We start from the raw sequence: 144179 nt of genomic DNA, 5'->3' as shown, positions 1-144179 counted from the left end.
TGTAATTAGGTAATTTATAAGCCCTCCCTGTCTCCAAGACTCTGCCTCTCAGATCTCCCAGTGAGGTTCCCACAAAATAATATTCTCATATTCTATTTTTCTTTTTTATTTATTTCTTTCTTTTTTATTTTATTAGTCCCCTAGAGGACTATAAGGATTAGCAGTCTGATCGCTCATTCATTTCTGGTGATCACAGCTACGAAGCTGTGATCACCAGAAATACTCACCTCTTGTCACTGGCAGCAGTGGGCCTGGTAAAGCAGGAAGTGAGTTATGTGAGCTACAGGAGTCATCACATGACCCTGTACTACCATAGCAACCATTGTCTCACAATGATCATGTCAAGGAGTCACCGATGGAGCTGGGTGAGTAAAGACTTACCGCAATGGGCATTTAAATCATGCTGTCACATTTTGACAGTGCGATTTAAGGGGTTAACAAGCATGAGTGGATTTCAGATCCACTTGTGCCTGTGAGGCACACATGTTTGCTGTTCAAATCAGCACAGACATGTGCGCGGATCGCCACCGTCTGCCCGCAGCAGCCGCAGGTGATTACACTATGGTGGGTTAGGACGTACCATTACAGCACGTAGTCATTAAGGGATTTCTGATTCCAAGTGTTGATCAACTGGATTAAGGTTCAGAATAACAATATTATACATGTATTTAATAGTTCTCATGGTAAAGAATGCTCATCTCCTCTGGAGATTGAACCTGTTTTTTTCCAGAAAGGGGGAATACCCTCTTGTATTTACATGAGACAGCTTTTGACCATGCTTTTTGTATGAGCCATGTATAGACTTCCAATGTCACATAGAGTTTTACACAAAACTCACCAAATGTCATGGCGGCATCAGATGCTGTTCACATTGCAGATTCTGATACTTCGACCGATGGTTTCTCTGGTATTTCTGATCTACACAGGCAGACTCGGGCGTCAACCATCTGTGTGCATAGTCACAGACAGGCTAGCAAGAGTTAACCTCTGCTATCCTACTTGTTAGACTTTGGGAACCACAGGTTGTAAGGAAGCCAATCACATCTGCTCCTCTCATACTTAGGTTGGAGGAGATCTTCCACTCATGCCAACTATAGTTTCTGCTTTGCTGGTCTGTGTGCTGTGGTGTCCCAGATTTACTGGAGAGAGAGTAACTTGTGCTTCATGCTGTCATCAAGTTTACCCATCGTTTTGTTGTTTTCCTCCTTATTTCTTGTTGTTGAGGGGGTGTAAGATCAGGGCTAGTCAGGAGCAGGGTCAGGAAGGAGACTCAGAGATCACCACCATTAGGGGTATGTATCTCTGAGTATAGTGATAGCACAGGGTCCCCTAGTCTAAGGTTCAGTTTAGGGGCCCCAGTTTCCCGCTATCCCCATAGTCCCACGTGACATTGACAAGTTAATCATAACCCCCTCACATGTCTCTTCTCCAAACTAAATAAATGCCACATATAACTACAATATGTCTGTGTTATCAGAGGTGTAGAGAGAGTTGTAGAAAACTCCAACAACTCCCCTGCTCTTCTGCATTTAATTGCCAGCATTAAAGACTTGCCAATCTGAGGGAAGTGAAGGACTTCGGTTTAGACTAAAGGCCATGTCACACGCAGCGACGTATCTAACGATATATCGCCGGGGTCACGGATTCCGTGACGCACATCCGTCATCGTTAGCGACGTTGTTGCGTGTGACACGCACAAACGACCGTTAACAATGGAAAATACTCACCAAATCGTCCATCGTTGACACGTCGTTCCTTCTTACAAAATCGTTGATTGTTGAGCACGCAGGTTGTTCGTCGTTCCAGAGGCAGCACACATCGCTACGTGTGACACCTCGGGAACGACGAACTGCAGCTCACCTGCGGCCGCCGGCAATGCGGAAGGAAGGAGGTGGGGTGTTACGTCCCGCTCATATCCGTCCCTCCACTTCTATTTGGCGGCCGCTGTGATGCCGCACGAACCGCCAACTTAGAAAGGAGGCGATTCGCCGGCAACGGCGACGTCGCTAGGCAGGTAAGTCCGTGTGACGGCTCCTAATAATACTGTGCGCCACAGGCAGCGATTTGCCCGTGACGTAAAAACAACGGGGGCGGGAGCTTTCACCAGCGACATCGCTAGCGATCTCACTGCGTGTAAAGCCCCCTTTAGTCTATTCTGCAGCTCTCTTCAAATTGATGTTTGAAACAATAGCGGTCACTTTGAGAATAACAATAGAAGCCAGAAGTGAAGAATGACAGCGTGATACTTAAAACAGGCAGGATACATAAGGAGGACAGTGGGTGAGTTCATTGTACAATACTTGTGCCATATATAGTGACATTTTAGATTTTGACTGAAGGATCAATTTAAATCTGGAAAAAAATGTATGTAATGACCGTAATAATTGTGAAATAAATATAATAAGATAATCATTAAGTATTGTGCTGTGATCCATTAATAGCTTTTTGGAATATACACATCTAGAATGTAAAAAAAATCAAACCTATAGAATTATCTTTGTTACATTGAGGTCGCATACTTCATTCTCAAACCTACAATGCTGCTCCCCATTATTGGCACCCCTTCATTTTTTCATAGATTGTACAATATCTTCAGAAATAAATGGAAATGTACCAAAGATATATCCTCAAGACTTTTTAATTAGTGGTTCAAAGTAATACTTACATGTGCCAATTACAAAGAAGAAACCAAATAAACAGCATGTGCAGCAATAAAGACCCCCCTAATTAAGACTTGGTTGCACACCCTTTGACATTGATGACGGCCTCCACACTTTTCTTGTAGCCATCTATAAGCTTCTTGCACTTCTCTGCTGGTATTTTCTCCCACTCTCCCTTTGCAGTTTGTTCAAGCTCTTGAATGTTTGCAGGGTTCTTATTTCAGCTCACCCCAAAGATTTTCAATGGGATTGAGACTCAGGACTCATTGCCCTCCATTTTAAAATAGTTCAGTTTTTCTTTTTCAACCATTCCTGTGTACTTTTGGATGAGGGCTTTGGGTCATGGTCTTGCTGGGGGACCCATGAACTTTGACTCAAACCAAGTTTTCTTACACTGGGTAGGACATTTTGCTCTAAAATCTTTTGATATTGCTCAGATTTCATGATTCCTGTGATACAGGCAAGTCCTCCAGTACCAGAAGCAGCAAAACAACCCCACAGCATTATGATCCTCCACCATGCTTAACTGTTGGTAGGGTGTTCTTTTCCTTATTAGCTTCATTACGCCATCTGTAACCAAACTGTTGCTTTGCATTGCCAAAAAGATCTATTTTTGTTCCATCTGTCCACAGAACATTTTCCCAGAAGTTTGTCAAGGTACTTTTTGGCAAAGATCAGTTATTCCTTTTTATGTATTTTCATCAGCAATGGTTTCTTCCTTGGCCTTTTCCCATTAATCTCTGCTTTGTTTAGTGTGCGGCCTACGGTACTTGTTGAAACTATGACACCAGCCTGTTCCAGGTTGGCCTTCAGGTTTTTAGATGTTTTACGTGGTGTTTTTTTTACACCATTCGCACCAACCTTTGAAGACATCTCTTGGCAATTTTCCTTTTCCCCCACATCCATGGAGGTTGTTGACAATTCCATACTTGGCAAACTTAATAACATTGCGCACCGTTGAAACTGGGATACCAAGGTCTTTGGAGATGGCCTTATACCCTTTAGAAGTCTTGTGGTTGCTTATTGTTCTGCCTTCGTCCACGTGTGAGCTGTGTGGACTCCGGCATACAGCTAACCTTCATCCACTGTTTCAATAAACAGACTGTGTTGCCTTTAAGTCTTTATTTATTAAATGATGATGGATAGGTGGATGATCATAAGAAATGGATGATTGATTGGTAAAAACTATAACAAAAGATACAAATCCAAATCAGTACAGGCATATCACAAATAACAGAATGACATACATAGTAGTACTGGTATTTACAGAATCTGCATAACACAGAGAGCAATGCATATGACTGAATACAACATTTACACTGCTGATGCCGCCCTACACCTGCTCTGCATGTATCACAGCCTATGCAATCTGAGTAGAGCCACTGCCACTTCACAGTGCCTACATAACAACTGTACACATATTCCAACTCAAATATGTAGTCTAGTACAATGATTCCTACCGGGATCCATTAGTCAGGAGGAACGATTGAAGAAAAGGTACTGGAGCCAACCATAGCACCTCTGAATCCTATGGAGGCACCAAGACATCTGCGTTTCCAACTCAGTAAGGGAAGGGAAAAGGGGCAGTCCAAGGAAGTATCTTTTCCTTAAAGCAACAGGCTCCAAACCACAGAAATACTGTAGAGATGTATGAGGAAAACATAAGAAAGCCAACAGTGACCTCTTGTGGGCAACAAACGATATTACCCTTATCCTATTTAATGAATAGAAGACAGAACACTCCCCGCTTGGCGTTAACCAATGCCACTATTGGACTCCTGAGGGGATAACAACAACACAAGTTCAGTGACTGGTCTGATGAACAGTTTATTCTCTCCGAGCTTGCTCACTCTGACCTCTACCTTGCGTACTCTCCCATCCTTGCTGGGAAAGGGTTTGGTGACTAGGCCGAGTGGCCACTCATTTCGGTGTGATTGACTGTCCTTTACAAGTACCACATCGCCAAGTCTGATGTTTGGATGGTCTTTCTGCCATTTTGTTCTGGTTTGCAGAGTGGAGAGATATTGTTTCCTCCATCTGTCCCAAAAGGCATTGGACACGTTTTGTACTTGCCTCCATTGTCTTCTGTAGAGGTCTTTCTCGGTGAATTCTCCAGGTGGAGCTCCTGGGACACAGGTTTTCTGTGTAAGTAACATGGCAGGAGTAAGAACTGTTGAGTCTCCAGAATCTCCAGAAAGAGCTGTCAATGGCCTAGCATTCATGATAGCTGTAACTTCGGCCAAGAACGTAGTCAAGCTTTCGTGGGTAAGTCTGGTGTTTGCTTGCAAGAGGATAGAATCTAGAATCTTGCGTGCAATTCCTATCATTCTTTCCCAGGTGCCTCCCATGTGCGAAGAGTGTGGCGGGTTGAAGGTCCAGGTGCATCCTTGCTCACCTAGGTACCTCTCTACATTTGTAATGTCTAGATTGGAAGGGATTTGAAGTTCTCTTGCTGCTCCAATAAAGTTCGTGCCTCTATCAGAACGAATGTGCTTCACAGGGCCTCTGATAGCAATGAAGCGTCGAAGTGCATTTATGAAACTGGAAGTGTCCATAGATTCTATTACTTCGATATGAACAGCTCTGACAGACAAACAGGTGAATAGAACTGCCCAACACTTTGCTTCGGCATGGACCTTCCTAGTGCGTCTTGTAGCTACGGACCAGGGGCCGAACACATCCAGTCCAACGTTGGTGAAGGGGGGTTCAGTACTGAGCCTGTCAGTTGGAAGATTGGCCATCTTCTGGTTTTGAAACATGCCACGAAGTTTGCGACACGTAACGCAGTTGAAGATGAGTTTACTCGCGCTTCTCTTCGCTCCGACTATCCATAGTCCAGCCGCTCGTAGACTCCCTTCGGTAAACAAACGACCTTGATGTCTCACCAAGATGTGATGATGTTGAATGAGCAAGGTTGTGACGTGATGACGTCTGGGAATTATTACCAGGTGTTTCTCTGAGACTTCTACCTTAGCTTCTTGAATGCGGCCACCTATTCTCAGCAGCCCATCTTTGTCAATGAACGGGTCGAGTTTCCTCAACGCACTGTCTCTAGGAATGGGTAGTCCTTTGTCGAGATTGTCTATCTCCTTGTTGTAGGCTTCATTTTGTACAACATGGAGTATTGTAATCTTGGCTTTCTCTAGGTTGGGAGCAGTAAACGCATGCTTGCAGTGATGCCAACCTTTACTGCATCTCTGATTTGTTGGTAGTTCGGACTTGTAAAACTGAGTCACGTGTAGTAAAAAAGCGATGGCTCTAACAAGTGAGTTCCAGGTTGAGAATCTACTGAACCGATGAGATCCGAGGTGACGTCCTGAAACCACTGTATGAAGAGCTGACACTTGAGGACGAAGGTCTTCATCGACATCTGGATCCACCAGTTCGAATGTATCGGGCCTGCTGATGTAGGATGTTGTTCGGTACAGGAAGGCAGGGCCTGTGAACCATGTAGTGTCCTTAAGGTGACTTGGTGCAATGGATCTAGTCGCATAGTCGGCGGGATTGTGATGAGTAGATACGTAATGCCACTGATCAGGGCGAGTTGATCTTCTTATTCTCAATACCCGGTTGCTGACGTAGACATACAAGCATCGTGTTTCGTTGCAGATGTATCCTAGTACCACCTTGCTGTCAGTGTAGAACTCTGCATCTTTGATCTCCTGATTCATTCCATCTGAGATAAGTTCAGCCAGCTCTACTGCAAGGACGGCAGCACAGAGTTCCAGTCTAGGTATCGTGTGTTCACGGAGTGGCGCCAGTTTTGTCCGACTCATGACGAACCCAATATGGATCTGTTCATTCACATCAGTGGTTTTAAGGTATACTACCGCTGCGATTGCTTTGACTGATGCATCGCAGAAGATACAAAGTCTTTGAAATTTGACTTCGGTGGATGGCACAGGAGCGTATGGTCGGTTCACATGAAGATCGGTCAAGGCCTCGAGAGACTTCCTCCACTCTGCCCACAGGTCTGCTTTTTCTGCCGGAAGTGGATCATCCCAATCAGATGTCTCTTGGGTGAAGTCTCTTAGCATCATTTTACCTTGGACGGTAACTGGAGCTACGAATCCCAGAGGATCGTACAAACTATTCACAAAGGAAAGGACACCTCTACGTGTGAAGGACTTTTCTTCTTTGTTGATCTGAAAGGTGAAGGCATCTGTCTTCAAGTCCCAAAGTAGTCCTAGGCTCCGTTGCATGGGAAGAGAGTCGATGCTCAGGTCTATGCCCTTCAGATCACTGGAATAGTCTTGAGAGGGAAAGGCTTCCATCAGTTCTCGGCTATTGGATGCAATCTTATGCAACCTTAAGTTGGACTGAGCGAGCATTTCTTGAGCTCTTTTTAGAAGACTGATTGCTGCCTCGTTTGTGGGTGTGGATTTTAAGCAGTCGTCTACGTAGAAATCCTTTTCCACAAAGGATCTAACATCCGACCCGTACTTCTCTTCACCTTCTTTGGCGGAATTCCTGAGACCGTAGATAGCCACGGCGGGGGAAGGACTGTTCCCGAAGATATGTACCCTCATCCGGTACTCTATGATGTCTTTATCTGGGTCGTTGTCACGGTACCAGAAGAACCTCAGGTAGTTTCTGTGTTCCTTTTTGACGAGAAAGCAGTGGAACATCTGTTGGATGTCAGCCATAAATGCCACCGTATCTCTGCGGAAACAGAGTAGAACTTCTAAGAGTCTGTTGTTGAGGTCTGGGCCAGATAGTAGGACATCATTCAACGAGACGTCTTCGCACTTGGCACTTGAGGCGAACACCACTCTTATTTGGCCTGGCTTTTTAGGATGGTACACTCCGAAGATGGGTAAGTACCAGCGTTCCTCAGAGTCCCGTAGTGTAGGTGCGATCTCTGCATGGTTATTTCGGAATATCTTCTCCATGAAGGTAAAGAAATGTTCTCTCATCTCGGGAGACTTCTTGAGCTTGTGTCTGAGGGAGACAAATCGACTGTAGACCTGTTTCCTGTTGTTGGGTAGGTGTTGTCTCCGTGGTTCGGAATGGTAAGGGTGCCACCCAGCTGTTCGACTTGTCTTTGGTTATTTCTTGGTCCATGATATCCAAGAACATCCTGTCTTCTATGGACATTGCTGTTTTGTTGTCCTCTTTGGTCCTGTGGAAGACTGTACAGCCTATGTGGTCTTGTTCGCCCTCACAAGCGTGGTCTTCGTTGGAAGGAACTGCGAAAGGACATGGCAGAGGTGTACTGCTTGGTAATTCCTTTACCAACAGAATGTTGTGACATGGTCGGAAGAAAGACGGACGTCCATTTTCTAGTGTGTTGGTGAGCATACTGTTGACTGAGGCTGGCTTGTGTGCTCCTCCTAGACAGACATCTCCTATTACGACCCATCCTAGGTCAAGTCTCTGCGCATATGGAGCGTTCTGGGAGCCGTTAATGGACTCTCTAGCCTTATGCACACGTAGCATGTCTCTTCCAAGGAGTAAGGCTATTGGAGCTTCTGAGTCCAGTTCTGGAATCAGGTGAGCTATACGCTTCAGATGGGGGTGATGAGCTGCTACCTCTGGTGAAGGTATCTCGGACCTGTTGTCAGGAATCTGGTTGCACTCCAGTATGGTAGGTAATGATAGGCAGGTCTGGCCATCTATGGATTCCACCTTGTACCCGCTTGCCTTCCTCCCCGCCGTCTCAACGGTACCTGAACATGTCTTCAAGGAGTAGGGAGAACCGGGGCCTGCAATGTTGAAACTGCTGAAGAAGATGGACTTGGCAAGAGACCTGTTGCTCTGATCGTCCAAGATCGCATAGATCTTAATTGCTTTGTCCCTGCGGCCTGCTGGGTAGACTCTGACAAGGCAGATTTTTGAACAGGACCTTCCTCCTGTGAGTCCTTTACAGATCTCCGTACATTGAGAGGTAACCACCGTGGTGTCTTCATCAGTGTTCTTCTGTTTTCCATCGTGTTCTTCTGCTTGCGGCAACGCTCGTGTAGGTGGTCCAGGGTGTAAGGCTGTATTGTGATCCGTGCTGTCACATTCTGCACATTTCACGCTAGCTTCGCAGTTCCTGGCCATGTGCGATGTTGCAGCACAGCATTTGAAGCAGATGTTGTGTTCCTTGAGGAAGCCTTTGCGATCCTCTAGAGACTTCTCCCTGAAGGCTCTGCATTTTAGTAGAGGATGTGGTTTCCGGTGTAGAGGACACTGTTTACTGATATCCTGGGGTTTGTTCTCTTCTGGAGGATGCTTACTCTCTTTGTGAGCAGGACCTGAGGAGACAATGTTAGTTTTGTGGACCGCCACGGGTGTCCTACTGGGTTTGACACCGGGGGCGGTGGTACATGACAGAGTAAAATCAAAACTAGGGTCATTTCTGATTTTAGCTTGCTGAGCTACAAAACCTACAAATACGGCAAAAGGAGGGAATGGCGCGTTATGTGTTTGCTTATACCGTGAACCGTGTGAGACCCACTTTTCTTGTAGATTGTAAGGAAGTTTTTGCACTATCGGATTGACACCCCTAGCGGTATCCAAGAATGCCAATCCGGGCAAATCTCCTTCCTCTTGGGCAACCTGTAACTCTACTAAGAGATCGCTTAGCTCTCTTGCTTGAAGCGGTGTAATTCAAGGTTGGATGGCTGGCCGTCTGCGTAGTCTGTTCGGTGAAGCACGTCTGAGCTGTCGTCTATCCTGGAGTATTGGTAGATGTATTCTGCGACGCGCTGTGCTGGATCCTGCTGGTTTAGGTCCGGCCCAAGAACATCGCTACGTCTTCCTTCGGGTTGCTCTGCCGCTTCCAGGAACTCTGCCTTGGCTATTGCGGCCGCTGTCTCCTTTTCTACGGCAAGTCTTTCTAAAGTCAGTTGCAGACGTGCATTCTCTGCTTCTTGTTCTGATTGCAGACGTGCACTCTCTGTCTGTTTTAGTTTGAATTGCATTTCCTGTTCAGCGAAGGAGGACCTCACTTTAGCTGCTTCGGCCTCAGCGCGGGCGACGGCAGCAAGCTCCCTAATTGAGGATTTAGTAGAGCTTGCCCGTGACCTTGTCTTCAGGGAAGACGCTCGGCTGACAGACATTGTGCACTTGGCTGCAGACTATTTTAGCGGGAAACAGAGTCTATTTGCGGACGGCCTTCCGCATGGTGGAGAGTGGAATGGTGGTTTCTGGCGTACTGCGGTCTAGTCACTGCGGCTGTATGGTGGCTGCTGCGACATCCATATGCGGTACAGCGTGGATGTTAGCGGTCCCGTACTACAGCCTGCGACCGGCTATCTTTACTGGAGCTGGACTGCACTCTTGTTCTATGTAGCTGTATGGCGGCTGCTGTAATACCCGTGTGCCGCGTAGCGTGGGTGTTAGCTGTCCCGTACAGTTCGTACAATCGCTGCCTGCGACCAGCAGCCCATTTTTACTGTTCTGCCTTCGTCCACGTGTGAGCTGTGTGGACTCCGGCATACAGCTAACCTTCATCCACTGTTTCAATAAACAGACTGTGTTGCCTTTAAGTCTTTATTTATTAAATGATGATGGATAGGTGGATGATCATAAGAAATGGATGATTGATTGGTAAAAACTATAACAAAAGATACAAATCCAAATCAGTACAGGCATATCACAAATAACAGAATGACATACATAGTAGTACTGGTATTTACAGAATCTGCATAACACAGAGAGCAATGCATATGACTGAATACAACATTTACACTGCTGATGCCGCCCTACACCTGCTCTGCATGTATCACGGCCTATGCAATCTGAGTAGAGCCACTGCCACTTCACAGTGCCTACATAACAACTGTACACATATTCCAACACAAATATGTAGTCTAGTACAATGATTCCTACCGGGATCCATTAGTCAGGAGGAACGATTGAAGAAAAGGAACTGGAGCCAACCATAGCACCTCTGAATCCTATGGAGGCACCAAGACATCTGCGTTTCCAACTCAGTAAGGGAAGGGAAAAGGGGCAGTCCAAGGAAGTATCTTTTCCTTAAAGCAACAGGCTCTAAACCACAGAAATACTGTAGAGATGTATGAGGAAAACATAAGAAAGCCAACAGTGACCTCTTGTGGGCAACAAACGATATTACCCTTATCCTATTTAATGAATAGAAGACAGAACACTTATAATAGCAGTTTTGATGTCCTCAGACAGCTCCTTTGTCATCATTGTGACAAAATAACAGGGCCAAACATGTGGATTTTTAAAACTCTGAAGTCATCATTTATTGGCTAATTCACGTTCCATGGGAACCAAAAATTTTCACAGGTTATTCTCATTTGTGATTTACCACAGGCGAGTCACAATGTGTTTCCATACTAATTTAATATAAAGGGTGCCAATACCAGTGTCACAACACGCTTTAGGTTTTTCTATTTTTCCCTCCCATTGTTTTTTATTTTAAATTGTTGTTTATCATTTGCTCTTTTGTATTTAACACGAGTGCTCTATACAAAAAAGCTGTTCACTTGATTAATTTTTTCAGGAGATATTCCACATTATGTACTTAAGTTTCATGGATGCCAATAATGATGATCAGGACTGTACCTTCATTCAGTTCATGATGGAGAAAAGTAGGAGAGAACTTGAATTACTGCAGCTCCTTGATTGGTCTAAAGAAAGAGAAGATAGATCAATAGAAAGATAGACTATGCAAAAACCTTTATTGTCGCTCTGATTCATTCCCGTCTGGACTATTGCAACTCTTTGATAATTGATCTCCATCTTACTAAACTCTCCACTCTCCAAATGCATCAGCCAGGATCATATTCCTCTCCAACCATTAAACCGATGCCTCCACCCTGTGCCAGCCATTGCACTGGTTGCCCATCCACAACAGCGTACAAAATAAACTTATCACTCTCATCCACAAATCTTTCCACAGTTCTACACGACCCTACATCTACTCCCTCATCTCTGCCTGTAACCCTACCTGTGCCCTCAGTTCTGCTAATGACCTAAGACTGACATCCTCAATAATCCAAACCTCCCTCTTCCATCTCCAAGACTTCTCGCGAGCTGTGGCAATTCTCTGGAATGCACTACCCAGCACAATTTGAAAAATTCCCAATACTCCCAGTTTTAAGTGTGCCCTAAAAACGCATTTCTATAGACCAGCCCATCACCTCCCTTATGTATATCTGTTTCGCCATTATAAAATTTTCTCCCAAATCTGGTCCTTTTTATCGTCTGTGTATACACCTTCTATGCACTTCATAGTACTCTGTATCTGTACTTGTACGCATACTGGATTGTGACCAGTTCATGCAGCGATGTATAAATACTTTATTTATTATATCGATGGCTGGACCAGACAAAACAAGCACTTTTTACCATTTATCAGATTATATTATATATTGTAAGCTTGTGAGCAGGAACGTCACTAATCCTATAAGTATTGAATTATTTGTTACTTTGTATTGTCTTTATTGTCTGTACATGTCCTCTCTGGAATGTAAAGTGCTGCAAATTAGTTTGCACTATAGAAATACAAATTTTGATATTATAGAATAGCAGAGACATAATAGCAACAACTAAGTAACATCAATATTATTACGAAATAGCCTTTACCAATGCTTTACCAAAAAGCTCCATCTAATACGGGCGTCACACGGTACGATATATCAGGCGATATGTCGGCGGGGTCACGTCGTAAGTGACGCACATCCGGCATCGTTTGATATATCGTAGCGTGTGACAGCTACGAGTGACGGTGAATGAGCAAAAATACTCACCTTATCCTTGCTCGTTGACATGTCACTCATTTTCAAAAAGTCGTTTCTTCTTCTGTGCGCCGGTTATTCATCGTTCCCGGGGCAGCACACATCGCTCCGTGTGACACCCTGGGAACGATGAACACAGCTTACCTGCGTCCCACCGGCGATGCGTAAGGAAGGAGGTGGGCGGGATTTTTACGTCCCGATCATCTCAGCCCCTCCTCTGCTATTGGCCGGCCGCTGTGTGACGTCGCCGTGACACCGAACGTCCCTCCCCCTTCAGGAAGAGGATGTTCGCCGCCCACAGCGAGGTCGTCCGGGAGGTAAGTACGTGTGACAGGGGGTTAACGACTTTGTGCGCCACGGGCAACTAATTGCCCGTGACGCACAAACGACGGGGGCGGGTACGATCGCTCGTGCGATCGCACGATAGATCGTCCCGTGTGACACCCGCATTAGTCTGTTTTGTCCACAAGACACTTTCCCAGAAGGATTTAGGCTAACTCATGTATATTTTGGCAAACTGCGGTCTAGCTTTTTTATGTATTATCAGTGGGGTCCTCCTGGGTCTCCTGCCATAGTGTTTCAATGCAATCAAATGTTGATGAATAGTTCACCCTGACACTAATGCACCCTGAGCCTGCAGGACAGCTTGAATTTCTTTTAATCTTGTTTGAGGCTGCTTAGCCACCATCCAGACAATCCTGCATTGCAACCTTTCATTAAATTTTCTCTGCCGTCAACGTCCAGGGAGATTAGCTACAGTGCCATGGGTTGTAAACTTCTTGATTTATATTGCACATCACGGACAAAGGAACATCAAAATCTCTGGAGATGGATAAAACCTTGATATTGTTGATATTTTTCAACAATTGGGGTTCTCAAATTCTCAGACAGTTCTTTTCTCTGCTTTTTCTTCTCCATGCTTAGTGTGGCACACACAGACTCACAATGCAAAGATTATGTCAAGTAGTTCTCAAGTGCTCAGACAGTTCTTTTCTCTGCTTTCTCTTCTCCATGTGTAGCGCCCCACGGGGCAGGTGGTTGACCTTCTCGTTACCGGGCCCTTTCGGGTCGGGCGATGTCACGGGTGGCCTTGCCCAGTTCCATTGCCTCAAGGCGTGCAGTAAATGGTGGGGGATGCGGGGTGTGGGAGAGTTTGTCATGACACCACCTGTGGTATGCGGCCAGTAGTAGCCGCCGCTGCAGGGTTCCTCGCCGGGGCAGGTGTTACAGCAGCCAAGATGGCGTCACTCCCCACAGGTGATGTGGGCACTGGGTGGATGATGAGGGATTTAACGTCCGTTGGCGCCTAAGCGCAGGGTGGCGGGGCTTGTAAGGACGAGCCAACACAGTCTCTGTGGGTTCAGGGTGTAGTTTACTCACAACTTCAGCTGCCATCCCGGTCACACTGGTCTCTGCCGTGATGGGCTCAGGTCGATCTCGAATCCGCGGGAGTTCAAAACTGGTCTGGTAGTCTGCGGGCCTTTCCTCACTGTGCTTTAAGTGCGGGTCCCTGAGGCTTGAAGCACTTAGAGTCCCTTCTGTACTAGGTAGAATACTGTTCCCTATGCCAGTAGCGGGGATCCCCTTGAGTCTGACCGTGATCTAGGCCCCGGGAGTCCTATATACCACTTGGCTCTGGAAATTTTGGTGGTCAAAGAAGTATGGAACCTCTCCATCCAGCAGAATCTGGTGAAGTAACATGGAATTACACCACCCTAGGGTGCTGCACCCTGAACAGTGCTGGTCCTGGGGAAACTAACACGGTATCCTCCCCAGCGACCGTTAACCTCCTATGTCCCACAGGAGCTACCGGGAAAGATGTCTGCTCACTGTCACTCCTGCTGGAGAACTCCTACTAAACTGTAAGCTGTGTGTGTAACTCCAAACTCCCCCTGGTCGCCGCTCCTTCCCTTACCCAGATCCTAAGCTAGTGGATTGGGGCCCCTGTTGTGATGGCATCCTGTAAATGCCACACGGTTGGAAACCCCTTTTATACCCGACCCTAGCCCAGTCCCCAGTGGGGAAGGGGCAACCTATGTGTGTATGTGGTTGTGGATGATGAAACCGGTACCGACCTACTTTTGGATCCATGATCAGCACCACACCCTAAGTGGGGTGCAGTACACTGTGGCGTCTTGAGCCTCAGGGACGCCACACATGCTTAGTGTGGCACACACAGTCACGCAATGCAAAGATTAAGTCAACTTCTTCCCTTTTTTGTCTGGTTTCAGGTGTGATTTTCATATTGCCCACACCTGTTACTTGCAACAGGTGAGTTTGAATGAACATCACATACTTGAAACAAAGTTGTTTACCCACAATTTTGGAAACAATTGTGGCAACAATTTTTGTATGGCCTAGTTTTGGTGGTTTGTGTGAAATTATGTCTATTTTGCCTTATTTTGTTGATCCAATACACACAAAAAATATAATTATGCGTATGACAAAACGTGTGCAATTGCAATAATTTTCTGTTATAACTACTTCATTTTCTGGAACAATTTCAAGGGTGGCAACACTTTTAGTCATGACTGTATTTATACATATAAATGAGATCTCCTCTGAGACATCTTTTTTCTAAGCTAAACTGTCGAACTTTTCTAATATCTCATCATAGGAGTGTCCTTTCATCCCATGTAATAATCTAGTTGCTGCTTTTGAACTTCCTAATGTCCTTTTTAAAATTTGGAGCTCAAAACTGGATTCCATATTCTAGATGTTGCCATATAAGTGATTTATAGAGGGGCAATTAGATAGATAGATAGATAGATACAATTTGAATTGGTACTTGACTGAACATCAGTCTGACTATCAATCCTGGCTTATAAATAGTCCCTAGTGAAGAAAGTTCCTTTATTACAGTCATCTTCTTCCAAATCTTCAACTTGTGTACACTGCCTAACAGGGAGAAGATAAGTAAAGAGAAGAATTTGCCATGTAGCTGGTAAGAACAGTGGCCAAGACCATTCTGCAGCTGTCACTGAGTATGTACTGATGGAACAGGGGCTCCTAGACTGGCCCTCAGACTCGAGACCATGTATGGTCCCTTATCTCGGAGGTAGGCTCGATGGTAGCCATATCCGAGCCGCCAGCGTAGCCCTGACTCCTGTCCGAGCCTTGATCTTATTCCGCGTACCCTGGGAGTTGGAAACCTAGTAACAATATCCCACAGAAATCACATGGACAAGGGAGACTGAAAACTCTTACACACTGCACTCAAACATAAATGAGAGACAATATGTGTATCGGGGAATAAAGAAAAGGGTAGGAAGTAGACGCACAACTGGGGAACTTTCACATCATGCAGAAAAGCAACTGTAGATCACCATGAACTGGATAACCACAAAGACCGGGATCGCTGGAGCTACACTAAAGCTATCTTCGGCGGTCTCCTAACATACTCCCCAGCCTGAAATAGGAAGATACCAGCTGTGGATGGTAATCAGCAACCTGACTCACAGAAGAGTTGCACACTGCTCCAAAAAAATTTAAAGAGAACCTGTCACCACTTTTTTGCACTATAAGCTGCGGCCACCACCACCGGGCTCTTATATACAGCATTCTAACACGCTGTATATAAGTGCCCAGGCCGCTGTGAGAACATAAAAAACACTTTATAATACTTACCTAGCCACCGGGGGCTCTGTCGAGGCTGGGGGTTGTAGTCGTGCCACCCCCGACCAGCTTACTCCATGAAAAAGGGATAATGTGTGTAGAGTTGGTAGAAGGATGCCAGCTGACAGGGGTGCTGAAGAGTTTACCTCTGTGTTAGGATACAGTCCCGGTAAAAGAGAGGCAGACTCTAGTTTCTCATTCAACATCTCCATTTTAATGGTTTTGCAAACACTTTCCTTTTCTGAGACAGGGCACATTTTCTTCACCGGACACATACATTTCCACACTCTCATTACATCGGCTGTCAGAGTGTTCCATCGGCCTCCTGGATTACCAGCCCTTCTCCCTGTGGATACAGCTGCTCTGGCCATGCTGATCTCCCACATCCCGGGGTTCCCCAGCAATCCTACATGGTGGCCGTCCCTAGGACTTAGACCCTCACTTGCAGCATCTGTGTCTTTAACTGCCAGTCCTCAAGCCACAGGGTGGCCTTCTACACTTCTGGATTCAATCTCCCTCCACTCTCTCTGCAGCCTCTCACTTCCTTGTCTTCTTCACTACTCTCCTCCCTTCCTGTCCCTAACTTGTGCCCTCCCCTATCTATTCTGAGCTCATCCCTTCCCCCCTGCACTCAACTATGGGGACACTGTGCTCTCTAGTGGTGACCTATAGAACTCCACCCCAACCCACCCTTCTACCAGAACATAAGCCCAGGTGTTGGGTGTTTCGCTCCTGCCACCCCCTTATACTTGCACGGCTGGGAGCAGTGAAACAACTCCGCCGATGCCCAGCAGAGCTGAGCACTTAAGAAGCACAAGGTTGCCTGTCGTACTCTGCAATGTGAACAGAGTTCAACGCTGTAGGTGTAATTCGCGAGTGTGGATCCGGACAGCACATGACAGTAGCTCAACCAGACAATGATAACAACTTCATATTAGGACAGATTTGCAGCAGGAACAGCTGAGTTTTGTTGGGAAAGGTTTTACACTGCTGCGTAATGATCGAATTGTGCTGTAAAGTTTTGTTTTTGACTGAAAGCACACTTTATATAAGGACACTGTGGATTGTGAATCATCGCCGCCTACTGAGAAGATGAAAGCTTGAATTCTGTTCCGAGTGTTACCTCGCACATTGTATTGTGAATGTTCTGCAATGTAATAAGCACATTGGAAACATAATGAAGTTGCTTCATCATTCAATCATCAACTGTCTTTAAAGCACTTAACACAATGTACAATCTGAACACTAAATAAGCGTTAAATGATACCAGTGTTAAGTAAAAAGGAAAAGTACCCTAAAAATGTCTGGACGGCATCACCATAGGGATGAAGGTGATGTTTGACAATTCTGCATTCCTTGAATATCAAGGAAAAGTCATGGAATTATGGAAATTGCAGGATGGATAGACATGGTAATGATAAGTAAATGCTGAAAAAATGGAAACAATATTTTCAAAATATCTTAATTTATTCAGTATGGCGTAAGAGCACCACACACACAAATCTCCGCGCTTACAGCCTTGGCTTCTATTTAATAAGGGTTCTGAGGACTGTGCTGCCACTATGAATGCACTAAGGCAGCAAGTCATCAAGATCCACTGCTGGCAGCTCCCCTGCAATTGCTGATGTCCCAAATGTGCTCAATGGAAGACAAGTCCAGAGACACTGTAGGCCATTATAGCACGTTTAGGCCATGCAGTCTGCTCACAGTAACATGAGTAAGATGTAGCCTGGCGTTGCCATAATAAAAAACTGCTCCTGGGATACTTTGGAGAAATGTCCATGCTACTGTTTCTATAATTTATCCATTCTGTACTGCATATTAAATTAAACACAAATACAATGGCTTTGAGCACCGCCCTGGACAGGAGCAGAGGAGCTGTAATCAGTTTCCAGCCCCGGCGGGAAGTCCTGGAGAGCTCAGGCCACCGCTGGGGACCATACACGCAGGTGACGTTGGATGGTGCAATCCAGTGATCTAATGTATATATCTCAGCCCCATATATCCTACCTAATGTATATACTTCATCCCTCATATATCCTATCTAATGTATGTATATACCTCAGCTCCAGTATATCCTATATAATGTATATACCTCAGCATCAGTATATCCTATATAATGTATATACCTCAGCATCAGTATATCCTATATAATGTATATACCTCAGCATCAGTATATCCTATATAATGTATACCTCAGCTCCAGTATATCCTATATAATGTATATACCTCAGCTCTAGTATATCCTATATAATGTATATACCTCAGCCCCCAGTATATCCTATATAATGTATATACATCAGCTCCAGTATATCCTATCTAATGTATATACCTTAGACCCAGTATATTCTAATGTATAAATATCAGTCCCCATATATTCTATCTAATTTATATACCTATGCCCCAGTATACCCAATCTAATGTAGACATCTCAGCCCCAGAATATCCTGTCTAAGTATATACCTCAGCACCAGTATATCTTATCTAATGTACATACCTCTGCCCCATATATGCTGTCTAATGTAATTACCTCAGCCTCAGTATATCCTATCTAATGTATATACAGTACCTCAGCCCTAGTATATTCTATCTATTGTGTATACCTCAACCTCAGTATACCTGATCTAATGTATATAACTCAGCCCCAGTATATCTTATCTATCAATAGAAACATATATGGAGAATTGCACCCAGAATACACATCTCCACAATATATGCTGACTATGTTTTCGTATGTACTGGAGAGCTATGTATATAGTGTTTATTATGGAGCTGTGACTGTGTATATACAGTACACACTTTTTAGTGGCGAGTCCACACTATATACTATACTATATACACACTGCATAGTACCACTTCTGTCCTGTGTACTGGGTGTAAGGGGTACTTTGCACGTTGCGACATCGCTACTGCGATATCGTCGGGTCAAATCGAAAGTGACGCACATCCGGCGCCGGTAACGACGTTGCAACGTGTAAAGCCTAGATGCGCCGATAAACAATCGCAAAAGCGACGAAAATCGGTGATCTGTGTAGTGTCGGTCATTTCCATAATTTCACTGCAGCAACAGGTACGATGTTGTTCCTCATTCCTGTGGCAGCACACATCGCTGTGTATGAAGCGGCAGGAGCGAGGAACATCGCCTTACCTGCGTCCCGCTTGCAATGAGGAAGGAAGTAGGTGGGTGGCATGTTTACGTCCCGCTCATCTCCGCCCCTCCGCTTCTATTGGCCGCCTGCCTTGTGACATCGCTGTGACGCCGCATGACCCGCCCCCTTAGGAAGGAGGCAGTTCGCCGGCCAGAGCGACGTCGCAGGGCAGGTAAGTGCGTGTGAAGCTGTCGTAGCGATAATGTTCGCTACGGCAGCTATCACAAGATATCGCATGTTGAGGGGGGCGGGGACTATCGCGCTCGGCATCGCTACCATCGGCTTGCGATGTTGCAGCGTGCAAAGTACCCATAAGTCTCATTATCTCTATTATTCTATATATACACACTGCACAATACCACTTCTGTCCTGTGTATTGGGTGTAATCCTCAGTATTTCTAGTATTCTGCATATATACACTGCACAGTACCCCTTCTGTCCTGTGTATTGGGTGTAATTCTCGATACTTGTATTATTCTGTGTATATATACACTGCACAGTACCCCTTCTGTGCTGTATACTGGGTGTAATTCTCAGTATCTGTATTATTCTGTATATATACACTGCACAGTACCCCTTCTGTGCTGTATACTGGGTGTAATTCTCAGTATCTGTATTATTCTGTATATATACACTGCACAGTACCACTTCTGTGCTGTATACTGGGTGTAATTCTCAGTATCTGTATTATTCTCTATATATACACTGCACAGTACCCCTTCTGTGCTGTATACTGGGTGTAATTCTCAGTATCTGTATTATTCTGTATATATACACTGCACAGTACCACTTCTGTGCTGTATACTGGGTGTAATTCTCAGTATCTGTATTATTCTGTGTATATATACACTGCACAGTACCCCTTCTGTGCTGTATACTGGGTGTAATTCTCAGTATCTGTATTATTCTGTGTATATATACACTGCACAGTACCACTTCTGTGCTGTATACTGGGTGTAATTCTCAGTATCTGTATTATTCTGTATATATACACTGCAAAGTACCCCTTCTGTGCTGTATACTGGGTGTAATTCTCAGTATCTGTATTATTCTGTATATATACACTGCACAGTACCACTTCTGTCCTGTATACTGGGTGTAATCCTCAGTATCTGTATTATTCTGTATATATACACTGCACAGTACCACTTCTGTCCTGTATACTGGGTGTAATTCTCAGTATCTGTATTATTCTGTATATATACACTGCACAGTACCTCTTCTGTGCTGTATACTGGGTGTAATTCTCAGTACCTGTATTATTCTGTAAACATACACTGCACAGTACCACTTCTTTCCTATACACTGGGTATAATTCGTATTATTACTATTCTGCATATATACACTGCACAGTACCACTTCTGTCCTGTATACTGGATGTAATCCTCAGTATCTGTATATTCTGTATATATACACTGCACAGTAGCACTTCTTTCCTATACACTGGGTATAATTCGTATTATTACTATTCTGCATATATACACTGCACAGTACCACTTCTGTCCTGTATACTGGGTGTAATCCTCAGTACCTGTATATTCTGTATATATATACACTGCACAGTAGCACTTCTGCCATGTATAGTGGGTGTAGTTCTCACACATGTCACATATAGTACACACAGAGATTACGCTCCCTGCTCTGGCAATGATCTGCTGTAACAGGAAGCTGGACATATTTCACCGGCCTCCAGCTTCCTTCCCCGTACTCATTGTATAGTTTTACAAACCTACCACATTCAGCAGAAGTCATTCACAGGAATTTGAGTTTATGCTGTGGATCTTCTGCTAAATAACGGTTAAAATATACATCAGACCCTATAACAGAATTCTCATCCACCACACACACGTTTTCCGATAATCTCCAGGATTGTTTTATTAATGAAACTATAATTAAGAATGTTCTAAGAGAAAGTTTGTTACAGTTGACCAAATAACTGCAGAAGAGGAGCGGCTTGATCTTTTGTTCACTTTATTTTTGCTACATTTATTGCATCAGAGTGATTGTTTATTCTGTTTTCAGGAAGTAGATAATTATATACAGAATTAGCATACACCGGACCTAGCATACAAGTCATAGTAAAAGAAGAACTTGGGTCACAACACTACCCAATGCTATCTGGACAGGAGGTTTAGCACATTGTGGGACAGCACACGAATTTATACATTACTCGCCAAGTGCAAGACTGAAGAAGACACGTGGAGGAGACGATCTGCTGTGTATGGTAAGTCTATAGGATGGGCTAAGGGGGGCTATATCGGATGATTGATGGGAGTCCAGGAGGTCATCAAAGCGTTATCCCAATAACAAACCATCTGTATGTTAATACAAGAAAATTGTTCCAATATCTCCATTATCATGTTGTCTTTCCTATTTAAAATAGTAAAGGGGGCAGTATATCTCCATTAGTTCTAAATATAATTAAGCATTGTCTTTTTACTCAACTACACTTAGTACTAATGAAGATCTACTGCCCCCCTTTTCCTGATGGATCCAATCCTCCTGTCAAGAGTTGCTGTGTGAATCCTTTCAGCCTGATTACATGATACTGTTTTTAAAAAGGAAGCTTTAAATAAACAACTTACAAGATAAAAAGGATTGAGTGGATCCCTCAAATTGTGGATATGATTTCACAAATTTGTAAGGAGGATTTGTTTGTGGCGCATGCGCGGGAGCTGGGTGACGTGTCCCCGCTCCCATGCATATGCTGTGGAGCCTGACGACTGGCCCGCCCGTGGCGTTTCGGTTAGCGGACTACGCATGCGTCACCTAGAGGGATGACATATGCGGAAGTCAATGACAACGGGCATTTAAAAATCAGCACTCAGAGAGAGGAGACACAATTCTCCCTCCTTGAAGAAGCCATATGTCATATTCTTTATTTCCCTGGTGAAACGCGCATCGGTGCGTGTTGGGGAAACTTCCCTTTTTCGGGACACTGATGTCTGTCACTATTCATATGCACTAAGCACCTTATACTGGTATGTGTGGGAAACTATACTGAGATATGTTCCCTTTGATCTGACTGTCTGTTTGTTTGTCCCAGGTACTTTGCAATAGAACATACAGTACATGGGGGAACTATTTTGGGATATTAGCCCTATATATAACTATTCCCGGGGTATGCGTTCATCTTTTGAGAAATATGCACTTTTGCTCACTATTTTTATGCCTGATGGATGTATACCTACGATCTCTATGGTTTCTACCAATAGAATGTTTTTTGTGCCATATGATTATATGCTATTAACCCTTTCACACATAGGTGTCCCTCCATATGTTTTATATCACATTTGTTGTTTTAACGTGTGTGCCATCACTTTTTGCATAGACAATAAAAAACGTTAAAACACATACAACTCCTGCTCTCCTGTTTGTGTATTATAAATCTGGTATCGCTGTAATTGCACCAACCCAAAGAATAAATCTGTTTAATCAATTATACTGCCAGATTAATAGCGTAAAAAATAAATTAAATCAATTCTTGACCTGTTATTGATTTATTCATCCTGCCTCCCAAAGATCACAGTAAGGCTCGGCTCACATTTATCCTGTGCTCTATGCTGGGCACTTACACCAAGGTGTTGTGGTAAAATCTAAAATACATGATTCAGACAGAACCTCTGAAAGAAGATTCTATATAATGAGGCAAATGGAGTCACTACGGAATCTGTCTAGCCTATGTGACAGTGGTGTCCGTCTTTTCAGTGGTTCATAAAAGCGCGGTTGACCACAGTTTTGTGCACTTTTGAAAACGACAATGCTGAATTGAGACCAGATGGAATCTAGAGTAACTCTGCTGCCTCATTGTAGTGAATGGATCCCACGGGGGTGTCAACTAAATGATTTCATTAGTTGATTTAGATGGAAACTTCAATGTAAGTGCTCAGCATAATCCAAATGCCACATTCATTTCTCAGTCACACAGTGGGACTAAACTACATTTAACATCCCTTATGTTTGGCATTTGTGTAGCAATGAAAGCCTCCTTAATATAATCGGTGCACTTCTCCTGAAGCACGAGCTGGGCTCAATGTACGGGCACTACAATGTACGGGCACTACAATGTACTGCACATGATAATGACAGATTTGCAATTTTCACTCAGCAACATCCATTGTTGCTTGTTTCAGTAAAACACTAATGGAATAAAAATCATCACTATACCTTTAGATAAATTCCTAGAGGGTTGTAATTTGTAAAATGAGGTCACTTATGGGGGGTTCCACTGTGACATGGCACCCACAAACTATAACAGCAAAACCTACACTATAATATGGTGCTCCTTCCCATCTGAGCTTTGTACGGTGCCTCAAAAGTAGTTTTCGACCACATATGGGTTATTGGTGAAGTGAGGAGATGTGTAACAAACCATTACCATTACCCCTTTTGAAAATTAATAACTTAATAATAATCAACATTTTAGTGAAAAAAATGATAATTTTAATTTGCTCGGCACAATGTGTACAAATCTGTGAATCGTCTGAGGGTTAAAAATGGTCACTACAATTATAGATTAATTCCTTGAGAGGTGTAGTTTACAAAATGGGGTCACTTTTGGGGGTTTCTGCTGTCTTGGCATATCAAGGCCTCTTCGAATGTGTAATCTAGTCCAGCCAAAATGTCGCTCCATCCCTTCTAAGCCCTGCTGTGCTCCAAAACAGTAGTTTTCCACCACATATGGGGTATCTTCTTATTCAGGAGAAATTGCAGTTGTAGGGGGTAGAGTTTTTAGAATGGTGTCACTTTTGGGTATTTTCTGTCACCTAGGCCTCATAAACTCACTTCAAATGTGATGTGGTCCCTAAAAAATGGTTTTGTAAATTTTTTTAGTAATAATGAGAAACGTCTGAAAATCTTTTAACCTTTCAAACTTCCTAACAAAAAATAAATTATGTATCAAAAACTATGCTGATATAAATATAGACATATGGTTATGGTTTAAGAGCATAAAAATTAAAAGTTTAAAAATTGCAAAATGTTCAACCTTTTTGCCAAATTTGATATTTTCTGAAATAAAAACAAAAAATATTGCCTTAAATTTACCAATAACATAAAGTACAGTATGTCATGAAAAAACTATTTCAGAATCAATTGGATCTGTTGACACGTTCCAGAGTTTTTACCTCCTAAAGTGACACTGATCAGAAATGAAAAAATTGGCTTTGTCTGGAAGGTGATAACATTCTTTTGGTTCGAAGAGGTAAATTTTGGAGCACAAAAAAAAATGCAAAGCCATTACATCTAGGGACAATACACAATTCAATCCCTGATTCGATAAGCACTAACTCAATATCAGTTTTCATGATTATAAAAGTTTATCACCAACTACCTGAAAAAGAAACAAAAAGGTTGCGTTACTACACTGTCACAGCCATCTCTCTGTATTTTGACACTAGCGATAGGATCAGGACTAGAGTCTCTCAATGTCATCTGAGACTCTACATGTTAGACATATTTTCTTTCTTTGGGTGTGGCAAGGGTTAATGTCAGTTTTCCTTGCCAGCAGCCTCTGACTCCTGACCAGGTGTTTCCACTTTGGGGGCACTCCCAGTCCCTTTATATAATCTCTGCTTCCAGCACAGGGTGACTGTTATTCTCTTTGCCATTTGATTTTGGGCCTGGATGTGGAAAGAGCTGCTGGAGTCCTTGTTGTTGGTTGCAGTGTAGGCTGCAGTACTGGTGCCTTACTGCAATCTAGTTGTTGGAGTCAATCTCTTGTTGTTTTCCCCCCTTTTGTCTTACCTTCCCTTGGTGTGTTGTTTTAGTGCAGCAGTGGGACTAGTGATCATTACCTTCCCACTTACTAGCCAGGGCATATACCGCAGGATCTCTCAGGGCTTCAAGTTCCTGCTCGGCAACAGGTGAGGAACCTGTAAACATATAGAGGTTCCTCACCTGTTGCCGAGCAGGAACTTGGCTAGGAGTGCAGGGAACAGCGGCAGGTAAGTTGAGGAGGTGTTCATCTTCCCTCTCACTAGCATCAGGACCCACCGTGATTAACCTTCCCACTCACTAGCCAGGGCTTACTACAGGGTCTCTCAGGGCTTCAAGTTCCTGCTCGGCAACGGGTGAGGAACCTGTATAGGGACTGACTGGGAGTGCAGGGAACAGCGGCAGGTAAGTAGAGGAGGTGTTCATCTTCCCTCTCACTAGCATCAGGGCCAACCATTGTTAATGTGTCCCTGGTGTATTCCTTGTTTGTCTTTCTAAAATCCCTGTTTGTTGTGTGTTTTACCTCATGCCAAACCTTTCCTAAGTCTGTGTCGTGAGATTCACATCAATAACACTAAGTGGCGACTCGCATTCGTAACTGATGGAGTCCCTTGCACATACAACCTTCTGCCTTTTCAAACAGTTTCCCCCCCAACTAGAACTAAATGAAGACTACAGCCAAAACTAGGGCAGGAAGGAATGACAGACCCCGTTTTCCAACCTATCTCAAATTCCAACAAGATCCAACGATAGGTCACTTTCTAACTATAGCTTTCTTTAATGAACATTTGGCGTCAATGATTGAACTAAAGGAGCTGACTGAATCCTCATCATCAGGCACCATTACACAGCTTTTTCACATGGATTCCATTAGATGTAGTTGAACTCTCGATCTCCTAACCCTGATGTTGTATACATTTCTTAAGAGCACCATTCGCTTTTAGCACTTTAGCTGCTATCTGTCCCCCATGTCCTTCCAAGGATGTCACATCTAACGGTTACGTACTGGAGAACCCTCAGATCTGCACTTCTGCTTTTCACACTCTGATTTGTTTCCCTGGAATCTTTGACTTGTTTGTAAATCTGTCGCCCACTATCACCCACTATACTCTAATTCCTCTTTCTTCAAACTTTGCGTTGAGTCATTTAAATAAGAAATTTCTATAGCTTCCACAGTTTTCTCTATGACTTGGCAAATGAAAAAATCACTCACATCCTTTTTCTTTCTGGTATAGATCTTAAGGCCCATATAGTGTACCATAGTCAGATATCATCATATCGAAAGCCCCCCCCCCATTAACATTAGTCTAAAGTCAGCCAAACCTGCTGATATTGGTGGGATTGACTTAGGGGTACTTTGCACACTACGACATCGCAGGCCGATTGCTGCGATGCCGAGCGCAATAGTCCCCGCCCCCGTCGCAGCTGCGATATCTTGTGATAGCTGCCGTAGCGAACATTATCGCTACGGCAGCTTCACATGCACTTACCTGCCCTGTGACGTCTCTCTGAACGGCGACTCGCCTCCTTCCTAAGGGGGCCGGTTGTGCGGCGTCACAGCGACGTCACACGGCAGGCGGCCAATAGAAGCGGAGGGCCAGAGATGAGCGGGACGTAAACATCCCGCCCACCTCTGTTCTTCCGCATAGCCAGCGTGGGCCGCGGTGACGCAGGTAAGCATATGTTCCTCACTCCTGCAGCTTCATACACAGCGATGTGTTCTGCCGCAGGAACGAGGAACAATATCGTACCGTCGCTGCAGCGAAATTATGGAAATGTCGGACACTACACCGATCATACGATTACGATGCTTTTGCGCTCGTTAATCTTTGCTAAAAGGATTTACATACTACGATGTCGACAGCGATGCCGGATGTGCGTCACTTTCGATTTGACCCCTCCGACATCGCAGCTGCGATGTTGTAGTGTGCAAAGTACCCCTTACAGTCTTCCCTGACCATTGATGTTGGAAAGGTTTGAATTTTTTGTTCTTTTGGAAACAAGCCACTGGCAGGACCATTTGTCAACAGCTTTCTCTTTAAAAATACATGAAATCTTGACCGATATAAACATTCATATGTGTGAGGGGTTGGGAGCAATAACTGATGGCCAAATGACCTCTCGCCCATCAGCTTTCGTATCGATACGGCCAGGTAAAAAGGGACATGTCATCAAAAAATGACCTATTGTTTAAATGTGTTTTTTGTGTTAAATGTATTTTTTTAAAAATTGACTGTTTTTATACAAATCACAATCTTTATTAAAGAGGGGGTCCACTACAAAGCATAATGGCCACATCGATGTAAAGAGACAGAAGGCTATTTCCAAACACCTTCTGTTGTCAATTCTACCTGTGAGCGGCGCTATCACTGTCCACTCCTCCCCATCACATGACTAGGGCTGCAGTGACCTCTGATGTCTGGTGATGTCACGTCAACTTCCGGAATTGGAAGTTGACTTGGCATCACTGACGTAGGACCCAGTATCCTTTAGTAACTTGGCTGTAGGCGGAATTTCACTGCACATCAAAGCCCAGCATCGCTCGCGCTTGCAGTGCTCAGCGGTGAAGGAGAGAACATGCGAGATGATGGGCTGTGATATGTGATGAAACTCAGCCCACTCACTCATGGAGACGGAGACTGGATCCCGTCTCGGAGATGTTGGATCAAATTCCAATTCCAGAAGTTGACGTGACATCAACGGACATGAGAGGTAATTTCAGCCGGGGGTCATGTCATGGGAGATGAGTGGACAGTGATAGCGCTGCTCAGAGGTACAATTAACAACAGAAGGTATTTAGAAAAAAACTTCTGTTTCAGCTTTACATTGATGTGGCCAGTATGCTTTGTAGTGGACCACCCCTTTAAATGTAAAAAATTCATGAAACACAAATAACTGATTTAAACAACTTGTCATTTTCTGATGACACATTCCCTTTAAGTTATTATAACAATAATTGGGTGAACTCTTGGCTTAGTGGTGTTAGTCTTACAGCGCAGGGGTCCTGGGTTCAAATCCCACACAATAACATCTGAAAGGAGCTTGGATTTCCTCCACTTTCTTCATCACTGGATAGACATACTGATAGGGAACTTAGATTGTGAGCCCCAATGGGGACAGTGATGGTGATGTCTGTAAACCGCTGTGGAATACGAGGGCGCTATATAAGAGACTAAAGTTGTGCATCAATCGTAGTAAAAATTGTAGCCAGAATCAGTAGATGTAGTGACCTATACTAATAAGAATAGCATTTCCTCCCCAACAACTCTGTGGGTAGTGTCAATGTCCATCAAATCCTTGCTATCAATTACTTAACAATTGATCAATCAGATTGATTTGAATAATCTCTCTGTTATTGCGCCTTTATAAGTGCTGCTGCAGAGTGTAAACCAGGAAAAAAAATTCTTGTAAATACAAAGAAGCATATAAAAATTATGAGAATATTTTACAAGGCATTACTAGCAGTGGCGTAACTAGTGTTCAATGGGCCCCGATACAAGTTTGAGCCTGCCCCCCCCATATGTTGATCTGATGTATGGGCTGTTGTAGAGCTCTAAATCCTATAAAGACATATGCGTTGCCTCCCTCCCCTTCATTGTGTAGTACTGACCCCCATCCTGTACTAATGTCCCTCATCCTTTGCCACTTCGTGGTAAATATGTACCCCATCCTGGTGTATGATCTCATCCTGTCTATATCCTTGTATATATGTCTCCATCATGGCCCCATTTTGGTATATGTCCCCATCATGGCCACATCCTGGTGAATGATCCCATCATTGCTATATCCTGGTAAATACAGTATGTCCCCGTCATGGCCCATCCTGATATATATCTACATCCTGGCCCCATCCTAGTATATATGTCTCCATCCTGGTATACATGTCCTCATCATAGCCCCATCCTGATATAGATGTCCCACTTACAGCACGGTAAGCTGCCAAGTGCCAGCATATTCTCTGCTCCCTATGCCTGGATTATGGGCTTGGGGAGCAGTGAATATTCATAGCCCTAATCAGCAGCCAGAACATTGCAGTGCAGGGACTGGACTGGTCTCTGTGCTGCAATGTATTTCTGCTGAATGCACCCTCTGAGATGCACATCCAGCTGAAACAGGCGCTGGGGCCGGTGGGCCCCCTGTACCCCGGGGCACAGTTGTGGTCACTGTGCCCATGATCGTTACACCCCTGGACTTACAGAGAAACTGTCAGTAGGTTTTTGACATTTATTCTGAGAGCAGTATGATATAGAGACAGAGACTGTGATTCCAGCGATGTATTACTTACTTGGCTGCTTGCTGTAGTATTGATAAAATCACAGTTTTATCAGCAGGAGATTATCACTAGAGGACTAGTAACCTGCTGCCAGATATTCCTTTGTATTCATGAGTTCTGCTTAACCTTGCCCCCATCTCTAATTGGCTCCTTTCTGACTATGCACGATGTACACAGAAAGCGGTCAATCAGTGGTGTGGGCAGGGCTATACAAAGATTCAGGAAACTGAATAGCTTCATTGACGCAGGGTGTATGCACCCTCACTTCAAAGACAGTCCCTGTCCATGATCAGAAGTCGTCCACACTTCTGGCAATGCGCACTACCGCTCTCTGAAGCCGGGACACAAACACCAGGCTTCTGAGTAGTGCGCATGACCGGAAGTGTGGACGACGTCCAATCATAGGTTGCTTAAGAATCAAAAGGTTCAAGAGGTCATCTGAGTCTTCCAGTTAGGCCAGAGTCACACTTACATATGACTCGGCGAGTCTCGCATTGGCATCACCCAGCATGGCTGCACACTCTCCGGACAGGAGCTTCTCAGCTGCATGTATTTCTATGCAGCTGACCGGCTCCTGTCCGAGAGTGTGCTGCCATGTCAGGTGATGCCGATGCGAGACTCGCCGAGTCATACGTAAGTGTGACTCCGGCCTTAGGTCTGTTTAAGTCTTCGCAGGGGCCTTTAGAGACTGCACAGCTGAGACCTCTAATCTGTGCAAGAACCGGAAGGGTCAGCCGCTCCAAGTCCTGATGTGTGGAGGTATTACAACTTGACATCTGTTTTTTACAGTTTGCGTATCTTAAGATATATGACTAACATGCAGAGATTTTTGTATGCAAATCATATAAAGTTGTCAACTTTTATTTTTTTCCTTTTTTTTCAGATTACAACAATTTCTTTTATTTGAGGAATAAAAAAATGTTCTGACATGAATTATTATTGCACAGCCAAACAAGTAATCTTGTTATCAATATTAATAAAAATATGTCCTCCCATATCTGCCTATGGATATGCAAAGTGTGTTTTGACCTATGACCACTTACAATATGCAAACTGTATAGGACAAGGAATTATGGACTTGACCAAAGCCATACGACATCTCCCTAATAAAACACAATGGCTGAATGCGTCACAAAACGGCATTGTCATAGTGGAGAACAAGACTTTTTTCCATTTGCCCAAACTTCTAGAGCTTCAGCTGAATGGAAATAAAATCAGCACCATCCAATCAGAAGCCTTCAAAAATTTAAAGAATCTTTATTTACTGGACCTCAGTTACAATAAATTGCAGACGTTGGATAATTGGGACATGAGCGATTTTAGAAATCTGAGAATTCTCAAAATTGGATATAACAGAATTCGTACAATAGAAAGTTTTGCTCTAGCCTCTCTACATCATTTACAAGAACTTGCCTTGTCGTCTAATAATATTACTAATTTTACAAATGTGGCAGAAGCTGTGAATAACTTAGCTGAGCTATCTAGACTGAACCTGAGCTCTAATTTTGTGACGGATTTATCTTCTCCGAGGTTGATCGCTCTTCAGTTGCTCAACGTTTTAGACCTGAACTATAATTTAATCGGTGTCTTAGACCTTAGTAATTTGTTCATGCCCAATCTGACTCACCTCATGTTGATGAAAAATAATATGAGCGCTATAAATGGTAGCTCCTTTTTGAATGTGCCTAAATTAACTCAGATCATCTTTGATGAGAACCCATTAAACATATCCTTTCTTCTGGGAATCCATCTTCCTCATTTGACGGAACTGCATTGGTCCAGCATGAGACCCAAACTTGATGATGATTTAGATCTTCCATGTCAAGTATTCCGGTCTTTACCAAAATTAAGGGCTTTGTACATATCGCGTGCAAAGGTTTCACATTCTCAAATTAAGAAAATTGGAATGTGCACCAATCTGACATCACTCGTTTTGTCTACAAGTGCTCTGAGGGTATTGACGAAGACCGACCTTCAAACGTTTAAGGGCCTTAACGTTCTATATCTTAATAAGTGTAAAATTAGAATGATTCAGAATAGTTCCTGGACTGGTCTTAAACATCTCCATACTTTGATCCTCGAGAGAAATGAAATTCTTAGCTTACAAGACAGATTATTCAGTCCTCTAATTGGTCTTGAGTACTTGGACCTCTCCAAAAATTCCTTAACTGACATCAACAAAAAATCATTTCAAGGCTTACACAATCTAAAAACCCTTATTTTGAGAAGTTGTAAAATAGCAGATGTCATGCTTTTCGCCTTCACATACATAAGGAACCTTAGGCTGCTGGATTTACGGGACAACAGTATATCAATGATTAAGAGAAAGGCTTTTTACAATCTCTACAAACTTGAAACATTGTTATTGTCAGGCAACAAAGTCCATTCGGTGCAGGGTAATAGCTTTAAAGACATGTCATCATTAAAGAGACTAGATTTGGCTAATAATGAAATTTATAAATTTTCAGATTTAACCTTCAATTCCTTAAAAACGCTTCTAAGTCTAGATATTAGTAGAAATGGGCTAGGTTTTAATAAACGTGATACTAAAAGTCCTTTTAGAAAGCTTAAACATCTGGAATCCTTAGATATGAGCTACCAAGCACGACGCTATATGGATCCTGTTTCTGTATCACTTTATCAAGGTTTGCAATCCCTTAAAAAGCTGGAGGTCCGAGGCATTTCAAGCTCCTTTTTTAAGGATGTATCTTTTTCATTTTTGCCCAATTTGACAGACTTTGATATGTCCGAAACTTTCAAAGGAGATGATTTTAATTCCATGGTGGAGTTAATCAGAAAATGTAAGCAAGTGAGATCTCTTCACCTGGAAAACAATGAAATCCAAAATCTTCCTGAAGACATATTTGTTTCCTTTAACTTACTGGAAAACATTTCTCTACAACGCAACAAACTTAAAGAACATTAGTGAAAAACTGGTGAAACCATTATCTAACTTGAGAAATTTGGATTTGTGGATGAATCCTCTCTTATGTTCTTGTGACAATTACTGGTTCCAGAATTGGTCTGAATTTAATACTCAGGTGCAGATACCGTTTTTACAATCATACAGTTGTCTTGGACCAGTAGCTCATGATTTCAATTTCCTGAGCCTGGATTTAAGTTTTTGTGGGACTGACCTGTCTGTTCTATTTTTTGGTGTCTCTTTTGCTTTCACGTTACTCTTCATGGCCACAACTCTTCTAACAGTAAAATTGAAGTGGTCCATACTTTACTTCTATCACATGGTGAAAGTTTGGCTTTCATGGAAAAATCAAAAGAAGAAGAGAGTCTACATGTACGATGCCTACATCTCCTACTGCTCCAATGACGAAGACTGGGTCATAAAAGAATTACTGCATCATTTGGAAAGCCAAGGACAACGCAAGTACAAACTTTGCTTTAAACCTAGAGATTTTGTTCCTGGATCATACCACATTGATAATATCCAAGATGCCATTAACAACAGCCGCAAAACTTTGTGTGTTGTCAGCAGAAATTACTTGGAAAGTGAGTGGTGCAAAATAGAAGCAGAAATTGCCTGTTCACGAGTCTTTTATGAGAAGGAGGATGTACTGCTTGTGGTATTTTTGGAAGAAATCCAAGAAGACCCTGAACAGTGCTGGTCCTGGGGAAACTAACACGGTATCCTCCCCAGCGACCGTTAACCTCCTATGTCCCACAGGAGCTACCGGGAAAGATGTCTGCTCACTGTCACTCCTGCTGGAGAACTCCTACTAAACTGTAAGCTGTGTGTGTAACTCCAAACTCCCCCTGGTCGCCGCTCCTTCCCTTACCCAGATCCTAAGCTAGTGGATTGGGGCCCCTGTTGTGATGGCATCCTGTAAATGCCACACGGTTGGAAACCCCTTTTATACCCGACCCTAGCCCAGTCCCCAGTGGGGAAGGGGCAACCTATGTGTGTATGTGGTTGTGGATGATGAAACCGGTACCGACCTACTTTTGGATCCATGATCAGCACCACACCCTAAGTGGGGTGCAGTACACTGTGGCGTCTTGAGCCTCAGGGACGCCACACATGCTTAGTGTGGCACACACAGTCACGCAATGCAAAGATTAAGTCAACTTCTTCCCTTTTTGTCTGGTTTCAGGTGTGATTTTCATATTGCCCACACCTGTTACTTGCAACAGGTGAGTTTGAATGAACATCACATACTTGAAACAAAGTTGTTTACCCACAATTTTGGAAACAATTGTGGCAACAATTTTTGTATGGCCTAGTTTTGGTGGTTTGTGTGAAATTATGTCTATTTTGCCTTATTTTGTTGATCCAATACACACAAAAAATATAATTATGCGTATGACAAAACGTGTGCAATTGCAATAATTTTCTGTTATAACTACTTCATTTTCTGGAACAATTTCAAGGGTGGCAACACTTTTAGTCATGACTGTATTTATACATATAAATGAGATCTCCTCTGAGACATCTTTTTTCTAAGCTAAACTGTCGAACTTTTCTAATATCTCATCATAGGAGTGTCCTTTCATCCCATGTAATAATCTAGTTGCTGCTTTTGAACTTCCTAATGTCCTTTTTAAAATTTGGAGCTCAAAACTGGATTCCATATTCTAGATGTTGCCATATAAGTGATTTATAGAGGGGCAATTAGATAGATAGATAGATAGATACAATTTGAATTGGTACTTGACTGAACATCAGTCTGACTATCAATCCTGGCTTATAAATAGTCCCTAGTGAAGAAAGTTCCTTTATTACAGTCATCTTCTTCCAAATCTTCAACTTGTGTACACTGCCTAACAGGGAGAAGATAAGTAAAGAGAAGAATTTGCCATGTAGCTGGTAAGAACAGTGGCCAAGACCATTCTGCAGCTGTCACTGAGTATGTACTGATGGAACAGGGGCTCCTAGACTGGCCCTCAGACTCGAGACCATGTGTGGTCCCTTATCTCGGAGGTAGGCTCGATGGTAGCCATATCCGAGCCGCCAGCGTAGCCCTGACTCCTGTCCGAGCCTTGATCTTATTCCGCGTACCCTGGGAGTTGGAAACCTAGTAACAATATCCCACAGAAATCACATGGACAAGGGAGACTGAAAACTCTTACACACTGCACTCAAACATAAATGAGAGACAATATGTGTATCGGGGAATAAAGAAAAGGGTAGGAAGTAGACGCACAACTGGGGAACTTTCACATCATGCAGAAAAGCAACTGTAGATCACCATGAACTGGATAACCACAAAGACCGGGATCGCTGGAGCTACACTAAAGCTATCTTCGGCGGTCTCCTAACATACTCCCCAGCCTGAAATAGGAAGATACCAGCTGTGGATGGTAATCAGCAACCTGACTCACAGAAGAGTTGCACACTGCTCCAAAAAAATTTAAAGAGAACCTGTCACCACTTTTTTGGACTATAAGCTGCGGCCACCACCACCGGGCTCTTATATACAGCATTCTAACACGCTGTATATAAGTGCCCAGGCCGCTGTGAGAACATAAAAAACACTTTATAATACTTACCTAGCCACTGGGGGCTCTGTCGAGGCTGGGGGTTGTAGTCGTGCCACCCCCGACCAGCTTACTCCATGAAAAAGGGATAATGTGTGTAGAGTTGGTAGAAGGATGCCAGCTGACAGGGGTGCTGAAGAGTTTACCTCTGTGTTAGGATACAGTCCCGGTAAAAGAGAGGCAGACTCTAGTTTCTCATTCAACATCTCCATTTTAATGGTTTTGCAAACACTTTCCTTTTCTGAGACAGGGCACATTTTCTTCACCGGACACATACATTTCCACACTCTCATTACATCGGCTGTCAGAGTGTTCCATCGGCCTCCTGGATTACCAGCCCTTCTCCCTGTGGATACAGCTGCTCTGGCCATGCTGATCTCCCACATCCCGGGGTTCCCCAGCAATCCTACATGGTGGCCGTCCCTAGGACTTAGACCCTCACTTGCAGCATCTGTGTCTTTAACTGCCAGTCCTCAAGCCACAGGGTGGCCTTCTACACTTCTGGATTCAATCTCCCTCCACTCTCTCTGCAGCCTCTCACTTCCTTGTCTTCTTCACTACTCTCCTCCCTTCCTGTCCCTAACTTGTGCCCTCCCCTATCTATTCTGAGCTCATCCCTTCCCCCCTGCACTCAACTATGGGGACACTGTGCTCTCTAGTGGTGACCTATAGAACTCCACCCCAACCCACCCTTCTACCAGAACATAAGCCCAGGTGTTGGGTGTTTCGCTCCTGCCACCCCCTTATACTTGCACGGCTGGGAGCAGTGAAACAACTCCGCCGATGCCCAGCAGAGCTGAGCACTTAAGAAGCACAAGGTTGCCTGTCGTACTCTGCAATGTGAACAGAGTTCAACGCTGTAGGTGTAATTCGCGAGTGTGGATCCGGACAGCACATGACAGTAGCTCAACCAGACAATGATAACAACTTCATATTAGGACAGATTTGCAGCAGGAACAGCTGAGTTTTGTTGGGAAAGGTTTTACACTGCTGCGTAATGATCGAATTGTGCTGTAAAGTTTTGTTTTTGACTGAAAGCACACTTTATATAAGGACACTGTGGATTGTGAATCATCGCCGCCTACTGAGAAGATGAAAGCTTGAATTCTGTTCCGAGTGTTACCTCGCACATTGTATTGTGAATGTTCTGCAATGTAATAAGCACATTGGAAACATAATGAAGTTGCTTCATCATTCAATCATCAACTGTCTTTAAAGCACTTAACACAATGTACAATCTGAACACTAAATAAGCGTTAAATGATACCAGTGTTAAGTAAAAAGGAAAAGTACCCTAAAAATGTCTGGACGGCATCACCATAGGGATGAAGGTGATGTTTGACAATTCTGCATTCCTTGAATATCAAGGAAAAGTCATGGAATTATGGAAATTGCAGGATGGATAGACATGGTAATGATAAGTAAATGCTGAAAAAATGGAAACAATATTTTCAAAATATCTTAATTTATTCAGTATGGCGTAAGAGCACCACACACACAAATCTCCGCGCTTACAGCCTTGGCTTCTATTTAATAAGGGTTCTGAGGACTGTGCTGCCACTATGAATGCACTAAGGCAGCAAGTCATCAAGATCCACTGCTGTCAGCTCCCCTGCAATTGCTGATGTCCCAAATGTGCTCAATGGAAGACAAGTCCAGAGACACTGTAGGCCATTATAGCACATTTAGGCCATGCAGTCTGCTCACAGTAACATGATTAAGATGTAGCCTGGCGTTGCCATAATAAAAAACAGCTCCTGGGATACTTTGGAGAAATGTCCATGCTACTGTTTCTATAATTTATCCATTCTGTACTGCATATTAAATTAAACACAAATACAATGGCTTTGAGCACCGCCCTGGACAGGAGCAGAGGAGCTGTAATCAGTTTCCAGCCCCGGCGGGAAGTCCTGGAGAGCTCAGGCCACCGCTGGGGACCATACACGCAGGTGACGTTGGATGGTGCAATCCAGTGATCTAATGTATATATCTCAGCCCCATATATCCTACCTAATGTATATACTTCATCCCTCATATATCCTATCTAATGTATGTATATACCTCAGCTCCAGTATATCCTATATAATGTATATACCTCAGCATCAGTATATCCTATATAATGTATATACCTCAGCATCAGTATATCCTATATAATGTATATACCTCAGCATCAGTATATCCTATATAATGTATACCTCAGCTCCAGTATATCCTATATAATGTATATACCTCAGCTCTAGTATATCCTATATAATGTATATACCTCAGCCCCCAGTATATCCTATATAATGTATATACATCAGCTCCAGTATATCCTATCTAATGTATATACCTTAGACCCAGTATATTCTAATGTATAAATATCAGTCCCCATATATTCTATCTAATTTATATACCTATGCCCCAGTATACCCAATCTAATGTAGACATCTCAGCCCCAGAATATCCTGTCTAAGTATATACCTCAGCACCAGTATATCTTATCTAATGTACATACCTCTGCCCCATATATGCTGTCTAATGTAATTACCTCAGCCTCAGTATATCCTATCTAATGTATATACAGTACCTCAGCCCTAGTATATTCTATCTATTGTGTATACCTCAACCTCAGTATACCTGATCTAATGTATATAACTCAGCCCCAGTATATCTTATCTATCAATAGAAACATATATGGAGAATTGCACCCAGAATACACATCTCCACAATATATGCTGACTATGTTTTCGTATGTACTGGAGAGCTATGTATATAGTGTTTATTATGGAGCTGTGACTGTGTATATACAGTACACACTTTTTAGTGGCGAGTCCACACTATATACTATACTATATACACACTGCATAGTACCACTTCTGTCCTGTGTACTGGGTGTAAGGGGTACTTTGCACGTTGCGACATCGCTACTGCGATATCGTCGGGTCAAATCGAAAGTGACGCACATCCGGCGCCGGTAACGACGTTGCAACGTGTAAAGCCTAGATGCGCCGATAAACAATCGCAAAAGCGACGAAAATCGGTGATCTGTGTAGTGTCGGTCATTTCCATAATTTCACTGCAGCAACAGGTACGATGTTGTTCCTCATTCCTGTGGCAGCACACATCGCTGTGTATGAAGCGGCAGGAGCGAGGAACATCGCCTTACCTGCGTCCCGCTTGCAATGAGGAAGGAAGTAGGTGGGTGGCATGTTTACGTCCCGCTCATCTCCGCCCCTCCGCTTCTATTGGCCGCCTGCCTTGTGACATCGCTGTGACGCCGCATGACCCGCCCCCTTAGGAAGGAGGCAGTTCGCCGGCCAGAGCGACGTCGCAGGGCAGGTAAGTGCGTGTGAAGCTGTCGTAGCGATAATGTTCGCTACGGCAGCTATCACAAGATATCGCATGTTGAGGGGGGCGGGGACTATCGCGCTCGGCATCGCTACCATCGGCTTGCGATGTTGCAGCGTGCAAAGTACCCATAAGTCTCATTATCTCTATTATTCTATATATACACACTGCACAATACCACTTCTGTCCTGTGTATTGGGTGTAATCCTCAGTATTTCTAGTATTCTGCATATATACACTGCACAGTACCCCTTCTGTCCTGTGTATTGGGTGTAATTCTCGATACTTGTATTATTCTGTGTATATATACACTGCACAGTACCCCTTCTGTGCTGTATACTGGGTGTAATTCTCAGTATCTGTATTATTCTGTATATATACACTGCACAGTACCCCTTCTGTGCTGTATACTGGGTGTAATTCTCAGTATCTGTATTATTCTGTATATATACACTGCACAGTACCACTTCTGTGCTGTATACTGGGTGTAATTCTCAGTATCTGTATTATTCTCTATATATACACTGCACAGTACCCCTTCTGTGCTGTATACTGGGTGTAATTCTCAGTATCTGTATTATTCTGTATATATACACTGCACAGTACCACTTCTGTGCTGTATACTGGGTGTAATTCTCAGTATCTGTATTATTCTCTATATATACACTGCACAGTACCCCTTCTGTGCTGTATACTGGGTGTAATTCTCAGTATCTGTATTATTCTCTATATATACACTGCACAGTACCCCTTCTGTGCTGTATACTGGGTGTAATTCTCAGTATCTGTATTATTCTGTGTATATATACACTGCACAGTACCACTTCTGTGCTGTATACTGGGTGTAATTCTCAGTATCTGTATTATTCTGTATATATACACTGCAAAGTACCCCTTCTGTGCTGTATACTGGGTGTAATTCTCAGTATCTGTATTATTCTGTATATATACACTGCACAGTACCACTTCTGTCCTGTATACTGGGTGTAATCCTCAGTATCTGTATTATTCTGTATATATACACTGCACAGTACCACTTCTGTCCTGTATACTGGGTGTAATTCTCAGTATCTGTATTATTCTGTATATATACACTGCACAGTACCTCTTCTGTGCTGTATACTGGGTGTAATTCTCAGTACCTGTATTATTCTGTAAACATACACTGCACAGTACCACTTCTTTCCTATACACTGGGTATAATTCGTATTATTACTATTCTGCATATATACACTGCACAGTACCACTTCTGTCCTGTATACTGGATGTAATCCTCAGTATCTGTATATTCTGTATATATACACTGCACAGTAGCACTTCTTTCCTATACACTGGGTATAATTCGTATTATTACTATTCTGCATATATACACTGCACAGTACCACTTCTGTCCTGTATACTGGGTGTAATCCTCAGTACCTGTATATTCTGTATATATATACACTGCACAGTAGCACTTCTGCCATGTATAGTGGGTGTAGTTCTCACACATGTCACATATAGTACACACAGAGATTACGCTCCCTGCTCTGGCAATGATCTGCTGTAACAGGAAGCTGGACATATTTCACCGGCCTCCAGCTTCCTTCCCCGTACTCATTGTATAGTTTTACAAACCTACCACATTCAGCAGAAGTCATTCACAGGAATTTGAGTTTATGCTGTGGATCTTCTGCTAAATAACGGTTAAAATATACATCAGACCCTATAACAGAATTCTCATCCACCACACACACGTTTTCCGATAATCTCCAGGATTGTTTTATTAATGAAACTATAATTAAGAATGTTCTAAGAGAAAGTTTGTTACAGTTGACCAAATAACTGCAGAAGAGGAGCGGCTTGATCTTTTGTTCACTTTATTTTTGCTACATTTATTGCATCAGAGTGATTGTTTATTCTGTTTTCAGGAAGTAGATAATTATATACAGAATTAGCATACACCGGACCTAGCATACAAGTCATAGTAAAAGAAGAACTTGGGTCACAACACTACCCAATGCTATCTGGACAGGAGGTTTAGCACATTGTGGGACAGCACACGAATTTATACATTACTCGCCAAGTGCAAGACTGAAGAAGACACGTGGAGGAGACGATCTGCTGTGTATGGTAAGTCTATAGGATGGGCTAAGGGGGGCTATATCGGATGATTGATGGGAGTCCAGGAGGTCATCAAAGCGTTATCCCAATAACAAACCATCTGTATGTTAATACAAGAAAATTGTTCCAATATCTCCATTATCATGTTGTCTTTCCTATTTAAAATAGTAAAGGGGGCAGTATATCTCCATTAGTTCTAAATATAATTAAGCATTGTCTTTTTACTCAACTACACTTAGTACTAATGAAGATCTACTGCCCCCCTTTTCCTGATGGATCCAATCCTCCTGTCAAGAGTTGCTGTGTGAATCCTTTCAGCCTGATTACATGATACTGTTTTTAAAAAGGAAGCTTTAAATAAACAACTTACAAGATAAAAAGGATTGAGTGGATCCCTCAAATTGTGGATATGATTTCACAAATTTGTAAGGAGGATTTGTTTGTGGCGCATGCGCGGGAGCTGGGTGACGTGTCCCCGCTCCCATGCATATGCTGTGGAGCCTGACGACTGGCCCGCCCGTGGCGTTTCGGTTAGCGGACTACGCATGCGTCACCTAGAGGGATGACATATGCGGAAGTCAATGACAACGGGCATTTAAAAATCAGCACTCAGAGAGAGGAGACACAATTCTCCCTCCTTGAAGAAGCCATATGTCATATTCTTTATTTCCCTGGTGAAACGCGCATCGGTGCGTGTTGGGGAAACTTCCCTTTTTCGGGACACTGATGTCTGTCACTATTCATATGCACTAAGCACCTTATACTGGTATGTGTGGGAAACTATACTGAGATATGTTCCCTTTGATCTGACTGTCTGTTTGTTTGTCCCAGGTACTTTGCAATAGAACATACAGTACATGGGGGAACTATTTTGGGATATTAGCCCTATATATAACTATTCCCGGGGTATGCGTTCATCTTTTGAGAAATATGCACTTTTGCTCACTATTTTTATGCCTGATGGATGTATACCTACGATCTCTATGGTTTCTACCAATAGAATGTTTTTTGTGCCATATGATTATATGCTATTAACCCTTTCACACATAGGTGTCCCTCCATATGTTTTATATCACATTTGTTGTTTTAACGTGTGTGCCATCACTTTTTGCATAGACAATAAAAAACGTTAAAACACATACAACTCCTGCTCTCCTGTTTGTGTATTATAAATCTGGTATCGCTGTAATTGCACCAACCCAAAGAATAAATCTGTTTAATCAATTATACTGCCAGATTAATAGCGTAAAAAATAAATTAAATCAATTCTTGACCTGTTATTGATTTATTCATCCTGCCTCCCAAAGATCACAGTAAGGCTCGGCTCACATTTATCCTGTGCTCTATGCTGGGCACTTACACCAAGGTGTTGTGGTAAAATCTAAAATACATGATTCAGACAGAACCTCTGAAAGAAGATTCTATATAATGAGGCAAATGGAGTCACTACGGAATCTGTCTAGCCTATGTGACAGTGGTGTCCGTCTTTTCAGTGGTTCATAAAAGCGCGGTTGACCACAGTTTTGTGCACTTTTGAAAACGACAATGCTGAATTGAGACCAGATGGAATCTAGAGTAACTCTGCTGCCTCATTGTAGTGAATGGATCCCACGGGGGTGTCAACTAAATGATTTCATTAGTTGATTTAGATGGAAACTTCAATGTAAGTGCTCAGCATAATCCAAATGCCACATTCATTTCTCAGTCACACAGTGGGACTAAACTACATTTAACATCCCTTATGTTTGGCATTTGTGTAGCAATGAAAGCCTCCTTAATATAATCGGTGCACTTCTCCTGAAGCACGAGCTGGGCTCAATGTACGGGCACTACAATGTACGGGCACTACAATGTACTGCACATGATAATGACAGATTTGCAATTTTCACTCAGCAACATCCATTGTTGCTTGTTTCAGTAAAACACTAATGGAATAAAAATCATCACTATACCTTTAGATAAATTCCTAGAGGGTTGTAATTTGTAAAATGAGGTCACTTATGGGGGGTTCCACTGTGACATGGCACCCACAAATTATAACAGCAAAACCTACACTATAATATGGTGCTCCTTCCCATCTGAGCTTTGTACGGTGCCTCAAAAGTAGTTTTCGACCACATATGGGTTATTGGTGAAGTGAGGAGATGTGTAACAAACCATTACCCCTTTTGAAAATTAATAACTTGGTACCAAATCAACATTTTAGTGAAAAAAATGATAATTTTAATTTGCTCGGCACAATGTGTACAAATCTGTGAATCGTCTGAGGGTTAAAAATGGTCACTACAATTATAGATTAATTCCTTGAGAGGTCTAGTTTACAAAATGGGGTCACTTTTGGGGGTTTCTGCTGTCTTGGCATATCAAGGCCTCTTCGAATGTGTAATCTAGTCCAGCCAAAATGTCGCTCCATCCCTTCTAAGCCCTGCTGTGCTCCAAAACAGTAGTTTTCCACCACATATGGGGTATCTTCTTATTCAGGAGAAATTGCAGTTGTAAGGGGTACCGTTTTTAGAATGGTGTCACTTTTGGGTATTTTCTGTCACCTAGGCCTCATAAACTCACTTCAAATGTGATGTGGTCCCTAAAAAATAGTTTTGTACATTTTTTTAGTAATAATGAGAAACGTCTGAAAATCTTTTAACCTTTCAAACTTCCTAACAAAAAATAAATTATGTATCAAAAACTATGCTGATATAAATATAGACATGTGGTTATGGTTTAAGAGCATAAAAATGAAAAGTTTAAAAATTGCAAAATGTTCAACCTTTTTGCCAAATTTGATATTTTCTGAAATAAAAACAAAAAATATTGCCTTAAACTTACCAATAACATAAAGTACAGTATGCCATGAAAAAAATATTTCAGAATCAATTGGATCTGTTGACACGTTCCAGAGTCATTACCTCCTAAAGTGACACTGATCAGAAATGAAAAAATTGGCTTTGTCTGGAAGGTGATAACATTCTTTTGGTTCGAAGAGGTAAATTTTGGAGCACAAAAAAAAATGCAAAGCCATTACATCTAGGGACAATACACAATTCAATCCCTGATTCGATAAGCACTAACTCAATATCAGTTTTCATGATTATAAAAGTTTATCACCAACTACCTGAAAAAGAAACAAAAAGGTTGCGTTACTACACTGTCACAGCCATCTCTCTGTATTTTGACACTAGCAATAGGATCAGGACTAGAGTCTCTCAATGTCATCTGAGACTCTACATGTTAGGCTGGAAACACATCTATGCGAGTAAAATCGGTCCGACTGGGCTGAAAAATACTCGGCTGATTTTAGTTCACGTTAGGTGCGAGTGCAATGCAAGTGCGATGCTTTTTGCTCGCGTGTGTGTTGCGATTGCGATGCTAGTTTCATGCAACATCTTAATTAGATAAAAGCTATTACACATGTGTCATTTAATTTACCTTTGGGAATGGGATGTCACATTCATCTGTTGAATATTTAATGAGCGAAGTTAATGCCACACTCGCAAATGTGAACGCTGGTGCGCGTGTGTGATCCTACTTTTAATCCCCTTCCATAGGAAATCATTGGGACAAATGGTGCGAGAAACTCGCAAAGGGCTGCTTCTCACTTGCGAGTTTCTCGCAGTAGAGCAATGCGAGAAAAACTCGCATTGGAATCGGACACATGTTAGTCAATGATTCAGCTCTCATCTGCGATTTTTTTCTGAGTCCAAATCGGACCGAGAAAAAAATCGCAGCATGCTGCTTTTTTGCGAGTTTCTCGCACCATTTGTCCCAATGATTTCCTATGGAAGGGGATTAAAAGTAGCATCACACACGCGCACCAGCGTTCACATTTGCGAGTGTGGCATTAACTTCGCTCATTAAATATTCAACAGATGAATGTGACATCACATTCCCAAAGGTAAATTAAATGACACATGTGTAATAGCTTTTATCTAATTAAGATGTTGCATGAAACTAGCATCGCAATCGCAACACACACGCGAGCAAAAAGCATCGCACTTGCGTTGCACTCGCACCTAACGTGAACTAAAATCAGCCGAGTATTTTTCAGCTCAGTCGGACCGATTTTACTCGCATAGATGTGTTTCCAGCCAAAAAAGCAGCATGCTGCGATTTTTTTCTCGGTCCGATTTGGACTGAGAAAAAAATCGCAGATGAGAGCTGAATCATTCACTAACATGTGTCCGATTTCAATGCGAGTTTTTCTCGCATTGCTCTACTGCGAGAAATTCGCAAGTGAGAAGCAGCCCTTAGACATATTTTCTTTCTTTCGGTGTGGCAAGGGTTAATGTCAGTTTTCCTTGCCAGCAGCCTCTGACTCCTGACCAGGTGTTTCCACTTTGGGGGCACTCCCAGTCCCTTTATATAATCTCTGCTTCCAGCACAGGGTGCCTGTTATTCTCTTTGCCATTTGATTTTGGGCCTGGATGTGGAAAGAGCTGCTGGAGTCCTTGTTGTTGGTTGCAGTGTAGGCTGCAGTACTGGTGCCTTACTGCAATCTAGTTGTTGGAGTCAATCTCTTGTTGTTTTCCCCCCTTTTGTCTTACCTTCCCTTGGTGTATTGTTTTAGTGCAGCAGTGGGACTAGTGATCATTACCTTCCCACTTACTAGCCAGGGCATATACCGCAGGATCTCTCAGGGCTTCAAGTTCCTGCTCGGCAACAGGTGAGGAACCTGTAAACATATAGAGGTTCCTCACCTGTTGCCGAGCAGGAACTTGGCTAGGAGTGCAGGGAACAGCGGCAGGTAAGTTGAGGAGGTGTTCATCTTCCCTGTCACTAGCATCAGGGCCCACCGTGATTAACCTTCCCACTCACTAGCCAGGGCTTACCACAGGGTCTCTCAGGGCTTCAAGTTCCTGCTCGGCAACGGGTGAGGAACCTGTATAGGGACTGACTGGGAGTGCAGGGAACAGCGGCAGGTAAGTAGAGGAGGTGTTCATCTTCCCTCTCACTAGCATCAGGGCCAACCATTGTTAATGTGTCCCTGGTGTATTCCTTGTTTGTCTTTCTAAAATCCCTGTTTGTTGTGTGTTTTACCTCATGCCAAACCTTTCCTAAGTCTGTGTCGTGAGATTCACATCAATAACACTAAGTGGAGACTCGCATTCGTAACTGATGGAGTCCCTTGCACATACAACCTTCTGCCTTTTCAAACAGTTTCCCCCCCAACTAGAACTAAATGAAGACTACAGCCAAAACTAGGGCAGGAAGGAATGACAGACCCCGTTTTCCAACCTATCTCAAATTCCAACAAGATCCAACGATAGGTCACTTTCTAACTATAGCTTTCTTTAATGAACATTTGGCGTCAATGATTGAACTAAAGGAGCTGACTGAATCCTCATCATCAGGCACCATTAAACAGCTTTTTCACATGGATTCCATTAGATGTAGTTGAACTCTCGATCTCCTAACCCTGATGTTGTATACATTTCTTAAGAGCACCATTCGCTTTTAGCACTTTAACTGCTATCTGTCCCCCATGTCCTTCCAAGGATGTCACATCTAACGGTTACGTACTGGAGAACCCTCAGATCTGCACTTCTGCTTTTCACACTCTGATTTGTTTCCCTGGAATCTTTGACTTGTTTGTAAATCTGTCGCCCACTATCACCCACTATACTCTAATTCCTCTTTCTTCAAACTTTGCGTTGAGTCATTTAAATAAGAAATTTCTATAGCTTCCACAATTTTCTCTATGACTTGGCAAATGAAAAAATCACTCACATCCTTTTTCTTTCTGGTATAGATCTTAAGGCCCATATAGTGTACCATAGTCAGATATCATCATATCGAAAGCCCCCCCCCATTAACATTAGTCTAAAGTCAGCCAAACCTGCTGATATTGGTGGGATTGACTTAGGGGTACTTTGCACACTACGACATCGCAGGCCGATTGCTGCGATGCCGAGCGCAATAGTCCCCGCCCCCGTCGCAGCTGCGATATCTTGTGATAGCTGCCGTAGCGAACATTATCGCTACGGCAGCTTCACATGCACTTACCTGCCCTGTGACGTCTCTCTGAACGGCGACTCGCCTCCTTCCTAAGGGGGCCGGTTGTGCGGCCACACAGCGACGTCACACGGCAGGCGGCCAATAGAAGCGGAGGGCCAGAGATGAGCGGGACGTAAACATCCCGCCCACCTCTGTTCTTCCGCATAGCCAGCGTGGGCCGCGGTGACGCAGGTAAGCAGATGTTCCTCACTCCTGCAGCTTCATACACAGCGATGTGTTCTGCCGCAGGAACGAGGAACAATATCGTACCGTCGCTGCAGCGAAATTATGGAAATGTCGGACACTACACCGATCATACGATTACGATGCTTTTGCGCTCGTTAATCTTTGCTAAAAGGATTTACATACTACGATGTCGACAGCGATGCCGGATGTGCGTCACTTTCGATTTGACCCCTCCGACATCGCAGCTGCGATGTTGTAGTGTGCAAAGTACCCCTTACAGTCTTCCCTGACCATTGATGTTGGAAAGGTTTGAATTTTTTGTTCTTTTGGAAACAAGCCACTGGCAGGACCATTTGTCAACAGCTTTCTCTTTAAAAATACATGAAATCTTGACCGATATAAACATTCATATGTGTGAGGGGTTGGGAGCAATAACTGATGGCCAAATGACCTCTCGCCCATCAGCTTTCGTATCGATACGGCCAGGTAAAAAGGGACATGTCATCAAAAAATGACCTATTGTTTAAATGTGTTTTTTGTGTTAAATGTATTTTTTTAAAAATTGACTGTTTTTATACAAATCACAATCTTTATTAAAGAGGGGGTCCACTACAAAGCATAATGGCCACATCGATGTAAAGAGACAGAAGGCTATTTCCAAACACCTTCTGTTGTCAATTCTACCTGTGAGCGGCGCTATCACTGTCCACTCCTCCCCATCACATGACTAGGGCTGCAGTGACCTCTGATGTCTGGTGATGTCACGTCAACTTCCGGAATTGGAAGTTGACTTGGCATCACTGACGTAGGACCCAGTATCCTTTAGTAACTTGGCTGTAGGCGGAATTTCACTGCACATCAAAGCCCAGCATCGCTCGCGCTTGCAGTGCTCAGCGGTGAAGGAGAGAACATGCGAGATGATGGGCTGTGATATGTGATGAAACTCAGCCCACTCACTCATGGAGACGGAGACTGGATCCCGTCTCGGAGATGTTGGATCAAATTCCAATTCCAGAAGTTGACGTGACATCAACGGACATGAGAGGTAATTTCAGCCGGGGGTCATGTCATGGGAGATGAGTGGACAGTGATAGCGCTGCTCAGAGGTACAATTAACAACAGAAGGTATTTAGAAAAAAACTTCTGTTTCAGCTTTACATTGATGTGGCCAGTATGCTTTGTAGTGGACCACCCCTTTAAATGTAAAAAATTCATGAAACACAAATAACTGATTTAAACAACTTGTCATTTTCTGATGACACATTCCCTTTAAGTTATTATAACAATAATTGGGTGAACTCTTGGCTTAGTGGTGTTAGTCTTACAGCGCAGGGGTCCTGGGTTCAAATCCCACACAATAACATCTGAAAGGAGCTTGGATTTCCTCCACTTTCTTCATCACTGGATAGACATACTGATAGGGAACTTAGATTGTGAGCCCCAATGGGGACAGTGATGGTGATGTCTGTAAACCGCTGTGGAATACGAGGGCGCTATATAAGAGACTAAAGTTGTGCATCAATCGTAGTAAAAATTGTAGCCAGAATCAGTAGATGTAGTGACCTATACTAATAAGAATAGCATTTCCTCCCCAACAACTCTGTGGGTAGTGTCAATGTCCATCAAATCCTTGCTATCAATTACTTAACAATTGATCAATCAGATTGATTTGAATAATCTCTCTGTTATTGCGCCTTTATAAGTGCTGCTGCAGAGTGTAAACCAGGAAAAAAAATTCTTGTAAATACAAAGAAGCATATAAGAATTATGAGAATATTTTACAAGGCATTACTAGCAGTGGCGTAACTAGTGTTCAATGGGCCCCGATACAAGTTTGAGCCTGCCCCCCCCACATGTTGATCTGATGTATGGGCTGTTGTAGAGTTCTAAATCCTATAAAGACATATGCGTTGCCTCCCTCCCCTTCATTGTGTAGTACTGACCCCCATCCTGTACTAATGTCCCTCATCCTTTGCCACTTCGTGGTAAATATGTACCCCATCCTGGTGTATGATCTCATCCTGTCTATATCCTTGTATATATGTCTCCATCATGGCCCCATTTTGGTATATGTCCCCATCATGGCCACATCCTGGTGAATGATCCCATCATTGCTATATCCTGGTAAATACAGTATGTCCCCGTCATGGCCCATCCTGATATATATCTACATCCTGGCCCCATCCTAGTATATATGTCTCCATCCTGGTATACATGTCCTCATCATAGCCCCATCCTGATATAGATGTCCCACTTACAGCACGGTAAGCTGCCAAGTGCCAGCATATTCTCTGCTCCCTATGCCTGGATTATGGGCTTGGGGAGCAGTGAATATTCATAGCCCTAATCAGCAGCCAGAACATTGCAGTGCAGGGACTGGACTGGTCTCTGTGCTGCAATGTATTTCTGCTGAATGCACCCTCTGAGATGCACATCCAGCTGAAACAGGCGCTGGGGCCGGTGGGCCCCCTGTACCCCGGGGCACAGTTGTGGTCACTGTGCCCATGATCGTTACACCCCTGGACTTACAGAGAAACTGTCAGTAGGTTTTTGACATTTATTCTGAGAGCAGTATGATATAGAGACAGAGACTGTGATTCCAGCGATGTATTACTTACTTGGCTGCTTGCTGTAGTATTGATAAAATCACAGTTTTATCAGCAGGAGATTATCACTAGAGGACTAGTAACCTGCTGCCAGATATTCCTTTGTATTCATGAGTTCTGCTTAACCTTGCCCCCATCTCTAATTGGCTCCTTTCTGACTATGCACGATGTACACAGAAAGCGGTCAATCAGTGGTGTGGGCAGGGCTATACAAAGATTCAGGAAACTGAATAGCTTCATTGACGCAGGGTGTATGCACCCTCACTTCAAAGACAGTCCCTGTCCATGATCAGAAGTCGTCCACACTTCTGGCAATGCGCACTACCGCTCTCTGAAGCCGGGACACAAACACCAGGCTTCTGAGTAGTGCGCATGACCGGAAGTGTGGACGACGTCCAATCATAGGTTGCTTAAGAATCAAAAGGTTCAAGAGGTCATCTGAGTCTTCCAGTTAGGCCAGAGTCACACTTACATATGACTCGGCGAGTCTCGCATTGGCATCACCCAGCATGGCTGCACACTCTCCGGACAGGAGCTTCTCAGCTGCATGTATTTCTATGCAGCTGACCGGCTCCTGTCCGAGAGTGTGCTGCCATGTCAGGTGATGCCGATGCGAGACTCGCCGAGTCATACGTAAGTGTGACTCCGGCCTTAGGTCTGTTTAAGTCTTCGCAGGGGCCTTTAGAGACTGCACAGCTGAGACCTCTAATCTGTGCAAGAACCGGAAGGGTCAGCCGCTCCAAGTCCTGATGTGTGGAGGTATTACAACTTGACATCTGTTTTTTACAGTTTGCGTATCTTAAGATATATGACTAACATGCAGAGATTTTTGTATGCAAATCATATAAAGTTGTCAACTTTTATTTTTTTCCTTTTTTTTCAGATTACAACAATTTCTTTTATTTGAGGAATAAAAAAATGTTCTGACATGAATTATTATTGCACAGCCAAACAAGTAATCTTGTTATCAATATTAATAAAAATATGTCCTCCCATATCTGCCTATGGATATGCAAAGTGTGTTTTGACCTATGACCACTTACAATATGCAAACTGTATAGGACAAGGAATTATGGACTTGACCAAAGCCATACGACATCTCCCTAATAAAACACAATGGCTGAATGCGTCACAAAACGGCATTGTCATAGTGGAGAACAAGACTTTTTTCCATTTGCCCAAACTTCTAGAGCTTCAGCTGAATGGAAATAAAATCAGCACCATCCAATCAGAAGCCTTCAAAAATTTAAAGAATCTTTATTTACTGGACCTCAGTTACAATAAATTGCAGACGTTGGATAATTGGGACATGAGCGATTTTAGAAATCTGAGAATTCTCAAAATTGGATATAACAGAATTCGTACAATAGAAAGTTTTGCTCTAGCCTCTCTACATCATTTACAAGAACTTGCCTTGTCGTCTAATAATATTACTAATTTTACAAATGTGGCAGAAGCTGTGAATAACTTAGCTGAGCTATCTAGACTGAACCTGAGCTCTAATTTTGTGACGGATTTATCTTCTCCGAGGTTGATCGCTCTTCAGTTGCTCAACGTTTTAGACCTGAACTATAATTTAATCGGTGTCTTAGACCTTAGTAATTTGTTCATGCCCAATCTGACTCACCTCATGTTGATGAAAAATAATATGAGCGCTATAAATGGTAGCTCCTTTTTGAATGTGCCTAAATTAACTCAGATCATCTTTGATGAGAACCCATTAAACATATCCTTTCTTCTGGGAATCCATCTTCCTCATTTGACGGAACTGCATTGGTCCAGCATGAGACCCAAACTTGATGATGATTTAGATCTTCCATGTCAAGTATTCCGGTCTTTACCAAAATTAAGGGCTTTGTACATATCGCGTGCAAAGGTTTCACATTCTCAAATTAAGAAAATTGGAATGTGCACCAATCTGACATCACTCGTTTTGTCTACAAGTGCTCTGAGGGTATTGACGAAGACCGACCTTCAAACGTTTAAGGGCCTTAACGTTCTATATCTTAATAAGTGTAAAATTAGAATGATTCAGAATAGTTCCTGGACTGGTCTTAAACATCTCCATACTTTGATCCTCGAGAGAAATGAAATTCTTAGCTTACAAGACAGATTATTCAGTCCTCTAATTGGTCTTGAGTACTTGGACCTCTCCAAAAATTCCTTAACTGACATCAACAAAAAATCATTTCAAGGCTTACACAATCTAAAAACCCTTATTTTGAGAAGTTGTAAAATAGCAGATGTCATGCTTTTCGCCTTCACATACATAAGGAACCTTAGGCTGCTGGATTTACGGGACAACAGTATATCAATGATTAAGAGAAAGGCTTTTTACAATCTCTACAAACTTGAAACATTGTTATTGTCAGGCAACAAAGTCCATTCGGTGCAGGGTAATAGCTTTAAAGACATGTCATCATTAAAGAGACTAGATTTGGCTAATAATGAAATTTATAAATTTTCAGATTTAACCTTCAATTCCTTAAAAACGCTTCTAAGTCTAGATATTAGTAGAAATGGGCTAGGTTTTAATAAACGTGATACTAAAAGTCCTTTTAGAAAGCTTAAACATCTGGAATCCTTAGATATGAGCTACCAAGCACGACGCTATATGGATCCTGTTTCTGTATCACTTTATCAAGGTTTGCAATCCCTTAAAAAGCTGGAGGTCCGAGGCATTTCAAGCTCCTTTTTTAAGGATGTATCTTTTTCATTTTTGCCCAATTTGACAGACTTTGATATGTCCGAAACTTTCAAAGGAGATGATTTTAATTCCATGGTGGAGTTAATCAGAAAATGTAAGCAAGTGAGATCTCTTCACCTGGAAAACAATGAAATCCAAAATCTTCCTGAAGACATATTTGTTTCCTTTAACTTACTGGAAAACATTTCTCTACAACGCAACAAACTTAAAGAACATTAGTGAAAAACTGGTGAAACCATTATCTAACTTGAGAAATTTGGATTTGTGGATGAATCCTCTCTTATGTTCTTGTGACAATTACTGGTTCCAGAATTGGTCTGAATTTAATACTCAGGTGCAGATACCGTTTTTACAATCATACAGTTGTCTTGGACCAGTAGCTCATGATTTCAATTTCCTGAGCCTGGATTTAAGTTTTTGTGGGACTGACCTGTCTGTTCTATTTTTTGGTGTCTCTTTTGCTTTCACGTTACTCTTCATGGCCACAACTCTTCTAACAGTAAAATTGAAGTGGTCCATACTTTACTTCTATCACATGGTGAAAGTTTGGCTTTCATGGAAAAATCAAAAGAAGAAGAGAGTCTACATGTACGATGCCTACATCTCCTACTGCTCCAATGACGAAGACTGGGTCATAAAAGAATTACTGCATCATTTGGAAAGCCAAGGACAACGCAAGTACAAACTTTGCTTTAAACCTAGAGATTTTGTTCCTGGATCATACCACATTGATAATATCCAAGATGCCATTAACAACAGCCGCAAAACTTTGTGTGTTGTCAGCAGAAATTACTTGGAAAGTGAGTGGTGCAAAATAGAAGCAGAAATTGCCTGTTCACGAGTCTTTTATGAGAAGGAGGATGTACTGCTTGTGGTATTTTTGGAAGAAATCCAAGAAGACCCTGAACAGTGCTGGTCCTGGGGAAACTAACACGGTATCCTCCCCAGCGACCGTTAACCTCCTATGTCCCACAGGAGCTACCGGGAAAGATGTCTGCTCACTGTCACTCCTGCTGGAGAACTCCTACTAAACTGTAAGCTGTGTGTGTAACTCCAAACTCCCCCTGGTCGCCGCTCCTTCCCTTACCCAGATCCTAAGCTAGTGGATTGGGGCCCCTGTTGTGATGGCATCCTGTAAATGCCACACGGTTGGAAACCCCTTTTATACCCGACCCTAGCCCAGTCCCCAGTGGGGAAGGGGCAACCTATGTGTGTATGTGGTTGTGGATGATGAAACCGGTACCGACCTACTTTTGGATCCATGATCAGCACCACACCCTAAGTGGGGTGCAGTACACTGTGGCGTCTTGAGCCTCAGGGACGCCACACATGCTTAGTGTGGCACACACAGTCACGCAATGCAAAGATTAAGTCAACTTCTTCCCTTTTTGTCTGGTTTCAGGTGTGATTTTCATATTGCCCACACCTGTTACTTGCAACAGGTGAGTTTGAATGAACATCACATACTTGAAACAAAGTTGTTTACCCACAATTTTGGAAACAATTGTGGCAACAATTTTTGTATGGCCTAGTTTTGGTGGTTTGTGTGAAATTATGTCTATTTTGCCTTATTTTGTTGATCCAATACACACAAAAAATATAATTATGCGTATGACAAAACGTGTGCAATTGCAATAATTTTCTGTTATAACTACTTCATTTTCTGGAACAATTTCAAGGGTGGCAACACTTTTAGTCATGACTGTATTTATACATATAAATGAGATCTCCTCTGAGACATCTTTTTTCTAAGCTAAACTGTCGAACTTTTCTAATATCTCATCATAGGAGTGTCCTTTCATCCCATGTAATAATCTAGTTGCTGCTTTTGAACTTCCTAATGTCCTTTTTAAAATTTGGAGCTCAAAACTGGATTCCATATTCTAGATGTTGCCATATAAGTGATTTATAGAGGGGCAATTAGATAGATAGATAGATAGATACAATTTGAATTGGTACTTGACTGAACATCAGTCTGACTATCAATCCTGGCTTATAAATAGTCCCTAGTGAAGAAAGTTCCTTTATTACAGTCATCTTCTTCCAAATCTTCAACTTGTGTACACTGCCTAACAGGGAGAAGATAAGTAAAGAGAAGAATTTGCCATGTAGCTGGTAAGAACAGTGGCCAAGACCATTCTGCAGCTGTCACTGAGTATGTACTGATGGAACAGGGGCTCCTAGACTGGCCCTCAGACTCGAGACCATGTGTGGTCCCTTATCTCGGAGGTAGGCTCGATGGTAGCCATATCCGAGCCGCCAGCGTAGCCCTGACTCCTGTCCGAGCCTTGATCTTATTCCGCGTACCCTGGGAGTTGGAAACCTAGTAACAATATCCCACAGAAATCACATGGACAAGGGAGACTGAAAACTCTTACACACTGCACTCAAACATAAATGAGAGACAATATGTGTATCGGGGAATAAAGAAAAGGGTAGGAAGTAGACGCACAACTGGGGAACTTTCACATCATGCAGAAAAGCAACTGTAGATCACCATGAACTGGATAACCACAAAGACCGGGATCGCTGGAGCTACACTAAAGCTATCTTCGGCGGTCTCCTAACATACTCCCCAGCCTGAAATAGGAAGATACCAGCTGTGGATGGTAATCAGCAACCTGACTCACAGAAGAGTTGCACACTGCTCCAAAAAAATTTAAAGAGAACCTGTCACCACTTTTTTGGACTATAAGCTGCGGCCACCACCACCGGGCTCTTATATACAGCATTCTAACACGCTGTATATAAGTGCCCAGGCCGCTGTGAGAACATAAAAAACACTTTATAATACTTACCTAGCCACTGGGGGCTCTGTCGAGGCTGGGGGTTGTAGTCGTGCCACCCCCGACCAGCTTACTCCATGAAAAAGGGATAATGTGTGTAGAGTTGGTAGAAGGATGCCAGCTGACAGGGGTGCTGAAGAGTTTACCTCTGTGTTAGGATACAGTCCCGGTAAAAGAGAGGCAGACTCTAGTTTCTCATTCAACATCTCCATTTTAATGGTTTTGCAAACACTTTCCTTTTCTGAGACAGGGCACATTTTCTTCACCGGACACATACATTTCCACACTCTCATTACATCGGCTGTCAGAGTGTTCCATCGGCCTCCTGGATTACCAGCCCTTCTCCCTGTGGATACAGCTGCTCTGGCCATGCTGATCTCCCACATCCCGGGGTTCCCCAGCAATCCTACATGGTGGCCGTCCCTAGGACTTAGACCCTCACTTGCAGCATCTGTGTCTTTAACTGCCAGTCCTCAAGCCACAGGGTGGCCTTCTACACTTCTGGATTCAATCTCCCTCCACTCTCTCTGCAGCCTCTCACTTCCTTGTCTTCTTCACTACTCTCCTCCCTTCCTGTCCCTAACTTGTGCCCTCCCCTATCTATTCTGAGCTCATCCCTTCCCCCCTGCACTCAACTATGGGGACACTGTGCTCTCTAGTGGTGACCTATAGAACTCCACCCCAACCCACCCTTCTACCAGAACATAAGCCCAGGTGTTGGGTGTTTCGCTCCTGCCACCCCCTTATACTTGCACGGCTGGGAGCAGTGAAACAACTCCGCCGATGCCCAGCAGAGCTGAGCACTTAAGAAGCACAAGGTTGCCTGTCGTACTCTGCAATGTGAACAGAGTTCAACGCTGTAGGTGTAATTCGCGAGTGTGGATCCGGACAGCACATGACAGTAGCTCAACCAGACAATGATAACAACTTCATATTAGGACAGATTTGCAGCAGGAACAGCTGAGTTTTGTTGGGAAAGGTTTTACACTGCTGCGTAATGATCGAATTGTGCTGTAAAGTTTTGTTTTTGACTGAAAGCACACTTTATATAAGGACACTGTGGATTGTGAATCATCGCCGCCTACTGAGAAGATGAAAGCTTGAATTCTGTTCCGAGTGTTACCTCGCACATTGTATTGTGAATGTTCTGCAATGTAATAAGCACATTGGAAACATAATGAAGTTGCTTCATCATTCAATCATCAACTGTCTTTAAAGCACTTAACACAATGTACAATCTGAACACTAAATAAGCGTTAAATGATACCAGTGTTAAGTAAAAAGGAAAAGTACCCTAAAAATGTCTGGACGGCATCACCATAGGGATGAAGGTGATGTTTGACAATTCTGCATTCCTTGAATATCAAGGAAAAGTCATGGAATTATGGAAATTGCAGGATGGATAGACATGGTAATGATAAGTAAATGCTGAAAAAATGGAAACAATATTTTCAAAATATCTTAATTTATTCAGTATGGCGTAAGAGCACCACACACACAAATCTCCGCGCTTACAGCCTTGGCTTCTATTTAATAAGGGTTCTGAGGACTGTGCTGCCACTATGAATGCACTAAGGCAGCAAGTCATCAAGATCCACTGCTGTCAGCTCCCCTGCAATTGCTGATGTCCCAAATGTGCTCAATGGAAGACAAGTCCAGAGACACTGTAGGCCATTATAGCACATTTAGGCCATGCAGTCTGCTCACAGTAACATGATTAAGATGTAGCCTGGCGTTGCCATAATAAAAAACAGCTCCTGGGATACTTTGGAGAAATGTCCATGCTACTGTTTCTATAATTTATCCATTCTGTACTGCATATTAAATTAAACACAAATACAATGGCTTTGAGCACCGCCCTGGACAGGAGCAGAGGAGCTGTAATCAGTTTCCAGCCCCGGCGGGAAGTCCTGGAGAGCTCAGGCCACCGCTGGGGACCATACACGCAGGTGACGTTGGATGGTGCAATCCAGTGATCTAATGTATATATCTCAGCCCCATATATCCTACCTAATGTATATACTTCATCCCTCATATATCCTATCTAATGTATGTATATACCTCAGCTCCAGTATATCCTATATAATGTATATACCTCAGCATCAGTATATCCTATATAATGTATATACCTCAGCATCAGTATATCCTATATAATGTATATACCTCAGCATCAGTATATCCTATATAATGTATACCTCAGCTCCAGTATATCCTATATAATGTATATACCTCAGCTCTAGTATATCCTATATAATGTATATACCTCAGCCCCCAGTATATCCTATATAATGTATATACATCAGCTCCAGTATATCCTATCTAATGTATATACCTTAGACCCAGTATATTCTAATGTATAAATATCAGTCCCCATATATTCTATCTAATTTATATACCTATGCCCCAGTATACCCAATCTAATGTAGACATCTCAGCCCCAGAATATCCTGTCTAAGTATATACCTCAGCACCAGTATATCTTATCTAATGTACATACCTCTGCCCCATATATGCTGTCTAATGTAATTACCTCAGCCTCAGTATATCCTATCTAATGTATATACAGTACCTCAGCCCTAGTATATTCTATCTATTGTGTATACCTCAACCTCAGTATACCTGATCTAATGTATATAACTCAGCCCCAGTATATCTTATCTATCAATAGAAACATATATGGAGAATTGCACCCAGAATACACATCTCCACAATATATGCTGACTATGTTTTCGTATGTACTGGAGAGCTATGTATATAGTGTTTATTATGGAGCTGTGACTGTGTATATACAGTACACACTTTTTAGTGGCGAGTCCACACTATATACTATACTATATACACACTGCATAGTACCACTTCTGTCCTGTGTACTGGGTGTAAGGGGTACTTTGCACGTTGCGACATCGCTACTGCGATATCGTCGGGTCAAATCGAAAGTGACGCACATCCGGCGCCGGTAACGACGTTGCAACGTGTAAAGCCTAGATGCGCCGATAAACAATCGCAAAAGCGACGAAAATCGGTGATCTGTGTAGTGTCGGTCATTTCCATAATTTCACTGCAGCAACAGGTACGATGTTGTTCCTCATTCCTGTGGCAGCACACATCGCTGTGTATGAAGCGGCAGGAGCGAGGAACATCGCCTTACCTGCGTCCCGCTTGCAATGAGGAAGGAAGTAGGTGGGTGGCATGTTTACGTCCCGCTCATCTCCGCCCCTCCGCTTCTATTGGCCGCCTGCCTTGTGACATCGCTGTGACGCCGCATGACCCGCCCCCTTAGGAAGGAGGCAGTTCGCCGGCCAGAGCGACGTCGCAGGGCAGGTAAGTGCGTGTGAAGCTGTCGTAGCGATAATGTTCGCTACGGCAGCTATCACAAGATATCGCATGTTGAGGGGGGCGGGGACTATCGCGCTCGGCATCGCTACCATCGGCTTGCGATGTTGCAGCGTGCAAAGTACCCATAAGTCTCATTATCTCTATTATTCTATATATACACACTGCACAATACCACTTCTGTCCTGTGTATTGGGTGTAATCCTCAGTATTTCTAGTATTCTGCATATATACACTGCACAGTACCCCTTCTGTCCTGTGTATTGGGTGTAATTCTCGATACTTGTATTATTCTGTGTATATATACACTGCACAGTACCCCTTCTGTGCTGTATACTGGGTGTAATTCTCAGTATCTGTATTATTCTGTATATATACACTGCACAGTACCCCTTCTGTGCTGTATACTGGGTGTAATTCTCAGTATCTGTATTATTCTGTATATATACACTGCACAGTACCACTTCTGTGCTGTATACTGGGTGTAATTCTCAGTATCTGTATTATTCTCTATATATACACTGCACAGTACCCCTTCTGTGCTGTATACTGGGTGTAATTCTCAGTATCTGTATTATTCTGTATATATACACTGCACAGTACCACTTCTGTGCTGTATACTGGGTGTAATTCTCAGTATCTGTATTATTCTCTATATATACACTGCACAGTACCCCTTCTGTGCTGTATACTGGGTGTAATTCTCAGTATCTGTATTATTCTCTATATATACACTGCACAGTACCCCTTCTGTGCTGTATACTGGGTGTAATTCTCAGTATCTGTATTATTCTGTGTATATATACACTGCACAGTACCACTTCTGTGCTGTATACTGGGTGTAATTCTCAGTATCTGTATTATTCTGTATATATACACTGCAAAGTACCCCTTCTGTGCTGTATACTGGGTGTAATTCTCAGTATCTGTATTATTCTGTATATATACACTGCACAGTACCACTTCTGTCCTGTATACTGGGTGTAATCCTCAGTATCTGTATTATTCTGTATATATACACTGCACAGTACCACTTCTGTCCTGTATACTGGGTGTAATTCTCAGTATCTGTATTATTCTGTATATATACACTGCACAGTACCTCTTCTGTGCTGTATACTGGGTGTAATTCTCAGTACCTGTATTATTCTGTAAACATACACTGCACAGTACCACTTCTTTCCTATACACTGGGTATAATTCGTATTATTACTATTCTGCATATATACACTGCACAGTACCACTTCTGTCCTGTATACTGGATGTAATCCTCAGTATCTGTATATTCTGTATATATACACTGCACAGTAGCACTTCTTTCCTATACACTGGGTATAATTCGTATTATTACTATTCTGCATATATACACTGCACAGTACCACTTCTGTCCTGTATACTGGGTGTAATCCTCAGTACCTGTATATTCTGTATATATATACACTGCACAGTAGCACTTCTGCCATGTATAGTGGGTGTAGTTCTCACACATGTCACATATAGTACACACAGAGATTACGCTCCCTGCTCTGGCAATGATCTGCTGTAACAGGAAGCTGGACATATTTCACCGGCCTCCAGCTTCCTTCCCCGTACTCATTGTATAGTTTTACAAACCTACCACATTCGGCAGAAGTCATTCACAGGAATTTGAGTTTATGCTGTGGATCTTCTGCTAAATAACGGTTAAAATATACATCAGACCCTATAACAGAATTCTCATCCACCACACACACGTTTTCCGATAATCTCCAGGATTGTTTTATTAATGAAACTATAATTAAGAATGTTCTAAGAGAAAGTTTGTTACAGTTGACCAAATAACTGCAGAAGAGGAGCGGCTTGATCTTTTGTTCACTTTATTTTTGCTACATTTATTGCATCAGAGTGATTGTTTATTCTGTTTTCAGGAAGTAGATAATTATATACAGAATTAGCATACACCGGACCTAGCATACAAGTCATAGTGAAAGAAGAACTTGGGTCACAACACTACCCAATGCTATCTGGACAGGAGGTTTAGCACATTGTGGGACAGCACACGAATTTATACATTACTCGCCAAGTGCAAGACTGAAGAAGACACGTGGAGGAGACGATCTGCTGTGTATGGTAAGTCTATAGGATGGGCTAAGGGGGGCTATATCGGATGATTGATGGGAGTCCAGGAGGTCATCAAAGCGTTATCCCAATAACAAACCATCTGTATGTTAATACAAGAAAATTGTTCCAATATCTCCATTATCATGTTGTCTTTCCTATTTAAAATAGTAAAGGGGGCAGTATATCTCCATTAGTTCTAAATATAATTAAGCATTGTCTTTTTACTCAACTACACTTAGTACTAATGAAGATCTACTGCCCCCCTTTTCCTGATGGATCCAATCCTCCTGTCAAGAGTTGCTGTGTGAATCCTTTCAGCCTGATTACATGATACTGTTTTTAAAAAGGAAGCTTTAAATAAACAACTTACAAGATAAAAAGGATTGAGTGGATCCCTCAAATTGTGGATATGATTTCACAAATTTGTAAGGAGGATTTGTTTGTGGCGCATGCGCGGGAGCTGGGTGACGTGTCCCCGCTCCCATGCATATGCTGTGGAGCCTGACGACTGGCCCGCCCGTGGCGTTTCGGTTAGCGGACTACGCATGCGTCACCTAGAGGGATGACATATGCGGAAGTCAATGACAACGGGCATTTAAAAATCAGCACTCAGAGAGAGGAGACACAATTCTCCCTCCTTGAAGAAGCCATATGTCATATTCTTTATTTCCCTGGTGAAACGCGCATCGGTGCGTGTTGGGGAAACTTCCCTTTTTCGGGACACTGATGTCTGTCACTATTCATATGCACTAAGCACCTTATACTGGTATGTGTGGGAAACTATACTGAGATATGTTCCCTTTGATCTGACTGTCTGTTTGTTTGTCCCAGGTACTTTGCAATAGAACATACAGTACATGGGGGAACTATTTTGGGATATTAGCCCTATATATAACTATTCCCGGGGTATGCGTTCATCTTTTGAGAAATATGCACTTTTGCTCACTATTTTTATGCCTGATGGATGTATACCTACGATCTCTATGGTTTCTACCAATAGAATGTTTTTTGTGCCATATGATTATATGCTATTAACCCTTTCACACATAGGTGTCCCTCCATATGTTTTATATCACATTTGTTGTTTTAACGTGTGTGCCATCACTTTTTGCATAGACAATAAAAAACGTTAAAACACATACAACTCCTGCTCTCCTGTTTGTGTATTATAAATCTGGTATCGCTGTAATTGCACCAACCCAAAGAATAAATCTGTTTAATCAATTATACTGCCAGATTAATAGCGTAAAAAATAAATTAAATCAATTCTTGACCTGTTATTGATTTATTCATCCTGCCTCCCAAAGATCACAGTAAGGCTCGGCTCACATTTATCCTGTGCTCTATGCTGGGCACTTACACCAAGGTGTTGTGGTAAAATCTAAAATACATGATTCAGACAGAACCTCTGAAAGAAGATTCTATATAATGAGGCAAATGGAGTCACTACGGAATCTGTCTAGCCTATGTGACAGTGGTGTCCGTCTTTTCAGTGGTTCATAAAAGCGCGGTTGACCACAGTTTTGTGCACTTTTGAAAACGACAATGCTGAATTGAGACCAGATGGAATCTAGAGTAACTCTGCTGCCTCATTGTAGTGAATGGATCCCACGGGGGTGTCAACTAAATGATTTCATTAGTTGATTTAGATGGAAACTTCAATGTAAGTGCTCAGCATAATCCAAATGCCACATTCATTTCTCAGTCACACAGTGGGACTAAACTACATTTAACATCCCTTATGTTTGGCATTTGTGTAGCAATGAAAGCCTCCTTAATATAATCGGTGCACTTCTCCTGAAGCACGAGCTGGGCTCAATGTACGGGCACTACAATGTACGGGCACTACAATGTACTGCACATGATAATGACAGATTTGCAATTTTCACTCAGCAACATCCATTGTTGCTTGTTTCAGTAAAACACTAATGGAATAAAAATCATCACTATACCTTTAGATAAATTCCTAGAGGGTTGTAATTTGTAAAATGAGGTCACTTATGGGGGGTTCCACTGTGACATGGCACCCACAAATTATAACAGCAAAACCTACACTATAATATGGTGCTCCTTCCCATCTGAGCTTTGTACGGTGCCTCAAAAGTAGTTTTCGACCACATATGGGTTATTGGTGAAGTGAGGAGATGTGTAACAAACCATTACCCCTTTTGAAAATTAATAACTTGGTACCAAATCAACATTTTAGTGAAAAAAATGATAATTTTAATTTGCTCGGCACAATGTGTACAAATCTGTGAATCGTCTGAGGGTTAAAAATGGTCACTACAATTATAGATTAATTCCTTGAGAGGTCTAGTTTACAAAATGGGGTCACTTTTGGGGGTTTCTGCTGTCTTGGCATATCAAGGCCTCTTCGAATGTGTAATCTAGTCCAGCCAAAATGTCGCTCCATCCCTTCTAAGCCCTGCTGTGCTCCAAAACAGTAGTTTTCCACCACATATGGGGTATCTTCTTATTCAGGAGAAATTGCAGTTGTAAGGGGTACCGTTTTTAGAATGGTGTCACTTTTGGGTATTTTCTGTCACCTAGGCCTCATAAACTCACTTCAAATGTGATGTGGTCCCTAAAAAATAGTTTTGTACATTTTTTTAGTAATAATGAGAAACGTCTGAAAATCTTTTAACCTTTCAAACTTCCTAACAAAAAATAAATTATGTATCAAAAACTATGCTGATATAAATGTAGACATGTGGTTATGGTTTAAGAGCATAAAAATGAAAAGTTTAAAAATTGCAAAATGTTCAACCTTTTTGCCAAATTTGATATTTTCTGAAATAAAAACAAAAAATATTGCCTTAAACTTACCAATAACATAAAGTACAGTATGTCATGAAAAAAATATTTCAGAATCAATTGGATCTGTTGACACGTTCCAGAGTCATTACCTCCTAAAGTGACACTGATCAGAAATGAAAAAATTGGCTTTGTCTGGAAGGTGATAACATTCTTTTGGTTCGAAGAGGTAAATTTTGGAGCACAAAAAAAATGCAAAGCCATTACATCTAGGGACAATACACAATTCAATCCCTGATTCGATAAGCACTAACTCAATATCAGTTTTCATGATTATAAAAGTTTATCACCAACTACCTGAAAAAGAAACAAAAAGGTTGCGTTACTACACTGTCACAGCCATCTCTCTGTATTTTGACACTAGCAATAGGATCAGGACTAGAGTCTCTCAATGTCATCTGAGACTCTACATGTTAGGCTGGAAACACATCTATGCGAGTAAAATCGGTCCGACTGGGCTGAAAAATACTCGGCTGATTTTAGTTCACGTTAGGTGCGAGTGCAACGCAAGTGCGATGCTTTTTGCTCGCGTGTGTGTTGCGATTGCGATGCTAGTTTCATGCAACATCTTAATTAGATAAAAGCTATTACACATGTGTCATTTAATTTACCTTTGGGAATGGGATGTCACATTCATCTGTTGAATATTTAATGAGCGAAGTTAATGCCACACTCGCAAATGTGAACGCTGGTGTGCGTGTGTGATCCTACTTTTAATCCCCTTCCATAGGAAATCATTGGGACAAATGGTGCGAGAAACTCGCAAAGGGCTGCTTCTCACTTGCGAGTTTCTCGCAGTAGAGCAATGCGAGAAAAACTCGCATTGAAATCGGACACATGTTAGTCAATGATTCAGCTCTCATCTGCGATTTTTTTCTCAGTCCAAATCGGACCGAGAAAAAAATCGCAGCATGCTGCTTTTTTGCGAGTTTCTCGCACCATTTGTCCCAATGATTTCCTATGGAAGGGGATTAAAAGTAGCATCACACACGCGCACCAGCGTTCACATTTGCGAGTGTGGCATTAACTTCGCTCATTAAATATTCAACAGATGAATGTGACATCACATTCCCAAAGGTAAATTAAATGACACATGTGTAATAGCTTTTATCTAATTAAGATGTTGCATGAAACTAGCATCGCAATCGCAACACACACGCGAGCAAAAAGCATCGCACTTGCGTTGCACTCGCACCTAACGTGAACTAAAATCAGCCGAGTATTTTTCAGCTCAGTCGGACCGATTTTACTCGCATAGATGTGTTTCCAGCCAAAAAAGCAGCATGCTGCGATTTTTTTCTCGGTCCGATTTGGACTGAGAAAAAAATCGCAGATGAGAGCTGAATCATTCACTAACATGTGTCCGATTTCAATGCGAGTTTTTCTCGCATTGCTCTACTGCGAGAAATTCGCAAGTGAGAAGCAGCCCTTAGACATATTTTCTTTCTTTCGGTGTGGCAAGGGTTAATGTCAGTTTTCCTTGCCAGCAGCCTCTGACTCCTGACCAGGTGTTTCCACTTTGGGGGCACTCCCAGTCCCTTTATATAATCTCTGCTTCCAGCACAGGGTGCCTGTTATTCTCTTTGCCATTTGATTTTGGGCCTGGATGTGGAAAGAGCTGCTGGAGTCCTTGTTGTTGGTTGCAGTGTAGGCTGCAGTACTGGTGCCTTACTGCAATCTAGTTGTTGGAGTCAATCTCTTGTTGTTTTCCCCCCTTTTGTCTTACCTTCCCTTGGTGTATTGTTTTAGTGCAGCAGTGGGACTAGTGATCATTACCTTCCCACTTACTAGCCAGGGCATATACCGCAGGATCTCTCAGGGCTTCAAGTTCCTGCTCGGCAACAGGTGAGGAACCTGTAAACATATAGAGGTTCCTCACCTGTTGCCGAGCAGGAACTTGGCTAGGAGTGCAGGGAACAGCGGCAGGTAAGTTGAGGAGGTGTTCATCTTCCCTGTCACTAGCATCAGGGCCCACCGTGATTAACCTTCCCACTCACTAGCCAGGGCTTACCACAGGGTCTCTCAGGGCTTCAAGTTCCTGCTCGGCAACGGGTGAGGAACCTGTATAGGGACTGACTGGGAGTGCAGGGAACAGCGGCAGGTAAGTAGAGGAGGTGTTCATCTTCCCTCTCACTAGCATCAGGGCCAACCATTGTTAATGTGTCCCTGGTGTATTCCTTGTTTGTCTTTCTAAAATCCCTGTTTGTTGTGTGTTTTACCTCATGCCAAACCTTTCCTAAGTCTGTGTCGTGAGATTCACATCAATAACACTAAGTGGAGACTCGCATTCGTAACTGATGGAGTCCCTTGCACATACAACCTTCTGCCTTTTCAAACAGTTTCCCCCCCAACTAGAACTAAATGAAGACTACAGCCAAAACTAGGGCAGGAAGGAATGACAGACCCCGTTTTCCAACCTATCTCAAATTCCAACAAGATCCAACGATAGGTCACTTTCTAACTATAGCTTTCTTTAATGAACATTTGGCGTCAATGATTGAACTAAAGGAGCTGACTGAATCCTCATCATCAGGCACCATTAAACAGCTTTTTCACATGGATTCCATTAGATGTAGTTGAACTCTCAATCTCCTAACCCTGATGTTGTATACATTTCTTAAGAGCACCATTCGCTTTTAGCACTTTAACTGCTATCTGTCCCCCATGTCCTTCCAAGGATGTCACATCTAACGGTTACGTACTGGAGAACCCTCAGATCTGCACTTCTGCTTTTCACACTCTGATTTGTTTCCCTGGAATCTTTGACTTGTTTGTAAATCTGTCGCCCACTATCACCCACTATACTCTAATTCCTCTTTCTTCAAACTTTGCGTTGAGTCATTTAAATAAGAAATTTCTATAGCTTCCACAATTTTCTCTATGACTTGGCAAATGAAAAAATCACTCACATCCTTTTTCTTTCTGGTATAGATCTTAAGGCCCATATAGTGTACCATAGTCAGATATCATCATATCGAAAGCCCCCCCCCATTAACATTAGTCTAAAGTCAGCCAAACCTGCTGATATTGGTGGGATTGACTTAGGGGCACTTTGCACACTACGACATCGCAGGCCGATTTCTGCGATGCCGAGCGCAATAGTCCCCGCCCCCGTCGCAGCTGCGATATCTTGTGATAGCTGCCGTAGCGAACATTATCGCTACGGCAGCTTCACATGCACTTACCTGCCCTGCAACGTCTCTCTGAACGGCGACTCGCCTCCTTTCTAAGGGGGCCGGTTGTGCGGCGTCACAGCGACGTCACACGGCAGGCGGCCAATAGAAGCGGAGGGCCAGAGATGAGCGGGACGTAAACATCCCGCCCACCTCCGTCCTTCCGCATAGCCAGCGTGGGCCGCGGTGACGCAGGTAAGCAGATGTTCCTCACTCCTGCAGCTTCACACACAGCGATGTGTTCTGCCACAGGAACGAGGAACAATATCGTACCGTCGCTGCATCGAAATTATGGAAATGTCGGACACTACACCGATCATACGATTACGACGCTTTTGCGCTCGTTAATCTTTGCTAAAAGGATTTACATACTACGATGTCGACAGCGACGCCTGATATGCGTCACTTTCGATTTGACCCCTCCGACATCGCAGCTGCGATGTTGTAGTGTGCAAAGTACCCCTTACAGTCTTCCCTGACCATTGATGTTGGAAAGGTTTGAATTTTTTGTTCTTTTGGAAACAAGCCACTGGCAGGACCATTTGTGAACAGCTTTCTCTTTAAAAATACATGAAATCTTGACCGATATAAACATTCATATGTGTGAGGGCTTGGGAGCAATAACTGATGGCCAAATGACCTCTCGCCCATCAGCTTTCGTATCGATACGGCCAGGTAAAAAGGGACATGTCATCAAAAAATGACCTATTGTTTAAATGTGTTTTTTGTGTTAAATGTATTTTTTAAAAAATTGACTGTTTTTATACAAATCACAATCTTTATTAAAGAGGGGGTCCACTACAAAGCATAATGGCCACATCGATGTAAAGAGACAGAAGGCTATTTCCAAACACCTTCTGTTGTCAATTCTACCTGTGAGTGGCGCTATCACTGTCCACTCCTCCCCATCACATGACTAGGGCTGCAGTGACCTCTGATGTCTGGTGATGTCACGTCAACTTCCGGAATTGGAAGTTGACTTGGCATCACTGACGTAGGACCCAGTATCCTTTAGTAACTTGGCTGTAGGCGGAATTTCACTGCACATCAAAGCCCAGCATCGCTCGCGCTTGCAGTGCTCAGCGGTGAAGGAGAGAACATGCGAGATGATGGGCTGTGACATGTGATGAAACTCAGCCCACTCACTCATGGAGACGGAGACTGGATCCAGTCTCGGAGATGTTGGATCAAATTCCAATTCCAGAAGTTAACGTGACATCAACGGACATGAGAGGTAATTTCAGCCGGGGGTCATGTCATGGGAGATGAGTGGACAGTGATAGCGCTGCTCAGAGGTACAATTAACAACAGAAGGTATTTAGAAAAAAACTTCTGTTTCAGCTTTACATTGATGTGGCCAGTATGCTTTGTAGTGGACCACCCCTTTAAATGTAAAAAAAAAAGAAAGAATTGTGAAATTTTCACACTGGCCACAGGGGCTTCTTTAGACTAACTTCCTGTTGTTTCAGGAAACAATATATGTAAATAGTCACAATGATTTGATACTGGCCATATGTTTTGTTTTAAAGCATCTAATAATCATGTGCCAATGTCATCGTGAAGGGAGAAGAGCAAGGTCAGCTGTGACATCACCTATCGTAATTGGTGAATCCTATTGTTATCAGATGTGCACAGTGGTGTTTTGTCGTTGTAATCCTGCCTCTGATGATAAGGAGCCTGCTGAAAATGCTTTGTGAAATGACAGGACATATGAGTCTTTAGAAATTTCTAATGGCCAGTGTGAAAACTGAAAGATTACTAATTTTAATTTTTGTTAACTTTTTATAATATGAAAAGAAAACATTGCCAATTAAAAAAAATACATGAAACGCAAATAACTGATTTAAACAACTTGTCATTTTCTGATGAAACATTCCCTTTAAGTTATTATAACAATAATTGGGTGAACTCTTGGCTTAGTGGTGTTAGTCTTACAGCGCAGGGGTCCTGGGTTCAAATCCCACACAATAACATCTGAAAGGAGCTTGGATTTCCTCCACTTTCATCCACACTGGATAGACATACTGATAGGGAACTTAGATTGTGAGCCCCAATGGGGACAGTGATGGTGATGTCTGTAAACCGCTGTGGAATACGATGGCGCTATATAAAAGACTAAAGCTGTGCATCAATCATGTAGTAAAAATCATAGCCAGAATCAGTAGATGTAGTGACCTATACTAATAAGAATAGCATTTCCTCCCCAACAACTCTGTGGGTAGTGTCAATGTCCATCAAATCCTTGCTATCAATTACTTAACAATTGAGCAATCAGATTGATTTGAATAATCTCTCTGTTATTGCGCCTTTATAAGTGCTGCTGCAGAGTGTAAACCAGGAAAAAAAATTCTTGTAAATACAAAGAAGCATATAAGAATGATGAGAATATTTCACAAGGCATTACTAGCAGTGGCGTAACTAGTGTTCAATGGGCCCCGATACAAGTTTGAGCCTGCCCCCCCCACATGTTGATCTGATGTATGGGCTGTTGTAGAGTTCTAAATCCTATAAAGACATATGCGTTGCCTCCCTCCCCTTCATTGTGTAGTACTGACCCCCATCCTGTACTAATGTCCCTCATCCTTTGCCACTTCGTGGTAAATATGTACCCCATCCTGGTGTATGATCTCATCCTGTCTATATCCTTGTATATATGTCTCCATCATGGCCCCATTTTGGTATATGTCCCCATCATGGCCACATCCTGGTGAATGATCCCATCATTGCTATATCCTGGTAAATACAGTATGTCCCCGTCATGGCCCATCCTGATATATATCTACATCCTGGCCCCATCCTAGTATATATGTCTCCATCCTGGTATACATGTCCTCATCATAGCCCCATCCTGATATAGATGTCCCACTTACAGCACGGTAAGCTGCCAAGTGCCAGCATATTCTCTGCTCCCCATGCCTGGATTATGGGCTTGGGGAGCAGTGAATATTCATAGCCCTAATCAGCAGCCAGAACATTGACTGGACTGGTCTCTGTGCTGCAATGTATTTTTGCTGAATGCACCCTCTCAGATGCACATCCAGCTGAAACAGGCGCTGGGGCCGGTGGGCCCCCTGTACCCCGGGGCACAGTTGTGGTCACTGTGCCCATGATCGTTACACCCCTGGACTTACAGAGAAACTGTCAGTAGGTTTTTGACATTTATTCTGAGAGCAGTATGATATAGAGACAGAGACTGTGATTCCAGCGATGTATTACTTACTTGGCTGCGTGCTGTAGTTTTGATAAAATCACAGTTTTATCAGCAGGAGATTATCACTAGAGGACTAGTAACCTGCTGCCAGATATTACTTTGTATTCATGAGTTCTGCTTAACCTTGCCCCCATCTCTAATTGGCTCCTTTCTGACTATGCACGATGTACACAGAAAGCGGTCAATCAGTGGTGTGGGCAGGGCTATACAAAGATTCAGGAAACTGAATAGCTTCATTGACGCAGGGTGTATGCACCCTCACTTCAAAGACAGTCCCTGTCCATGATCAGAAGTCGTCCACACTTCTGGCAATGCGCACTACCGCTCTCTGAAGCCGGGACACAAACACCAGGCTTCTGAGTAGTGCGCATGACCGGAAGTGTGGACGACGTCCAATCATAGGTTGCTTAAGAATCAAAAGGTTCAAGAGGTCATCTGAGTCTTCCAGTTAGGCCAGAGTCACACTTACATATGACTCGGCGAGTCTCGCATTGGCATCACCCAGCATGGCTGCACACTCTCCGGACAGGAGCTTCTCAGCTGCATGTATTTCTATGGAGCTGACTCGCTCCTGTCCGAGAGTGTGCTGCCATGTCGGGTGATGCCGATGCGAGACTCGCCGAGTCATACGTAAGTGTGACTCCGGCCTTAGGGCTGTTTCAGTCTTCGCAGGGGCCTTTAGAGACTGCACAGCTGAGACCTCTAATCTGTGCAAGAACCGGAAGGGTCAGCTTCTCCAAGTCTTGATGTGTGGAGGTATTACAACTTGACATCTGTTTTTTACAGTTTGCGTATCTTAAGATATATGACTAACATGCAGAGATTTTTGTATGCAAATCATATAAAGTTGTCAACTTTTATTTTTTTCCTTTTTTTTCAGATTACAACAATTTCTTTTATTTGAGGAATAAAAAAATGTTCTGACATGAATTATTATTGCACAGCCAAACAAGTAATCTTGTTATCAATATTAATAAAAATATGTCCTCCCATATCTGCCTATGGATATGCAAAGTGTGTTTTGACCTATGACAACTTACAATATGCAAACTGTATAGGACAAGGAATTATGGACTTGACCAAAGCCGTACGACATCTCCCTAATAAAACACAATGGCTGAATGCGTCACAAAACGGCATTGTCATAGTGGAGAACAAGACTTTTTTCCATTTGCCCAAACTTCTAGAGCTTCAGCTGAATGGAAATAAAATCAGCACCATCCAATCAGAAGCCTTCAAAAATTTAAAGAATCTTTATTTACTGGACCTCAGTTACAATAAATTGCAGACGTTGGATAATTGGGACATGAGCGATTTTAGAAATCTGAGAATTCTCAAAATTGGATATAACAGAATTAGTACAATAGAAAGTTTTGCTCTAGCCTCTCTACATCATTTACAAGAACTTGCCTTGTCGTCTAATAATATTACTAATTTTACAAATGTGGCAGAAGCTGTGAATAACTTAGCTGAGCTATCTAGACTGAACCTGAGCTCTAATTTTGTGACGGATTTATCTTCTCCAAGGTTGATCGCTCTTCAGTTGCTCAACGTTTTAGACCTGAACTATAATTTAATCGGTGTCTTAGACCTTAGTAATTTGTTCATGCCCAATCTGACTCACCTCATGTTGATGAAAAATAATATGAGCGCTATAAATGGTAGCTCCTTTTTGAATGTGCCTAAATTAACTCAGATCATCTTTGATGAGAACCCATTAAACATATCCTTTCTTCTGGGAATCCATCTTCCTCATTTGAGGGAACTGCATTGGTCCAGCATGAGACCCAAACTTGATGATGATTTAGATCTTCCATGTCAAGTATTCCGGTCTTTACCAAAATTAAGGGCTTTGTACATATCGCGTGCAAAGGTTTCACATTCTCAAATTAAGAAAATTGGAATGTGCACCAATCTGACATCACTCGTTTTGTCTACAAGTGCTCTGAGGGTATTGACGAAGACCGACCTTCAAACGTTTAAGGGCCTTAACGTTCTATATCTTAATAAGTGTAAAATTAGAATGATTCAGAATAGTTCCTGGACTGGTCTTAAACATCTCCATACTTTGATCCTCGAGAGAAATGAAATTCTTAGCTTACAAGACAGATTATTCAGTCCTCTAATTGGTCTTGAGTACTTGGACCTCTCCAAAAATTCCTTAACTGACATCAACAAAAAATCATTTCAAGGCTTACACAATCTAAAAACCCTTATTTTGAGAAGTTGTAAAATAGCAGATGTCATGCTTTTCGCCTTCACATACATAAGGAACCTTAGGCTGCTGGATTTACGGGACAACAGTATATCAATGATTAAGAGAAAGGCTTTTTACAATCTCTACAAACTTGAAACATTGTTATTGTCAGGCAACAAAGTCCATTCGGTGCAGGGTAATAGCTTTAAAGACATGTCATCATTAAAGAGACTAGATTTGGCTAATAATGAAATTTATAAATTTTCAGATTTAACCTTCAATTCCTTAAAGACGCTTCTAAGTCTAGATATTAGTAGAAATGGGCTAGGTTTTAATAAACGTGATACTAAAAGTCCTTTTAGGAAGCTTAAACATCTGGAATCCTTAGATATGAGCTACCAAGCACGACGCTATATGGATCCTGTTTCTGTATCACTTTATCAAGGTTTGCAATCCCTTAAAAAGCTGGAGGTCCGAGGCATTTCAAGCTCCTTTTTTAAGGATGTATCTTTTTCATTTTTGCCCAATTTGACAGACTTTGATATGTCCGAAACTTTCAAAGGAGATGATTTTAATTCCATGGTGGAGTTAATCAGAAAATGTAAGCAAGTGAGATCTCTTCACCTGGAAAACAATGAAATCCAAAATCTTCCTGAAGACATATTTGTTTCCTTTAACTTACTGGAAAACATTTCTCTACAACGCAACAAACTTAAGAACATTAGTGAAAAACTGGTGAAACCATTATCTAACTTGAGAAATTTGGATTTGTGGATGAATCCTCTCTTATGTTCTTGTGACAATTACTGGTTCCAGAATTGGTCTGAATTTAATACTCAGGTGCAGATACCGTTTTTACAATCATACAGTTGTCTTGGACCAGTAGCTCATGATTTCAATTTCCTGAGCCTGGATTTAAGTTTTTGTGGGACTGACCTGTCTGTTCTATTTTTTGGTGTCTCTTTTGCTTTCACGTTACTCTTCATGGCCACAACTCTTCTAACAGTAAAATTGAAGTGGTCCATACTTTACTTCTATCACATGGTGAAAGTTTGGCTTTCATGGAAAAATCAAAAGAAGAAGAGAGTCTACATGTACGATGCCTACATCTCCTACTGCTCCAATGACGAAGACTGGGTCATAAAAGAATTACTGCATCATTTGGAAAGCCAAGGACAACGCAAGTACAAACTTTGCTTTAAACCTAGAGATTTTGTTCCTGGATCATACCACATTGATAATATCCAAGATGCCATTAACAACAGCCGCAAAACTTTGTGTGTTGTCAGCAGAAATTACTTGGAAAGTGAGTGGTGCAAAATAGAAGCAGAAATTGCCTGTTCACGAGTCTTTTATGAGAAGGAGGATGTACTGCTTGTGGTATTTTTGGAAGAAATCCAAGATTTCAGGTAAGGGTAATTATGTGATACTATGGTATAAGACTTTACCTCTTTAGAGTTTATCAAAACCCGATTAGGCAACTATGATAATAGGTAAATATATAGGAACAATGCATTAATGTTTTTTCTAGTATTTTAAGTATGAACTAGAGATTTTATAGTTTCATGGTTTTTAAGGTTGAAGGTAGACATAAGTCCATCAAGTTCAAACCATAGCTTAATGTGTTGATCTAGACTGGAAGGCAAAAACCACATGTGGCAGACAGTAAACTCCATATTATGGGAAAAATTCCTTCCCAACTCCGCATACGGCAATCAAACTAGTTCCCTGGATCAACACCCATCCACAGAGTTTAGTGCACATAACCAGTATTATAATATTTTTCAAGAAAGGCATCCAGGACTCTCTTAAATGTTAGTAATGATTCTACCATTACAACATTATTTGGTAGAGAGTTCCATAGTGTCACTGCTCTTGCAAGAAAGAATCTGAGTATTGTCTCGAGTGTCTCCCGTCATTAGGAGACTTGTGACAAGTTTGGGACCGGAGTCTCATATTGCCTTGTGAGACTCTAATGCAGTGAGGATTAATGTAATTTTCCTTGCTAGGAGCTCCTGGTTAGTTCACCTTAGGTGTAGCCAGTTTGTGACCACTCCCATCTCCTTTAAATAGTCATATCATCCATCACGTGATACGGGTAATAGAATTGATTCTGTTTCTCACCACCTTGGAAGGAAGACGTTTTCTAGGAGCTGTTGGTGATCTGCTGCTGCAGCAGCTTTTGCAGTGCTACTCTTTGGAGCCATGTCTTCTGCAGCCTTGGTGTCTGGCTGCAACTGTGAAGTTCACTGGTATATCCTTTTGTCTATGTCCCCCTGTCTGTCCTCCTTCACCTGTATGTTGTTACTGTAATGGTGATGTCTAATATACTCGCTGGCCTTGTCACTATGGAGGGTGAGTGAAGGGACTAGGTACATGACGGCGACAAGAATGATTCGTTTAGGGATGTTAGGGGAGCTTAAGTACCAGACACGGGTTAGTGTCAGTAGGTGTCCCATCCCTCATTCCCTACCATCCTCACTTCTCATGTCATCCCCATTGAAATGCATGTATTTCATCGTGCATTGCACAGTCGTTCTATGACACATATCAGTCTGAGCATGACACATATGTGATGCTCGAACTATGTGATATATTATGATTACTTTCTTTCATCTATACAGTATGTAGTGGATGCCCCCTTGTCCCCGTCGCAGGCCTAGGTATAAAAGATCATTAGAGAGATCTCTGTAGTGTCCCCTCATATAATTGTACATTGTAATAAGATCACCCCCAAGCCTTTGTTTTTCCAAACTGAATAACCCTAAGTTCAATAACCTGTCTTCTCCGTCCACCCATTCAGTTAATATCCTTGGTCGTTCTTCTCTGCACCCGCTCTAGTTCAACTATGTCCTTCTTATACAAAGGAGACCAAAATTGTACAAAGTGTTCTAAGTGTGACCACACTAGTGACTTGTAAAACTATGTTCTTCTCATGAGCATATTTATGCTTTTTTTCCTAGGAAATTTGATTTGTGGAGAAGTCATTCTTTGCTAATTTATAAATTGTAAGCCTGCAAGGGCAGGGCCCTCTTCCCTCTGTACTAGTCTGTCTACTATAACTTGTGTATGTATTCTGTATGTAACCCCTTCTCATGTACAGCACCATGGAATTAATGGTGCTCTATAAATAAATATTAATAATAAAAAATAATAATAATTTAATGTCCCTTATGCTGTGGGATCTACAGACCCCAGAACTTATTAAACGTAATTTGTAAAAAATGTTACAAAATCTTTATACTCCCCTCATTGCTCATCTCTCCGGCCCCTCCGCTCTTCACCAACACCTGTCAGGTCCTTACCATATCTTCTGATTCAAGTCTCTCGCACTAAAATCCTCGGGCCTCTCACACTGAGCTGGGACTTCTGGCTCGGATGAGGCCTGGAACGGTTCAGCGCAAGTGCACATAAAGTCATAGTGTCATGATGTTGCGATGTGCACCGCCACTTTGCATGCACATGCATGAAATCACTCTGAGTCTCATCAAATCTGGAAGTCAGTGTGCGAGCTCCATGGATTTCCAGCTCTAGTGGCCGTTATCAGAAGATGCAATGAAGATGCAACGAGGACCAGATGGTTGATGAGGATGAGCAGAGATGCCAGAGATTTGAGCAGCGAGGTGATTACAGGTATTTTTTTAACCTTTTGATGGCGCTTTACAGTTCATAAAAATGGTAACCAATAGCCGTCACACAGAAGTGAATTACTAAAAAAAATCCGCATTTTGGAAAATGTGGATTTTTGTAAAATTGGTGTAGAATTAAATTTCATTTGAATTTATTTGCTCATCTCTAATATGAACCACTGTAGCCAGAAGTATAACCTGAAGCTGTAGTTTCCTAATGCAAAATGTACCAATTCCCCTTGCACCTTGTGCACTATAGTCTATGTGTAAATGGCTTACCCTGCACCCATTATAGCTAAACCCTTGATGTACCCCTTCTGTGATACTGGGTCCTTTCTTTATTCTTTGCTCAAAATGCATTAAAATATTGTCCACCCTCTCCCCTAGATAAACAAAACAGTCCCCTTACCTGAATTTAGTGCCCCGGTGTCTCAGTGGTTTTTTCTCAGTTATCCAGCAATTCATGTCCAGTTATCTAACTAACCAGAGTTTGGGGCATCAACCTGCTATTTGGAGTGTAATGAACACATTCTTGGGAGACTCAACTTAACAAATGAACTAATGGGCAACTCTTTGATCTAATACTAAAACAAACTATTCTATTGTTCATCTTCCTCATTTGCAAAGGTCTTATTAGTGACTAGTAGTGATGAACGAGAGCTACCATGCTTGAGGGCTCTGTACTCGTAACTAGTGATGAGTGAGCACTACTATGCTCTGTACTCGTAACTAGTGACGAGCGAATACTACCATGCTTGGTACTCGTAACTACTGATGAGCGGGCACTACCATGCTCGAGGGCTCGGTACTCGTAACTAGTGATGAGCAGGCACTACCATGCTCGGGTGCTTGGTACTTGTAACTAGTGATGAGCGGGCACTACCATGCTCGGGTGCTTGGTACTCGTAACTAGTGATGAGCGGGCACTACCATGCTCGAGGGCTCGGTACTCGTAACTAGTGATGAGCGGGCACTACCATGCTCAGGTGCTCAGTACTCGTAACTAGTGATGAGCAGGCACTACCATGCTCAGGTACTCTGCACTCGTAACTAGTGATGAGCGGGCACTACCATGCTCGAGGGCTCGGTACTCGTAACTAGTGATGAGGGAGAACTACCATGCTAGGATGTTCAGTGCTCGTAATGAGCAGTTGGATGCTCGAACTGGCTGGACTTTTTTACTGAGCATAATGGAAGTCAATGGAAAACTCAAGCATTTTTCATTGATTTTCATTATATTCTGTACTCAAGTCGAGCCCATCCAACTGCTTGTTATGAGTAACAAGTGTGGAAACATAGGAGTCAGTGGGTTCTCTCTTCCGCTGGTCTGGCTTTCTTCACAAAGACCACACATAGACTAGGGCTCATCCCACTGAACACTGGTTGTCTTATCTTAACCTGGGTTCTCTAAGTGAATTTATGAGCTCAGCGTTGAGTTGTGAAGCAGTTTTTTGATACTTCAGCTAGAACCATCGATCCTAGGCTGAAATTCTCAAGAATTAACCTTGAAGCAATTTTGTCCTCTAGCAGGAACCATATCTGCTAGGCTGAATTATTGGGGAATATCCAAAGTAAAGTAGTTCTGTGATCCTCCAGCTGGAACCATAGCTCCGAGGCTGAGATCATTTAGAATATTTTTATGGTGACAGAAGCAAGGCTCTTTTATACCCCTCAGTTCTCATTTCAGGGTATTGTGTCTTACAAGTTGGAGATGGCTGCTCTCTCATTGATCGATAGTTCAATTTGACTGCATAATTTTCCTCTGAACTATGTAGTCAGAAGGGCTGAAACAATCCACATTTACAGACAATAGGGATCCAATCAGTTTGACATGAGACAATGGCTAATTTCTCTTGATTTAACAAACAAAGAAACCATAGATCTGGCCTAATTAAGAATAGTTCATCCCCACACAAGTGGCCAGTTCAGGCCTTTTTCTTCTATAGCCTAATTCATATTAATGTCATTTACACCATTTAAGGTTTTAATACTAGAAAAAGGGCCATCCCGACTGGATGCACCTTGTGGCATGGCGGTTATGCTTTTTGATCAGTGCTAACTAGTATTGAGCGAGTAGTTAACTATTCGTACTCGCTATGCTGTTCATGAGTTCTGTCCGCTAGTCGCATACCTAAGTCAATGGGAAATACTCGCTAAGTAGCGAGTAACCCAAAAGCCGAACTTTTTGTGCGAGTAGCAAATAGTACGGCTTTCGGGTTACTCACTACATAGAGAGTATTTCCCATTGACTTACATTGCGCCCGCTACTTGTAATGAATATGCAAGTAGTGGACCTTACTCACTAACAGCATAGCGAGTACAAATAGTTAACTACTCACTCAACACTAGTGTTAACCAAGTACAATATGTTATTTACATGTACTATTACTATTCACTTATTATGGGGTATATACTCATTTTGTGATTTTTTTTTTCTTGTGTTTTGTCTATGAAGTGGCCACAGTGTGAAGATGCTCTCACTATTTCACGTATACCAACTTATACTCCTGCTCGTTTTTTGTTTTCTAAGTGTTTTTCACAGTATTACAAATCATTAAAGACATGCAGCTTTGCAATTTACTTTTTGGGAACTGAAGGATTTTTAATTCTATTAGTTATTGCCCATTGTCTAAGTTATCGACCAGTGCTGCAGTCTCCTAAGCACAGCACTTATAAGCTCTGATCGTAGGATCTGGCAAACGTTATTGCCACTGCACTCCTCCACTGCTGCTGAGTTGCCTTGTATAGCAGCACATACTATAGTTCAAAGCATCGAAGCAAAGGGCACTTTACACGCTGCGATATCGCTATTGATATCACTAGCGAGCATACCCACCCCCGTCAGTTGCAAATCGCTGCCCGTGGCGCACAACATCGCTTACACCCGTCACGCGGACTTACCTTCCCTGCGACATCGCTGTGGCCGGCGAACCGCCTCCTTTCTAAGGGGGCGGTTCGTGCGGCGTCACAGCGACGTCACACGGCAGCCGTGGAGGGGCGGAGATGAGCGGGCGGAACATGCGGCCACCTCCTTCCTTCCTCATTGCCGGTGGACGCAGGTAAGGAGATGTTCGTCGTTCAAGCGGTGTCACACATAACGATGTGTGATGCCGTAGGAACAACGAACAAACAGTGGCATGCCCCACCAACGATATTATGAAAAGGAGCGACGTGTCAACGATCAATGATTTTTGACGTTTTTGCGCTCGTTGATCGGCGCTCCTAGCTGTCACACGCTACGATGTCGCTAACAACGCCGGATGTGCATCATCTCCGCTCCTCCGCTTCTATTGGCCGCCTGCCGTGAGACGTCGTTGTGACGCCGCACGACCCGCCTCCTTAGGAAGGAGGTGGGTCACCGGCCAGAGCGTCGTCGCAGGGCAGGTAAGTGCGTGTGAAGCTGCCGTAGCGATAATATTCGCTATGGCAGCTATCACAAGATATTGCAGCTGCGACGGGGGCGGGGACTATCGCGCTCGGCATCGCAGCATCGGCTTGCGATGTCGTAGTGTGCAAATGGCCCCTAAGTCCCCTATATAGCTGCATGAGTAGTAATTTGTGCTTTGGGGGTGACAAAGCTTTGCCCCATCAATTGTGGTGCCCCACTCCCAGGCCTTCTGACTTCCTGCTTAGTAGACTATGCACCTTCTATGAGGCAGCCTTGCCTATGCAGCATAGACGGTGTTCTGTAGTGCTGAAGCTAGTCGGTACAGGTAGGATACACTATTATCTTGTAATTCTTCAGAGAAGCACTTACAAGCTCTGTATAGAAAGGAGCTTGTAAGCACTGCACATTTGACAATTTGTTCTAAAATACAGCGGTGGCTGGTATTCTAAGCAACGAGTGGTAAGCAAGGAAAAAACTGCAGTTGTTAATTTTCATGGGTCATACTTTTAAAGTAAATATGTGTTTTTACGCATCAGTTCTGCGCCCTCTGCATTTTAGGTTTTCAGCTACAATGTGGTTGAATAGTGGTTAAATATTTAGTGAATCAAATTGGACCCTGGACTTTAAAACAAAAATTCAGAAGTTCATTATTTATACTAATGATATTAATTATGTGGATAAAAGCCCATTGTGAAAAATTCAACATGAAATCAGATTAATACCCTCTAATAGCCACTAGATGGCGATATTATACAGGATATATTCGACAATCGGCCCTATTTATACATAGCTGGAGACAGGAAATACAGCCGGGACTTTTTCTATAGGTCAGCTGACCGCCGCAAAGGAAAAAGCCTCGCATGTGTTTCTACAAAATGCAGAAAAAGGGACATTTTAAAACAGGATCTAAATCAGAATAAATATATGATTATCAATAAAGTTAATTAATGGTAGTCGTGGGTGAGGTAGTTGTTTGCTGCACCCCGACACCCTACATGAAAATGGAGGTCTTGACTGGGTGTGTGATGTTGCACTATGGAGGTCTCATGTTGCTGATGGGATTGGTCAGCCAGGACCAGGTGGAAAGAGACCTCGAAACTCATGAGGCGAGGAGCAAAATACTCAAAGACTAATGGATATCACAAATACCTTTAACATTGGTGCTAGTGTGGTGGCTCACACGGGGCAGGCATCAGTTGTAGTCATGGAAGCTTGGGGAACCACAGGCCACAGCACCCCTCACCTCCCTGTCACCAGACCACTCACAGGACGGACTCCGATTCAGTCTCATGTGGCACACATTTGAGCTGCCCAGGGCTATGGCGTAGTCGGTCCCGGGCCGTATATGTACGGGGATTAGAGTTGAGCGCGGTTCTAGGTTCGAGGTTCTCCAGTTCTAGGCTCGAGTGATTTTGGGGCCTGTTCTAGATCGAACTAGAACTCGAGCTTTTTGCAAAAGCTCGATAGTTCTAGAAACATTCGATAATGGTTCTAGTGTGAAGCCCCGCAGGTGTTGTGTCGGTGTCAGTGCATTACCTTCAGGGACTCCACGTTGCTGGATCTCCGTCACTGGTAGGAAATCTTCTTTGTAGTCGTGACGCTACTCTCAGTATTGCGGCCAGTAGGGACCGCCACTGCAGATTGAGGGTCGCCTGGGGCTGATGGTGTGTGCAGTTAGATGTAGTAGCCTCCTGAGAGTGAGGCAAGCCCCAGGGCCCTGTGTAGGTTTGTAGTACCACAAGGCGCAGAATGACCACACAGGCAGGAATGTCTTTCAGGGTTTTTACTCACTTCAGGTGGCAGGGTGAGTAACCCGGGCGTAGCTGAGATGAACCAGGTAGGAACCAGGTATCCTTCAGGCTGACTTTATGAGGGTGACTACTGACTCGCCTTCCTTAGCCCTCGGTGGTTTGGGGTGACCCCGACTTTGAGTCCCTATGGGGGCCACCCAGGGAAGATGCTGCAGCCTCTCTCCCCTTGTTGTTTGCCGTGTGCTTGTTCCCCGGACCAGGCCACTCCAGCCTCTTGCCTCCTATGACCTATGGGCCCTCACTGCGGTTACGTGGCTGCGGCTTTTGTAGTGTTGTGGTGTGGGCTTTAAGAGCCCCACACCGGCAGGTTTAGCAGGGAAAGGTGAATCTATCCTCGCTTCGGGATCTGCCGCCCGGTTGGGCCTGGTGCTCTCTAGCAGTCTCCTTACTTCCCACTCCGTTGCACTCTCTAGCTGAAGCTGGCTTTCAGGCAGCACTCCTAGTTGACCGTTCTCCCCCGTCAATAGCCACTGCGCGGGCGCTGTTAGACAGCAACAGCCCCACAGGTCTGCTCCTCACTGAGCCCTATGGAGTTCTGCTCTAACTGACTCACTGCCCCTCCTCTCCTGTTCTTGCCTACGCCACCTAGCAACCAGATTCTCTTACCACACCCCTTGAGAGGAGATGGAGGCTCTACCCCCTCCACTATTCCAGTGAAGGTGAAGGCTTGCCCCCTCCTGGGATCCCCAGGGGTCCTCTCATGGGTACATGTGTGAGACCTGATCACTATGCGCCTGTGTTCCACACCCCGGTCAGCCTTCTGGATTACCTGTGTTGTACTGTCCCCAGCATGGGTGCAGTACTCAGTGGTGCCTGACCAGGTCAGGGGCGCCACACTAGCAGCAAAAAAACAGCTAATTCCTAGCTGGCTTTCCGCTGTAATAGTGTAAGTCACTCTGTGACTCACACTATTATGAAATTTCAGTGTATAGTGTGCGTGAACAGCGCCTTCAGATCACTGCTGTTTGTATAATGGCGATCGCCATTTTTTTTTCCTTGTCTTCCTTCCCTAAGCGCGCGCGTCTTGTGGGGCGGGCCAGCATGTCAGCCAATCCCAGACACACACACAGCTAAGTGGACTTTTAGCCAGAGAAGCAACGGCATGTGTGATAGGATGTCCATGTCACATGTCCCTGCATTATAAAACCGGACATTTTCCTCCAGCACGCCATTATCTCTTCTGCGTCATGGGTGTCAGACATCACTGGTGCAGCTCCGTCCTTTGTCCTATCACCGATACTGCTGTATGCGCTCCATAAACAGCGCTGGACAGCATAGGGATAGCACTTTCCATCAGTCCTTTTAAGTGCTCGTACCGGCAGGGTCAGAGCCATAGGTGACAGGTCCTGAAAACAGAGACAGCGTCTGTGTAGCTAAGGTCAGGGATTTCGTCGCTGCATTTCCCCATTAGGAGGGAATAGAAAGGCAGGCTTCCATTCCTCTACCCAGAGCCCCACAATCCTGGCACTGTACCCTCCTGTCCTCTGCACACTCAGTGTACCTAGTGGCATCCTAAACGTGGCTATTGGACTTTTGTCTAGTCCCACTAGTGCAAAGATATTTGCAGCACGTCTGCCTGCATTGCACACTCCAACTCATTATAACTAAGCCATTATACTAGCAAACACTCAGTGTACCTAGTGGCATCCTAAACGTGGCTATTGGACTTTTGTCTAGTCCCACTAGTGCAAAGACATTTGCAGCACGCCTGTCTGCATTACACACTCCAACTCATTATAACTAAGCCATTATACTAGCAATTTATGCTGCCAGTTTAAGGGCCGTAGTTGCATTGTCAGTGATATTTATTCTTTATTATTCTGCTGTTAATAAAGCTAGACCACCGCTGCAATCTACACCACCTCTCAATTTTTACTACCACATTTTCAGTGCACAATCTTGTCGCAATCAACATGAGTGGCAAAATGACAGATGCTGGTGGAAAGGGGAAGAGGCGTGGTGGAAAAGGAAAAAAAGGTTTTGTCCGTGGGGAAGGTGGCAAAGCTCCATTATCATCTGCTGAAGATAGACCATCTACCAGCAAAAGTAAGATGTCTACTAATTACCGTGGACACTCCGATGTGCTCCCTTTTTTACGGACACGAACAACAGGAACAAAGGTAGATGATGGCCAAAAAAGGAAAATGCTTGAATGGATCTCAAGTGGTCCAACAAGTGCCCTCTCAGCCACTTCAAGTACCGCATCCAAAAAACAGCAGTCCTCTGAGTTGTCATCCCAATCAAACTTGCTTTCTCCCAGCTCTGAAGTCTCCATCAGCCCTGCACAGTATGGTGGAACTGAGATGGCTGAGTCTGCAGAGCTGTTCAGTCACACTATAGCCTGAGAATCAGAGGTCTGCTCCCAAGCTACAGTGAGTACAGAACATGAAATGGTCTGCAGTGATGCCCAGAACCTTTGTGACTCTGATTCAGGCCGTGAGGACCAAGTTTCTGAGCATAATGTTGACCCTTTGTCACAAACTGTAACACCTGTGGTTATAGACAATGAGGAACATACTGATGAAGATGAGACGCAGATACCCGATTGGGATGACAACTTAAATATTCGGTCAGGGCAAGAACAGGCTCGGTCTGAGGGGGAGGGGAGTGCAAACACAACAATTGATGATGAAGTTCTAGATCCCACCTACTGTCAACCCACAGTCAGGCACTCGAGGAGGTCAACAGAGGCGGTGGAGGAGGATGCAACTGATGACGAAGTTACCTTGCGCCTTCCTGGACAGAGTCGGAGTACTGGTAGCACGTCTACAACTGCATCCTCAGCCACCACTCTGCCTCTGAGCACTAGTCGGGGTGGATCAACAGGTCGCATGCCCTCTAAGCCTTGCCTAGCCTGGTCCTTTTTTGACATAGCAAAAGATCGCCCAAATTATGTGATCTGTAAAATTTGTCATGGTTCTATTAGTAGAGGTCAAAACCTCAGCAGTTTGACAACTTCTTACATGAATCGTCACATGAATAAATATCATATGTCCCGGTGGGAAGCTCACCTTGCTGCAATGCGGCCTAGCGGAGCGAACCATCCACCGCCTGCCCCTTCCAGTGCATCTGCGCGCTCTTCATCTTCTAGGACTGTGGGGACAGCTGTCACACCTATTTTTCCACGCACAACTTCCACCACTGTAACCGCAACAGGCACTTTGCTTGGTAAGTCGTCAGTTGGTTTGGAAGGGGAAACAAGCGAGTGTGTACAGCTCTCTCAGACATCAATAGCACCAAAGTTGGATGAAGGCAACATCAGGTCTCCGCCTGCACTTTCCTCACAAACCTGCATTTTTCCAGGGACACCCTACTCAACACCGTCTACACACAGCAGCCAGATCTTTGTCCCTCAGATGTGGTCAAATAAAAGGCCACTTCCTGCGACCCATGACAAAGCTAAGAGGTTGACTCTATCCCTCTGTAAGCTCTTGGCTACCGAAATGCTGCCTTTCCGCCTGGTGGACACACAGGATTTTAGAGACCTTATGTCTGTCGCTGTGCCCCAGTACCAGATGCCTAGTCGCCACTACTTCTCTAAGAAAGGTGTGCCCGCGCTACACCAGCATGTCGCACACAACATCACCGCTTCCTTGAGAAACTCTATGTGTGAACGGGTGCATTTCACCACCGATACTTGGACCAGTAAGCATGGACAGGGACGTTACATGTCGCTGACTGGGCACTGGGTAACTATGGTGATAGATGTTGAAGGGTCTGCTGCACAAGTCTTGCCGTCCCCACGACTTGTGTGTCAATCCTCTGTCTGTCCAAGTTCCGCCACTGCTTCTGCCTCCTCCACCTCATCTGGGTCCTTCACCTCCACCCCAAGCCTGCCTGGTCAGGCCACCAGCGATCTCACTGCGCAGAAGGAATCACGCACGCCTCATTACTATGCTGGCAGCAGAGCGCAACGGCATCAGGCGGTCTTTAGCTTGACATGTCTTGGGAATAAGAGTCACACAGCTGAGGAGTTGTGGTCAGCTCTGCGGTCCGAGTTTAATAAATGGTTGTCTCCGCTCAACCTGCAGCCTGGTAAGGCCGTGTGCGACAATGCTGCAAACCTGGGTGCGGCCCTTCGCCTGGGCAAGGTGACACATGTGCCTTGTATGGCTCACGTGTTGAACCTTGTTGTCCAGCAATTTTTAACACACTATCCCGGCCTAGATGGCCTTCTGAACAGGGCACGAAAACTGTCTGCTCACTTCCGCTGTTCAAGCGCCGCAGCTGAGCGACTTGCATCGCTCCAGAAGTCTTTCGGCCTGCCGGTTCATTGCCTGAAATGCGATGTGGCGACACGCTGGAATTCAACTCTCCACATGTTACAGCGACTGTGGCAGCACCGCCGAGCCCTGGTGCAATACGTCATGACGTATAGCCTGGGCCAACGAGATGCAGAGGTGGGGCAGATCACCCTGATGGAGTGGTCTCAGATCAAGGACCTATGCACCCTTCTGCACAGTTTCGACATGGCGACGAATATGTTTAGCGCTGACAATGCCATTATCAGCATGACAATTCCAGTCATTTACATGCTGGAGCACACGCTAAACACTATTTGGAGTCAGGGGGTGGGACAACAGGAAGGGGAGGAACTACAGGAGGATTCATATGCGCAAGGGACAACAACATTACCAAGGTCCAGACGTTCATCATCACCAACGCGGCAGGCATGGGACCATGGGGAACAGGGATCAACAAGGGCGCATGGTAGCAGGCTAAATGTTGAGGAAGGTGCAGGACAACATGAAGAAATGGAGGACGAACTGTCCATGGACATGGAAGACTCAGCGGATGAGGGAGACCTTGGTCAAATTTCTGTTGAAAGAGGTTGGGGGGAGATGTCAGAGGAAGAAAGAACGGTTAGCACCTCTATGCCACAAACACAGCGTGGACTTGGTCCGCATGGCTGCGCAAGACACATGAGTGCCTTCTTGTTGCACTACCTCCAACATGACCCTCGTATTGTCAAAATTAGAAGTGATGATGACTACTGGATTGCCACACTATTAGATCCCCGGTACAAGTCCAAATTTTGTGACATAATTCCAGCCATAGAAAGGGACGCACGTATGCAGGAGTATCAGCAGAAGCTGTTACTCGATCTTAGCTCGGCTTTTCCACCAAACAACCGTGCAGGTGCAGGGAGTGATTCTCCCAGTTGTAACTTGCCAAACATGGGACGGTCTCGTCATCTTCAACAGTCTACCCGTACCAGTAGGACCGTATCTGGTGCTGGTAACAGCAATTTTATGGAATCTTTTCATAATTTTTTTAGACCCTCCTTTGCAAGGCCACCAGAGACAACAAGTCTGACACATAGTCAACGGCTGGAGAGGATGATACAGGAGTATCTCCAAATGAACATCGATGCCATGACTTTGCAAATGGAGCCTTGCTCATTTTGGGCTTCAAATCTAGAAAAATGGCCAGAGCTATCCAGTTACGCCTTGGAGATTTTGTCGTGTCCAGCTGCCAGCGTTGTCTCTGAACGTGTCTTCAGTGCTGCTGGGTGTGTGCTGACAGATAAGCGCACGCGTCTGTCCAGTGACAATGTGGACAGACTGACGTTCATCAAAATGAACAAGTCATGGATCCAGAAGGAATTTACTACCCCTGTGTCATCCTGGGGAGAGTAAATGCTTGTGGATTTGGAATGTGCTTGATGCAAATCAAAACATCCTGTTTGCAACTAGGGCACAAGTGCTGCCACTGAAAGGGGTGGGTGTGTGTGGGGCCCAATTTTTGGAAAAAAGGGAGACTCCGCTTGGAGTAACCCTTGCTTGCTGTGTTTTTTAAAAGGAGCCAAGATGAACAAGTCATGGTTCAGCAAAGACTTTTACCTACCCCGGTGTCATCCTGGGGACGGTTAATTATGGCGTATTTTTGAATGTGCTTGATGCAAATCTAGCTGTGAAGTGTACAACTGGGGCACAACTGCTGCCACTGAAGGGGTGGGTGTGTGTGGGGGCCAATTTTTGGAAAAAAGGGAGACTCCGCTTGGAGTAACCCTTGCTTGCTGTGTTTTTAAAAATGATCCTAGATGAACAGATCTGGGATCAGGAAAGACTTTGCTACCTACCCCGGTGTCATCCTGGGGACGGTTAATTATGGCGTATTTTTGAATGTGCTTGATGCAAATCTACCTGTGAAGTGTACAACTGGGGCACAAGTGCTGCCACTGAAGGGGTGAGTGTCTGTGTGGCCCAATTTTTGGAAAAAAGGGAGACTCCGCTTGGAGTCACCTTGCCGTGTTTTACATGACTTTAGAAGGGCGTGCCATGCCTATATCTGTGTCTCCTCTTTTTCCTTGTCCTGCTCTTTTGTTTTCGCATGAGTATATGTCCTTGTCACTTTCCCATGTGTTTGTGTTGTGTTGTGAGTTGTTTGTCACCTTTTGGACACCTTTGAGGGTGTTTTCTAGGTGTTTTTATGTGTTTGTGAATGCCTGCCATTGTTTCCTATGCGGTTCGAGTTCGGTTCGTCGAACCGAACTCGAACGGGGCCTCCGTTCGGCGAACCGACCTTGAGCCGAACCGGGACCGGTTCGCTCATCTCTAACGGAGATGCTGTGTCACGGGTGTGTGATGGCCGTTGCGCGGGTTCCGTGACTCCAGGGTTCGCTTGCAAAGGGGTTATATGCAGGGGAGATCATAGAGTTTATGTTGTGACGCCACTTGCGAGTTGCAGTTAGTTTTGGAGCTGCCGCTGCACAGTCTATTGCCACTGGGGCTGGAGGTGATGGTAGCTTGGATGTTGGGCCCTCCGCAAGTAGGGCCGGGGCACCAGGGGGTTGATGAAGGTGTCCGGCGTGGAAAGAAGGGAGACCACACGATGGGGATGCAGTGCAACTGGTGTTTACTCGCAGCGGTGGTAATGCTGATTCACTGAGGACGGCTGGTTTCGACCCCTGGTCCCTTTAGTCCCAGTGCCGATGTGGTAACCTGGTGTCTTCTTTCCCCTGCACCTCTCACTGGATTGGTGGAACCCCGTAGTTTGAAGCGTCTCTGGGGTCCCTAATGCGGGCGTCACATGATACGATCTATAGTGCGATCGCACGAGCGATCGTACCCGCCCCCGTCGTTTGTGCGTCTTGGGCAATTAGTTGCCCGTGGTGCACAAAGTTGTTAAACCGCCGCCACACGTACTTACCTGCTGAGCGACATTGCTGTGGGCGGCGAACATCCACTTCCTGAAGGGGGTGGGACATTCGGCGTCACAGCGACGTCACACAGCGGCCGGCCAATAGAAGCGGAGGGGCGGAGATGAGCGGGACGTAAACATCCCGCCCACCTCCTTCCTTCCACATTGCCAGCGGGAGCCGCTGGACGCGGGACGCAGGTAACCTGTGTTCATCGTTCCTGGGGTGTCACACGGAGCGATGTGTGCTGCTCCGGGTACAACCGGAGCTAAGAAAAATAAACGACTTTTTAAAAATGAACGACATGTCAACGATACACAATTTGCGAACGTTCTGCGTCGCTTATAGGTGTCATACGGGACGACGTCGTAAACGATGCCGGATGTGCGTCACGAAAACAGTGACCCTGACGACATATCGCACGATAGATCGTCTCGTGTGACGCCCGCATTACTGTTTGTCGTCAGTCTCTGGTCCGTACGGTGGGCGGTGTGAACCCTGTAGGGTCGGTGTTCTGTTACGGTCCCTGGCTCTCTTGTTACTGCTGGTGCCCCCGGATTCTTGGGTTAGTGAGGTCCTGGATGGTCCCCTCACTGTGCAGGTATTTGTTAGGCAGCATGAAGTGTTCGCCTGACCTAGGGCTCTGTGTCCTGTCGGTGCTATGGTTCTAGGAGTACCTCGTAGTACCCTCCATGGCAACCACTCTCCATCACCACCTAGGTCACTGCTACACGACCCTGTCTCAAGACACATCCATGTCCTTCAACTGTCACTACTGACTTTCTTACTGTCTTTCTCCTCCCCCCCTGGTTGTCGGCTAGTTGACCAGATCGGCTCCACCCCTAGGTGGCTATCCATTGGTTCCCAAACTAGTCAGTCACCCATGATTGGGAGAAGGGAACTGGGGATGTTTATGTGTTTTGGCGTTACTGGCACTGGTCTTCCAGGTCCCTGGGGGTATGTCCTGCATCTTTGTCAGGATGCAGTACCTTGTAGTGCCCTGACGGGGTTCAAGGGCGCTACACATTCAAAGGGAAAAAAAGTCCAGCAACAGTCTCTATTTCTTAAACAAACAAATCAGCTTTATATCCTTCTGTTTCTAGCAATATCTCGGTCCGCAGTTTGCCGGTACTGGAATTCTTCTCATAGAGGTTCTTCACAAATTCATTCTCACCTATCATTTAGCAGCAGTCCGTCTCCCTGGCACCTGAGAGCACTCTCTGTCACCACTAGGCCTTTCCTTCCGTCACTGTACATCACACTGGCACGATACCGGGTTATGAAGTTCATTGGGCCCATTCACCCCACCCACAGTGGACACCAAAGCTCAAGAAGGACCACAACCCACAGGGCTCTCCATCCATGCCCAAATCAACCATTCATACCCTACAACCTGAGGGCGAACAGACCTTTCAGTGCGTGTGGAATTCTTTGAGTATTAGCAGCCATGTGAAACGGACGCAAGACCCCGACCGTTAGACTATACCCCTCTCCTGGGGGATGCAGTTGATCAATCCAGAACCGTATCCCGCGTATCACGGTCGCAGGGATGACACATTGGGTCAGAATCATCATGATGGGTGTGTTACTCATCCATCTTCCTGGGGACTTTTCTCTAGTCTACTTCCTGTCCCTCCTTTTTATATACTCTTATCCTCCTCCTACTACTACTCTCTCTCTCTCTCTCTCTCTCTCTCTCTCTCTCTCTCTCTCTCTCTCTCTCTCTCTCTCTCTCTCTCTCTGAACACCCAGGTGCCAGGAGAACTGTATTGCAACACTGCCACCTGGTGGCAAAATCACGAAAAACAAGACATTTTCAGACAGTACATATGACAGTGGTGTGCCGGGTACGAATGCAGGGGTGGGCCTAACCCTTAACTCCCCTACAGAGTAGTGCCGAATATATTCGCTCATCACTACTGGTTTTATTACACAGCTGGCACCCATCAACTATTTAAAGGGCTGAGCTCCATACACCTGAACCAACATGTGCAGTACATGTCTGGCGGATGTCAGGAAGGAGTTAAGAGGTTATATTCTTTGACACTGCTGAGATTTTTAAAAATCTGACACAACATTCTAGAATATATGTATTCAAATGAATAGGGCTTTACAAAACTCAAATCAGGTGCAATCTATGAGCATTTTGCCCATCCTTTGAAAGAATGAAATGTCAGATTTTGTCCCAGACTTCACCAAAGTGATATTCTCACTTGTCTATTATGTATCAGAGGATAATTTTGGCCGGATTTCTCCTTTAAGTATATAGAATAGCTACACCAGAACGGTATGTAAACTGTGCACGCAGGTAATCCACATCCGCAAGATCCTATAAACTAAGTAATGAGAGCCAAATAGATACAATAGGATTACTTTTAAGATCACTTAGGCTATGTGTCCACGGGAGAATGTAGCTGCGGATTTTTCTGCATCAAATCCGCAGCTTTCCCCCAGAATTCGCACCTTTTCAAAGGTGTGGATGTGCCGAGGATTTGCCGTGGATTTTGGTGCGGATTTTTTTCCCCAATTTTAAAGCCAAAATCCGGATCAAAATCCGCAACAATAATTGACATGTTGCAGATTTTTCCGGATCAAAATCCGCACCAAATCCGCAGCGTGGGCACAGCATTTCCAAAATGCCATAGAAATGGCTGGGAAGTGCCTGAGCTGCAGATTTTCGGGAAATCCGCGGCTTTTCTGCGAGAAATCCGCGTCAAAATCCGCGCATTTTCCGCAGCGTGGGCACATAGCCTTAGTGTGTGCATGTTGCCTGTGGGTAAATGTAGTCCGGAAATGGAGCTCAGCAAAGTTCTAGGATAGAATTGCTTAAAGGGAAGCCCTAGTCTTAAGTTGGCCGGACTGGTGGATCTGACCAGCTTCAGTGACTCTCCGCTCTTCCAATGCTGCAGAGACAAAACTACTACTGTTAAAAGCATTGGAGAGAACACAGTTCAGATCAGTGGTGAGACCATGCTGTCGATCTTCAGAAGCACAGCGTCCCTCCAGGCAAGCAGAAGCCAGGAGGCTGGGGAGTGGTGTGCTCCTGAACACAAAAGATTAGAACAGCCTCTTTAAGAGAAAATTCATGAATATTTGATATATTTAATATTACTTTGACCACCAGATATTTTCATAATAAAAGAATGAACTACTTAGCTTTATTGAGTCTTCCAGATACGGTCTTAAGGTACCTACACACATTAGGTTAAAGATGAGAAGCAACAAGTTCAACCAAAATGACTATTCATTGGATAAAAAATTAGGAACAAATTATTGTTTTATTCAACAGATCACAGACCATCGAGGCTGGAAATTAAGCTGGGTATATCTTTGTCAGTTGAAAGATGAGCAAAAGACCTTTCTGGGAATATTGTTTCAATAAATGATCATTAATCTGTACACTTTAGGCCCGGAATGCAAGAAGCAATAAAGATGATAAATAAGCTCTAGTATCACTTTAGGGGCTTTTTTGAGTATGCTTAAAATATAAGCCCTACTCCAAAAATAAGCCCTAGTTGCAGTTCCATAAGGAAGTGTCCAAGCAGCTGAAAAGTAAAGATTACAGCAGAGGACTTTTCATCAAATGTGTGTAATGACTCTATATACTATATGTTTCACTTTTTCTATTGAATTATTGAAATAAATTAACTTTTTGATGATATTCTAATTTATGGAGATGCACCTGTTTATAAGGTCATGATGTATACATATAGTCACTAGCTCAGCAAATATAAAAAATGATCATATATCCATTCATTAATTGGGCAGTAAGTCACAAATATATTGTATGTTTATATATACTAAAAATTACATAGAAATTTGATAATACTCAAAAAAATATACAATAGTGATCTATAGCCTTAACATTTTTGGTAGTGTTGCTATACAGTATACCGTTAGCTGTCACTTATACTGTATACATATATTTGATAAAAGACCGCTATATTTTTTGTACTTGTTGTAGTCTGAGGACTTTCCACGGGCACTTTTTGATGTTTTTAACGTAACATTAGAGGTGTTTTTCTCACTGTACCTGCTCCGAATAAATATTTATTGTATCTATTGGATGTCTGATCATGTTTCCTTCTTTTTCTTCTACCCCCAAAAGAAAACAGACAACCCTCACAAAAAAATGCATTTCCAAGACCTCAAGCAATTACAGTTGTAGATGGGCTCTCAAACTGAGATCTGAGTCACTGTCAGGTTTCTCACCATTGCACTGCAGCTTTCAAAAACAGATCAGGTACCAGTATCACTCCACCCAAGTGATACTCCTTCTAGTCACCAGAGGGAGCCAACCACTCTAGAACACAGGGGGACCTGACAGCAACGCAGATCTGTGTATGAGAGTCTATTCACTTGCCATCTCTAATTGTTTGGGGTCTCGTAAATGCGATTCTTTTCAGGGTTGTCTGCTTTCTTTTGGGGGTAAACGTAGAAGTACATAGAGAATAATACATTTAAGAAGGTAATTTAAACCTTTATAAATATGGTATGTATCCACCACTATAGGACTGGACCACGAGAATAGCAGATCAGATAAGAAAATGTGCATCTGATCCAGTAATAGGAGTAATACATAATGTTGATGTTCCAGAATGTGATGACAGGATTAGGTTTGAATAAATGTAGATTTTTTTTGGTTCAAGAATAAATGTGGATTGTTGTTCATGGGAAATATGACATCCCATGAAAATAAGTCCTAGAGCATCTTTCGGAGCAAAAAATAATTCAAGACAGTCTTTTTTTTGGGGAACCATGGTATTTACTTGGTCCTGCACATTTTTGTCTAAACATCATTCAACCAGCACCTGCTTTAATCCAATGTATGGAGGCCTTTACTTAAAGTCTATCTGCTTGTAGATGAGTTCTCACCTTTATGTAGGCCATACAGACAGACGTGGTCTCGAATATTTACATTGATACGCACGCTGTGAAGGTGATGTTGGTCCAGTTGAAGATGATGATGTCGGTTCAGTTCCCATGTAACATTTTTCCCTCAGAGCACTAGGTCGTCTCCCACGCGTCTATATACAGTACTTTTAGGCAGACCAGACCTTAAGACAACTGAGCTATTTATAGTAGAAAATAAGAATCACAGCAATAATCTCCAAAAGTTGTGTTTCCTGTCCTCTGGTGAACTTGAGTCTTCTGCGTGTGTGAGATTTCGTCTGCTTTATTTTCTCTTTTGGATTCTATCAGCTTCTGTTTCATGATGGTTTAGCTTTTAGAAATCCCATTAGTAAAAAAAAGCCATTGAAGCCTTTGTGCGATGAGAATGTCTATTGTGTTATGATAGGCTTTTATTCCCACAGCCAGAGATCCTCACAGCTCATTATGTTGTTCAATTTCTTTTTTAGACTTTCTGCCTATCACAAATTACGGAAGCTGATAAAGCAGAATACATACATTAACTGGCCCGAAGACCCTCAGGGCGATGAATTCTTCTGGTTCAAGCTTCGGAAAGCATTAGATGCCGGAATATATGAAGAGGGCACAATACAGCTTGCTGTGGCTAACTGATAACACGAATCCGCCCCAAAACTATTTCCAGGAACAGAAGTCGTGTCTGCTTCACAGATGGTTTTAGTGTTGAGATGTCTACACAGGATCTCCACACTTCTCTAATCAGAAGGATGTTCAAGACAAGATCTATTGATTTCATGGGAAACAATAATATTCGATGCTGTAGCAGCACATGTGACTCCATAACTGTAAATAAAATCAGTGTATGATCCAAACCTGTGCCATTTTCTACTATACTTTCTAATAATGTTAAGTTCTCTGCATCCTGCCATTGAAAAAAGATTCTTACATTTAGAGAATGAAAATTAAGTCCACCCTTTCCTTATTCACATAGTAGTTGGGGCTCAATGTATCAGTAGGTGCAGGGGGGAGGTGGATCCTCCATGCCCAACGTCCAGATGGGCACATGGGCCAAGGCCATCGGTTCAACAGGTAGGGGGGAAAAGGGCAGTATAAGAGTACTGGAAGCAGCGGTAGCAGACATACTAGAAGCCACAAGTGTACAGGAGGCTGGTAGCAGAGGTACTGGAATTCGTTCGCCGGTCCTGGATCCACGAGACAGGATGTCCCAACGGCTCTTCCTCTTCTTATCCAGGTAATCCTTCTTCTTTCCACACCCCTTCCTATAACTTCCTACCAATCCCATAGCAGACCCTAACCATGTGACCATTCAAAACCCTATAACTCCCCCACCGAGCAATCGTACCAAAACCCCTGTTAACCTTATCCTGCCAAACGCCTTATTAACCCTATATGTGCCTGTTCTTACAAACCCTTGTCATGTCCGTTCTTCCGATATGGCTGCGCCCCCACACCAGCCCTTCTCTAGCAGACAGGATACTGGTAGCAGATGTACTAGAACCATAGGTGTACAGGAGGCTGATAGCAGAGGTCCTGGATGCTGCAGGCAGACATAAGACTTCCTGGAAACTACAAACAGGTAGTAGAGGTACTGGAAGTTGACAGTAGACATGAGGCTGGTAGAAGAACTACTGGAAGCCCCAGACACACAGTATTCAGGAACACTAAAGTTTTACTGCCAAGCTACAGGTGTGTGTCTTGGTGAGCCTTAAATAGGCACAGGCGGATCATATTTGTAGAGGATGGACCATGCTAATTTGAAAGACGCTTCATAGACTTCTGTCTCTCCGCTCTGTATTCACTGGTTGTTATGAATGCAATAAGCAGACTGCATCTCATTACTAGTTGAAGCTCAATGTGTCAGTAGGTGCAGGGGTGTTAGGCTCTCCTGGTGAGTTGGATCCTCCTAGCACAAGGTCCAAATGAGCACATGGGTCAAGGGCACTAGTACATCAGGCAGGAGGGAAATGGGCAGTAACAGTCTGGAAGCAGCAGGCAGACAGTAGACCAGTAGCAGACATGCTACAAGCCACAGATGTACAGGAGGCTGATAGTAGAGGTATTGGAAGCCGCAGGCAGATAGGAGACCGGTAGCATACGTTCTAGAAGAGGCAGGTGTACAGGAGACTGGTAACAAAGGTACTGAAAGCCGTAGGGAGACAGGAGACATTGTGGAGACTGCAGAAAGATAGCAGAGGTACTGTAAGTTGATGGTAGACTTGAGGCTGGTAGAAGAAGTACTAGAAGCCCCAGACACACAGAATTCAAGAACACTAAAGTCTTACTACCAAGATACAGGTGTGTGTCTTGGTGAGCCTTAAATAGGCCTAGGCGGATTGTGGTTGTAGAGGATGGACCATGCAAATTTGAAAGACGCTTCATAGACTTCTTTCTCTCCGCTCTGTATACACTGGTTGTTATCAGTGCGATAGGCAGACTACATCTCCCCACTGCTCCCTTCTCTTTCCTGTGTCCATCCTCCAATGAGGAAGGAAAATGACAGCTGATTGGCCCATTAAATATATTTTTAACCACAAGACTTCCGCACCCTGACATGATACCCGTAGAAGCAGGGCAAAACGCTCATCGGGGTGGAGGGACGTGGATCCATCTAGGCACTTATCTGAGGTAATGATTCATATATTTGTCCTTTTTGGCAGATGCATATAACCTCCCTTTTTACATGGCTCCATTCTGAACAATGTACCTGCTCTTTACCTCTTATTTATTAGCCTTTCACCTTACCACATCTCTTGTTTTTAGGCATCTTTGCTGAATTTTGGAATTTTTTACTTTTTTGTCTATATTTAATATTTCCTAATAAAAACAACTGTATTATCTTGAATATTTTTAGCTTCACTTATTCTGGTTTACTGCTTCAGTATTGTGTGTATGTAGGGGGTGGTCAAAGTCCCCCCCCCGTTTTATGTTAATTGCCTGTGTTGTCAAAGTAATGTGTTTTAGGTACTAAGTACGCTGTTAATGTGCGTGGTAAAGTAACTGTTGCTGCTAGTGAAGTATGGGTCTCCGATGTAGCAGAGCCAAGATCAAATAGTGGCTGACTCGACCTAGTGGTCGGGTAGTAAGAGCGTGAGGTTAGATGTTGAGCAAAGGCCGCTTTACAAGCTGCGACATGGCTAGCATTTGCTGGTGATGTCGAGCATGATAGCACCCGCCCCCTTCATACGGCCGATATGTGGTGATCGCTGCCGTAGCGAACATTATCGCTACGGCAGCGTCACACGCACATACCTGCTCTGCGATGTCGCTGTGACTGGCAAACCACCTCCTTTCTAAGGGAGCGGTTCTTCAGCATCACAGCGACATCACAGCAGCGTCACTGAACCACCACCCAATAGCAGAGGAAGGGCGGAGATGAGCGGGACGTTACATCCTGCCCACCTCCTTCCTTCCTCTTTGCCGGCGGCCGCAGGTAAGGTGAGGTTCCTCGTTCCTGCGGTGTCACACATAGCGATGTGTGCTGCCGCAGAAACGACGAACAACATCGTACATGCAGCAGCAATGATAATTGAGAATAGGGGGGCATGTCACCGATTAGCGATTTTTGAATGTTTTTGCGATGATGCAAAATCGCTCATAGGTGTCACACGCAACGACATCACTAAAGCGGCCGGATGTGCGTCACAAATTCCGTGACCCCAACGAGATCGCTTGAGCAATGTCGTAGCGTGTAAAGCGGCCTTTAGATAGGAGGAAGAGTGACAGATGGCCAGTGGGTGGTTAGAGAGACAGGTCTTGTGAGGAGTTTCTTTAGCAGAAAGGTTCTTGGTCTAAAGAACATGGCATGGAGTAAGAGCCGGTCAGGGAACACTGAGGAAACCTCCTAAAGGTACAGAGCCTATGGCTAGCCCCAATAGGCCCAGAGAAGTCTCTTAACTAGACAAGTGTTGGGGCCCAGAAGCAGACAGCGGTGAGAATGAGTGGTGAAACAGAGGCACAGGTGCCAGAAACTTTCAGACTAGTTTCAAGATAGCGGGGATAGGCTGTGACGGAATACCGGAGCCTACAGCTCACCTCAACAACCCAGAGAAGTCTTCCAACAAGACAAGCGGTGGGGTCCAGAAGTGGACAGCGGTGAGAATATGAGTGGTGAAACGGAGGCACAGATGCCGGAAACTTGCAGACTAGTTCCAAGATAGTGGGGATAGGCTGAGACAAAATACCCCAAAAATAAGAATTATTCTTACCGATAATTCGGTTTCTAGGACCTTCCACGACAGCATAGGAGGTTGTCTCTCCACGCCCTAATTGGGACAGGAAGTTCAAGAGGTTTAAAAGGACCCTCCCACCTCCCACAGCCAGTGTCTTACAAAGAATCCATAGCATATGAGAAGTACTACACATTCAGGAATATATGAATACATAGGAGAGGGAATTACCTGCTGTCGTGGAAGGTCCTAGAAACCGAATTATCGGTAAGAATAATTCTTATTTCTCTAGTCCCTTCCACGACAGCATAGGAGGAATACCAAAGAATTGATACCTAGGGGGGGACCACAGCCTGCAGGACTTTCCTGCCAAAGGCCAAATCCCTGTTGGAATCCAGATCCAGACGATAATGCTTCGTGAAGGTATGGAGCGAAGACCACGTAGCCGCCTTGCAGATCTGCTCAGGGGAGGCCCCTGCCCGTTCGGCCCAGGAGGCAGATGTAGCCCTGGTGGAGTGCGCCGTGAATCCAGTAGGTGGAGAGAGATGCTGAGCGAGGTATGCATCTCTAATCGCTCGCACAATCCAGTTGGCGACGGTACTCTTAGCCACCTTCTTGCCCTTATTGCGGCCAAAGGGCTGGATGAACAGGTTAGAATCAAGGCGCCAAGAAGCAGTAACCTCTAGGTAGTGCAACACTATCCTACGGACATCCAAAGAATGAAACACTTCCTCACCCGGAGTCCGAGGATTCTGACAGAAGGAAGGCAGGACGATGGACTGCGAACGGTGAAAATCCGAAACCACCTTGGGAAGGAAGGAAGGGTCCAGCTGAAAAACAATGCTGTCATCTCTGATGGTCAGGTAAGGTTCCCTAACAGACAAAGCCTGAAGTTCGCCGACTCTGCGAGCAGATGTAATAGCCACAAGAAAAGCAGTCTTGTGAGAAAGGGAACGAATGTTACAAGAGCACAGAGGTTCAAACGGAGACTGAGATAGTCCTGCAAGGACCACATTGAGATCCCAGCGAGGCGTCAGGACCCTCTGACGTGGACAGAGTCTACCAGCGGACACAAAGAACCGACGGATCCAACGATGATCTGCCAGAGCCGTGTCAAAGACTGCACTGAGTGCTGACACCTGAACTTTCAGGGTGCTAGGCCTAAGACCTAAGTCTAAACCACTCTGGAGAAAGTCCAGAATCTGCGCAATATTAGGCCGAAGAGGGTCAGGAGGCCGAGAACCACACCAGGAGGAAAATCTCTTCCAGATTTTGTTGTATATACTATTAGTCACAGGTTTACGGTTCTTCTGTAGCGTAGCCACAACTTTGTCAGAAAGCCCTTGGGCCTTCAGTGCCCGGGCCTCAGAAGCCAGGCAGCCAAGTTGAGTTTCTGGGGAGCCGGATGGAAAATCGGACCCTGTGACAGTAAGCTGGGGTCCGAACCGAAGAGGACTGGGCCGTCGATTCCTAGCGTCATGACCAGGCTGTACCAACTCCTCCGGGGCCACAGAGGGGCTACCAGTATAGTTGGGACCCCCTCGTCTCTGATCTTCCTTAGGGCCCGTGCGAGAAGAGGAAGAGGGGGGAACGCGTAAGCGAGGCGAAAGGACCAACTGTGGCAGAAAGCGTCTACCCCTAACGCCCCGTCCCTTGGGTTCAGGGAGAAAAATGTTGCGACCTTGCGATTCCCTGCCGAGGCAAAGAGGTCCACCTCTGGTGCACCCCACCTTGCCACTAGAGAGCAGAACACCGCCTGATCCAGGCTCCATTCCCCTGGATGAACATCCCGACGACTCAGGAAATCCGCCTGAAGATTGAGGGAGCCCTTCAGATGGACCGCAGAAAGGGAGAGCAGAGATTGTTCTGCCCATTGAAAGATTCGGGAGGATACTGACTTCAGGGCGCCTGAGCGGGTACTGCCCTGATGGCGGAGATGTGCCACTGTTGTGACATTGTCTGAATATACCAGGACGTGAGAGTCCCGGACGAGGTCCTGAGCTGCAAGGAGGGCTTCCCTGACTGCCCTGAGCTCCCTGTAGTTGGAGGATTGGGAGCTGACGTAAGGACTCCAGACCCCTTGAAATGGGGAATTGGCCACCATTGCCCCCCATCCTCGTAGGCTGGCATCTGTGGTCAGTGTAACCAGGGGATTCTGAGTCCAGGCAACCCCCACCCGCAGGTTGGCGGGACTCAGCCACCAGAGAAGGGATGAGGAGACGGACTCCGAGAGGCGAAACCTTCTGTTTAGGGATGACGGGAGTCTGTCCCAATGTGTCAGGATATGATCCTGGAGACACCGAGAATGGGCCTGAGCCCACCTGACTGAAGGAATGCAGGATGTCATGGAACCCAGAGCTGACATAGCCGCTCGCAGCGTCGGGCGAGCCTGCCTGCGAAGCTTTGATATTTTGGCTAACAGAGCTATCCTGTGGCCCTCTGGGAGAAAAGATGCCTGTCTGTCGGAGTCCAGCAGCACTCCGAGAAACTGCCGAGTGGAGGAGGGGGTTAACTGTGATTTTTTGAGATTGGGAATCCATCCCAGAGACCGAAGGATTCCCAAAGACCTTTCCACATGGCTCCGGAGGGTTGGAGCAGATGGAGCCATGAGAAGAAAGTCGTCCAAATATGGAACCAGACAGATACCCTGCAATCTTATGAAGGCGACCACCTCTGCCATGATCTTGGAAAAGATCCTTGGAGCTGAGGAGATCCCGAAGGGAAGTACATTGAATTGGAAATGAAGTACTTCCTCCCCGTGAAGCACCGCAAACCTGAGGTATTGCCTGTGTTCCGGATGGACGGGTACATGGAAGTAGGCGTCTTTCAGATCTATAGAGGCCATCTGATGGTGTAGACCTATCAGGGGAATAGCTGATTTCACCGACTCCATCTTGAACCGCCGGTACCTGACCTGACGGTTTAGACGTTTTAAATTGATAATGATACGGAGGTCGCCGGATGGCTTCTTGACCAGGAAGAGACGGGAGTAGTGTCCTACCCCTTCTTCCTGACTCGGGACTGGGGAAACGACCCCTGAGTGCACTAGCTCTATAATCTTTGTGTACAACAGAGCCTGTGAACCCGGTGACGCCAGCGCAGTGACTCGGAGACCTGGAAGAGGGGGGGAAAGGAATTCTATGAGAAGACCGTCCGAGATGATCTTCAGAACCCATTGGCAAGTGGTTATGGACTGCCACTGGGGAAAAAACGCTGAGAGTCTTCCCCCCACCCGGGCCGAGTCACTGTTTGTCCTGCTGAGGACGTTGCTGATGGGGAGGGATGAGGATGTTTCTCCCTCTACCTTTGGGATAGCTCCAACTGCCAGCCTTCCCTTTCCCTCTGGGCTGGGAGGCCTGAGGCATCGAGGGACGAAAGGACCGCTTCCTGTTAGGTCTAGGATTGGGCAAGGCCTTACGATCGGTCGCCTTGTCCAGGATATCATCCAGGGCAGGCCCAAACACTAAATCCCCTTTAAACGGAAGTGAACAAAGCCTCATTTTGGAGGTGGAGTCTCCGCTCCAGGCCTTAAGCCAGAGGGCACGTCGGGCAGAGTTAGAAAGCACCGAGGTCCTGGCTGCCAGACGGACAGATTCCACCGAGGTATCTGCCAGAAAACAGGTAGCCTTCCTAAGCAAGGGAAGGGATTCCAGTAATTCCTCCCTAGGGGTCCCTTGGGAAATATGAGCCTCCAACTGGTCTAACCACCTAATTAGGGACCTGGATACGCAGGTGGAGGCAATGTTGGCTTGAATAGAGGAAGACGATGCCTCCCAGGACCGCTTCATCAGGCCCTCTACCTTCCTATCCATCTGATCCTTCAGTTGGGAAGTATCCTCAAAGGGAAGAGCCGTTTGCTTAGCTACCCTAGCCACCTGAACGTCTACTCTTGGAACCTCCCAATGCAGTCCCGAAGGTTCCAGAGGAAACCGGCGTCTAAGGTCACTCCTTACCCGCCTCTCAGGAAATTCCCATTCCTGAGAGACAATATCCAAAACATTGGCATGAACTGGGAATCCCAACTGTTTGACTGACTTCAGGCCAGCAAACATTTCGTCCTGGATTGAAGGAAGAGACTGCACTTCTTCTAAACCCATAGTGCTCCTAACTGCCCCAATAAGATCCCCCAACTCTTCAGAGTGAAATAGAAAGGACTGGTCAGACCCCCCAGATGGAAATCCTTCATCAGGACCCTCAGAGGTGGAATCAGCGTCCTCCTGATCAGATGGGGTCGACTGGAGTCTCCTCTTTTTTGGAGGAGAGGGTCCAGGAGCAGGGCCAGGAGCAGGGCCAGGAGCAGGGTCAGGAGCAGGGCCAGGAGCAGGAAGGGAGGCCAGAGAGGCCCTAATCTCCTGTTGCATCATGGACCGCAACTCATCTATCAGAGATGGTTGTTCGGCCCTAATAATCTGGTCCGTACATTGCTGGCAAAGCTTTTTATCCCATACTGCAGGGAGCTTCTTTATACAGATAGGACATTTTTTAATTTTTTCCACTCTGTCAGGTCTATCAGGCTTATCGGATTTGTCAGTTTTTTTCTGACTTCTCAGGCTTCTCTGGTTTTTCATTTCTGTCAGTTTTCTTGGTGGCCTTTTCCTCCTAGAAAACACAGACCATAGAGCCATAAATCATCTGATGAGACCTATGTCCGAGGGACCATTCCCCTCCATACTCACAGTAGCAGGGGGCACACTGGGTTCTGCAGATGCAGCTGCAGCGGAAGACATGACAGGGAGCACGGTTGCTTACCATGATCTGATGTCTTCGTGGCAGCCCTTATGCACAAGGGCCTGCCCCCCCAGTGATGGTGCACGTTCCCCGCCTCCCGCATCCGGTCCTGGGCAGGCCGTGTCACCTTCGGCGTGCCTCCACGCTGCCTCCGCAAACCGGAAGCGCTCGACCGGAAGTCCGCAAGACCGGAAGTCCCGCCCCCGGGAGCACTTCCGGATCGCTCCGGCAGCATGCATGCGGGAAGCGGCCGGCGGCTCAGGGAGGACGCCGGCCGGGGAGCTCAACAGCCTGCATCACCCCTCAGGGGGATCCGGAAGGCTGGAGCAGCGGTCCCCCACAGCGTGAGGGAACAGCAAGGGAGGAGCGGTGAAGGCCCGACCGATGCTGTCCGGCTTAAGGTAACAGGGGAAAAAGGAAAAAGAAAAAAAAAAATATATACTGTAGTTCGCCGGCCACCACAGCATAGGAGAAAAACAAAACCTCTCCATGCCCCATGGGGACAGGAAAGACACTGGCTGTGGGAGGTGGGAGGGTCCTTTTAAACCTCTTGAACTTCCTGTCCCAATTAGGGCGTGGAGAGACAACCTCCTATGCTGTCGTGGAAGGGACTAGAGAAAACACACCAGCAGAACCATAGGAGTGAGGCCATGTGTCATAATGGTGAAAAAGAAAATAAACTGTTCAACTTTGGTTTACCAAGAGAACCCCAATGTCACGTGTTTGTCTACTGCATCTACGACTGGGATCGGCAGCGGAGTTTTGGACACCAACCCAAAGAAAATAGTAAGTGTCACATACCCCACCCGAAGGCCTACGCACACACTGACTCTCTCTGGCGTAGGAGTGCCGAGCCCCCATGGCCTGGCGTCTGTACTATCCTACATGCAATGAGATCACACCGTCCTAGGTGTATTATTCTACATTTATCAATATCTGCTCTTTTTGTCCCTGATACGGTGATCAATGAATGATATAAATGCACAACAACAACAAAATGTATATTTGGAGGAGGAAGGTGAACTAGATGGAACTAGGTCTTTTTTCAACCTATGCAACTATGTAACAATTGTTTATTTATTTACTAGCTGAAGTACCCGGGCGTTGCCTGGGATAGTAACTGTCTCTCTTCGAGTTTCTGTCTGTCTCTGTCTCTCTCTATCTCTGTGTCTGTATCTCTGTGTCTCTGTCTTTCTCTGTGTCTGTCTCTAGCTGTCTGTCAGTCTCGTTCCCCGACTGTCTCTTTCCCCATCTGTCTCTTTCCAGGTCTGTCTCTTTCCCCGTCTGTCTCTTTCCCCGTCTGTCTCTTTTCCCATCTGTCTCTTTCCCTGTCTGTCTCTTTCCAGGTCTGATTCTTTCCCCTGGCTGTCTCTTTACCCGGCTGTCTCATTCCAGGTTTGTCTCTTTCCAGGGCTGTCTCTTTGCCCGGCTGTCTCTTTCCAGGGCTGTTTCTGTCCAGGGCTGTTTCTTTCCAGGTCTATGTCTTTCCAGGTCTATCTCTTGGCCCGTCTGTCTCTTTTTCAGTCTGTCTCTTTGCCTGTCTGTCTCTTTCCAGGTCTGTCTCTTTCTAGGTCTATCTCTTTTCAGGTCTGTCTCTTTGCCCGTCTGTCTCTTTGCCCGTCTGTCTCTTTCCATCGCTGTCTCTTTCCAGGTCTGTCTCTTTGCCAGTCTGTCTCTTTGCCAGTCTGTCTCTTTCCAGGTCTGTCTCTTTCCAGGGCTGTCTCTTTCTAGGGCTGTCTTTTTGCCCGTCTGTCTCTTTGCCTGTCTGTCTCTATCTCTCTGTCTCTTTCCCCGTCTGGCTGTCTGTGTCTCTGTCTGTCTCTTTCCAGGTCTGTCTGTCTCTGTCTGTCTTTTTCTGTCTCTCTCTATCCGTCTCATCACTGACATCTTATTACCTCACACATAAGCTTCTTATACAGTTTTTTTTGTTCCTATAGCAACCACTGACAGTTGCTATTAATAGCCTCTAGCTCCAACCTCCATTCAGTTTAATGGAGACATGTTTTTTGGAGAGTAACTGTAAAGCGCGGGGTTACATTTTCCTGTCAAAACATAGTCTATGACGTCCCCTGAGTCACATGGGGTGTCTGTGCAAAATTTCGTGATTGTACATGCGACGGTGCAAATTCCTTTAGCGGACATACACACACGCACACACACATACACTCAGCTTTATATATTAGATTGGCTGATCATTTTTAGCTTCCTCCTTTTATGACTATTATGGCCAATGTCATGTTATTGAGGATATCCTTCATACGAGCAGTCTATTATATAAGTTATTGGTCATGTGCTTCTCACTTAATTTATGTTTATGGCTTAGATACCAGTGTACCACAGTGAATGCTTCTATCCTAAAATGAAAAGACTTGGAACAAGGGAAAATATTCACAAGTCAGTAACTTACAGAATTGCACAAAAGAAGCACCAATATATATATATATATACTAGCTGTAGTACCCAGGCACTGCCCGGGATAGTAACTGTCTCTCTGTCTCTCTCCCAGTCTCTGTCTGTGTGTCGATGTCTGTCTGTCTCTCTGTCTGTCTCTTTCCTTGTCTGTCTGTATCTATGTCTCTGTTTGACTATTTCTATCTCTATCTGCATTGTATCAGTCTATCTGTCTCCATCTCTGTGTCTGTCTGTCTCTCTCTATCTCTGTGTCTGTCTCTATGTGTGTGTCTGTTTGTCTCTTTCCCCGTCTGTCTCTTTTCCATCTGTCTTGGTCTGTCTCTTTTCCGTCTGTCTTGGTCTGTCTCTTTTCCGTCTGTCTTGGTTTGTTTCTTTTCCAGGTCTGTCTTGGTCTGTCTCTTTTCCAGGTCTGTCTTGGTCTGTCTCTCTTCCAGGTCTGTCTTGGTCTGTCTCTTTTCCAGGTCTGTCTCTTTTCTGTCTGTCATGGTCTGTCTCTTTTCCAGGTCTGTCTCTTTTCCGTCTGTCTTGGTTTGTCTCTTTTCCAGTTCTGTCTTGGTCTGTCTCTCTTCCAGGTCTGTCTTGGTCTGTCTCTTTTCCAGGTCTGTCTTTTTTCCGTCTGTCTTGGTCTGTCTCTTTTCCGTCTGCCTTGGTCTGTCTCTTTTCCAGGTCTGTCTTGGTCTGTCTCTTTTCCAGGTCTGTCTTGGTCTGTCTCATTTCCAGGTCTGTCTCTTTCCCCGGCTGTCTCTTTCCCTGGCTGTCTCTTTCCAGGGCTGTCTCTTTCCAGGGCTGTCTCTTTTCAGGGCTGTCTCTTTCCCCATCTGCCTCTTTCTGGGGCTCTCTCTTTCCAGGGCTGTCTCTTTCCAGGGCTGTCTCTTTGCCCGGCTGTCTCTTTTCAGGGCTGTCTCTTTCCCCATCTGTCTCTTTGCCCGTCTGTCTCTTTGCCTGTCTGTCTCTTTCCAGGGCTGTCTCTTTGCCTGTCTGTCTCTTTCTAGGTCTGTCTCTTTCCAGGGCTGTCTCTTTCCAGGGCTGTCTCTTTCCAGGGCTGTCTCTTTGCCCGGCTCTCTCTTTGCCCGGCTGTCTCTTTGCCTGGCTGTCTCTTTCCAGGGCTGTCTCTTTCCAGGGCTGTATCTTTTCAGGGCTGTCTCTTTCCCCATCTGTCTCTTTCCGGGGCTCTCTCTTTCCAGGGCTGTCTCTTTCCAGGGCTGTCTCTTTGCCCGGCTGTCTCTTTCCAGGGCTGTCTCTTTCCAGGGCTGTCTCTTTCCCCAGCTGTCTCTTTCCCCGGCTGTCTGTCTGTCTCTTTTGCTGTCTGTCTCTGTCTGTCTCTTTATGTCTCTCTCTATCCATCTCTCCACCGACATCATATAACCTCACGCATAAGCTTCAACTAATAGTTTATTTTGTTCCTATAGCAACCACTGACAGTTATTATTATTATTATTTATTATTATAGCGCCATTTATTCCATGGCGCTTTACAAGTGAAAGAGGGTATACGTACAACAATCATTAGCAGTACATAACAGACTGGTATAGGAGGAGAGAGGACGCTGCCCGCGAGGGCTCACAGTCTACAGGGAATGGGTGATGGTACAGGAGGTGAGGAGAGAGCTGGTTGTGCACTGGTGTACTGGACTGAGGGTTATTGTAGGTTGTAGGCTTGTTGGAAGAGGTGGGTCTTGAGGTTCCTCTTAAAGCTTTCCACGGTAGGGGAGAGTCTGATGTGCTGAGGTAGAGCGTTCCAGAGTATGGGGGATGCACGGGAGAAATCTTGTACGTGATTGTGGGACAGTTGCTATTAATAACCTATAGCTCCCACCTCCATTCAGTTTAATGGCAGCAGGATTTTAGAGACAAACTGTAAAGCATGGGGTTAAATGTTTTTGTCAAAACATAGTCTACGATGTTCCCTGGGTTATATGGGGCGTCTGTGCAAAATTTCGTGATTGTAAATGCTACAGTGCGGATTCCTTTAGCGGACATACATACATACACACATACATACATATATACATCGATACACTGAGCTTTATATAATAGATAAGGAGACTGTCTGGCTGTAATCTAAAGCATAATATGGTTAGGCTTACTGGATCATATAGGTTTTCACATATTTGACATGAGAATCAGTTAAAACTTTTTCTTAAAAGCTAACCTACAATACTGTGGAAAACAATCAGTTAACAGGTTATTTTTTTATTAATTAACCAAATGCATAGTGAATGGATAAAAGAAAAACCTAAACCAAATCTGTATTTAGTGTAACTTCCCTTTGCCTTCATACTACCATAAATAGGTACATTTCCACACGGTTTTTGAAGGTAGGTTGTGCCAAACATCTTGGAGAACTGACCACTGATCTTCTGTGTATGAGGCTTGTGCGAATCATTCTGTCTCTTCAATTTGGAGACCATAATTTTCCTTTACTGTGTCTGTAGTCCTCAACATTGCCGTTTCTTGGCATTCTCAGTGCTGAGAAATACAGGCAGATATGTATCCATTATGCAAGACCATGAAGGAGGCATCTAATAAGATGCAAATGAGTTCTGCACATGAACAATCCAAAACATAAAGCCAATATCATTAAGAACTATCTGTCACTAGACGTTTTGCACCAAACTCATTGATTGTCATGGCAGCATCAAATGCTGTTCACATTACAGATCCTGACACTTCACCCTATGGTTTCTCTGGTGCTTCTGGGCTACACAAGCAAGCTCAGGCATCGACCAGCTGAGGGCTCATTCAGGATCAGGCTAGCAAGGGTTAACCTCTGCTAGTCTGCTTGTAAGGCCGGCTTCACACTTGCGATTAACTTGCACGAGTGCAGTGCGAGAAAACCTCGCATTGCACAGACCAATGTTAATCAATGAGGCAGCTCCGATCTGCTATTGTTTTCTCAGTCCAAATTGGACTGAGAAAAAAATCGCAGCATGCTGTGTTTTGGTGAGTTTCATGTGCAAGTCACTCCAATGAAAGTCTATGGGTGCGTGAAAAAAAGCGGATGTCGCACGGACGGCACACACACCATCCTAGTGACATGCGTTTTTCTAAATACATTTATCGCATGTTGCAGAAAACACTGGAAATGAGTGAGATCTGTCGATGTCGGTCAATCTCTATCTCTGTCAGTCGGTCTATCCCTCTCTCTGTCAGTCTCTCTGTCAGTCTCTATCTCTCTCTGTCGGTCTCTCCCTCTCACCCCCTCTCTCATACTCACCGATCACGGGCGCGGAGCTGCACGGCTGTCACGAAGCTCCAGCGGCTTTTCCTCTTTTGAAAAAGCCGGCCGCTCATTATTCCATCTAGTATTCACTGCTTTCCCTGCCCAACGGCGCCTATGATTGGTTGCAGTCAGACATGCCCCCACGTTGAGTGACAGCTGTCTCACTGCAACCAATCACAGCCGCCAGTGGGCAGGTCTTTATCGTGCAGTAAATTAAATAAATAAATAATTAAAAAAAAACGGGGTGCGGTTCCCCCCAAATTTCATACCAGCCAGGGTAAAGCCATACGGCAGGAGGCTGGTATTGTCAGGATGGGGAGCCCCACATTATGAGGAGCCCCCTACCCTAACAATATCAGCCAGCGGCTGCCCGGAATTGCCGCATCCATTAGATGCGACAGTCCCGGGACTCTACTCAGCTCATCCCGAATTGCCCTGGTACGGTGGCAATCGGGGTAATAAGGAGTTAATGGCAGCAGCCCATAGCTGCCACTAAGTCCTAGGTTAATCATGGCAGGCATCTCCCCGAGATACCTTCCATGATTAACCTGTAAGATAAAGAAAATAAAGACATACATCAAAAAATCCTTTATTTGAAATAAATGACAAAAAAAACACCCTCTTTCACCACTTTATTAAACCCCCAAATACCCCTCCAGGTCTGACGTAATCCACAGAGGTCCCATGACGCTTTCAGCTCTGCTACATCAGAACCTGACAGAGAGCGGTCACAGACAATGACCGCTCTCTTTGAGCTCCCCGCAGCGATTGAAGTGAGTCGCACTATCAGCGATGACATCACTCAGGTTACCCGCGGCCACAGATCTCAGCGGGAGGACTTCTGCTGTGGCCGCGGGTGACCTGAGTGATGTCATCGCTGATAGCGCAGATCACTAAAGTCACTCAGGGGATTTGCGGTCACCGGTGACACCTTCACCGGCGACCGAAAATCAGGCCATGACACACAGACAGAGCCGCGGGATGACAATGAAGTCGGGTGAAGTTCATCCGACTTCATTCTGATCCCGCGACTCTGTCTGTGTCTGCTGTTAGCGGCCATTCAGCTCTGCTACATGGCACTGTCTATGTCTGCTGCCAGCGGCCATTCAGCTCTGCTACATGGCACTGTCTGTGTCTGCTGTCAGCGGCCATGTAGCAGAGCTGAATGGCAGATGACATAGCTGCTGAGAATAAAAACGGATCACATACGGATCACACACGGATTGCACATGGACTACAATCATGTGAAAAATCACAGAATCGCATTGCAGTTGCATTGATCTCGGATCAACACTCGGACAAAGCTCATGCTACTTTCTAGCATGAGACTCGTTCCGATTTTACACTCGCAAGTGTGATTCCAGCCTTACTTGAGATCATGTTGTTGGAAGCCTATCACATTGGATCCCTTCTTATTTAAGATGGTGGAATCTGTGCTCTTAGGCTATGTGTCCACGGTAGAATGTACCTGCAGATTTTTCTGCATGAAAATCCGCGACTTTCGCAGCAAATCCGCACCTTATTTTTGCCGCGGATTTACCACGGAATTGCCGCGGAATTTGATGCGGATTTTTTTTTTTTCCCCCATTCTATACCCAAAATCCGCACCAAAATCCGCAACAATAATTGACATGCTGCAGATTTTTCCGGATCAAAATCCGCGGCAAATCCGCCGCGGAAAAATCCGCAGCATGGACACAGCATTTCCAAAATGCCATTGAAATGGCTTGGAAGTGCCGCTGCTGCAGATTTTCGGAAAATCCGCGGTAAATCCGCGACAAATCCGCGGCAAAATCCGCAGCGTGGGCACATAGCCTTACTGTTATGATGCCTACCGCCGGGGGATGAGGCAGTGAGCGCCAGGGGATGGTGAACGCATCCTAAACGGTGAGGTGGACCCACTATACCACAGGTAGGACCCGGACCCATCCAGGCAAAGGAAGGGTGGCATCCAGGGACTGTGGCAGCTGAGCCAGGGCTAGGTGACCGCACGACAGGGGGACAGGCAGGACTGGCATGGGAACACAGTACAGTTCAGGAACAGGTCAGGATCAGGCTAGTCCCAGGACACAGGAATGGACCAGAAACTTAGGCAGGACTGATACTGGCTGGACCCAGCCACGGAGACAAACAGGAACACAGGACAACTGACTCAGGAACAGGACAGACACAGGAAGTCATCAGGCAAGACTCCCGGTATCAGGCAGAGGTCATCAGAAACAGTAGATCTGGTAAGGCTCCAGACATTGGACATACATCATCAGACACTGGACATCAGGCACAGCAGGCATAGACTGCAGCAGGGCGACACAGGCACAATAAATAAGCACATGTGCCGCCACCTGGCAGGGCCACCCGTGACAACCCCCTGACCCTCACCGGCCCAGTGACGAGTGTTCCCCAGACCTTGTGGGGTGCTCCATTTTGGCGTCACAAACAGGATATTGTGCCCATCACAACGGGTACTGTGCACCTTACAGAACTGTGTCAAAACGTATTTCTTTAAAAAGACAGTCGCATTAATCATTCCGTACGGGAAAAGAAGGGGCGTGTCATCATTGGCGGAACCCAAAAAGAGCGCAAAAGCGTGGGTGGAGCCAAGAAAGAGTGCGAAGGAGAGTCCCACTGCCGTAAATCAGCAGGAAACCCTGTGCCTGCAAGGAGATATCCACTGAGGAGGAAGCAGATACTGTTCCCATAGCCGTAGCAGCAACTCCAGTGATACCGTTTACCATGCCGTACCTCCCGGGAGCAACATGGCTACCCCAGCATTCCAGGGAGGCATATACCCTGACTAACTTTAAGGAGACACTATACAATTTATTCTGGGTGTACCCTACTACGGAGGACCAGAAAGCCAGCATCCTTATTGGCCAACTGACCGTGACAGTTCAGGGAGAAGTCAAGTCCTGGCTCGAGACCGATAAAAGAGTGGTAAAGGACATTTTGACTAAACTCAAGGAATCTTTCGACACCCGGGCAGCAACTGAGATAAACATTCAATTCTACGGATGCAAGCAAAAGGGGCAGGACAGCAAACGGGACTATGCTTTGAATCTCCAGGAGGCGATGAGAGCTGTTTAGCAGGTGGAACTGGAGGGGGTGACAGATGAGAACTGCCTACTGACAGACCAGTTAATTGAAGGGCTCCTGTCTGATGCCCACCGGACCCAGCTGAGCATAGTGTCCATGCAAAATCCTAACCTCAGCTTTGCGGAGTTCAAAGATCGGGCCATCCGGGCATTGCATGAACCAGATCACTGCAGTACCATGCTTCAGCAACCAGAGTTGGTGCCAGATACACCAGTAATGGTGGAAGCCAAGAAACAAACCTTGGGAAAGGACTCCATCAATGAACTGCGGTTCCAGATCCTGGAATTGATCAAAGATATTGCTATTTTGACCAAAGCGGTGCAAACCAAGGCGGGGGCTCAGCAACCTGTAACCATGGAACTGGCTTCCAGTGCTGATGACCTCCCTTGGCAGCGACGTGGAAGAAACCCGTTGCCCAGACCGTTACGATACCAAAGGGCAGCCGATCTGCCGGCAATGTGACAAAGTTGGACATTTTGCCTGAGCATGTCCCTTGAGTATCCAGAGCCAGGGGGTGGGACCAGCCCTCTGGTAACACCTGCAGCCAAGAAAAAGTAAAATGTTGTCTTATGCAAATGTTGATGTTTTGTTGCATTTGATCACACTGCTGACCGGTAAATGTTTATTGTTTGAAATGTTTGTTTGATGATGAATCCCATAATTACATACGTAATCATCATTACGATAGTAAAATTGAGATAAAATATGTCTTCAGAGAATCTAATTTTTTACTGGCTGTATGCTGCCTGTCCAGAAGGTTTTCCAGGCCACAAATAGTTTATCAAGGCATTATCTCCTTAAAGTCCTCCTGAGTTAATAGCTATGTTTAAAGTAAGTCTTTCATCTGCTCCGGTTGCATGTAGGACACCTAGGATAGAGGTTGGGCCTCCCGGGGATTTAAGGATATTAGCCTTCTCCCTAATGCCATTTTCAGACCAAGTTGCTAGAACAAGAGAGACGTTGACGAACCACAGAAGAGGATTTGCTCATTACAGAGGGAGGTGACATTAGAAATGCAGCAAATCAGATTTTAAAATCCTTTGAATGTCATTTCTCTACTAAGAAGGACAATTGAAGCATACGAAGACAGAGAGCCAGTCAAAAGGGACTATACTTGCACTTTTCCAAACTGATAAATCCCTCTGACAAAATGAAGCTGTTCTCACTTTTAGCTTTATTTTATACCCTACTGGTAAAAATTTGCATGGGGGAATATTCTCTTCCAAAATTTGTTTGCACCCCAATGCCTTTAGATATGGACTGCCAGCCAAACATGCAGCGTCACAGTACAAGTGGTGGAGGACACTGGGTGGGCATGCAAGAAGAAGCAAAGGAAACCATTCTACATCTTCGTGAGACAGTTGTTCATCAGAAGGAAACCATCCTAGATCAGAGGGAAACCATCAGAGAGCTAACTGTGAAGCTTAGCCGTTGTGAAGGATACCCTAATAATAGAGGTCACGAAGAAGGCTTTGGTCATTCTTCTGAGCACGGACAAGAAAGAGAACATGGGTATAATGAAAAATTTGGACATGAAAGTGCCCATGGACATGAAAGTCCCCATGGGCATGAGACTGGACATGGACACGACAGAGAAAATGGTCATAAAAGGGACCATGGTCACGAGTGGGAAGAAGGACATGACAGGGACCATGGACATGAATGGGAGCATGGCAAAGACCGAGAACACGGGCACAAAAGAGAACATGGACATGAATGGGAAGAGGGTCATGAAAGAGACTATGGTCATGAGCGGGAGCATGGACATGAACAAGTACATACCTATGATAGAGAGAATCCCCATGGTTTTGATCATGATTATCATCACGTCAACCATCGGGCATACAGGGAACAGGCAGCACATGACTCCAACTATCGCAAATCAAGTGCTCCACCAAACACGATGGAGGACCCTCCAGAGGTGACCTCACCTGGTGCCCCTCAAATGGAAAGAATGCTGGAATCATTGAAGGACAGACTGGAACATTTACAGGTAGAGATATGTAAATTTTGCTTAAAAAATATGTAATCCTATGGTATGTTTTCTAAAACTGTTTAGTATTTGTTTTTATTACAGAAATAGAAATGCATTACTTGTGTTGTTATTTATTTATTTATGCTCCCTCGTACATAGTGAGTCTAACCTGCGTCTGATTTAAAATAAAAGAATAATAATAATAATCCTTTTTATTTTGAGTCATACTGCCAAAATAAAGGATGCCCAACATGTTCTTTGAGATATTCCACTCTGTGATATCTGGCGGTAATTTTCTTTATTATGTTAAGTGTTATTTAGCATGTTGTTCCTTCCATAAAGGTCAGACTTGTGGAGAATGGGACTAATACAGTGTAGTTGTCCTGTGGATAGATTTTCCCACCTGAGCTGTAAATTTACAGCTCTTCCAGTGACCATGGACCTCTTGGCTATTTCTAATTAGTGTTCTCCTTGCTTGGGATGTTGGTTTAGGTGGACGGCCATGTGTTGGTAGGTTTACCATTGTGTCATACTACTTCGATTTTTGGATGACAGATTGAACAGACCTCTGTGAGATGTTCAGAGCTTGGGCTATTTCTCTATAACCTAACCCTGCTTCACTCTTTTCCACACTTTTATCCCTCACCTGTCTGGTGTATTCCTTGTTTTTCTTGATGCTGTTTGACCCCAAATGTTCTCAAACAAACCTCTGAGGCCCTTAGTTGTTATACTAAGAATACATTACACACAAGTGGACTCGGTTTACTAGTTAGGTGACTTTTGGAGGCAAATGGTCAAAAAGGATTTTAAATAGGGGTATCAGACTACAGGAGGCTGAATACAAATGCATGTCACAATTTTCAGATTTATATTTTTAACCCCTTCACAACCGATGACATATATTTACGTCATTGGCTGTGTCCCTGCCTTTGATGGGGGCTTACACGCTGATCAGGGATCTTTCCTTACACTTGATGGCCTATCGCAACTTCAAGTCTCCTAAAGGGACTAGTAAATTCAGTAAAAAGTAAAAAGAAAAACAACTATTATTTAAAAAAGTAATAACATAATTTTTTAAAATATAAAAAATAAAAAAAAACACTAAAGTTGAAATCACCCCACGGTTTGCCCCATTAAAGTAAAATAATAAAAAATGCACATCCTTGGTATCGTTACATTCAAACATGTCTGTTCTATGAAAATATAAAATAAATTAATTTGACCGGTAAACCTCATAATGAGAATAAAAACTCATGCCATAATTATGGCTTTATGGGCAGCCGTAACATTGCAATAAAATTCAATAAGAAGCGATCAAAACATTGTATCTACACTAAAATGGTAGCGTATGAACAGAGTTGGGGAGAGTTGGGCTGTCCTCATACACATTAGACTTTGGACCAATCCAACTGATGTGGAGGACCTTAGTCTAATATGTACGGGAGCATTAAGCTCTATCGGTCACATTTGTTAATACATTTAGAAGAATATAGTTTGTACAGTATTCTTCAAGAGGAATATAAAATAGTGGTCACAAAAATTGGGGAGCGGCTTGATAATATGGCATATAGGCTGAGGACACATAGAATTTGTTTGCTTGATGAGCTTGTCTTGGGTGTTCTCAAAAGTGTTATTGTCTAGGATCGAAATTAAACTTCAAAGGTGTTTTTCTCCCTCGAATACTTTTCTTCTACTTGTTAGCTTTGGAGTTAAAAAAAAGTTTGCAGTTGTCCGTCCTTATGTCCAGACAAAGAAATTTCTAGTGACCTCTCGTGCCTTTTGTGTAAGCCTAATCCACGGTGAGCCTTTTTCCGTAGAGAACTGTATCACCGGGGTGTAGTTGATTTTCGCTCGGTAATTAGTAGTCGTTAGACTGTTATTAAACATCATAAAATTTAAACCTTGCCATATCAAGAGCTGCAAATACAATTTCAGAAAAAATAGGGAATTCCTAAGGGAAGAACTGTGTCTAGGAGCATTGATACCAAGGAACCTCCGTTCAACTTCCGTGACATTAAGCTCCTTGAGTTTAGTCGGTTAACACTCTGGGGTAGATTTACTATTCCTGGGGAAAAATTAGACAGTGTAAGCTAGGACTAGACAGTCTTAAAATTCATTAAATTTATCACAATGGGTCATGCTGGGCGATAAATTATGTGTCTAGTGTACGTTTTTACCACCAATTAGTAAACAACTTTTTAAGCCTAAAAACTGCAGCAGATGCTAAAGTGTCTAAAACTCTTAAACTAGATTTTTGGCTCAATTTGAGACAGAATTTTAGCACATTTTAGAAAGTAACATGCCCCACTGGGCTTGTACTATACATCTCATTTATGGTGGCCATAAACATCAGATCAACAAATAATTAGTTTATCTTCCCTAGAAACAAAAAGACTTGGTATTGAGATTTAATATCCCAAGGACCTTCTATCCCCCAACACCATGTGCTATGGATAGTCAGGATGCTCTTACCAACATTCTTGTGGCTAGTTTAGCTGACATTTATCTATTGTGTATGGCCAGCTCAATATCTTAGGCCTCCCATACACATTAGACTAAAGTTGTCCGCACCTACTGATAATCATAAATTTGGCCAACCCTCTAATGTGGATTGAGGTGTCGGCAGAGTCCAATGTTGGACTGACAATTGCATTGTGGATAGCGGTGCTGGATGACTAATTGTTGGGGGAGATGTTGATCAAGCATGTCCAATGTTGGACTGACAATTGTGTTGTCGATAGAGGTCCTGACCGACTGATTGTCGGAGGAGATTTCAATCAAGCTTGTCCAATGTTGGACTGACAATTTCTTTGTTGATAGAGGCGCCGGCCGACTGATTGTCAGGGGAGATTTCAATCGAGAATGTCCAATGTTGGACTGACAATTGCGTTGTGGATAGAGGTGCTGGCTGACTGATTGTTGGGGGAGATTTTGATCAAGCATGTCCGATTTTGGACTGACAATTGCGTTGTGAATAGAGCTGTCGGCCGACTGATTGTACAGGGAGATTTCGATCGAGCACGTCCGATGTTGGACTCATAATTGCATTGTGGATAGAGGTCCCGGCTGACTGATTGTTGGGGGAAATTTCGATCGAGCATGTCCGATGTTGGACTGACAATTGCGTGGTGGATAGAGATCCCGGCCAACTGATTGTCGGGGGAGATTTCGATCGAGCATGTCCGATGTTGACTGACGATTACATTGTGGATAGATGTGCCGGATGACTGATTGTCAGGTAAGATCTCGACTGAGCATGTCCGATGTTGGACTGACAATTGCGTTTTTCTCACAGAGATAAGCCGCTGGCAGAAATATCTCTTGGCGGCTTTTCACTTTTTTCTATAGAGAACACAGCAGCATTCAGCTGAACGAGTGCTCCTGTGTACAGGAAAGATGACTGTTAGCAGAACGATCGGCTGAAGCATCGTTTGGCCAACAACCATGTAATGTGCATAGGGGCTTTTAGTCTTGGGAAACCCCTTTAGACCTTAAGCACTCACTATATAGCACTGTTTTATTAAAGTCATCAATTATGATGGCACTTAACCTCTTCACCACAAAGCCTGTTAAATGGTTTGAGCTCCATATTTTTAATTTTCACAAGGGTAACAGGAATAATGTACCAAAAAGTCTGTGGTACAATGTCTCCTGCGTACACTGATACCCTATGTGAAGTGTAAAACTACTGTTTGGACATATGGCAGGGCACGGAAGGGAAGGAGCGCCATTTTGGCTGGAATACATTGTGACCAGCTCATCTTTCTGGAGACACCCCCCCCCCCCCCCCATATGTTAAGAGGACTCTCCTCACTGCAACAATGGAAAACATGTCGACGTAACAGGTGATGGACCTGAGTGGAAACTTATTTTTTTGTGGGTGGAGTTGAATTCTGTTGGTGGCAATCAGTGCACATTTATCCTGTTCTCTATGTTGAGCATTTACATCGGGGTTCCATTTATGTGAGAAAACAAATTACTAGCGACCTCTAGCTGTCCTGTGTCGAAATGTTCTGGTGGTAGACATGGTTTCTAAAATATGCTGTAGAATTCTTGTTTCCTTCTAGAAGTTGTTCAAGTCCTGAGACATCAAAGCATTCACAAACTTTACTCTGCAACCACCATGTTGGACACAATGTTTTATTTTGGCCTTAGATTTGCAAAAAAAGTCATCTAATTCCCCTAATATCGATAGGGCCTGTTGATTGTCCTCCAATGGCAGTTGTCAAAGAAGAAAGGTATCGGCATGTTGGATTTGAACATAACTGATTGTTCGAATAATAAAAAGTTATTGGATGTGTATGGCCAAATTTTCTTTCCCCAGTCTATTTGCAAATAAATCAACATGTAAGGCTGAAATGGCAGATAAGAGATGTGCTTTAAGGGGCTGTCCAGGACTTTAAAATCGACGAGACATTGATAGGCCATTAATGTCTGATCGGTGAGGTTGTGACACCCGGAATCCCGGCAAATCAGCTCCCGGAACTACTCAGTTGAGGACCTGCACAGCACAAGTCTGTCAACACTATAATGACCACAGGCGGGTACTGCATATCCACCCCATATTTGAATCAATAGGGGGCAAATGTGCAGTACCCAGCTGCGACCACTGTTCCATTGTCGAGCTGTGCAGCTCCCATCTTCATCTCAACAAGCACCATTTTTCCTGTTCCTGCTGCTGAAAAACATCCCCACAGCATGATGCTGCCACCACCATGCTTCACTGTGGGTATGGTGTTCTTGGTGTGATGTGTTGGTTTGGCACTAGACATAGCGTTTACCATGGTGGCCAAAAAGTTCAATTTTGGTCTCATCTGACCACAGCACCGTATTTGGGGAGTCTCCCACATGTTTTTTGGCAAAATCAAAACAAGTATTCTAATTTTTGGCTGTAAGTAAAGGCTTTCTTCTGTCCACTCTTCCATAAAAGCCAGCTCTATGGAGTGTGTGGCTTATTGTGTTCATATGGACAGATACTCCAGTCTCTGCTTGGGAACTCTGCAGCTCCTTCAGGGTTTCTACCTTTGATCTCTGTGTTGCCTCTCTGAATGATGCCCTTCTGTTGCCAAATATTTCACATATTGTAATTAACCATACACAAATAATGATTGGTTGATTTAATTCTAAGCAAAATAAAATCCTACATTGATTTACTCAATGTAAAACATAAAAGGCAGCATTGTTAAAAAATAATTAGACAATGAGATTTTTAAAATATAGTTTGGGGATTTTAATTCTGATCAGATCAATGAGAAACCATTTCCTGAGAATCCCCCTGATCGCTTAAAAGACCTATTAGAAGTGCCAAGCTCAGGATGCAGGAGTGCAAGGCTCCTGTCTGAGACGGTGGGTCACAGGAGAGCGTATCTCAGAGATTTACAGCCCTTTACAGCCCTCACAAAGTAATTTTCCTCCTAATGAAGCCAACAAATGTGCTCCACAAATACTGTACCATACCCCCATAGTGAATTCCCCCACAGTACCCTCCACGTGTACAGAATGATGATCCTACTGTACTCCCCTCAACTACCATAGCAAATATGGTAACCCCAACACAGAATGATCCTCCAACCTTTACCCCCACACAGCCCTATATGCAGTGTAATGTCCCCACACCTCTTAACACTGTATAATAGCCCATACTAGCCCTTCAAATAGTATAATGGCCCCTACACAGCCCTCCGCACAATATGATAGACCCCACACAAACTTTCACACTGTATAATTGCTTGCATAAACTATAATGGCCCTACAGCAGCCTTCCATAAATTATAATGGGTCCCTCATAGCTTTCTAGCAATATAGCATTACAGCATTATATTAAGCCCTATTACTGTTTTACTAACTATCTGAGATTAAATCAGAATAAACCTTTCCCGTTTTAGGTCAATTAGGAACCAAAATTATTTATATTTGCCAAATTCCAGAATAATGAGAGAGAGAATGTTTTAAGGCATTTTTATTACTTTCTGCAAAGTCAAAAGTTTACATAAACTAAGAGTACTATGTCTTTAAACAATATGGGACAGCCCATATGATGATGGAAGCTTCTGATATAAGCTTCTGACATAAGTAAGCTGTCATCTGTTATATCTTTTTTTTTTTTTAACAGAGAAACAGAAATTCCAGTCTCTTTTCAACATCTTTAAGAGACACCCTCCACAAGAAGATCAGTATCTTGGAACAGCAGCTCCATGAAAAACATAACGCGACAGAGCACAATGACAAGGACCATGAACAAACGAATGAAGACCACGTCAGACACAAGGTGGACAATGTCCTGCATGGAAACGAAAAAGGTAAGACTTTCCCAAAATTAAGACCTGTCTATATATACCAATAAAAAACATGATTTATTATAGGACTTGAAAAATCTAAAAGGTCATCAAGGACATGGATGTACATATTGATGTACATGGGGCCCCATAGCAAAAGTCTTAATTGAACCAATACATTTTTTTTTCGAATTTGTTTTTTCTCAATCCAGTATGATGTCTTCTTTATGCCCTTTTCAGAGCAAAACTGCCCCAACAGAGTATGATGTCCTCATAGTGAATTCCCTATAACAATAGTACCCCTACATGCACATTATAATGCCCCCGCAGCGCATTCCTCCCACACATTGATTCCCACATAGTTATTCCAGTCGAGCATGTTGCCACTACAATGCTACCAATACAGTAAGATGCCCATAATGTGCCACCCATAACTGTATGATGCATGCACAGTCCCCTCATTACAGCATAAGCGCTCCACTCTGCCACCCACAACTGTATGATGCCTCCACAATGCCCCCTATTAAAGTGTGATGCCCCCGCTGTGCCACCCACAACTGTATGATGCCTCCACAATGCCCCCTATTAAAGTGTAATGCCCCCGCTGTGCCACCCACAACTGTACGATACCTACACAGTGCCCATATTAAAGTATGATGCCCCCACTGTGCCACCCACAACTGTATGATGCCTCCACAATGCCCCCCATTAAAGTATGATGCCACCCACAACTGTATGATGCCTACACAGTGCCCACATTACAGTATGATGCCCCCACTGTGCCACCCACAACTGTATGATACCTACACAGTGCCCATATTACAGTATGATGCCCCCACTGTGCCACCCACAACTGTATGATGCCTCCACAATGCCCCCCATTAAAGTATGATGCCACCCACAACTGTATGATGCCTACACAGTGCCCACATTACAGTATGATGCCCCCACTGTGCCACCCACAACTGTATGATACCTACACAGTGCCCATATTACAGTATGATGCCCCCACTGTGCCACCCACAACTGTATGATGCCTCCACAATGCCCCCCATTAAAGTATGATGCCACCCACAACTGTATGATGCCTACACAGTGCCCACATTACAGTATGATGCCCCCACTGTGCCACCCACAACTGTATGATACCTACACAGTGCCCATATTACAGTATGATGCCCCCACTGTGCCACCCACAACTGTATGATGCCTCCACAATGCCCCCCATTAAAGTATGATGCCACCCACAACTGTATGATGCCTACACAGTGCCCACATTACAGTATGATGCCCCCACTGTGCCACCCACAACTGTATGATACCCACACAGGTCCCCTCATTACAGTTTGACACCCCCACTGTGCCACCCTCAACTGTATGATACCCACACAGGTCCCCTCATTACAGTTTGACACCCCCACTGTGCCACCCACAACTGTATGATACCCACACAGGTCCCCTCATTACAGTTTGACACCCCCACTGTGCCACCCATAACTGTATGATGCCTCCACAATGCCCCCATTACAGTATGATGCCCCCACTGCACCACCCACAAGTGTATGATAGCTACACAGTGCCCCTCAATACAGTGTGCCACCCATAACTGTATAATTCCTACACAGTGACCCCATTACAGCATGAGGTCCCCACTGTGCCACTCATAACTGTATGATGCCTCCACAATGCCCCCATTACAGTATGGTGCCCCTACTCCCCCCCTTGCAGAGAAATGAACTGACACAATAAAAAATAGAAACCTAGCCCACATCCTTGATTAGCTGCTCCTGTCGGTGCTGAGTGTAGATTGAGGCTCCGAGCAGCAGGTGAGATCTAGTGATATCGCTGTGCCTGCTATGCAGGAAATCAGATGCGCCATTGTCATAGAGCTGACGGATTCCCACTTCACCACTGATTTCACTGAAATTCATTACATTGCATTGCATTGAAAATTAGATGGTGGGTTTGGGCAGAGCCATTCGGTGACGGCTCTACCCCAACTTACGAGCCCCATATCAGCCAAGTGGTCCGCTGCCATTGCTAGGACACAAGTATCTTCAAGCCAACTTGTGACTTTCATCTATACATTGACAATACACAGGTGATTGTGTAATATCTGCCCAGGTTTGGTGTGTGGTTGGGGGGTCTTACTATTTCAACATTGGAGATGAGGGTACTCACTGCCGGATAGTACACCAGAATACATTATTCTTGGTAACCCCTTCCAAATTTAGAATATCAATTAAGATTAAAGGGGTTGTATGATTTGGACAATCTGTATGTTAGGAATGCCAGCCGACAATGGACTAGAAGTCTCACTACTGGGACCCCCGACAATTAGCTGTAATCTCTGGGTGAATAATGGCAACAATTTTCCAGTTCTTTTGCAGCGCCATCACAGATATCCCGTTCTGGAGCTGCCTAGGAATAATAAATTACTTTACAAGAATGTGCTTGTCATGCTAGGTACGGGGAGTACCAAGCGAACGGCAAAAGGGAAGGGAAACCCTGTGTCTAGGGAAGGGGAAGAATGGTGACCCTTGATCAAACCTCCTGCTGGCCCTCACCACCCTAGATAGGTTCCACACCTATGTGCTGAGACGGATACCTGATCCTAGGATGGGTATCCATCTAGATGGGCCCTAAATAGGGAACAGGTGGGATGAGCTCATCGTCAACCTCATTAAACACTAAAGAAAACACAAGGAGGACACACATGGGGAACGTGCATGAACATCTTATCTCCAGATGCCTCAAGAAGAAACTCAGCAAAGGGCAGCAACAGTCCTACAGATGAGTGCAAGCCACCTGCTTGCATCCAGAGCTTGTGAAGTAAACTGAATATCACCAGCACAGGTTCAAACAAAATTAGAGTATTAAAACCAAAGGAGAAATACATATCATTAGCAGCTGAAGGGAAGAAGAGATCCACAGGGTCCTAGAGGGAAAGGATGAAAATTCATCACACTTAATACCCAGTACCCTGATTACTAACAGCAGGAACAATAGAAAGTCAGGGAGCATTTTGCGCAGCCAAACGCTGTGACCTTCTATTGCTGGACACCAAGGGACTGTCTGTTACTCGTGACACACCAGTGACAGTGCTGCATACAGCAAAGTAAATTACATTTCCACACAGTAACACACACTGACTCCATCTAGGCCTTCCATTTGAATCGATTCAGACATTCCCATGACAAAGCCATAGGGCCTGATTGTTACATTTGTGCCTTCTATTTTGTCAAGATTTTGGTATTTGCTCCATTTATTGTTTGTGTCATATTGATCTTTCCATTTGTGCCTTTTTTTAAACCACCACTCTCTTGTTTGTTCGTTTTTTACTTCATTTTTCTCACGAGCCACTGGCTTTTAGTCATAGAGGCATGCCCGGAGTGGCTACTGTCACCGTTCAGCACACAGTATGCAATAGCTGTAACCAAACCATAGCACTTTAATTGACAGCTAGCCCTGTCCAGATGCACTGCACAAAGAGCTGTCAATCAAAGTATCATGGCATGCTTACAGCTGCCACTTACTGTGCACTGACCCTAATGACTGAAAGACGTCAGGTCTCAGAAGGAACAACATGCATTCTCTCCCGGTGTTATGCTTGCGGGGCCAATGCATTATTAGTGGGTCCACTGGACCAAAAGTACCATTCCCTTGCCTGGGGAAGCGAACTGGATCGACCAACGAGCCTTCACTACTGCCACTTTAGGTGACAGCAGGAACACACGCTGGTAAGCAGCCAGCAGAAGGCAAACCCAGGGGATCTGTGGCACCACGGATACAGTACAGTCTCTGATTGAAGTGACAGCACCAGTAGGCAGAGTCAAGGATCCATACGGTATGGATGTAATAGCAGCGACTGGCATGGATACTTGCAGCAGTGGGTATCGTGGTAGCCAGCCAGCATGGCTGGTAGCAGCAGGTCAGAAAACTGGTAGAGCACTGAAACACAGATACGAGTCAGCAGCAGAACTCAGCACAATGACAGCAGCACAATGGGACCTGAGAACTAGCAACGTTAGGAACTCATTGCCTAGGCACCTCCCTTAAAGGGAAGGTGCCTTAAATACCTGAAACCTCTCAGCTGACCTGAGAGGCACTTAAGGATCAAGACACACTGGCCCTTTAAGAAAAGGGGCGTGGTTGTGTACGCACCCTATGGGCATTCCCAGGAGACCTGTGTGGTGTGTGCAGGCCCTGGGAGATGGCAGCACGAACTGAGGACGGCGTAGCCACTGCAGGACGACCAGGAAGGTGAGAGAACCAACATCCCCAACGGGAAAGGGGTCAGGACAGAGCGAGGATACCAGTATGGGCATTACGCCCAATAGCTATACTTTCAGTAAGGCAGCAGGACAGGATTGTAATTCTACTAATTTACAGATTAACACTATATCTATAGATTAGTAGCATTTGGGGACATGACAGGTTCTCTATAAAGACAAAAAAGACCATGTTTGACTGTGCACAAAATTCTTGAACCATGTGTGCCATTTTGAACAATTTCGCACAAGAAACATCAGACAACAAAAAAAGTGACAAACCCCACCACAAATGATGAATTGGGCTCAGCACCTTCAATGTTGCAAACAGAGTACAAAACATCCCATCTTTTTAGTTGGATGCAAAATCGTTGTAGACTACACTGGCGATAAAAGGGACAAACGGAGCTCGAAGTTGCACAAACCAGGTCTCTACCGTGGACTGAAGCCAGCTTGTTTATTACAGGATGCCATATGACTACACTGTATACTCTATCTTATACGTCGCATACATGTAATCATTAACTATAGAATGAGCTTTATACACGTTAAACAAATATACAGTAAGGACTTTGTTGACCTCATGTTTGACTATTGTGTTTATTTAAGGATAAGTGGCAAACTCATTCTTCCTCATTTCTTATCTCCTTCCAATAGGACATAAAACGGACAAAAAGTCGAATGATTTCAGAGTCAGTTTCCCTCTCCGAACAAGTTATATGTATGCCAAGGTGAAAAGGACTCTTCACCACGAGATCTTCGCATTCACCATCTGCTTGTGGTTGAAGTCCACCTCTTCCCCCGGAGTGGGCACACCTTTTTCATACTCCGTTCCAGGCCAGGCCAATGAATTGGTGCTGATCGAGTGGGGAAACAACCCCATGGAATTGCTCATCAATGACAAGGTAATCTATCACTTACATCTATTTATTCTGTTTAACTGTTTAGTAAATTCTAAGGATTTCTTGTATTTTGAACTCTTATCCACAAAATTTAATTTACAATTTAATTCTAAAAACTGCATTTTTTTTAAATTAAAGGGCATATTAACAATAAAGCAATTTTTATTTTATTACTTTAATTTGTAGTTTATATTTTTTAGTAACTTAAAATCAAAACTGTATTATTTTCTTGAGTTTTTCTTAATGATTTGGTAACTTATAGGTTATTTAGTTACTGTCTACAGAGTGAAAACTCTGACCACTGTAGGAGGGTCAAGGGTAAAATTCTGCGAGGGACATACCGTATTTTTCGGATTATAAGATGCACTTTTCCTCCAAAAATTTCTGAATAATCTGAATGTAGTTTACCGGGGATGGTAGAGAGGGGTCGCAGGACGCTGGTGAGAAATGCTGTGGCTGTGAGAGGGCTGTGGTGGCTGGGCTGGTGCGGCGGCAGTGTGGGGGGGTGTGATGGCTGTGGAGGGTCTGCGGCAGCTAGTGCTGGGGCAGCTGTGCAGGGTCTGCGGCGGATGGTGCTGGGGTGGATGGTGCTGTGGCAGCTGTGCAGGGTGGCTGGTGCTGGGGCGACTGGTGCGGCAGCACCTGTGCTGGGTTCTGCGGTAGCTGGGCTGGCGTTGTGGGGCAGGCGGTGCAGGTTTGAAAGAATGGTGCCCGGAGTTGGCACGTGTGCAGATGGAGCTCTCAGCTCAAGATCTCATCTGCGCACGCGCTGCCTCCTTAGGACTTAAGAAAATAGTGCTCGGAGGAGGCGCTTGCGCAGATGAGATCTTGGCTTGCCATTGAGCCGAGATCTCAATCTGCGCACGCACTAACCCAGGGCGCCATTTCTTTGAAGCACTCACTTCCCATCACAGCCTGAGCCCCAGCACAGCTGCCTCAGCCGTCGCCGCAGCCGCAGCACAGCTGCTCCAGCATCAGCATAGCTGACAGTTTCTGGGACAGCATCTGGGACACCCAACGTCCCTGTCTCCTGTGACCCCGCTCCACCACCGCTGCCGCCCCCTCCAGTAAGACACCACCGGACTATAAGACGGATCCCTTTTTTTCATCCTTTTTTGCTCTGAATTCAGTGTGCGGCTTATAATCCGGTGCGTCTTATAACCCAAAAAATAAAGTATGTTTCACCAAGGTTGATGTAAACCCAGAAGCAGGCTCTAGCATGTTAAGTACTGAGAGGGTTAATAGCCTTGCCAAGGTCAGGTTTTTGTGAACAGTCAATAAATTGGGTGTAATGGCTGTTCACATATCTCCACCCTAGGGCATGCTCCAGGAGGTAAAATTGAGACTTAAAGATTCAGTCTGTTGCTTCTGTGTATGGAGGTGTGCAGACCTCCACTGGAGTGCTCGTGTTAAAAGAGCTGGATATTTACCTGAGCGGGCAGACCCCCAGCAGTATATGGACTGTAATGTTCCATTGGTTGAGTTTGTTATGTTTGACTGGTTTATGAAGCCTAAATAAACCATCTGAAGCTTAAATTAAAATAGTTCCAGTGATTACCTCGACCCAGAGCCAAGCAAGCTGAACCTCCTCACCACCTACAAAGGGGTTTGATGCCTTTGCCTCTGACCTAGAGGGAACTTGTCACCAGGTTTACCCAAAATAAACTAAAGTCACCACCTTTACCTGCCTTATTACCAGAGTCGTTAAACCTATACATGACACTAACTCAATCCTACATATCCCAAAAAATACTTTGATGATATGAGTGTATAAAATCATTAAAGTCTGGTCCTATGGTCATCAGTGGATTGAGTTCTGCATCTCTGCAATCTACAGAATCGTCATCCTCCTGCCTTGATTGATGTGGATGATGGGTCGTACGTCATCCTTAGAATGCTAGGAATATTTTGCACGTGCACAAGCTTGCCCAGCTGCACTTTGTGCTGTCGTTCTAAGGGTAGTGCAAAGTCCAATAACGCTCTGTTGCCTATTAACTAAAACTGAAGTCAGCGCTGGGGCCTTACAGGACTTTGCTCTGCCCCTCAAGGAAAGTGCACCTGCGCAGGTCTGCACTTCATCTGCGCATGTGCAAAACTCCCAAAAAACCTGTGCATAACGCTGGTCTGTTGTCTGCGTCATCCACAACAATCAAGGCAGGATGGTGGTGATTCTGCCAACAAATTAAGCGCAAACTATAAACCAGTTTTGCCCATTAGTCAACCCTCTAAGAAAGCCTGATGGAACGTTTAGAACTCTGCTATCTGTTGTTTTCTGAACTCCTCTCAGTTGATTTATGGCCACAAACCTCATTAAAATTGAAGGTAAATAAAGAGCTTATAAAAAGCAAATGGCGCAAAACCTCTTTAGCTTTTTTGATATCTCAATGTCTGTGTGACAGGCACTAGGTAAAGAAATTAGATAGTGAGCTATCCATCATAGTAAGCAGCTGCAGGTGGCTGGGGAAGCAGAGGCTTTTTAAGTGCTCTGTCACAATCAGAGCACTTAACGCATCTTTACTTATGAATAAAAATGCTAATTTCTCTAGAGTGCAACAACAGATAAAAGACATTAAGATGTCTGTGAATTTGCATTTCAAAGCCCTGCATACTCATTATATGTTATTTTGGGGTATTGAAAGATTCCTTTTAAGACTAAATATTACAACGGGACATTGTCAACTCATGTTCCCCATTATGATACTTATGAACAACGTGAAGTGGCAAAGTTTTGTAAAACGGCTTTTTAACTATGCTGCACACATTCTAAAAAGACATATTTTTGTGATACAGGCGGTGACTCTCCCACTGGCCATTAATGATGCCAAATGGCACCATATCTGTGTCACCTGGTCTTCCAGGGATGGATCATGGGAATCATATCTGGATGGCGTGAGGCGTGGAAATGGTGAAAACCTGGCACCTTGGCACCCAATAAAACCCGGTGGAATATTTATTTTGGGACAAGAACAGGTAAGAAGGATGGAGTCTATTATGATCATGTCTATAAAGACTACAAGAGTATATGAGACGATGATTTTTCATGTTAACCCCTTCCTTCCCCGAAAAATATTTTTCCCAAATAGTCAATATGTAAGCTCTTTATAATGTATCTTTATGTACATTTGTTAATATTTAATGAACATGATCAAATTGTGTTTCCAACAATTAGGACACCTTGGGAGGACGATTTGATTCCACACAAGCCTTTGTGGGAGAAATCTCTGACTTTAATATGTGGAGCCACATCTTAACTTCTGGCGAGATTTACAAGCTGTCCACCTGCGCTTCTCACTCCACTGGTGATATCATAGAGTGGACCGAGTCATCCCTGGAGCTCCACGGTGGTGTTACCAAACTACCTTTCAACTCCTGCCATTGACATTCGGAGTCCCTCCACGGGCAGCACGCTCTAATCCGGAGCCCAGACATGGAACGAGTTCTCAATAACCCAATGACTATCGCTAACAATGGAGTAGAAACCGTGGTCTATCATTGTTTTCTCTACAAGCTGATGATATTAATTTCTTGTACATATATTCTTGGTCAGAATCCATTGCTTTCTTTATAATAAAGTAGTATATTTTGTATGCGGTTTGCATAGCATACATGTACATTTTTGTACTGCAAGTCTAATACCGGAACCATTTTTTATACACTATGTTCAAAGCACTGATTTAGTGCTAGAGAAGATTGAATTCTGGGTGGTGTTCGGGAAATGTGTGAGAAATGCTCTTCTTGTGACTTCTTTGAGACCTAGGTGGTATGTCCTTATACGATGCCTGATATAGTGATACATTGTATTAAAGGGAATCTGTCAGCAGGTTTTTGCTCCCTCATCTGAGAGCAGCATGATGTAGGCAAAGAGATCCTGAATTCAATGGTGTATAACTTGGATTACTGGGTGCAGTCGTTCTGATACATTCAGAGTTCTTTGATTTAGCAATGCAACAGAGCTCAGAAAGCTGCCCCCACCCACACCAGGCTCTGTTTACAATGTCTATAAATAGTGAGCTGCTAATCACAGCGGGGAACGTGGCAGACTAGCTGGCCCCTAGCTAACATAGACCAGGAATGATTATCTTCTGCACTTAAAACAAACACTGCAGGTAAACAACAGCACACAATATGATAAAAGACACACAGCTGAACTCTGTGTGTTGATTATTACAGAATACATAGCAAAAACCTGCTGACAGATTTCGTTTAAGCTGACCATACATATTTCAGGTCTATTAGTCAAATCTCCCAGATGTCTTTAGGGTTCTAATGGGCCTTTCGACTCTCCGGTCTTCTCCCCATGGTGGCCAGATCGGACAGTTGGTGTTCACCTGCCTGATCCTTTTGTTCTCTGGAGTGATAAGCTGCAGCCAGATGTTCCTGATAGTGGTGTAGTCCATTCTGAACATATTCATGATCTACCCATGTGCAGTGTATATCTGGAGTGCACATATAGCTTTCCTGACTCTTTGCTCTTTTCTTCTTTAAAATTAAGGAGCTGACAGATGTTATTGTGTTAACTCCGATTGAAAGCTGTTACATTGTTACTCCATCATCTTAGAGCACCGATTTATAGACGACATTTTTGTAGCTGCTTCTCAAAATGATACCAAAGTATTAACCACATCACATTTCTGTGGTTTCCTTTCTTTGCATGGTTTGCACTTAACCTATAATTAGATAGCGTGAAGACTAGTTTGGTTTCTGACTGTTTGTTTTATGTACATATTCTTTAAGTGGGTGTGTTTTGGGGATGTCAGAGTGTAATGTATTTTGATACAAATGTCAGATCAACAACTATTGGTGACCGTTTTCCTATATATGCTGAATGTGGAGGATCATATATCGTATACTTTGTACATATCTGTAAATTGTAATACTTCTGCACCTTAGCATCCTGTATTGCCATGTATGTGTTTACATCATATATGCTGAGAACTTTTAACTTGGTGTCTTCCTTAATGTGATGAAAGCATTGACTTTTCTTATTTCACCATGCTTAATATGGAATGATGCAAAATGTAGTTCGTGTTTTCATAATAGAACTGCCTTGATTTGCACAGAACTGACACCTACTTGACTGTCTTGTTTTTTTCTGACTTCTTGGAGTCAAAGCGAGGCTGAAACACATAATTACACAGGTCTACAAGGGTAAAACAGTTTGGAAAGGGAGATGCGATTTCCACGAGTACGGTATATACCTTCAATTATTGAACTTAGTAAAAATATTGAAAAAATTCAATCATCCACACTTTGTTTTTTACAAACACTGTCCCCATAGGCTTTTTCTTGCACCATACTTTGCGTGACCTTTGGTGGATAATTTTGGGGTTAATAGGTTGGATTGAACTTAATGAATGTTGTGCTGCGATCAGACAAGATTTCCTTAACCCAGCTTCCAGAGTGTGGTGAGGTCCAAAGCACATCTTTCATTTTACTTAAGCAGTATAAGAGATGAATATGAAGAGCAGTGTAATGTTCCTTCCACAGAGGAGTGAGGAACTGGTCACTGAGTGGTGCAGTAACAGGTAGTAAGCTAGATGGCACTGAGGACACCAGAGATGGAGGGAAGTCAAGCAGGCTGGGGTTAGAGAGGACACGACGAGATTCAGGAAGCAGACAGGAGCAAGGTCGTAAAACAAGCCGGGGTTCAGGTAACCAGGAGAGTACATATAAACACAAGGGTCAGGCAAAGGCATAGTCAGGAGAGGAGCCGAAGTCGGGAGCCAGACGGGAATGGAAATGTCAGGGGGGGAGAAGGCAGAGATGAGTGAGAGTTCAGTCCAGGGTCAAGTACCAAGATCAAATCGCAGAACAATCAGGAGCCAGGTGCTTACCGCAACTAAGCAGAGAATATGACTGTAGCTGCTCCGGGTGTGAACACTCCCAGATAAAGCAGAGCAAATATCCAAAAGCAGTATGTGTAAGCCCCTCCCACAACCGGCGAACAACCAAGTGCAGGGAACAGCCCATCACAGGGCAAAGAATAACAATAATACAGCACGCAAGCCGCATCACAAATGCAGATATAGGCTCCGCAGGACGACAACAGAAGGCCCCGGCACAGGAGCCGCGCTGCAAGTCAGGGTCGTGACAAGCAGGATTTCTACGAAGACTCTCACTCTAGTCCCAACGAGCTACAGCTTTTTTTCCACAGCTTAAATGAAATGATTTAGTCAGGAACTCAGACCTTCCTAAAAAATCTGGACTCTGGATTACAAACCCAATTCTACATACCTACAATACCCATTATGCACACATCCGAGCGTGTCACAGCCCGGACCAGACCCTTATCAAAGGACAATAAAACTTTCACACTGAACTGCAGCAAAATTTATGGCCACAACAGTTTGCCCCCCTGCCATAGTGATAGTTCTGTTTTATATAACTTGTTTTTTTTTTTGTGTTTTTTTTTTTTACTGCACTTTTCTATGTCCTGTTGTGTATAAATATGTGACTCTTCAGATTTTGTGTTATACCATGCCTGATGAAGAGACCTGAGTAGTCTCGAAAGCTTGCAATTATTACCATCTTTTCAGCTAGCCATTAAAAGGTATCAACCACTGAGGACTCTCAGTTCTTTTAAACAATTTTTTTTAAAAAATCTGCAGAACTTTTAGACTTTAGACTAAAGGAAATGATCCTACTAACTCCTATTACCTGTTTTTCATGTTAGAGAAGCAGAGAAAAAGAATTCCCTCCATACTTTTTTCAAGACAGTGCTCTAGTGTATTGCAGTGATGTTCCTGGACTGATGGAAAAGTGTAACATTGAGTACAATGTGAGCGAGTGGAGACTCTTTATTGCTTTGTCCAAAAAACTCTGAAAGCTGCTACTATGGCAGCGAGCATGGTTCACTACATGTAGGGCATTCTGTGCATTTGAGGGAAAGCTATGAAAATGTAGACTTAATTCTCAAGAAATGTAACTACAAGGATCAAGGATGATCAATATGTGCTGACCTGAAAGTTCTCTTTTTGCTCCTTGGGCAAGGAGGATACACAAAGTACCCATGCTTTTTGTGTAGATCGGACAGTCAGGGTAGGACTCATTATGGGGAGATAAGGTATGCACACCAGTGACTATGTAAGGGGAATACATGGAATAGCAGAAACTGCTGTGTGAATACTGACTTGAAAAATCCAATAGCTATATGTAAAGTGAAAATGTGAAAAATGGAATCTGCATTACTGCCATGAACATATGAATCAAGAGAAATTTAGCTACTGAATTGATCAATGCAATAGAGCCCCAACACTACGCCAAAGTATTTCTCTACGTTGGGGTCCCTAGCTTGTGTGTGTCCTCTCATGCAGTTAAAAAACTTACCGTGTATGGGAAGCTGAGACCCAGGCTATATATGCGTATGATATGGATTGGCAATAGGTGTGGTTGGGGAGGGTTCCCAAACGAAAAAATACTAACAATAAGGATAACGTTTGGAACACCATTCTAAGTCTGAACTGGGTGCAAAAACCTAAAAAAAACATCACTATGGGGAGATAAGGTATGCACACCAGTGACTATGTAAGGGGAATACATGGAATAGCAGAAACTGCTGTGTGAATACTGACTTGAAAAATCCAATAGCTATATGTAAAGTGAAAATGTGAAAAATGGAATCTGCATTACTGCCATGAACATATGAATCAAGAGAAATTTAGCTACTGAATTGATCAATGCAATAGAGCCCCAACACTACGCCAAAGTATTTCTCTACGTTGGGGTCCCTAGCTTGTGTGTGTCCTCTCATGCAGTTAAAAAACTTACCGTGTATGGGAAGCTGAGACCCAGGCTATATATGCGTATGATATGGATTGGCAATAGGTGTGGTTGGGGAGGGTTCCCAAACGAAAAAATACTAACAATAAGGATAACGTTTGGAACACCATTCTAAGTCTGAACTGGGTGCAAAAACCTAAAAAAAACATCACTATGGGGAGATAAGGTATGCACACCAGTGACTATGTAAGGGGAATACATGGAATAGCAGAAACTGCTGTGTGAATACTGACTTGAAAAATCCAATAGCTATATGTAAAGTGAAAATGTGAAAAATGGAATCTGCATTACTGCCATGAACATATGAATCAAGAGAAATTTAGCTACTGAATTGATCAATGCAATAGAGCCCCAACACTACGCCAAAGTATTTCTCTACGTTGGGGTCCCTAGCTTGTGTGTGTCCTCTCATGCAGTTAAAAAACTTACCGTGTATGGGAAGCTGAGACCCAGGCTATATATGCGTATGATATGGATTGGCAATAGGTGTGGTTGGGGAGGGTTCCCAAACGAAAAAATACTAACAATAAGGATAACGTTTGGAACACCATTCTAAGTCTGAACTGGGTGCAAAAACCTAAAAAAAACATCACTATGGGGAGATAAGGTATGCACACCAGTGACTATGTAAGGGGAATACATGGAATAGCAGAAACTGCTGTGTGAATACTGACTTGAAAAATCCAATAGCTATATGTAAAGTGAAAATGTGAAAAATGGAATCTGCATTACTGCCATGAACATATGAATCAAGAGAAATTTAGCTACTGAATTGATCAATGCAATAGAGCCCCAACACTACGCCAAAGTATTTCTCTACGTTGGGGTCCCTAGCTTGTGTGTGTCCTCTCATGCAGTTAAAAAACTTACCGTGTATGGGAAGCTGAGACCCAGGCTATATATGCGTATGATATGGATTGGCAATAGGTGTGGTTGGGGAGGGTTCCCAAACGAAAAAATACTAACAATAAGGATAACGTTTGGAACACCATTCTAAGTCTGAACTGGGTGCAAAAACCTAAAAAAAACATCACTATGGGGAGATAAGGTATGCACACCAGTGACTATGTAAGGGGAATACATGGAATAGCAGAAACTGCTGTGTGAATACTGACTTGAAAAATCCAATAGCTATATGTAAAGTGAAAATGTGAAAAATGGAATCTGCATTACTGCCATGAACATATGAATCAAGAGAAATTTAGCTACTGAATTGATCAATGCAATAGAGCCCCAACACTACGCCAAAGTATTTCTCTACGTTGGGGTCCCTAGCTTGTGTGTGTCCTCTCATGCAGTTAAAAAACTTACCGTGTATGGGAAGCTGAGACCCAGGCTATATATGCGTATGATATGGATTGGCAATAGGTGTGGTTGGGGAGGGTTCCCAAACGAAAAAATACTAACAATAAGGATAACGTTTGGAACACCATTCTAAGTCTGAACTGGGTGCAAAAACCTAAAAAAAACATCACTATGGGGAGATAAGGTATGCACACCAGTGACTATGTAAGGGGAATACATGGAATAGCAGAAACTGCTGTGTGAATACTGACTTGAAAAATCCAATAGCTATATGTAAAGTGAAAATGTGAAAAATGGAATCTGCATTACTGCCATGAACATATGAATCAAGAGAAATTTAGCTACTGAATTGATCAATGCAATAGAGCCCCAACACTACGCCAAAGTATTTCTCTACGTTGGGGTCCCTAGCTTGTGTGTGTCCTCTCATGCAGTTAAAAAACTTACCGTGTATGGGAAGCTGAGACCCAGGCTATATATGCGTATGATATGGATTGGCAATAGGTGTGGTTGGGGAGGGTTCCCAAACGAAAAAATACTAACAATAAGGATAACGTTTGGAACACCATTCTAAGTCTGAACTGGGTGCAAAAACCTAAAAAAAACATCACTATGGGGAGATAAGGTATGCACACCAGTGACTATGTAAGGGGAATACATGGAATAGCAGAAACTGCTGTGTGAATACTGACTTGAAAAATCCAATAGCTATATGTAAAGTGAAAATGTGAAAAATGGAATCTGCATTACTGCCATGAACATATGAATCAAGAGAAATTTAGCTACTGAATTGATCAATGCAATAGAGCCCCAACACTACGCCAAAGTATTTCTCTACGTTGGGGTCCCTAGCTTGTGTGTGTCCTCTCATGCAGTTAAAAAACTTACCGTGTATGGGAAGCTGAGACCCAGGCTATATATGCGTATGATATGGATTGGCAATAGGTGTGGTTGGGGAGGGTTCCCAAACGAAAAAATACTAACAATAAGGATAACGTTTGGAACACCATTCTAAGTCTGAACTGGGTGCAAAAACCTAAAAAAACATCACTATGGGGAGATAAGGTATGCACACCAGTGACTATGTAAGGGGAATACATGGAATAGCAGAAACTGCTGTGTGAATACTGACTTGAAAAATCCAATAGCTATATGTAAAGTGAAAATGTGAAAAATGGAATCTGCATTACTGCCATGAACATATGAATCAAGAGAAATTTAGCTACTGAATTGATCAATGCAATAGAGCCCCAACACTACGCCAAAGTATTTCTCTACGTTGGGGTCCCTAGCTTGTGTGTGTCCTCTCATGCAGTTAAAAAACTTACCGTGTATGGGAAGCTGAGACCCAGGCTATATATGCGTATGATATGGATTGGCAATAGGTGTGGTTGGGGAGGGTTCCCAAACGAAAAAATACTAACAATAAGGATAACGTTTGGAACACCATTCTAAGTCTGAACTGGGTGCAAAAACCTAAAAAAAAACATCACTATGGGGAGATAAGGTATGCACACCAGTGACTATGTAAGGGGAATACATGGAATAGCAGAAACTGCTGTGTGAATACTGACTTGAAAAATCCAATAGCTATATGTAAAGTGAAAATGTGAAAAATGGAATCTGCATTACTGCCATGAACATATGAATCAAGAGAAATTTAGCTACTGAATTGATCAATGCAATAGAGCCCCAACACTACGCCAAAGTATTTCTCTACGTTGGGGTCCCTAGCTTGTGTGTGTCCTCTCATGCAGTTAAAAAACTTACCGTGTATGGGAAGCTGAGACCCAGGCTATATATGCGTATGATATGGATTGGCAATAGGTGTGGTTGGGGAGGGTTCCCAAACGAAAAAATACTAACAATAAGGATAACGTTTGGAACACCATTCTAAGTCTGAACTGGGTGCAAAAACCTAAAAAAAAAACATCACTATGGGGAGATAAGGTATGCACACCAGTGACTATGTAAGGGGAATACATGGAATAGCAGAAACTGCTGTGTGAATACTGACTTGAAAAATCCAATAGCTATATGTAAAGTGAAAAGTTTTTTTTTTTTTTTTAGGTTTTTGCACCCAGTTCAGACTTAGAATGGTGTTCCAAACGTTATCCTTAGGGTAGGACTCATCACTGGAGCCAAAAAAAAGTTGGCCAGCAAGAACATCTTTGTAACCTGGACTCAGGAACATAGTGGTGGAAAGTTTTGTTGATCCCACTGAAGTTCTCCTGCCACCGCTGCACATTATGCTTGGACTGATGAAGCAGTTTATGAAAGCTCTACTGAAAGAAGGAAAGACTTTCAGTACCTGTGTACCAAGTTTCAGGTACTATCTGAAGCAAAACTGAAGGAAGGCATTTTTGTGGGTCGTTATTTAGAAACTCATGAAGGACGATGTGTTAGAAACAAAAATGAAAGATCCAAAATTTAAGTTCTTCATGGAGAACATGCTGAAATGTTTCAAAACCATGGGTTGTCTGATTAATTTGAAGTTACATTTTTTACTTTCCCATTCGGACGACATTCCTGAAAACCTTGGTGCTGCTAGCAAAGAGCAAGGAGAAAGATTTAATTAGGATATCAAGGGGATGGAACGACGATACTATGGGAGATGGAACGTGAACATGATGGGGACAACTGCTGGCGGCTTCACAGAGAAGATCCGCAGCCTTCTATAAGAGAAAAGGGATCAAGAGAAGCTACGAAGAGAAAAAGATTATTTTCCAATAACGTTGCAGAATGAATGCTCAGTAAATTTCTATATATATAATATTATATACATTTTTGGCTACAATAATTTTTTTTCTAATTTTGCTTGAACATAATTTTATACCTGTTTTGTGGAAAAACCTTAAGTGATGGTTGAAATTAGAAATAAATATAAGAATCAGTAATTGGATTCGAAAAAATAAATTAATAAACCTAAATGTTGCTTACCTGTCCTGTGTGATTATGGAAGAAAAAAAGCTCAATCTTAATGGGTGGTCCTCATGAAAACGACAATATTACATATCTGTGCTATATAAAATAATATTTTTACACATTTAGAAATCCATGTCCCTGTACTGTGCACTCTTGTGCCTTTGATTACATAAAGGTTCAAGGAAATGTATCTCATGTATTAAAGGAAATCTATCAGTAGGAATAACCCTTTTAAGCCTTCTATATGGTCTTGTAGGTCATAGGAAGCTGAGTAAAATGACACCTTTATATCTGTGATCCAATGTTTTATTCCAAAGAAATACACATTTGTATTAATATGTAAATGAGCTGATGAGCTGTTGAGGCTAGTTTCACACTTGAGTTGGACGGCTTCCGTAGCATTGCGTTCTGTGACGGATGCTACGGATCGTAAAAAACAACGGAAAGCTTTTTTTTTTTCTTCTTTACAGTTTTACCGGCAGCAGACTATTGTGAACGATCAGCTGATCGCTCTCAATAGCCGGCGGGCGGGCGCTCAGCTGAGCGCTGTCACTTGCCGGCGGCCGAGCATGCCAGTGGGCGGGAGCTCAGCTGAGCGCTGTCACTTGCCGGCGGCCGAGCATGCCGGCGGGCGGACGCTCAGCTGAGCGCTGTCACTTGCTGGCGGCCAAGCATGCCGGGGGGCGGGCGCTCAGCTGAGCGCTCTCACTTGCCGGCGGTCGGGCATGCCGGCGGGCGCTCAGCTGAGCGCTGTCACTTGCCGGATGGCGGGCATGCCGGCGGGCGGGCGCTCAGCTGAACAATCGGCCACCGCGAAACAAAATAAAGTTTGTGATTTAAAAAAAAAAAGAGCATGCGCAGTGAAATCCTGAGGATTCCGCTGCTCAAAACAACGTTACAAGCTGCGTTCCTCCCGCTGGGCGGAAGCAACGGAGCGTCGCCCAGCGGAAGCAACGCAGGTCCTTTTGGCACAATCCGTCAACCATACAAGTCTATGGGAAACAGCGGAATCCGTTAACGGATTCAGCTGTTTTCCAAAAGGGCGGATTGTAACGGAAGGAAAACAACGCAAGTGTGAAAGTACCCTAAGATCAGCGGGTCGGACACAGATCTCCCTGAGAATCTGCTTCCACAGCCTATTGTAAATGAAAGTGGGAGTTACCAGTGTGAGACATATAATGACTGACAGTCTGCTCTCCTGATCTCACTGCAGAGCTGTGTGTAATTATAACAGTGTAAGTAACTTATGACAACAGAGCTGAACATTGTCTCATTACGAACACATCTGCAGCAGTTGTACGCTCAGTGCTGTCAACTGGTCTGTAGAGCTGTGCCTGATTGTAGCCAACACAGTACAACAGAGTAGAACATTGTCTCATTACAAACACATTTGCAGCAGCAGTTGGCCTCTCACAGTGCTGTCAGCCCTGATATTCTTCTCCTCCCCCCACACTGACTGCCTGTAAGATGGAAATTGAAGCACTATGAGAGTACAATTGCCATCGCAGATGTGTTTGTAATGAGACAAAGTTCACTTCTGCTGTACTACGTTCGATTTGATCTCACTGCAGAGCTGTATGTTACTAGGAAAGCAGAGTGTTCATAATAAGCTCTGGAGGTAAATTATCAGGCAGATCTAAGTTCGGCCCATAGATCTTGAAGGCTCATTTGTATATTAAGAAAAACGTGGATTTCTCTGAAATAAAACATCAGATTGCAGAGATCAAGGTGTCATTTTATTCAGCCTCCTGTGACCTACATGTCCATATAGATGGTTTGGGGGGGTTGTTTTAATTGACAGATTCACATCTCAATTTATTCAGCATTAACTTACAGCATCATGTGCCGAACTCCTGACACTTAAGGGTACTTTACACACAATGATATCACTAACGATATATCGTCGGGGTCACGGTGTTCGTGACGCACATCCGGCGCCGTTAGCGATATTGTTGTGTGTGACTAAAAGGAGCGACGATCAATGATCGCAAAAACGTGAAAAATCGTTGATCGTTGACACATCGCTCCTTTTCATAATATCGTTGGTGGTGCATGCTGCTGGTTGTACGTCGTTCCTGCAGCATCACACATCGCTGTGTGTGACACTGCAGGAACGACGAACATCTCCTTACCTGCGTCCACCGGCAAAGAGGAAGGTAGGAGGTGGGCGGCATGTTCCGGCTGCTCATCTCTGCCCCTCCTCTGCTATTGGGCGGCCGCTTAGTGACGCCGCTGTGACGCCGCATGAACCTCCCCCTTAAAGGAGAGATTGTTCGGTGTCTCCAGTGACATTGCTAAGCAGGTATGTGCATGTGACGCTGCCGTAGCGATATTGTTCGCTACGGCAGCGATCACCACATGTTGCACGAACGACGGGGGCGGGTGCGATCGCTCGTGACATCGCTAGCGATGTCGTTGTGTTTAAAGTGCCCTTTACAGACTCGGCTTCCATCAGTGAGGTTATTAATGGTTGTCAGAGGAATTTTCTGCCACTGAATGCACTTGGGAAAATCATCAAGATCCTCTCCTGACAGAGCCTTGTATAATCGTCGACCAATAATGTCCCATATGTACTCAATGGGAACAAGTCTGGAGACGCTGCAGCCCATGGTAGCATGTTTAGGCTACGCAGGCTGCTCACAGTAGCACCAGCAATGAGCAAACTAGGGTTGGCATGTTGAAAAGGGATATGATTTACTCAGTGGTGTGGAGGTAGGCACAGAAGGCGATGTTAAACCAAAACACCCAAGCTCCTTTAATAAACCTCCATAACGCAAACCACACACTAGGAAAATTAACAGCTTTCTTTGCAGGGAAACAGGATGCACAGTCTTAGCAATGGCACTACAATGTTAATTCAGCACACAAGTCCAAGCATGGAGATTTCACACAGGAGGACTTCTTACCTTTACGCACAAACAGCTAATGAATCCACCTGGACTTTATGTCCACCATACCACGCCTCGTGGTGGACATATGTGAGCAGCCAGTCCTATCAGTCTCTCTGATTGCTCGTAAACCTGACTTTTGTCAGCGCTATTAACCCTCTCAATACTATACGCACTGGAGCTAGCTTCCAGGCATGCATTACAGAGGCTATCCCCTCTGTGATACATATCTCCCCTCCATAATGTGTCTGGCAGCCATATTACAAAAGGTTCTAGACCAAAGGTGAAAAAAAATATATATCCTTGAAAAGCACTGCAGCCCTATAGTTTAGGACATCAGTAAAAAGTATTTTTTTCCCCCTTTCAAATGTCCCCTTTAATTGTAGATCTCAATGTGATCTGTGAATTATCTTGACATTTTTATTAGTCCAGCTAATTAAATAGAAGATATCATCAGAAAATGACCTATTTTTTAAATCAGGTATTTGTACAAATGAATTTTTTGTAAATTGTTGGCAATTTTTTTTACAATCTGTATTAAAAATAAAAAATAGAAATCTTGCAGCTTTCACACTTATTACTGCATTTTTCTTTTAGAGTCCAATCCTAGCTTTTGTATTAAAACATCTAATGTGTGGGTGTAAAGTTCATGGTGAAGGGAGGGGGAGAAGTGTCAGGTGTGACATTGCCTATTGTGACTGGTGGATTCTGAATTATTAGCTGTGCATAGAGGTGTTACCTATCGCTGTAATCCTACCTCTGATGATAAGGAGGCTGCTGAAAACTCTTGCTGAAAAGACCTAAGTAACAGTCTAAAAAAAGCCCTAGTGCCCAGTTTGAAAATTGAAAGATTACTCTTTTTGTATATAAAGATCATGATATGAAAAAAAAGCAATGCAATTTTTTTAAACTACCTGTATAACCAAAACCTGATTTAAACAATAGCTTTTCTATATTTAAAAAGGTGCTTTCTTGGACATCATATTGTGAGTGAAATACACTTCTTGCCTCTTGAACTCCAAATTAATAACATTTGTTTTACGAGCGCTCGGGAAATCAATACAGCACACACGCTTAATATGGTGTACTCAAAGAATTCTCCTTTATTAGTACATGTGACCACTTTATATAAGGTCACAGACAAAGGGAAAGTTCCCTCTGAACTATGCACTAATAAGAACTGTAGGGGCGTGAATAGAAATGTGAAACGTCCCCGTCAATCAGTATTAGCTGACCCCAATGGCATCATTAGCTGTATTAAAAAATGAACACAATAAGAACAAATTGGATTCTGTTCTCTCACACATTTTAATAACTTATCTTAGGGATAGACCATCAGTATTTAGTGTTGTAAGTCCAACTATGTCAAAGTGGAGTTGAACTTTCTGATCATAAATCAGCTGAGAAAAGCTCATGATAAATATTTTAGGAATTCTGATAACCATGAATAATCTTTAGCCAAAACTCCGTGACTTTAAAAAAAAAAAAAAAAGGCCCCCAAAAGTTGTCTATATCCTTTGAGAGAGCAATAATAATAACATATTATATATATATATATATATATATATATATATGTATGTGTATGTGTGTATATATATGTGTGTATGTATGTATGTATGTGTGTGTACATATTATATATATATATATATATATAGATATATATTTATATATCTCTATATATATAAATAAATATATATATATATATATAATATGTACACACACATACATACATACATACACACATATATATACACACATACACATACACACAATGCTCAAAAAAATAAGGGTATCTAAAATACCATTGTGTTGATTAAGCGCTCCCTTTATTCTTTTGAGCAGTGTGCAATATATATATATATATATATATATATATATATATATATATATATATTATATATATATACAGTACAGACCAAAACTTTGGACACACCTCATTCAAAGAGTTTTCTTTATTTTCATGACTCTGAAAATTGTAGATTCACATTGAAGGCATCAAAACTATGCCTTAAAACATGTGGAATGAAATACATAAAAAAGTGGGAAACAACTGAAAGTATGTCTTATATTCTAGGTTCTTCAAAGTAGCCACCTTTTGCTTTGATTACGGCTTTGCACACTTTTGGCATTCTCTTGATGAGCTTCAAGAGGTAGTCACCGGAAATGGTTTTCCAACAGTCTTGAAGGAGTTCCCGGAGATGCTTAGCACGTGTTGGCCCTTTTGCCTTCACTCTGCGGTCCAGCTCACCCCAAACCATCTCGATTGGGTTCAGGTCTGGTGACTGTGGAGACCAGGTCATCTGGCGTAGCACCCCATCACTCTCCTTCTTAGTCAAATAGCCTTTATACAGCCTGGAAGAGTGTTTGGGGTCATTGTACTATTGAAAAATAAATGATGGTCCAACTAAACGCAAACCGGATAGAATAGCATGCCGCTGCAAGATGCTGTGGTAGGCATGCTGGTTCTGTATGCCTTCAGTTTTGAATAAATCCCCAGCAGTGTCCTTAATGTTTTTAATGTTTTTATCTTTGTGTGTTGAATAAAGCCTTATCCTATTTACCTTTATTGTTGTAGTTGGTGTGCCCCTGTTCTGTATGCGGTCTCTTTTCTCTCCTACCCTTGTACATTTTTCTACCGCATTAGGGAGCACCCACCTTGATCATCTTGATTAGTGGTGCACTCCAGTCTATCCCCCTAAATCCCCAACAGTGTCACCAGCAAAGCACCCCCACACCATCACACCTCCTCCTCCATGCTTCACGGTGGGAACCAGCCATGTAGCGTCCATCCATTCACCTTTTCAGCGTCGTACAAAGACACAATGGTTGAATCCAAAGATCTCAAATTTGGACTCATCAGACCAAAGCACAGATTTCTACTGGTCTAATGTCCATTCCTTGTGTTCTTTAGCCCAAACAAGTATCTTCTGCTTGTTGCCTGTCCTTAGCAGTGGTTTCCTAGCAGCTATTTTACCATGAAGGCCTGCTGCACAAAGTCTCCTCTTAACAGTTGTTCTAGAGATGTGTCTGCTGCTAGAACTTCTGTGTGGCATTGACCTGGTCTCTAATCTGAGCTGCTGTTAACCTGCGATTTCTGAGGCTGGTGACTCGGATAAACTTATCCTCCGCAGCAGAGGTTACTCTTGGTCTTCCTTTCCTGGGGTGGTCCTCAGGTGAGCCAGTTTCTTTGTAGCGTTTGATTGTTTTTGCCACTGAACTTGGGGACATTTTCAAAGTTTTCTCAATTGTTTGGACTGACTGCCCTTCATTTCTTAAAGTAATGATGGCCACTCGTTTTTCTTTACTTAGAATTTGTATTATGGCAAGAAAAAAGCAGCTAACAGTCTATTCAGTAGGACTATCCGATGTGTATCCACCAGACTTCTGCACAACAAAACTGATGGTCCCAACCCCATTTATAAGGAAACAAATCCCACTTATTAAACCTGTTAGGGCACACCTGTGAAGTGAAAACCATTTCCGGTGACTACCTCTTGAAGCTCATCAAGAGAATGCCATGAGTGTGCAAAGCAGTAATCAAAGCAAAAGGTGGCTACTTGGAAGAACCTAGAATATAAGATATAAGTTGTTTCCCACTTATTTGCTAAGTATTTCATTCTACATGTGTTAATTCATAGTTTTTATGCCTTCAATGTGAATGTACAATTTTCAAAATCATGAAATAAAGAAAACTCTTTGAATGAGAATGTGTGTCCAAACTTTTGGTCTGTACTGTATATATACTGCTGAAAAAAAATAAAGGGAACAAAAACTACATAATGGTATTTTAGTGTTCCCTTTATTTTTTTTTTTAGTGTTTCCTTTGCTGGATTCACGTTCCCCTGATGAAATATATTAGCCCGCCATTTCTTCATTCCATAAGACAAAATAAACTATTTTGTAATGTCCGTGACTCATAAGGAAGTCTATAAAGAAATCTTCATTAATGTCATTTTTGGTTCTTGTAGACAAAACGCCTTCTGTAAGTGGTTTCCGGTTTCTGTATAATTACAGGAACATTAGACCCAGAAACCACAAATGTTCCAACCACTTATAACACCAGACTGCGGCCAATGTAACATTTGACAGCTCTATCTCATGGTTTCCTTAACATAGAAGATCACTAAAACTGTCCATGACTTGTGGATCGATTGTAACCCTATTGCTTTACGCTGGTTTTGAAACATAGATGCTTCTACATTTTAGAATATTATTTTTTCTTCACAGGGCCATTGCTTTGGAATTCTGATTCGCAACACGGATTAAAGGAAGACATATCTGGCAAATTAGTTCCATGTATTATACATGACCCACTAGGATCACATAGATGTAGAAACGTGGCACTCAAGATCAAGGTGAAAAGTGTTTTTTATTGTGAAGAACTTTTAGGACCAGCACAAGGACAGACGTTTCAGTCAAAAGACATTCATTAGCGTGCATGCAGAGGGTCCTCAGAAAGTATAGTAGCGTGGCAAGCAGCGTAGCTGGGTATGACGCGGTGTCCACTGCTGTCTATGTGGCACTGCCACAGTCCCGAGACCAACTCCTTAGGATCAATTAGTTCCTTCCTCCTCCCCTCTTTCCGGATGCAAGACCCTGGCGCACAACGCTGTCCCGGAGCACATGGTGTGGGTCATGGGACAATATCCTTGCGGGAGAGGGCAAAGTCCATGAGGTGTAGTCCATGAGGAAAAAGGGCAAGGTCCATGGGGCAAGAACAGTGTGGGAAGTTGAGAAGCCAGAACAGAGTCCATGGCAGAGGGTTTACAGCTATCCCTCCGCTTGCAGTCCTGTCAACCAGCAGAGTGGTATTCCAACGTGTGCAAAATAACATGTGGAGGGAAAACCACACAACAGCTTCTGCCACTCTGGGCCAACTTCTTCAGGTGGCCAGATCTTCCTCCTATTTTTTTCAAGGCCATCGCTGCCCGTTCCCCATCGGTTTTTGGGGGAAGAGTGGTGTCTCTCTACCTCGTGCACCTCCCGGAGGCGGGCGCCACTGAACAATGGGGGTCTCTTAATCCCCATCTTCCGAGTATCCAGGGTAGCACTTTACTACACTCTTTTTCTTCAGTGCCACCCATGACAGATGTGATCCACACTCTGCTTCAGGCCATGACCTGCCATCTTTATTCCCATGGCCCGTAACCTCTCCATCTCAGGCGTCTTCCCCACAGCCTGTCTTGAGAGGTTCTACCGGTAACGACCCTACTTGCAGCGTCACTCAAAGGGAGGAGTGTGGAGCCCTTACATCCCAACATCCGCTCCTTACATTATATATGCCAGAAATCTCCATAATTGATGATCTTAATGAATCAGTGCTATAATTATATATCCAGCCAGTAACTATAACTGGAGACCAGACTAGTCCGGCTCCGCTGCAACTGATTGAAAGGTCTTTTCCATAGCAAAAGACCTTTCCATGACCAAGTTGAGGATGAACCTTTTTCCGGTGTAGCTGGGAATGGCTAAGGGGACTATTACAGTCATATGAAAAAGTTTGGGCACCCCTATTAATGTTAACCTTTTTTCTTTATAACAATTTGGGTTTTTGCAGCAGCTATTTCAGTTTCATATATCTAATAACTGATGGACTGAGTAATAATTCTGGATTGAAATGAGGTTAATTGTACTAACAGAAAATGTGCAATCTGCATTTAAACAAAATTTGACTGCCGCAAAAGTATGGGCACCTCAACATAAGTGACATTAATATTTTGTAGATCCTCCTTTTGCAAAAATCACAGCCTCTAGTCGCTTCCTGTAGCTTTTAATGAGTTCCTGGATCCTGGATGAAGGTATATTTGACCATTCCTGTTTACAAAACAATTCCAGTTCAGTTAAGTTTGATGGTCACTGAGCATGGACAGCACGCTTCAAATCATCCCACAGATGTTTGATGATATTCAGGTCTGGGGACTGGGATGGCCATTCCAGAACATTGTAATTGTTCCTCTGCATGAATGCCTGAGTAGATTTGGAGCGGTGTTTTGGATCATTGTCTTGCTGAAATATCCATCCCCTGCGTAACTTCAACTTCGTCACTGATTATTGCACATTATTGTCAAGAATCTGCTGATACTGAGTTGAATCCATGCGATCCTCAACTTTAACAAGATTTCCGGTGCCGGCATTGGCCACACAGCCCCAAAGCATGATGGACCCTCCACCAAATTTTACTGTGGGTAGCAAGTGCTTTTCTTGGAATGCCGTGTTTTTTTGCCTCCATGCATAACACC

The 144179-nt window shown here is 43.8% G+C and overlaps 4 protein-coding genes across 4 annotated transcripts; all 4 read left to right on the top strand.

Moving 5' to 3' along the window:
- Positions 1-30038: 30038 nt before the first annotated feature.
- LOC142255812 (uncharacterized) lies at positions 30039-32748 on the top strand. The gene is given in 2 exon segments (XM_075327258.1): positions 30039-32021; positions 32023-32748. Coding segments are annotated over 2 exon segments (2709 nt in total).
- Positions 32749-49747: 16999 nt separating this feature from the next.
- LOC142255810 (uncharacterized) lies at positions 49748-52457 on the top strand. The gene is given in 2 exon segments (XM_075327257.1): positions 49748-51730; positions 51732-52457. Coding segments are annotated over 2 exon segments (2709 nt in total).
- A 17373-nt stretch (positions 52458-69830) lies between these two features.
- LOC142257102 (uncharacterized) lies at positions 69831-94738 on the top strand. Its single transcript, XM_075329181.1, has 2 exons — positions 69831-72549; positions 92470-94738. Exons 1-2 carry the CDS (start codon positions 69869-69871, stop codon positions 92630-92632), a joined length of 2844 nt encoding a protein of 947 aa, XP_075185296.1. The 5' UTR covers positions 69831-69868; the 3' UTR covers positions 92633-94738.
- A 16032-nt stretch (positions 94739-110770) lies between these two features.
- On the top strand, positions 110771-126488 carry LOC142256171 (neuronal pentraxin-1-like). The gene is made up of 5 exons (XM_075327713.1): positions 110771-111613; positions 117708-117894; positions 122799-123046; positions 125834-126013; positions 126213-126488. Exons 1-5 carry the CDS (start codon positions 110771-110773, stop codon positions 126420-126422), a joined length of 1668 nt encoding a protein of 555 aa, XP_075183828.1. The 3' UTR covers positions 126423-126488.
- Positions 126489-144179: the final 17691 nt, after the last annotated feature.

This window comes from Anomaloglossus baeobatrachus, chromosome 11 (assembly GCF_048569485.1).
Source record: "Anomaloglossus baeobatrachus isolate aAnoBae1 chromosome 11, aAnoBae1.hap1, whole genome shotgun sequence".
NCBI lineage: Eukaryota > Metazoa > Chordata > Amphibia > Anura > Aromobatidae > Anomaloglossus > Anomaloglossus baeobatrachus.
The sequence above is the reverse complement of the archived record's forward strand: the minus strand, read 5'-3'. Positions and strand labels throughout refer to the sequence as shown.

Coding starts and splice junctions, on each gene's coding strand:
- LOC142257102 (XM_075329181.1), top strand. CDS start 69,869: ATGAATTATTATTGCACAGCCAAACAAGTAATCTTGTTATCAATATTA. Junction 72,550..92,469: donor GAAGAAATCCAAGATTTCAG/GTAAGGGTAATT, acceptor TTTCTTTTTTAG/ACTTTCTGCCTATCACAAAT.
- LOC142256171 (XM_075327713.1), top strand. CDS start 110,771: ATGAAGCTGTTCTCACTTTTAGCTTTATTTTATACCCTACTGGTAAAA. Junction 117,895..122,798: donor CCTGCATGGAAACGAAAAAG/GTAAGACTTTCC, acceptor TCCTTCCAATAG/GACATAAAACGGACAAAAAG. Junction 123,047..125,833: donor AATTGCTCATCAATGACAAG/GTAATCTATCAC, acceptor TTTGTGATACAG/GCGGTGACTCTCCCACTGGC.